This window comes from Cibotium barometz, chromosome 46, assembly GCF_041138505.1.
Source record: "Cibotium barometz isolate CiBa-2024 chromosome 46, ASM4113850v1, whole genome shotgun sequence".
Taxonomy (NCBI): domain Eukaryota; kingdom Viridiplantae; phylum Streptophyta; class Polypodiopsida; order Cyatheales; family Cibotiaceae; genus Cibotium; species Cibotium barometz.
In genome coordinates, this window is record NC_141091.1 from 27552793 (window position 1) to 27696971 (window position 144179).

A 144179-nucleotide genomic window follows, 5' to 3' on the forward strand; every position below is an offset into this window, starting at 1 on the left:
TTCAAAGCACCTAAATCAACGTACCATACATCATCCTTACATGCTACTACATCACTTCCAGACACAACATTAACTACATGTTGCATAATAAACAACCTCTCATTGTCCTCATTATTTCTGCTAAAGGACGCATAGTTATTTTGTTGCACTTTTCCATTTTTCATGTCACTCTGCTTCTTATAGCAATCTGCCTGCACATGTCCAGGCTTACCACAATAAAAATAGCCTCCTATATCATTATGGTGCCTTTGCCAATTACCATGACCTCTTTGACTTCCCCTGCCTCTCTAAACTGGCCTCTTCCACCTATGTGTTGTTGTTGTGAATCCTGGGACTGTTGCTACTCTACTGACCATAATTTTGATTACCTATTTGGCCACCACCTTGGCCACGTCCACGTCCACGACCTCTACCTCTTCCTCTACCTGAACTTGTGTAGAAGGCCTGTTGCTCTGAACTGTTTTTGTTTTGTGAAGACTGTTGATCTTCACCTAAATTGTTCTCTTCAATGATTAGTTGGGAATGTTCTCTCGAGTTTGAATAGACATCTTGAATGCCTTGTATTGTGGCCCGAGACCACGTAGACACACTTTCACCTTATCATCATCATCATCATCATCATCAACAAAAACACCAATTGATATAAGGGATTCCACAATACCCTTGATCTTCAAGGCGTAATCATTCACAAACATATTTTTTTTCTTCACAATATGAAGCTCATTCTTCAACTTAATCTTTCGTGCCTTAGTGTTGACTTCATATAGCTTCACCTAGGTGTCCCATACCTCCTTAGTTGACTTGGAATCCTGTATATGCCCAATCGTGGTGTCCTGTATACTAATAGAAAGCCAATAAAATGACTTTCCTTGCTCTTTGATTCCAATCCTTGAATTCTTTTACATCTGAGCAGTTGGATTAATCTCCATTTTCTCTCTCTGGGCTAAAACTGGTAGAAACAAGATCTTTTATATTTCTGAAGAGGGATTTGATTACTAGGGAAGATGCTGGACATCTTGAGAGGCTAGGGAGGAATCTTACAGATCGGGTTTTGTTGAAATAGGGGATGACACTGCTCATCCAATTGCCCATATTGGAGATGTGCCATTGTCTATGCAGGATGGTAAGGTGACGTACCTTGCAGATGTACTTCATGTTTCTTAACATTACAAAGAATCTGGTTTCAGTTGGCCAGATGATTGAGCAGAGTTTGTAGGTCCGGTTTAACCCTGATGGATGTTATGTAGAAGACTTTAATGATAAGTGTAGGTGTTAATCCCATTTTGGATTAACAAATATGCTTCTCTATTTGAGGAATAAGTGTCATGTAAAGGCACTATAAAAGCTATACATTATGAGATATTGGCCAACCAAGGCCTTAGTTAAGTAAGTTTTGGGTGCCCAAGTGTGAATAAGGGCCAATTGTATATAAGGCATTTTCTCATCAATGAATGGACACAATGCCCCTTTGTGCTATTTGAGAGCTCTTACTTTTGTCTTGAGAGAGAGATTGAGAGAGAGCATTCTAGCACTTGTGCCTCTTCTATACTTGTATGTTGCATGCTTGTGTTGAGGAGTGAGAGAGAGTGATTGCCTTATGTGGTGGTGCGAGCGACTCTACGGTGACAGCGTGGAGGTGGAGCTTCTCAAGTGAGCTTGGAGACCTTAAGGGACACAAGTTCGAAGCATTGGTAAGTGCCCTACGATATCCCCTTCTCTGTTTTGAGAAGAAAAACTAGTAAAACCAATAAAAACCAGTAGTAAAAGTGCTCTAATTCCTTTTATTCTTGTCCAACTTTAGAGACCAGGCATTCATTAGCTTAGCAATGATGTCTACTAACTCCATGTAAAAGGAATTAGACTAATTGTTTAAGTTGAGAGAGTAATTAGTCGATTAATGACCCTCTCTTTCACTAATCACTATAGACAGCCTCTTTAATCAGCTCCATAATGCATAATTGCTCCAACCAACCACATAGAAACCTTCTCAAGTATGTGTATCACAAAATGGCTAAGCAAATTTTGGGTTTAATCAATCACAAAAGTAGAATTTGGCCTCCGCCTAGCATGGTATTGAAAATTCTGCTCTTTCTTCACTTTTGTTTGCGTCGCCTGCTGTAGGGGTGATTTGACAAGTTTATAATGGCTATTGAAAGCATAAGTAGATGCCCAACACTCCTAGGCATGTACCCAATCAATCAATGTAGTGATTTTTGCAAAAAACGAGCTCCAATTTCATCCACAATGGACATCTCTTCTCTGATTTTGTGAGGGCTTCAAAACAATGAATTTCCACTCACTAATATGCATCAACTTTGCTCCAAATTCAATGTAGGGCTTGCACATGAGTTGCCAATACATTCCCATTTTCTAGATACATGATTCTTTGTCACATTTGCAACTATTTGCCTCATACATTCACCACACTCAAGCTTCAATGGAGAGCTTGCAAAACAGAATTTTTCTTTGCTTTGGCCAACTCAAATCTGGTGTTGTTTGTGTTTTTGCACTTGCAATTCGCTCAAGGATATTTAGTAGTCCTTACTCGATAGGCCAAGCTCTCAGATTTGATGAAAATTGGTGTGCTCCAAGCTTCACAGCTCCAATGGCAAGCTTCATAGCTTTTCTTCACAGTTTCTTCTCCCTCTTCTCTCACTCACTCATAAACCCTAATAAAGAGCACCAGGCTCTGATACCATGATGAAAAACACGTAGAGGGAAAGGAGACACACACACAGGAGCAAACCCTAATGTATTAAGCAAACCCTAACCATAGAGGGAAGCCATCTCCCTTCTCACACAATGCATAAAGCCATAATCCATAATCTACAACACACTACATGTGTTGTGTCCACACACTGCTAACCCTAGCTAATGTCCACACACTATGACCAGCTGGACGCGGTCATTTATGTCTCACACATGTTACTACCTAACATGCTAGCACATAGTGCAACTGGCACAAGCTAACATCGAGCTTGAATCTCAACACAGTGCATATCTGCCACGTACTGGACGACGTGCCTTCACTATTCACACCTCCTCCTCGCGTCGGTAGGTCGCGTCGGTAGGTGGTATGCCTACTCACGAATGAGAAACCTTGCTTCATTACCGGCAGGCTCTTCTCGCCTAAGTGCAATCCTCGTGCCCGCGTGCTCTGCGACGTCAATCATGTCCTCTCTTGCCTTCACCCCATCACACCCTGCTCCCGCCATCTCTACATGCGAGTATAAATGGGCGTTCGCTTCATCAAGCATTCCAACTGTGGGTTTCACAAGTGCCAAACTGCATCATTGATCATTGAACAGGTATGCTCCAGAGATTATGTGTTCTCTTTGCTATTTTTAATCATGTTTCCTCTTCTCCAGCGGTGGTTTGGTGTTTGTTGTTAATAGCAATTACTTTTCTTCACAGTCTTGCCAAGAAACCAGAATGCTTTTTATTATCATTAAACCTTTAGTTTAATGCTTTCTTCTACTTGCATGTGAGATTTTCATATGGGTTATCATACTATTGATATGCATGCATGTGTATATTAGGTAGTAACATAGAATTTATCATTTGCAAACACCATTGATTAGATATGCCATGTATGTGTAGATATTGAAGACAGATTATATTAAGTATCTACCTGTTGGAATAGATTACTCATGGTACTCATGTATCTGTCTTGAGCTTCTGGAATGCTAGTTTCATAAGATAAATTTGTGCTTGGCTTTTTGCTACTACTACTGTTAGAAAAATAAGAGGTCCTGCACTGTAACTGCAATTTGGTATGTAGAAGCTGCCTTTTTATGGTATTATAAAGCTATAATGTTGGTGCCAAAATTTTTCAACTCGTGTTCACCATTAGTGCTCCTTTAATCTGCATTTAATCTGCACAATAGGCTGTTCTAGCACTCTTTGCAGTCTCGAGGCCTGCACAATAGCTATGGATTATACTAAGAGAGGGATAGAGAGAGATACTCATTCTAGTGTCTTGTTGGCCTATCCATTGTAGGATAGTGCCAGAGAATGTCGATGCAATGACTTCTAACTGATTCCCAAGTTGATGAAGACTTTGTTGACACCACACAATCTTTCTTCACTTAGAGCCAGATGTCTAGTCCTTCACTGCCAGTTTACAGCCAAACAACTCCTGTCATTTCCCCGAGCTTTGCTCCCTTGTTTCCTTCTTCATCGCCGATGTTTTTTTGCTTACCTACCACACCAGGTCTTCCTCCTAGCATTCACCACCAAAAATCATTGATCCTATAGCAAGCCCTCACCACAATCAGCTAGATCTAGACCATGACGGCCATGGTCTGGTTGCTTCATAAGAGCCAGCTTCCCATGCAGAGGGGAGTAATATGGAAGCTAAGAAGGCAAGAAAACATGTTGACGGTGGGGGCTCCTCAAAACCACCTGCCAAGAAGCTTAAGACTAGAGGAAAGAAGACCCATAAGGTGCACGGTGTGGAGGACCACCCAAACAGAGGCGGAGGGTGGGAAATCATCAATCTGGAAGGACTATTGGGTGGTTAGCTTATGCCATGAACGAGGTGGACTCAATGGCAAGTCCAACAAGCCTACAAAACAGGGCCAGGACTTATGGTCAAGGATTGCAAATAAACTAGCATCCACATACAGCAACTTTGACAAAGACAGTGAAGTTTGCCGCAAAAAGTGGGGTCGTGTGTACGACCAATACAAGGCAGACAGACTTCACAACTCTATCTCAGGGAATAATGCTCAAAAAACATGTAAGTGGTATGATATCATGGATGAGTACATGCATGATTGAGCACATGTCCGGGTGTACAGCCAAGCATCTGCCAGCCACTAATGAGTCCGTGATGCTAGATGATAGTCCACAATCACATGCAGCAAAAAATGAAGACAAAGACCCATCTATTCCTCAATATGTCCACAAGCCACAGTCTAGCACCCAAATTCGTGTGGGCGAAAAGAAAGATGCTCAAATGGAAGAATTCATTACCTAAGTGACCCAGAATGGACGTGGCATTCTTGCTCACCTAGAGCGAGCCACAGAAAGGAGGGAGGCAGCAGAAGTAGCGAGGGAGGCAGTAGAAGCAACGAGGAGGTAGTGGAAGGACGAAGGTTACAGATCCTAGAGACCTTGGGATCTGCAATGATCTGCTTCCTCAATCATGCATCCTTGAAATGACACCCGCTTTTGTGGAACAAGAGCCAGTTTGGACTATTAGATTTTATTCTAGGCTTTATTCTTTTGTTTTCAGACGTTGGTAGAATGGCTTGAATTTGTGCTTTGAGACATTGAATGTTTCTATCATGCTACTACCTTTACGTGGCTGATGTTTGTTTGCATTTGCTTCCACTTTCGTATTTGCATGTGTGAATTTGCGTGGTATGTCTGCATTTAAAAAAAAATTCATGGCATGAATATCTTAAGATATTAATGTCTGAAAAATGTTAGCATTTGAAGATAAATAGATGTTAGTATGGTCTAAGTCAAAAGAAGATGTAAATATGCAAAATGTCATTCTTAAACATTTTTCTGATGTGAAAAACTAGACTTGTTTTTCACATTGTCAATATCTTGAGATATTCAAGTGTAAAAATTTGTCTTGTTTTGACCATTTTCATGCATGTTAATATTACAAATGAAGAGGTGAAGTTAGTATATCATGCAATTTTTAAGATTCTTATGGCATGAAAAAACAAGGTGATTTTTCATGCGTGACTTTTTAGAGAAATTCACGCCAACTGAAAATTCATATGACGGTGAAAAATGGTGTTAGATGAATGTAATGAGGTTAGAGAAGATGAAGTGTATGACAATTGATTATTTCTTGAGAAGATTAGTTTGTCACAACCGTGATATTCACATCAACATTTTAATCACCAAAATGGTTAAGGAGTACATAACTGTGCTCAAGAAGATGTAAATGTGTAAGTACATGAGTTTTTCGCTTAATTTGAGGAATACATTTTGGTGTGAAAAACCAAACTCGATTTTCATGGGTAACTTAGATTGTGAATGTTATTTCTTTCTAAGGTGAATCATTGTGTAAGGTATAAGGAGAGACATGATAGCATGACTGACTGTAGAACTTAGTGTTATGGTTTGTTTTCCTCCTTTTACATGTACAACCAAGAAGGACTTTTGGGGTTTGAGAGGGAAAGAGTGACAAAGACTGATTGAGAAAGAGAAATCTTTTGCATGTTTACATGCATAACACTGGTTGAGAGAAAGACATTGTTAATGTTCATGACTTTGTGATAGCGAGAGATGTGGACATAATAAACATATGAAAAATGAACATATAGAAGGAAAGAAATAGGCAAAGGGACCCCCTACCTTGGTGATGTGGATGACATCAAATGGATGACTATTATAAACATAGGAGAGGAGATAGGAATAAAGGTGATGTAGAGCCAATGAAGTATGCAAAGAAGTGAAGATGAAATAAAAAACAAAAGACAAGAGTGAATAAAGGACAAAAATAGTATAAATAAATACATGAAGTGAGGGGTATGGGCATCTTGACTCATAAATAGGATTTTTAACACACGTCAGTAGCTTATTAGTCAAGATAGTCACACATGAATAAGATATTCAAGTTTAAAAAAATGATGTTTTGTGATTTTGACCAGATGTAAGCTTTCCTCACACCTTGTGGAAGCTCGTGGTCACCTCAATAATTGATAGAATTGAAGCACTTTTGTGGACATAAAAACTCCTAATTCTCATGACCGTGAACTTCTACTAGTTTTTCACGTCAATTTTATGTTTTTGAGTTGAATTTGTAAAGCACTTGATCACTATGAAGCCCTTGGCATGATTTATAATGCCTTTGAAACACCTTTTATAGACGTGAAAACTTGAGATACTCATGGGCCGTGAACTTCCACTAGTTTTTCACATCAATTGAACTTTTGATTTTTCTTCTTTTGAGGTTATATTAAGGTTCTTGGACATGCTAGGTATGGTTTTCATGCCTATTGGAACAATTTTTTGGGCATGAAAAACTCAAGATATTCATGATGTGAATATGTCCACTGGTTTTTCATGCCAACTAAACTTTTGCGTATCTTACTCTTTTGAGTTGCTTTCATGATTCTCATGATCATTGTAAAGTGCTATGCATGATTTTTGATCCTTTTGGAGTAACTTTTCTAGGCATAAAAAACTTGAGTTTCTCACGCGTGACTATCTAAGGAAAGTCACGCATGAACATTCCCAACTATTTGTTCATGATTGGTTCTAGGAGATCTTCTTTTCCTTCTCTTTCCTTCTCTTCCCTAGAATCTATACTTCCCTTGTAGTTTTAGGCCCTTAGTATCCATTTTCTTCCTTTGCCATCAAGGGATACTATTGATGGAGGTGCTCAGCTCCTTCTTTGAGTGTTGTATCTCTTCTTCCAGCCATTGGATGAAGCTAGTTATTGAGTCCATGGTAGGGTCTATTTTAGGCTCTGCCTACTTTGATTTTTCTTTTGTCACCAATGGGGATGATCATTAATTCCTTTAGTTATTTAAGCCCCATCTGTATGTTGCTTTGACCTATGCTAGTCGAGTAGGATGGCATATGCATCTTCTTCCTCCAGTCTAGTGGAGACTCTTGAATCCTTTTCGAGTTCACCTTTTCTTTGCAAGGCCCGCTTTCTTATATGTATGTATGTATTGAATTTTGTACATATGTATGTATGTGTGTGTGTGTGTATGTTCTACAAAAGCCTTCAATCCTTAACTGTGTTTTCCCTTTAATAAGCTACCTTTTCTCTTCTTCTTTTTTTTCACTTTAGAATGCTGTTTGAACTCTTGATCTTGGCCGGATTTCAAGGAGAACTTAGCTGGACAACCATTCTTCACAATAGGGATACCTACAGGTATTGTCTCCTAATTTTTGGTGTTTTTGTATTCTTCCCTTTACTTCCCTGGCTTTTGGACTCTCTTAGGTATCCATATCTGGGTAGCTCTTTTATAGTATCCATGTGCTATCAAAGTGACCTTAGGTACCCAGTAATCCTAGATTCTCTTTGTCGATTTTCTTTCCTATTTTGGTTGTCGATGTCGTTGACTAGTGTGACTATGAGCTAGGGATTTCTTTACTTTCTGCTTGGGTATCAAGATCTATCTATTCCCTTCATAATATCCTTGTGTCTTCTAGAGGTTCACAAGAACCCATTGCTTTCTAGTTGGTTGGCTTGAATGATGATGGTTCCTGGTGGGAATAGGTGAAACGGTTACCATTATGAGCTTCTCTTGGTGTAGTCCTCATGCTATCCTTGATCATTTATTGAGCTTAAGCCACCTTTAGTGTTTGTAAAAGTGATGAGCATTTCTCAGTACTTGGAGACCAAAGTGGTACCGTTGTTGTCTTGTTGTTCTACATCTCTTTGTCTACATTTGGATTGTTCTTTCTTTCCACTAAATGGAGTAATCAATTGCACAAATCCATGCTTTTCCCAACAATACATGTTCCTCCATAACTCCTGTAGGCATAACATACACCTTTCCACAGGTCTATTGTTGACAATGATTTGATTTTTCAAACTCTCTTCAATCTTTACAACACTTGGATGGAACCTAAGAGCGCTTATATTTGTTAGTTCCAAGTCTAGTTTACCCAAACCTTCCCAGATTTCAAAGGACATCAAGTTGTGGCTTGCTCCTGCATCATTTAGAGAAATTCTCGTATTATGGTTTCCAACACAAACACAAAAACTTGAATAATAATCCTTGTAGGTTCAATATTGAGCTCTTCATCCTTCATGGATTATAGTGTAGCCTTATTGATTGTTAGAGTTTTTCCCTATAACCGTTATTTAGCCTTGCTTAGTCTAGTTGTAGCTTCCTCTAAGGCAAGTCTTTTCACTTTGCCTTGTTCTTTCTTCTCTTCTCTTCTTTTTTCTTGTGGATTTGGGCAAGCATGTCTTTGGTCAAGGTTCCATAATATATTTTTTAGCTTACTCCCATTGGTCTCTATGCCATCAAGGGTCTCAATTCTGATAGATCTTTGTGGAGTAATTTTTGTGATTCTAAAGGGTCCCATTCCTTGAAGCTTTAGTTCTCTTTTTGGTTTATTGCTCCCTGTTCTAAAAAGAATAACTAGGTTACCCTCCTTAAGCTCTTTTTCCTTAACATTTTGGTCGAACCATTTCTTCCATCGTCGGAGCTTTTCTACCATTAACCCATGTAGGCCAAAAGGCTGGTTTCTTCTAAAATTTTAAGGTCAATCAGTCACTCAACCATAGGATTTTCTATAAATCTCTCACTAATTACAATTCTTAAATTGGTTCTATTTTTTCCTTGGGCATTATAGCATCAACCCCGTAGCTCAACCAAAATAGTGTATTGCCTTTTTTGTAAGATGTTTGATATGCTCAGAATGCAGCTGTAAGCATATACTCCCAATCCGTTCTAGTGGCTTGAGAATGGTTTTTGTTAAGATTTCACACAAGATTTTGCTTGTGCTTTCTTCTTTGCCATTAGATTAAGGATAGTATGACAAAGACTTTCAATGTACTATTATAAAGCCCTTCATGAGGGAATCAATCACCTCATTAACAAAGTGTGATCCTTGGTCACACTTTATCCAAGGGTTAGTCACACTTTGCCCATTAGATCTGGTTAGAGTTAGTTGCTAATGAACTCCAACCAATGGGCATCCAAACCTAGAAATGACTTGCTCGTATAAGAATTTTGTAGTGGTACGAGCATCAGCCTTCCTAGTATAGCCCGGGCTTCTTTCGCCCACCTAATAAAATAGTCCGTAGTAGTTCAAGCTAGGGTTCTTTTTTTTTTTGCAATAGGACTAATGAGTCCTACGAATTCAAAGGGTTTTTCGACTATTACTAGAGTGAGGGGAATCTTGTCCCTCTACTATTGCTATGTAAATATGTAACACTCCTTGTCGTAACCTTTAACAAATTATTGCATCGCTAAATAATTTTGGTGGGGCCACTATAGTCTTGCTTGGAGAATGTTTCTTGAGTGTGCATCCTCCACATGTATGAATTCATCCTCTCACACATGTGCATCCTTCACATGTATGAATTGGTCCTCTCATACACATCTTTACAACACATCACCTTTACCCATCTCTATATTGTTGTCCTGCTATCAGGTAAGGGACCGCTAGCTTGATGAGCCATTGCATCTTATCTTTGTTCAAGGGTTGATATTGCGAAAAACCATAGGCAAGGTATTGGGATATTTTGTCACTCCAATGAGGCACCATGTCAATCTTGAACAAGCATGCATGTGGGATATCATCATCTATTCTAGTGATGGGTTTGCCATTAGGAATTTGTGACATATGATCAGATAAAACGTGTTATGATCCTTTCCTTACATATGCATCTTCTTGTAAGTCTTTAGTGTGCATCCTCCACATGTATGAATTGGTCCTCTCAGACACATCTTTGTAACACATCACCTTTACCTAGCTTATATAGTTGTCCCGCTATTAGGTAAGGGACCGCTAGCTTGATGAGCCATTGCCTCTTATCTTTGTTCAAGGGTTGATAAGGGTTGATCTTGAAAAAAACCATAGGCAAGGGAGTGGGATATTTTATCACTCCAATGAGGCACCGTGTCAATATTGAACAAGCATGCATGTAAGATCCCTGACCCCATTGCGCAACGAATTCTGGGGTGCTAGCAGAGGAAGTAGCACTTCTTGTGCAGGGCAGGGTCCCACACTCGGGGCCTCGCCCACAGATATCCGGACAAGAGACTAATCCGTCGGTTTTTCCAAAACCAAACCCGAAAAAACTTCCTTTGCTCGGAAAGCACGGGCGATTCCACTAGGGTAACTTTTCCCTAACGTAGTCAAAAGCCTTAACTAATTGAACTGATCTGATCGAACTCGTAAGTTCCATAGTCAGATCAAGGGACAAATTGCACTTGGATCATATAGAGACCAACGCTTTTTTCCTCATCAAGAGGCACAGCTGTTGATTCTTTTTCCATAGAACAATTTTTGTCCGGGATTTACTTCATCTATCGAACTAAACAGAAATTGAGTCTCGATTTACGGATCCATCAGTCCAGCCTAACCCCATCCAGTCCAGCCTAACCCCATCCAGTCCCATGGGTTAGCCAACCGCCCAACCACTGTATTGGTTAGGTTTTGTCCTGGGTACCAGGGAAAAGAGTTCCCAGGCCCCCTAGCCGGATGTTCATGCAAACATAAAACTAGTCACACCACTTACATACCCAATATAAAATTGCCTTTTTCTCAGCATCAGCTATCTTTAAAACAATTCTTTAATGAAACCATTGTGTCACTGATCACAATCCTCAAAATCTCTGGTTGAATCCTTATTTCCAATCATTCCTTCATCGGTGTACTTATGGCATCATTGGCAACCAGAACGAACCAGAACGCTCACCACATGTTCACTTAGGGGATTTTCAATAGTTCCTAGCTCATAGTACCCGGCAATATAATCACTTATAAAAAGCAAGATGGAATCTTCGTTGAAGATTAGCAAGATCAACCAATAGATCCATATAAAAGAGCCATGGACTCATCCGTTGAGGACCAGCAAGGTCAATCAACCAGATCCATGCCCGGTTTCAGAAAACAATTCTTACTCCTTGTTCTACATATCTTCCTCGACGCACGTGTGGGTATCTTCGGCGACCCAAAGCCCGAGCACCGTATGGTCAGCACCCTCTAGGATCCTTCGCAGGTCACCTAGCGCTTCACTCATAGGCCGCTTCCTTGGTCCCTCATCCACCGTACCGGAAGCTCACCATTTAAATCGAACCGAGGCTGGTCAAGATCTCAGCCGGCCTTGCTATGCGAGATGTCCTCCGCAACCACATTCTTAAGACAGTCAAAATGCTTCCCTAGCATTCTTGACATAAAACCGTCATTTACAAACAAGTCACAAATACAGTTTCTATATTGAACTCTTGTCTTTCCACATTATCCCTCATCAGTCCACATTACTTATTCCACATTCCATTTCATATATGTACTCATTCTCATCCAATCACATCATTTTTCATCTCATCATTTCATATATGTACTCATTCTCATCCAATCACATCATTTTCCATCTCATCATTTCATATATGTACTCAATCACATCATTTTCCATCTCATCATTTCATATATGTACTCATTCTCATCCAATCACATCGTTTTCCATCTCATCAACTCAATTTCATTCACATCACATATCATAAACTCACATCCCAATTCACATGTCATCACATCTTATCCATTCACTCATATCGACGACACATCATTTCACATACACATTCACATTCATTATTCTACATACACATCCACATTCGTACATCCACATCATACATCTAATTCCACATCCACATTCATACATACACATCCATATCCACATCCATATTCATACATCCATATCCACATCCACATCCATACATCCATTGCCACATCCACATCCACATTCCATATCTACATCTACATCCACATTCCATATATCCACATTCACATTCACATCCATACATCCATATCCAAATTCCACATTCATATATCCATATCCACATTCCATATTCATACATCCACATCCACATTCACATTCATACATCCATTTTCACATCCACATCCACATACATACATCCACGTCCACATCTACATCCATACATCCATTTTCACATCCTCATTCATACATCCACATCTACATACATACATCCATACATCCACATCCACATCCACATCCATACATCCACATCCACATCCACATTCACATCCATATCCACATCTACATCCATACATCCACATCCACATCCACATCTATATCCATTTTCACATCCTCATTCATACATCCACATCCACATTGATACATCCATATCCACATCCATACATCTATTTTCACATCCACATCCACATACATACATCAATGTCCACATCTACATCCATACATCCATTTTCACATCCTCATTCATACATCCACATCCACATACATACATCCACATCCACATCCACATTCACATCCATACATCCATTTTGACATCCACATTCATACATCCATTTTCACATTCCACATTCATACATCCATATTCACATTCATACATCCATTTTCACATTCCACATTCATACATCCATATTCACATTCACATCTATACATCCATTTACATCTATCTGATTCCTATCACATCTTGTCACATCTATTTATAGAATGTAGGAGAATTCTAATTTTTTTGATATAAAAATTCTTTACACATCTAATTAAGTATAAAGACAATTTTAGTAGGAATAACACTTTTATAAAAATCCTCTTTTTTATCTATTTAGGCATAAGTTCAATTTTAAGGAAAATAATACTTTCGAATTAAAAATAAACCTTTTTTGCATTTTACTATGCATAAATTTTAATTTAATGAGAATAACACTTTTAAAATAAAAATAAATCTTTTATGCATCCAACTATGCATAAATTTAATTTCAATGAAAATAATACTTTCGACATAAAAATAAATCTTTTATGCATCTTTCTATGCATTAAATCGATATTAATAAGAATAACTCTTTTGAATTTAAAAATAAAATTCTTTATGCATCTTTCTATGCATAAAATCAAAATTGATGAAAATAACTCTTTTGAAATTTTGAAATAAAAAAATAAAATTCTTTATGCATCTATTTATGCATAAAATCAAAATTGATGAAAATAACACTTTTGGATTAAAAATAAAATTCTTTATGCATCTATTTATGCATAAAATCAAAATTGATGAAAATAACACTTTTGGATTAAAATAAACTCTTTATGCATAAAATCAAAATTGATGAAAATAACACTTTTGGATTAAAATAAATTCTTTATGCATCTTTCCATGCAAAAAACCAATTTAGTAAGAATTTTACTTTTAGAATAAAAGAATTTCTCTTATGCATCTAATTTATACATAAAATCCATTTAGGATGAAAATCACACTTTTAATATAAAAAAATATCTTTTGTGCATATGTTTATGCATACAATTTATTTATGATGAAAATCACACTTTTAATATAAAAATTATATCTTTTATGCATATGTTTATGCATAAAAATCATTTATGATAAAAGTAACACTTTTATAATAATAATAATAAATTCTTTTATGCATACTTTTATGCAAAGAAATCAATAATGATAAAAGTAACACTTTTATAATAAAAAATATTCTTTTATGCATACTTTTATGCATAGAAATCAATAATGATAAAAGTAACACTTTTATAATAAAAAATATTCTTTTATGCATAAAAATCAATACGATGAAAGTAACTCTTTTGTATAAAAAATATATACTTTTATGCATTATTTTATGCATAAAAATCCATAATGAAGAAAGTAACACTTTCATAATAATAAAAATTATCAATAAGTATCTTTCATAGAATTTCATTCTATTGAAAATCATTCTTTTATAAAAATTAATCAATATGCATCTTTCTATGCATGAGTGAAAACGACACTTTTAGAATACTCTAACGATGGGGATTACTCTTTTTTATTAATAAAAGATGAAATTTATTTCACAATTTTTCAAAAAAATTCGCCATAACCTCCTTTGTATGGCTGACCATTTTTTAAATTTTTAACTTACTAAAATTAGTTAGAAGTTCACCAAGAGTATTTAAATCATTCTAAAGTAAACATTTTCTACTTATTTAAGAGAAACATTATTAAAAACTTGATTTTATCCAATAATCAATCATCTAGGATAAAGAATGATTGGATTTACTAAAGAAGAGAGGGGAATGCCTCTTTTTTTTTAATGAGGCATAACATCCATTCGATTTAGAGAAGACAAAAATCATAAAAACCATTAAAAAAACCATAAAAGGAATGGAAAAGAGAAGAATCTCCAACTTACATAGATAATTTGAGAGCTTTTCTTTGGCTTGATGGTTTGAGGGTTCTACTTTTGTTTGAAAACAAGAGTGGCCACCAATCTTTTAGAAGAGGGAAGGTCAAAAACTAATAAATTATGAGTAAAATTCATTGTTTTTGGCACTTGGGAGAGGCAGGGTAACAGTGCAAAAAAAAAAACTATTGAGCTTCAACAAAGGGGAAGGCTTCTATTTATAGGAAAAAGTGAGCCTCTAACCAAGCAAACTGATTCTAGAATTTTCCAAATCAGTTTGGTCAATTTTTGACCATTTTTAGGTCAGTTTTGCTCACTTTTTGGGATCTAGTTGAAACAGGAGAGAGGAGAGATAAAAATATCTCATTATTTGGGAGTTTAAAACTCATTCAAGCATGTGAAATAGGTGCCTCCTTCATGAGGGGAATTCCCCCATATTGAGGTGTCAAAAATGCATCATTACTTCTAAATATCTCTCTTTTTTAACTATTAACCTTATCCTTAGTCAACTCTTCATCTTATGTGAGTATTTACTCATTTTTGGGGGATTTTCCTTTTATTTCTTCATTTATCTCCTCACTACATTTGGATGAATCTTATTGGTCCATAGGAACCTTAATTTAAAATTTCAAAAAAATCTTGACCCTCAGGATAATGCCTCTTGAACAGATTATACTTAATTTCTAATGCACCTTCTGGAAATCTTTTTGAACTTCTGTTTCAGGGGAACTTATTTTAATAAGAAGAGATATTTTTCCATCCAAAAATATTTAAAAACTGAATTACCATTCTCTAGAAGATTTTCTCTCTCTAGGCCAAAACTGATAGAAACAAGATCTTTTATATTTCTGAAGAGGGATTTGACTACAGGGGAAGATACTGGACATCCTGAGAGGCTGGGGAGAAATCTTACATTCTACCCCACTTAAAAAACGTGAGATGTCCTCATCTCGCAGGTGGAGTATGATCTCTTTCATCTTCTTCCTCTTCTTCAATCACTTCCAGTGTTACTGCCTTGGAAGTGGACGGCCGATTTGGGAACAACTCTCTTTGACTTTCGCTCGAGGTGGGGATCTTGCACTACTTTGGAATGAAACTGAAGGTTGGATACCTCTGGGATTTCCCTGATTTTGGAGGATAGAACCGTGATTACTCTCGAAGGAAGGGGCTGGAGTCTGGAATCTTGATCCCTGATTTCCCTGCACTGAAAACCTTGATCCAAAAGGAGTTGGGCAATCCATGCTGCGATGTCCAAATCCTTGACAGTTATAGCATTTCACTCTCTTGTTCAAGGGTGGAACTTCTGAAGTTGAAATCCAGGGAATTGAGTTTCGGGAATAGGACATTTCTTCCATTATGGAACTTCCCATATCCTGGGTGGTGACCCTGATATCTCTTAGGCGGAGGAAGGTTGGAATCACCTTCTGGGAATAAAAACGTTTTGAAAGGTGATGGTGCTGGCTTTGGCGGGTCTTTGATATCAAAGGCTTTGGCAAAATCCTTCGCCATTCTTACTACTTCGGCCATTGAGATAGGTTTTGCATTCTTGACTAAAGTATCCAATGGCTCGTTCATTCCCCGAATGAACCTAGCCATCAGCTGCTCTTCATCCAATTGAGGGAAATATTTAAGTTCTTGTTAAGTCTCTTTATTTATGATTCAATCCGATTTTTGATTCAACTGATTCTGGGGTTCTCTAAATAGGTCGGCTCCCCATAGAATCAAGGGATAAAGATACTCGTATAGAACGCATTATTATTTTTAACAATTCATTCAGAATATCTCATTCATATCTTTAACACAATAATGATCCATTGGACTGAATTTTTTTTTCCATCTGAACAGTCCTCCGTGGGGGTTTCAATTTTTTTTTTATTTTTTATTTATCAACCCTTAACTTGATCCATTAGACAAAAATTAACCGTAGCAATCTGCCAGCACAATCCACTAATCTCATAGTGATTGGCTGAAGTCATTACATCATTCTAGTTAAGAACATCATCACAGGGACTCGTCCCATTCGTCCTCATTGCGGTTTTGCTCAGCTTATTACATTTCAACCAAATTTCAGGGATCATTATTTTTCAATCAAAATCCAAATCAACTCATCAGTTCTCAACCAGAATTAAAAAATCATATCAACCACATTCGAATTCATCATCTAGATAGCATTAATGCTTATAATTTCAAGTCTTAGATTTACTCGTATATACTGCCAGTAAAGAGCTGCAGTTATACCCTCGATATATACGGCATGGTTCTTGGAACTATAAGGTAAATACCATCATGTCTAGGCCTCAAGCAAGTCAGGGATTCCATACAATTGTGGTACTTCCATCTGAAGACCCAATTACCAATTTATGAATTTTAGTTTGAATATCAAATTGTATGAATTTTTATCACAATTACAACCTTTTAGTGCCTCTTGATAAATTTTTGACATATTTGGCTTCTCGGTTGATCCTCATTAGCCAAATAGCTCTGATACCAACTGTAAGATCCCTGACCCCATTGCACAACGAATTCTGGGGTGCTAGCAGTGGAAGTAGCACTTCTTGCACGGGGCAGGGTCCCACACTCGGGGCCTCGCCCACGGATATCCAGACAAGAGACTAATCCATCGGTTTTTCCAAAACCGAACCCGAAAAACTTTCTTTGCCCGGAAAGCATGGGCGATTCCACTAGGGTAACTTTTCCCTAACGTAGTCAAAAGCCTTAACTAATTGAACTGATCTGACCGAACTCGTAAGTTCCATAGTCAGATCAAGGGACAGATTGCACTTGGATCATAGAGACCAACGCTTTTTTCCTCATCGAGAGGCACAGTCGTTGATTCTTTTTTCATAGAACAATTTTTGTCCGGGATTTACTTCATCTATCGAACTAAACAGAAATTGAGTCTCGATTTACGAATCCATCAGTCAAGCTTCAGTCCCATGGGTTAGCCAACCACCCTACCACTGTAGTGATGGGATCCAATTAGGAATTTGGCTAGGTTTTGTCCCGGGTACTAGGGAAAAGAGTTCCCAGGCCCCCTAGCCGGATGTTCATGCAAACATAAAACTAGTCACACCACTTACACACCCAATATGAAATTACTTTTTTCTCAGCATCAGCTATCTTTAAAACAATCCTTTAATGAAACCATTGTGTCACTGATCACAATCCTCAAAATCTCTGGTTGAATCCTTATTTCCAATCATTCCTTCATCGGTGTACTTATGGCATCATTGGCAACCAGAACGCTCACCATAGTCAGATCAAGCGACAAATTGCACTTGGATCATATAGAGACCAACGCTTTTTTCCTCATCAAGAGGCACAGCTGTTGATTCTTTTTCCATAGAACAATTTTTGTCCGGGATTTACTTCATCTATCGAACTAAACAGAAATTGAGTCTCGATTTACGGATCCATCAGTCCAGCCTAACCCCATCCAGTCCCATGGGTTAGCCAACCGCCCAACCACTGTATTGGTTAGGTTTTGTCCTGGGTACCAGGGAAAAGAGTTCCCAGGCCCCCTAGCCGGATGTTCATGCAAACATAAAACTAGTCACACCACTTACATACCCAATATAAAATTGCCTTTTTCTCAGCATCAGCTATCTTTAAAACAATTCTTTAATGAAACCATTGTGTCACTGATCACAATCCTCAAAATCTCTGGTTGAATCCTTATTTCCAATCATTCCTTCATTGGTGTACTTATGGCATCATTGGCAACCAGAACGAACCAGAACGCTCACCACATGTTCACTGAGGGGATTTTCAATAGTTCCTAGCTCATAGTACCCGGCAATAGTTCCTAGCTCATAGTACCCGGCAACCAGAACGCTCACCACATGTTCACTGAGGGGATTTTCAATAGTTCCTAGCTCATAGTACCCGGCAATATAATCACTTATAAAAATCAAGATGGAATCTTCGTTGAAGATCAGCAAGATCAACCAACAGCAGATCCATATAATAGAGCCATGGACTCATCCGTTGAGGACCAGCAAGGTCAATCAACCAGATCCATGCCCGGTTTCAGAAAATAATTCTTACTCCTTGTTCTACATATCTTCCTCGACGCACGTGTGGGAATCTTCGGCGACCCAAAGCCCGAGCACCGTATGGTCAGCACCCTCTAGGATCCTTCGCAGGTCACCTAGCGCTTCACTCATAGGCCGCTTCCTTGGTCCCTCATCCACCATACCGGAAGCTCACCATTTAAATCGAACCGAGGCTGGTCAAGATCTCAGCCGGCCTTGCTATGCGAGATGTCCTCCGTTGACTCTCCGTCAGCTGTTGCAACTTTATCAGGTAGGTCTCCACAACCACATTCTTAAGACAGTCAAAATGCTTCCCTAGCATTCTTGACATAAAACAGTCATTTACAAACAGGTCACAAATACAGTTTCTATATTGAACTCTTGTCTTTCCACATTATCCCTCATCAGTCCACATTACTTATTCCACATTCCATTTCATATATGTACTCATTCTCATCCAATCACATCATTTTCCATCTCATCATTTCATATATGTACTCATTCTCATCCAATCACATCATTTTCCATCTCATCAACTCAATTTCATATATGTACTCATTCTCATCCAATCACATCATTTTCCATCTCATCAACTCAATTTCATTCACATCACATATCATAAACTTACATCCCAATTCACATGTCATCACATCTCATCCATTCACTCATATCGACGACACATCATTTCACATACACATTCGCATTCATTATTCTACATACACATACACATTCGCATTCATTATTCTACATACACATCCACATTCGTACATCCACATCATACATCTAATTCCACATCCGCATTCATACATACACATCCATATCCACATCCATATCCACATCCATACATCCACATCCATATCCACATCCACATCCATACATCCATTTCCACATCCACATCCACATGCATACATCCATTTCCACATCCACATTCATACATCCACATCCACATTCCATATCTACATCTATACATCCACATCCATACCCATATCCATATATCCACATTCACATTCACATCCATACATCCATATCCACATTCCACATTCATATATCCATATCCACATTCCACATTCATACATCCACATTCACATTCACATTCATTCATCCATTTTTACATCCACATCCACATACATACATCCACGTCCACATCTACATCCATACATCCATTTTCACATCCTCATTCATACATCTACATCTACATACATACATCCATACATCCACATCCACATCCACATCCACATTCACATCCATATCCACATCTACATCCATACATCCACATCCACATCTACATCCATTTTCACATCCTCATTCATACATCCACATCCATACATCCATTTCCACATCCAAATCCACATACATACATCCACGTCCACATCTACATCCATACATCCATTTTCACATCCTCATTCATACATCCACATCCACATACATACATCCATACATCCACATCCACATCAATACATCCACATCCACATTCCACATCTACATCCATACATCCATTTTCACATCCTCATTCATACATCCACATCCACATACATACATCCATACATTCATATCCACATCCATACATCCACATCCACATCCATACATCCATATCTACATCCATACATCCATTTTCACATCCACATTCATACATCCATTTTCACATTCCACATTCATACATCCATATTCACATTCACATCCATACATCCATTTACATCTATCTGATTCCTATCACATCTTGTCACATCTATCTATAGAATGTAGGAGAATTCTAATTTTTTTGATATAAAGATTCTTTACGCATCTAATTAAGTATAAAGACAATTTTAGTAGGAAAAACACTTTTATAAAAATCCTTTTTTGCATCTATTTAGGCATAAGTTCAATTTTAAGGAAAATAACACTTTCGAATTAAAAATAAACCTTTTCTGCATTTTACTATGCAGCATAAATTCCAATTTAATGAGAATAACTTTTAAAATAAAAATAAATCTTTTATGCATCTAACTATGCATAAATTTAATTTCAATGAAAATAATACTTTCGAAATAAAAATAAATCTTTTATGCATCTTTCTATGCATAAAATCAATATTAATAAGAATAACTCTTTTGAATTTAAAAATAAAATTCTTTATGCATCTTTCTATGCATAAAATCAAAATTGATGAAAATAACTCTTTTGAAATAAAAAAATAAAATTCTTTATGCATCTATTTATGCATAAAATCAAAATTGATGAAAATAACACTTCTGGATTAAAAATAAAAATCTTTATGCATCTATTTATGCATAAAATCAAAATTGATGAAAATAACACTTTTGGATTAAAATAAATTCTTTATGCATCTTTCCATGCATAAATCCAATTTAGTAGAAATTACACTTTTAGAATAAAAGAATTTCTCTTATGCATCTAATTTATGCATAAAATCCATTTATGATGAAAATCACACTTTTAATATAAAAAATATATCTTTTATGCATGTGTTTATGCATACAATTCATTTATGATAAAAATCACACTTTTAATATAAAAATTATATCTTTTAGGCATATGTTTATGCAAAAAAAACATTTATGATAAAAGTAACACTTTTATAATAATAAAAAATATTCTTTTATACATAGAAATCAATAATGATAAAAGTAACACTTTTATAAAAAATATTCTTTTATGCATAGAAATCAATAATGATAAAAGTAACACTTTAATAATAAAAAATATTCTTTTATGCATACTTTTATGCATAAAAATCAATATGATGAAAGTAACTCTTTTGTATAAAAAATATATATACTTTTATGCATTATTTTATGCATAAAAATCCATAATGAAGAAAGTAACACTTTCATAATAATAAAAATTATCAATAAGTATCTTTCATAGAATTTAATTCTATTGAAAATCATTCTTTTATAAAAATTAATCAATATGCATCTTTCTATGCATTAATGAAAATGACACTTTTAGAATACTCTAACGATGGGGATTACTCTTTTTGATTAATAAAAGATGGAATTTATTTCATAATTTTTCAAAAGATATCGCCATAACCTCCTTTGTATGGCTGACCATTTTTCAAATTTTAACTTACTAAAATTAATTAGAAGTTCACCAAGAGTATTTAAATCATTCTAAAGTAAACATTTTCCACTTATTTAAGAGAAACATTATGAAAAACTTGATTTTATCCAATAATCAATCATCTAGGATAAATAATGGTTGGATTTACTAAAGAAGAGAGGGGAATGCCTTTTTTTTTAATGAGTCATAACATCCATTCAATTTAGAGAAGACAAAAATCATAAAAACCATTAAAAAAAACCATAAAAGGAATGGAAAAGAGAAGAATCTCCAACTTACATAGATAATTTGAGAGCTTTCCTTTGGCTTGATGGTTTGAGGGTTCTACTCTTGTTTGAAAACAAGAGTGGCCACCAATCTTTTAGAAGAGGGAAGGTCAAAAACTAATGAATTATGAATAAAATTTGTTGTTTTTGGCACTTGGGAGAGGCAGGGTAACAGTGCAAAAAAAACTATTGAGCTTCAACAAAGGGGAAGGCTTCTATTTATAGGAAAAAGTGAGCCTCTAACCAAGCAAACTGATTCTAGAATTTTTCAGATCAGCTTGGTCAATTTTTGACCATTTTTAGGTCAGTTTTGCTCACTTTTTGGAATCTAGTTGAAACAGGAGAGAGGAGAGATAAAAATATCTCATTATTTGGGAGTTTAAAACTCATTCAAGCATGTGAAATAGGCGCCTCTTTCATGAGGGGAATTCCCCCATATTGAGGTGTCAAAAATGCATCATTACTTCTAAATATCTCTCTTTTTTAACTATTAACCTTGTCCTTAGTCAACTCTTCATCTTATGTGAGTATTTACTCATTTTTGGGGGATTTTCCTTTTATTTCTTCGTTTATCTCCTCACTACATTTGGATGAATCTTATTGGTCCATAGGTACCTTAATTTAAAATTTCGAAAAAATCTTGACCCTCACGATAATGCCTCTTGAACAGATTATACTTAATTTCTAATGCACCTTCTGGAAATCTTTTTGAACTCCTGTTTCAAGGGAACTTATTCTAATAAGAAGAGATATTTTTCCATCCAAAAATATTTAAAAACTGAATTACCACTCTCTAGAAGATTTTCTCTCTCTAGGCCAAAACTGATAGAAACAAGATCTTTTATATTTCTGAAGAGGGATTTGACTACAGGGGAAGATACTGGACATCCTAAGAGGCTGGGGAGGAATCTTACATTCTACCCCACTTAAAAAACGCGAGATGTCCTCATCCTGCAGGTGGAGTATGATCTCTTTCATCTTCTTTTTCTTCTTCTTCAATCACTTCCAGCGTTACTGCCTTGGAAGTGGACGGCCGATTTGGGAACAACTCTCATTGACTTCCCCTATTCTGAGGTCGAGATCTTGCATTACTTTGGATTGAAACTGTAGGTTAGATACAGGGTCTACCTCTGGGATTTCCCTGATTTTGGAGGATAGAACCGTGATTACTCTCGAAGGAAGGGGCTGGAGTCTGGAATCTTGATCCCTGATTTCCTTGCACTGAAAACCTTGATCCAAAAGGAGTTGGGCAATCCATGCTGCGATGTCCAAATCCTTGACAGTTATAGCATTTCACTCTCTTGTTCAAGGGTGAAACTTCTGAAGTTGAAATCTAGGGAATTGAGTTTCGGGAAAAGGACATTTCTTCCATTATGGAATTTCCCATATCCTAGGTTTGACCCTGATATCTCTTAGGCAGAGGAAGGTTGGAATCACCTTCTGGGAATAAAAACCTTTTGAAAGGTGATGGTGCTGGCTTTGGCGGGTCTTTGACATCAAAAGCCTTTGGCGAAATCCTTCGCCATTCTTACTACTTCGGCAATTGAGATAGGTTTTGCATTCTTGACTAAAGTATCCAATGGCTCGTTCATTCCCCGAATGAACCTGGCCATCAGCTGCTCTTTATCCAATTGAGGGGAATATTTAAGGAGAAGGGCAAAAGCCTAATGGTACTCTTCAATTGTCCGGTTTTCCTGCTTTACTTCTATGAACTCATTCATCTTAGTTTCAAGAAAGCATGGGGGACAAAACCTATTTCTGAGGTAAGCCTTGAGATCCATCCAGGTTTGGGTATTTCGGTCGAGACGGTTTGTCTCACAGTGATTCCTCCATGCAACCCTAGCCGTTTCCACAATCTTTGACCTGGCGAGAGCCATCTTGCTTCTCTCATTGTAGCCAATTACATCAAAATATTCCTCCATGGCCTCAATCCACTTTTCTACAACTTCACCTAACTGTTCCCCTTCACCCTTGAAGGGACCAGGCTGTGAACTATGAAGAGTTTTACGAACATCCAAGTCGAGCTCTTCTTCATCAAGTTGGGGGATAACATTTCTACCACGACGACCTCGATCCATGTTCCTATCAATACAAAAATTCTTGTTAAGTCTCTTTATTTATGATTCAATCCGATTTTTTGATTCAACTGATTCTGGGGTTCTCTAAATAGGTCGGCTCCCCACAGAATCAAGGGATAAAGATACTCATATAGAACGCATTATCAGTTTTAACAATTCATTCAGAATATCTCATTCATATCTTTAACACAATAATAGTCCATTGGACTGAATTTTTTTTCCCCATCTGAAGAGTCCTCCGTGGGGATTTTTTTTTAAATTTATCAACCCTTAACTTGATCCACTGGACAAAAATTAACAGTAGCAATCTGCCAGCACAATCCACTAATCTCATAGTGATTGGCTGAAGTCATTAACATCATTCTAGTTAAGAACGTCATCACAGGGACTCGTCCCATTCATCCTCATTGCGGTTTCGCTCAGCTTATTACATTTCAACCAAATTTTAGGGATCATTATTTTTCAATCAGAATCCAAATCAACTTATCAGTTCTCAACCAGAATTTTAAAATCATATCAACCACATTCGAATTCATCATCTGGATAGCATTAATTCTTATAATTTCAAGTCTTAGATTTACTCGTATATACTAACAATAAAGAGCTGCAGTTATACCCTCGGTATATACGGGTAGTCATGGTTCTTGGAACTATCAGGTAAATACCATCATGTCTAGGCAAATACCATCATGTCTAGGCCTCAAGCAAGTCAAGGATTCCATACAATTGTGGTACTTCCATCTGAAGACCCAATTCTCAATTTACGAATTTCAGTTTGAATATCAAATTGTATGAATTTTTATCACACAATTACAACCTTTTAGTGCCTCTTGATAAATTTTTGACATATTTGGCTTCTCGGTTGATCCTCATTAGCCAAACAGCTCTAATACCAACCATAAGATCCCTGACCCTATTGCGCAACGAGTTCTAGGGTGCTAGCAGCGGAAGTAGCACTTCTTGCACGGGACAGGGTCCCACACTCGGGGCCTCGGATATCCGGACAAGAGACTAATCCGTCGGTTTTTCCAAAACTGAACCCCGAAAAACTTCCTTTGCCCGGAAAGCACGAGCGATTCCACCAGGGTAACTTTTCCCTAACATAGTCAAAAGCCTTAACTAACTGAACTAATCTGACCAAACTCGTGAGTTCCATAGTGAGATCAAGGGATAGATTGCACTTGGATCATAGAGACCGACGCTTTTTTCCTCATCGAGAGGCACAGCCGTTGATTCTTTTTCCATATAACAATTTTCGTCCAGGATTTACTTCATCTATCGAACTAAACAGAAATTGAGTCTCGATTTACGAATCCATCAATCCAGCCTAACCCCATCCAGTCCCATGGGTTAGCCAACCGCCCAACCAATGTAGTGATGGTATCCAATTAGGAATTTGGTTAGGTTTTGTCCCGGGTACCAGGGAAAAGAGTTCCCAGGCCCCCTAGCTAGATGTTCATGCAAACATAAAACTAGTCACACCACTTACACACCCAAAATGAAATTACCTTTTTCTCAGCATCAGCTATCTTTAAAACAATCCTTTAATGAAACCATTGTGTCACTGATCACAATCCTCAAAATCTCTGGTTGAATCCTTATTTCCAATCATTCCTTCATCGGTGTACTTATGGCATCATTGGCAACCAGAACGCTCACCACATGTTCACTGAGGGGATTTTCAATAGTTCCTAGCTCATAGTACCTGCCAATATAATCACTTATAAAAATCAAGATGGAATCTTCGTTGAAGACTAGCAAGATCAACCAATAGATCTATATAAAAGAGCCATGGACTCATCCGCAAGGTCAATCAACCAGATCCATGCCCAGTTTCAGAAAACAGTTCTTACTCCTTGTTCTAAATATCTTCCTCGATGCACGTGTGGGTATCTTCGGCGACCTAGAGCCCGAGCATCGTATGGTCAACACCCTCTAGGATGCTTCGCAGGTCACCTAGCGCTTCACTCATAGGCCGCTTCCTTGGTTCCTCATCCACCGTACCGGAAGCTCACCATTTAAATCGAACCGAGGCTGGTCAAGACCTCGACCAACCTTGCTACGCGAGACGTCCTCCCTTGACTCTCCGTCAGATGTTGCAACTTTATCAGGTAGGTATCCACCACGACCACATTCTTAAGACAGTCAAAATGCTTCCCTAGCATTCTTGACATAAAACAGTCATTTACAAACAGGTCACAAATACAGTTTCTATATTGAACTCTCGTCTTTCCACATTATCCCTCATCAATCCACATTACTTATTCCACATTCCATTTCATATATGTACTCATTCTTATCCAATCACATCATTTTCCATCTCATCATTTCGTATATGTACTCATTCTCATCCAATCACATCATTTTCCATCTCATCAACTTAATTTCATTCACATCACATATCATAAACTCACATCCCAATTCACATGTCATCACATCTCATCCATTCACTCATATCGACGACACATCATTTCACATACACATTCGCATTCATTATTCTACATACACATCCACATTCGTACATCCACATCATACATCTAATTCCACATCCGCATTCATACATACACATCCATATCCACATCCATACATTTACATCCATATTCATACATCCATATCCACATCCACATCCATACATCCATTTCCACATTCACATCCACATGCATACATCCATTTTCACATCCACATTCATACATCCACATCCACATTCCATATCTACATCCACATTCCATATCTACATCTATACATCCACATCCATACCCATATCCATATATCCACATTCACATTCACATCCATACATCCATATCCACATTCCACATTCATATATCCATATCCACATTCCACATTCATACATCCACATCCACATTCACATTCATACATCCATTTTCACATCCACATTCATACATCCACATCCACATTCACATTCATACATCCATTTTCACATCCACATTCATACATCCACATCCACATTCACATTCATACATCTATTTTCACATCCACATCCACATCCACATACATACATCCATGTCCACATCTACATCCATACATCCATTTTCACATCCTCATTCATACATCCACATCTACATACATACATCCATACATCCACATCCACATCCATACATCCACATCCACATCCACATTCACATCCATATCCACATCTACATCCATACATCCACATCCACATCCACATCTACATCCATTTTCACATCCTCATTCATACATCCACGTCCACATTGATACATCCATATCCACATCCATACATCCATTTCCACATCCACATCCACATACATACATCCACGTCCACATCTACATCCATACAACCATTTTCACATCCTCATTCATACATCCACATCCACATACATACATCCATACATCCACATCCACATCCACATTCACATCCATACATCCATATCTACATCCATACATCCATTTTCACATCCACATTCATACATCCATTTCCACATTCCACATTCATACATCCATATTCATATTCACATCCATACATCCATTTACATCAATCTGATTCCTATCACATCTTGTCACATCTATCTATAAATGTAGGAGAATTCTAATTTTTTTGATATAAAGATTCTTTATGCATCTAATTAAGTATAAAGACAATTTTAGTAGGAATAACACTTTTATAAAAATCCTTTTTTGCATTTATTTAGGCATAAGTTCAATTTTAAGGAAAATAACACTTTCGAATTAAAAATAAACCTTTTTTGCATTTTACTATGCAGCATAAATTCTAATTTAATGAGAATAACACTTTTAAAATAAAAATAAATCTTTCATGCATAAATTTAATTTCAATGAAAATAATACTTTCGAAATAAAAACAAATCTTTTATGCATCTTTCTATGCATAAAATCGATATTAATAAGAATAACTCTTTTGAATTTAAAAATAAAATTCTTTATGCATCTTTCTATGCATAAAATCAAAATTGATAAAAATAACTCTTTTGAAATAAATAAAATAAAATTCTTTATGCATCTATTTATGGATAAAATCAAAATTGATGAAAATAACACTTTTGGATTAAAAATAAAAATCTTTATGCATCTATTTATGCATAAAATCAAAATTGATGAAAATAACACTTTTGGATTAAAATAAATTCTTTATGCATCTTTCCATGCATAAATCCAATTTAGTAGGAATTACACTTTTAGAATAAAAGAATTTCTCTTATGCATCTAATTTATGCATAAAATCTATTTATGATGAAAATCACACTTTTAATATAAAAATATATATCTTTTATGCATATGTTTATGCATACAATTCATTTATGATAAAAATCACACTTTTAATATAAAAATTATATCTTTTATGCATATGTTTATACATAAAAATCATTTATGATAAAAGTAACACTTTTATAATAATAAAAAATATTCGTTTATGCATACTTTTATGCATAGAAATCAATAATGATAAAAGTAACACTTTTATAATAAAAAATATTCTTTTATGCATACTTTTATGCATAGAAATCAATAATGATAAAAGTACTACTTTTATAATAAGAAAATATTCTTTTATGCATACTTTTATGCATAAAAATCAATATGATGAAAGTGACTCTTTTGTATAAAAAAATATATACTTTTATGCATTATTTTATGCATAAAAATCCATAATGAAGAAAGTAACACTTTCATAATAATAAAAATTATCAATAAGTATCTTTCATAGAATTTAATTCTATTGAAAATCATTCTTTTATTAAAATTAATCACTATGCATCTTTCTAAGCATGAATGAAAATGACACTTTTAGAATACTCTAAGGATGGGGATTACTCTTTTTGATTAATAAAAGATGAAATTTATTTCATAATTTTTCAAAAAAATTTGCCATAACCTCCTTTGTATGGCTGACCATTTTTCAATTTTTAACTTACTAAAATTAATTAGAAGTTCACTAATAGTATTTAAATAATTCTAAAGTAAACATTTTCTACTTATTTAAGAGAAACATTATGAAAAACTTGATTTTATCCAATAATCAATCATCTAGGATAAAGAATGGTTGGATTTACTAAAGAAGAGAGGGGAATGCCTTTTTTTTAATGAGGCATAACATCCATTCAATTTAGAGAAGACAAAAATCATAAAAACCATTAAAAAAACCATAAAAGGAATGGAAAAAACCATAAAAGGAATGGAAAAAACCATAAAAAGAATGGAAAAGAGAAGAATCTCCAACTTACATAGATAATTTGAGAGCTTTCCTTTGGCTTGATTGTTTGAGGGTTCTACTCTTGTTTGAAAACAAGAGTGGCCACCAATCTTTTAGAAGAGGGAAGGTCAAAAACTAATGAATTATGAGTAAAATAATTCATTGTTTTTGGCACTTGGGAGAGGCAGGGTAACTGTGCAAAAAAAACTATTGAGCTTCAACAAAGGGGAAGGCTTCTATTTATAGGAAAAAGTAAGCCTCTAACCAAGCAAATTGATTCTAGAATTTTCCAGATCAGTTTGGTCAATTTTTGACCATTTTTAGGTCAGTTTTGCTCACTTTTTGGAATCTAGTTGAAACACGAGAGAGGAGAGATAAAAATATCTCATTATTTGGGAGTTTAAAACTCATTCAAGCAAGTGAAATAGGTGCCTCCTTCATGAGGGGAATTCCCCCATATTGAGGTGTCAAAAATGCATCATTACTTCTAAATATCTCTCTTTTTTAACTATTAACCTTGTCCTTAGTCAACTCTTCATCTTATGTGAGTATTTTGGGGGATTTTCCTTTTATTTCTTCATTTATCTCCTCACTACATTTGGATGAATCTTATTGGTCCATAGGAACCTTAATTTAAAATTTCAAAAAAAATCTTGACCCTCAGGATAATGCCTCTTGAACAGATTATACTTAATTTCTAATGCACCTTCTGGAAATCTTTTTGAACTTCCGTTTCAAGGGAACTTATTTTAATAAGAAGAGATATTTTTCCATCCAAAAATATTTAAAAACTGAATTACCACTTTCTAGAAGATTTTCTCTCTCTAGGCCAAAACTGATAGAAACAAGATCTTTTATATTTCTGAAGAGGGATTTGACTACAGGGGAAGATACTGGAGATCCTAAGAGGCTGGGGAGGGATCTTACATTCTACCCCACTTAAAAAACGTGAGATGTCCTCATCTCGCAGGTGGAGTATGATCTCTTTCAGCTTCTTCTTCTTCTTCTTCAATCACTTCCAGCGTTATTGCCTTGGAAGTGGACGGCCGATTTGGGAACAACTCTCTTTGACTTCCCCTATTCTGAGGTGGAGATCTTGCATTACTTTGGATTGAAACTGCAGGTTGGATAGAGGGTCTACCTCTAGGTTTTCCTCGATTTTGGCGGATAGAACCGTGATTACTCTCGAAGGAAGGGGCTGGAGTCTGGAATTTTGATCCCCGATTTCCCTGCACTGAAAACCTTAATCCAAAAGGAGTTGGACAATCCATGTTGCAATGTCCAAATCCTTGACAGTTATAGCATTTCACTCTCTTGTTCAAGGGTGGAACTTCTGAAGTTGAAATCTAGGGAATTGAGTTTCGGGAACTTCCCATATCCTGGGTTTGACCCTGATATCTCTTAGGCGGAGGAAGGTTGGAATCACCTTCTGGGAATAAAAACCTTTTGAAAGGTGATGGTGCTGGCTTTGGCAGGTCTTTGACATCAAAGGCTTTGGCGAAATCCTTCGCCATTCTTACTACTTCGGCCATTGAGATAAGTTTTGCATTCTTGACTAAAGTATCCAATGGCTCGTTCATTCCCCGAATGAACCTGGCTATCAGCTGCTCTTCATCCAATTGAGGGGAATATTTAAGGAGAAGGGCAAAAGCCTGATGGTACTCTTCAATTGTCCGGTTTTCCTGCTTCAGTTCCATGAACTCATTCATCTTAGTTTCAAGAAAGCCTAGGGGACAAAACCTCTTTCTGAGGTAAGCCTTGAGATCCATCCAGGTTTGGGTATTTCGGTCGAGACGGTTTGTCTCGCAGTGATTCCTCCACGCAACCCTAGTCGTTTCCACAATCTTTAACTTGGCGAGAGCCATCTTGCTTCTCTCATTGTAGCCAGTTACATCAAAATATTCCTCCATGGCCTCAATCCACTTTTCTACAACTTCACCTAACTGTTCCCCTTCACCCTTGAAGGGACCAGACTGTGAACTATGAAGAGTTTTACGAACATCTAGGTCGAGCTCTTCTTCATCGAGTTGGGGGTTAACATTTCTACCACGACGACCTCGATCCATGTTCCTATCAATACAAAAATTCTTGTTAAGTCTCTTTATTTATGATTCAATCCAATTTTTGATTCAACTGATTCTGGGGTTCTCTAAATAGGTCGGCTCCCCACAGAATCAAGGGATAAAGATACTCATATAGAACGCATTATCAGTTTTAACAATTCATTCAAAATATCTCATTCATATCTTTAACACAATAATGATCCATTGGACTGAATTTTTTTTTCTTCCATCTGAGCAGTCCTCCGTGGGGATTTCATTTTTTTAAAATTTTTAATTTATCAACCCTTAACTTGATCCATTAGACATAAATTAACAGTAGTAATCTGCGAGCACAATCCACTAATCTCATAGTAATTGGCTGAAGTCATTAACATCATTCTAGTTAAGAACATCATCACAGGGACTCGTCCCATTCATCCTCATTGAGGTTTCGCTCAGCTTATTACATTTCAACCAAATTTCAGGGATCATTATTTTTCAATCAAAATCCAAATCAACTCATCAGTTCTCAAAAATAATTTAAAAATCATATCAACCACATTCGATTTCATCATCTGGATAGCATTAATGCTTATAATTTCGAGTCTTAGATTTACTCGTATATACTGCCAGTAAAGAGCTGCAGTTATACCCTCGGTATATACGGGTAGTCATGGTTCTTGGAACTATAAGGTAAATACCATCATGTCTAGGCCTCAAGCAAGTCAGGGATTCCATACAATTGTGGTACTTCCATCTGAAGACCCAATTACCAATTTACGAATTTCAGTTTGAATATCAAATTGTATGAATTTTTATCACACAATTACAACCTTTTAGTGCCTCTTGATAAGTTTTTGACATATTTGGCTTCTCGGTTGATCCTCATTAACCAAATAGCTCTGATACCAACTATAAGATCCGTGACCCCATTGCACAACGAATTCTGGGGTGCTAGCAGTGGAAGTAGCACTTCTTGCACGGGGCAGGGTCCCACACTCGGGGCCTCGCCCACGGATATCCAGACAAGAGACTAATCCATCGGTTTTTCCAAAACTGAACCCGAAAAACTTCCTTTGCCCGGAAAGCACGGGTGATTCCACCAGGGTAACTTTTCCCTAATGTAGTCAAAAGCCTTAACTAACCGAACTGATCTGACCGAACTCGTAAGTTCCATAGTTAGATCAAGGGACAGATTGCACTTGGATCATAGAGACCAACGCTTTTTTCCTCATCGAGAGGCACAGCCATTGATTCTTTTTTCATAGAACAATTTTTGTCCGAGATTTACTTCATCTATCGAACTAAACAGAAATTGAGTCTCGATTTACGGATCCATCAGTCCAGCTTTAGTCCCATGGGTTAGCCAACTGCCCAACCACTGTAGTGATGGGATCCAATTAGGAATTTGGTTAGGTTTTGTCCTGGGTACCAAGGAAAAGAGTTCCCAGGCCCCCTAGCCGGATGTTCATGCAAACATAAAACTAGTCACACCACTTACACACCCAAAATGAAATTGCCTTTTTCTCAGCATCAGCTATCTTTAAAACAATCCTTTAATGAAACCATTGTGTCACTGATCACAATCCTCAAAATCTCTGGTTGAATCCTTATTTCCAATCATTCCTTCATCGGTGTACTTATGGCATCATTGGCAACCAGAACGCTCACCACATGTTCACTGAGCTCATAGTACCCGGCAATATAATCACTTATAAAAATCAAGATGGAATCTTCGTTGAAGATCAGCAAGATCAACCAACAGATCCATATAATAGAGCCATGGACTCATCCATTGAGGACCAGCAAGGTCAATCAACCAGATCCATGCCCAGTTTCAGAAAACAATTCTTACTCCTTGTTCTAAATATCTTCCTCGACGCACGTGTGGGTATCTTCGGCGACCCAAAGCCCGTGCACTATATGGTCAGCACCCTCTAGGATCCTTCGCATGTCACCTAGCGCTTCACTCATAGGCCGCTTCCTTGGTCCCTCATCCACCGTACCGGAAGCTCACCATTTAAATCGAACCGAGGCTGGTCAAGACCTTGGCCGACCTTGCTACACGAGACGTCCTCCGTTGACTCTCCATCAGCTGTTGCAACTTTATCAGGTAGGTCTCCACCACGACCACATTCTTAAGACAGTCAAAATGCTTCCCCAGCATTCTTGACATAAAACAGTCATTTACAAACAGGTCACAAATACAGTTTCTATATTGAACTCTCGTCTTTCCACATTATCCCTCATCAGTCCACATTACTTATTCCACATTCCATTTCATATATGTACTCATTCTCATCACATCATTTTCCATCTCATCATTTCATATATGTACTCATTCTCATCCAATCACCTCATTTTCCATCTCATCAACTCAATTTCATTCACATCACATATCATAAACTTACATCCCAATTCACATGTCATCACATCTCATCCATTCACTCATATCGATGATACATCATTTCACATACACATTCGCATTCATTATTCTACATACACATCCACATTCGTACATCCACATCATACATCTAATTCCACATTCGTATTCATACATACACATCCATATCCACATCCATACATCCACATCCATATCCACATCCACATCCATACATCCATTTCCACATTCACATCCACATGCATACATCCATTTTCACATCCACATTCATACATCCACATCCACATTCCATATCTACATCTATACATCCACATCCATACCCATATCCATATATCCACATTCACATTCACATCCATACATCCATATCCACATTCCACATTCATATATCCATATCCACATTCCACATTCATACATCCACATCCACATTCACATTCATACATCCATTTTTACATCCACATCCACATACATACATTCACGTCCACATCTACATCCATACATCCATTTTCACATCCTCATTCATACATCCACATCTACATACATACATCCATACATCCACATCCACATCCACATTCACATCCATATCCACATCTACATCCATACATCCACATCCACATCTACATCCATTTTCACATCCTCATTCATACATCCACATCCATATATCCACATCCACATTGATACATCTATATCCACATCCATACATCCATTTCCACATCCACATCCACATCCACATACATACATCCACGTCCACATCTACATCCATACATCCATTTTCACATCCTCATTCATACATCCACATCCACATACATACATCCATACATCCACATCCACATCCACATCCACATCCACATCCACATTCACATCCATACATCCATATCTACATCCATTTTCACATCCACATTCATACATCCATTTCTTCATTCCACATTCATACATCCATATTCACATTCACATCCATGCATCCATTTACATCTATCTGATTCCTATCACATCTTGTCACATCTATCTATAGAATGTAGGAGAATTCTAATTTTTTTGATATAAAGATTCTTTACGCAGTTAATTAAGTATAAAGACAATTTTAGTAGGAATAACACTTTTATTAAAAAAAATTTTGCATCTATTTAGGCATAAGTTCAATTTTAAGGAAAATAACACGTTCGAATTAAAAATAAACCTTTTTTGCATTTTACTATGCATAAATTCCAATTTAATGAGAATAACACTTTTAAAATAAAAATAGATCTTTTATGCATCTAACTATGCATAAATTTAATTTCAATGAAAATAATACTTTCAGAATAAAAATAAATCTTTTATGCATAAAATTGATATTAATAAGAATAACTCTTTTGAATTTAAAAATAAAATTCTTTATGCATCTTACTATGCATAAAATCAAAATTGATAAAAATAACTCTTTTGAAATAAAAAAATAAAATTCTTTATACATCTATTTATGCATAAAATCAAAATTGATGAAAATAACACTTTTGGATTAAAAATAAAATTCTTTATGCATCTATTTATGCATAAAATCAAAATTGATGAAAATAACACTTTTGGATTTAAATAAATTCTTTATGCCTCTATTTATGTGTAAAATCAAAATTGATGAAAATAACACTTTTGGATTAAAATAAATTCTTTATGCATCTTTCCATGCATAAATCCAATTTAGTAGGAATTATACTTTTAGAATAAAAGAATTTCTCTTATGCATCTAATTTATGCAAAAAATCCATTTATGATGAAAATCACACTTTTAATATAAAAAATATATCTTTTATGCATATGTTTATGCATACAATTCATTTATGATGAAAATCACACTTTTAATATAGAAATTATATGCATAAAAATCATTTATGATAAAAGTAACACTTTTATAATTTAAAAAAATTCTTTTATGCATAGAAATCAATAATGATATAAGTAACACTTTTATAATAAAAAATATTCTTTTTATGCATAGAAATCAATAATGACAAAAGTAACACTTTTATAATAAAAAAATATTCTTTTATGCATAAAAATCAATATGATGAAAGTAACTCTTTTGTATAAAATATATATATATACTTTTATGCATTATTTTATGCATAAAAATCCATAATGAAGAAAGTAACACTTTCATAATAATAAAAATTATCAATAAGTATCTTTCATAGAATTTAATTCTATTGAAAATCATTCTTTTATAAAAACTAATCAATATGCATCTTTCTATGCATGAATGAAAATGACACTTTTAGAATACTCTAAGGATGGGGATTACTCTTTTTGATTAATAAAAGATGAAATTTATTTCACAAATTTTGAAAAAATTTCGCCATAACCTCCTTTGTATGGCTGACCATTTTTCAATTTTTTACTTACTAAAATTAATTAGAAGTTCACCAAGAGTATTTAAATCATTCTAAAGTAAACATTTTATACTTATTTAAGAGAAACATTATGAAAAACTTGATTTTATCCAATAATCAATCATCTAGGATAAAGAATGGTTGGATTTACTATAAAGAAGAGAGGGGAATGCCTTTTTTTTAATGAGGCATAACATCCATTCAATTTAGAGAAGACAAAAATCATAAAAACCATTAAAAAAACCATAAAAAGAATGGAAAAGAGAAGAATCTCCAACTTACATAGATAATTTGAGAGCTTTCCTTTGGCTTGATGGTTTGAGGGTTCTACTCTTGTTTGAAAACAAGAGTGGCCACCAATCTTTTAGAAAAGGGAAGGTCAAAAACTAATGACTTATGAGTAAAATTCATTGTTTTTGGCACTTGGGAGAGGCACGGTAATAGTGCAAAAAAAACTGTTGAACTTCAACAAAGGGGAAGGCTTCTATTTATAGGAAAAAGTGAGCCTCTAACCAAGCAAACTGATTCTAGAATTTTCCAGATCAGTTTGGTCAATTTTTGACCATTTTTAGTTCAGTTTTGCTCACTTTTTGGGGTCTAGTTGAAACAGGAGAGAGGAGAGATAAAAATATCTCATTATTTGGGAGTTTAAAACTCATTCAAGCATGTGAAATAGGTGCCTCCTTCATGAGGGGAATTCCCCCATATTGAGGTGTCAAAAATGCATCATTACTTCTAAATATCTCTCTTTTTTAACTATTAACCTTGTCCTTAGTCAACTCTTCATCTTATGTGAGTATTTACTCATTTTTGGGGGATTTTCCTTTTAGTTCTTCATTTATCTCCTCACTACATTTGGATTAATCTTATTGGTCCATAGGTACCTTAATTTAAAATTTCGAAAAAATCTTGACCCTCAGGATAATGCCTCTTGAACAGATTATACTTAATTTCTAATGCACCTTCTGGAAATCTTTTTGAACTTCTGTTTCAGGGGAACTTATTTTAATAAGAAGAGATATTTTTCCATCCAAAAATATTTAAAAACTGAATTACCACTCTAGAATATTTTCTCTCTCTAGGCCAAAACTGATAGAAACAATATCTTTTATATTTCTGAAGAGGGATTTGACTACAGGGGAAGATACTGGACATCCTGAGAGGCTGGGGAGGAATCTTACAATGCATGTGGGAGATCATCATCTATTCTAGTGGTGGGTTTACCATTAGGAATTTATGACATATGATCAACTAAAACATGTTGCGATCCTTTTCTTATAGTGACTGTAAAGTCAAACTCCAAGAGTAACACTAGGAGTAATTCATCCCATTGTGTAAGGCTCATCATTGACAAGGTATATTAATGCCTAATGGTCCACAAAGAATACAAATTTGTTGGCTAAATGATAACGGTTATACTTCTTCATAGCATATAGCATGGCCAACCCCTCTTTTTGTGGTCATGTATGGTCCACATAGAATAAAATTTTGTTGGCTAAATGATAGTGTCTATACTTCTTCACAACATAGACCATGGCTAACCCCTCTTTTTGTGGTCGTGTAATTCATCTCTACTTCATTGAGTTACCTACTAGCAAATTATGCATGGTAGTCCAATTTGTGTTCCCCTTGGTTGTACCAGCACACAACCAATAGCAAATTTCAAAGCATCAATATGCACATGGAAGATTTTGTCCTAGTTTGGAGGTCTGAAGATGGATGCACTTTCCAAGGCCCTCTTTATTTCATCATATGCCAAAATACATTCTTCAATCCATTCCAAAGACTACTACTAGTCTATACAATAGGCTTGCAATCTCTATATAGAATATAATGAACCTCCAATAGTACTTGACATGTCCTTGAATCTTTATACTCCTTTGAAGTTAGTAGGTAGAGGTGACTCCAAAATTAATTTAACTTTTCTTTCATCCATGGAGATACCATTTTTTGACACAATGTCCTAATATAACCCCAAAATTAATTTGACTTTTCTTTCATCCATGGAGATACCATTTTTTGACACAATGTCTTAATATAACCCCATGCTTTACAAAAAATTTGACATTTTAATGGATTTAGGGATATTCAATAAAATCAATACCTTAGAAAAATATTTCTTAAGCAAGCCAGGTGGTCTTTCCACTTAGAATGAGCACACAAATCATCAATGAACACTTCCAACCACTTTTGTAAGCTGTGCACATGTCGTTGAAATGTTGCGGGGGCATTGATTAATCCAAAGGGCATAATCAGATAGCCATGAATGTGCCACCCATAATGGTGAATGCAGTCTTATTCTGGTCTTTAGGTGCAATGGTGGAGACTTGGTTGAGCCAAAGAAACCGTCCAAGAAGTTGTAGGCTTCCTCACCGGCAATTCTCTCTAAAACATGTTCAGTATACAAAAATGGGTAGTGATCTTTATGCGTGGATGTATTTACTTTTTTTCAAGTCCACACACACTTGTAACTCCATTTTTATTCGGCACAATGTGATAATGGGTGATACCTAATCAGTGTGCTGTGCACATAAGTCGCTAAAATGTTGCGCGGCGTTGGTTAATCCAAAGGGCATAATCTGATAGGCGTGAATGTGCCACCCATAGCGGTGAATACGGTCTTGTTCTGGTCTTCATGTGCAATGGTGGACACTTGATTGTAGCCAAAGAAACCGTCCAACAAATTGTAGGCTTCCTCATTAGCAATTCTCTCTAAAACATGTTTAGTATACAAAAATGGGTAATGATCTTTATGTGTGGATGTCTTGACTTTTTTCAAGTCCACACACACTTGTAACTCTATTTCTCTTTGGCACAATGTGACAATGGGTGATACCCAATCAATGTGCTTAATTTCATAAATAAATCCAGTTTGTTAACTTCTTCTTGTATAATGGTCGAAATATTTGGGATTCATTTGGTAAGGTCTTGCCTTGTTGGTCTTGATTTCATAAATAAATCCTATAGAAATAAGTTTGTTAACTTCTTCTTGTACAATGGTCGAATACTTGGGATTCATTTGGTAAGGTCTTTGTCTTATTGGTCTCGATCCTTTTATGAAGGAAGAATAGAAGCATACATCATATCTTCCTCTCCACCCTTATTTATAATAATTTCTCATTTGCACACTTGCAATGATGTGGTTTGGTCAATTGTAATAGACTTATTTCCAAAGAGGTTACCCTCCATCAGATGGGTCTTCCATGTTTATAGTACACCTTTATAACTTGGGCATCCTTTTGTAAGTAGACTTGTTCTAAGGCCCAATCATGCACCGGTTGCCTCACTTTGTCCAAGTTATCTACAATTTAATCATAAGTACTTTCAATGTAAAGATCTAACTAACTGGTGCCTGCTTGTCTTTGTTGTAATAATAATGAAACCCGACAAGTTCACATGAAAGCCTATGCTTGAAACTTATTTATCCTGGTTAATATTATTTTTATTTACAATAATGAAATGCCACAAGTTCACATAAAATCCTATGCTTACAACTTATTTGTCCTAGTTAATATTTTGTCTTCTAACAAATCACATTGAATTTTAACAACTCTTCATTTAAGAAGTGACTCACTTACCAACTTTATATGAAATCTTCAACATATTACTACATTTTCTCCCAAATAACTCCTTTCATCCACTTACTTACTCCTTTGGCCTTTATCTACCTATCGAAGTGTTTTGTATTATAATGTTGTCCTTGGTGATTCCAACAAATTTGATTCCTAAATTTTCAAAGGACATATATGCTAACGAAGCTGATCATAGCAAACAACTAATGTGAAATCCAATCACACAAATAAGTAACGAGCCCTTTGTGTGCATTTATATAATTGGTAACTAAAGGAAAATCTAGATGTGAATTTAAGTAAGGAGCCCATTTTACTCTCATTAGCATATTGGGAGAGTTGTTCTTAGGTAAGAAACTCCATTGCATAGTGTTGTTATCTTTCTCATCTTCATAGTTGTGAATTCAAAGGAGTGGTTGGGTATTTCTTAGTCACAAAAGGAATTCTTGCATTAGTCATGAGTTCAAATAAATATACACACATGTATATAAGTATGTATGGTGAGCAAAGTGTGCACGCTTCAAAGAAGAGTTGAGATTTTGGGATGGCTTTGCATATTAAGTAGCTATGGTTCGCCCAACCTGCATCATCTACACGTCCGATTCTTCATCTGACTTTGTCCCAAATTTACATAGTGTGATGGGAGCATAGACCCTCACACAAGGAAAGCTATACATGACAGATGCTACATGAGTGGATATATAGTTGTGGAGTAGAGACACTCCAGAGTCTCGATGGTTCAATTACAACATAGATTTCAAACCATAAGCCAATATTAGTGTTGATTATGCTCATTTTAGAGCTGGTTGGTTTCATGCAGACCCTTACCTCTTCAAGTTGTCCATTGTCAGATCATAATTAGAGTATTTTTCAAAGAGAGCTGGACAAAATCTCTTCTCCAACTAATGCAATAAAGGAAACCTAGAGGTTGTTGAAACAAGTCAAAGTTAGGACTGATCAGTATAGAACCAAAAGAAGGAAGGCAAAGTTAAACTTGTTGACAAAGCTAGGACTAAACCAAAAGAAGGAAGGCAAAGTTGAACTTGTTGACAACGAACTAGGAAAAAAAGTGAATGAGAGTGATATGAGTATGCGACCCCTCTTTTTCCAAACCAAAGTTGAACTCATGTGAGGGAAGAAGAAATTCATGTTCAATTATTTATTCTTAAGGAGTGGTGGGCTGGTAAAGGTGGTAGACTAACAAAATAAAACTTTGCTAAACTCAAAAAAAGAGGAGATAGTCCCCATGTCGAGGGACTCCATGGATTACTTGGCATTCTCTATGGAGGAAAATTTGAGAATAGCGAGCTCTCATTTTGAGAGTATCTTCAGTTCCTCTCCCTTTAGGTCGATTGCCAAGTAGGAAGCATGTGTTGAGATTGCTAGGTGCTAGAAATAAATTGTTCCTTCATCATTAACAACCATGCTAGACAAGGACTTGACTAAGGAGGAGCTAGAAGTAGGTATAGACTCTCTTTTTCTAAGAAATAGAAAAAGCATGGGCTTGGGTGGAATTCCAAGTGAATACTTTAAGTGCTTCAAGGACATCATGATCCCCGCCCTTCTACACGTATGAAAGAGTCCTTACGCTTCTGGGCCCTTCCCTTGTCAATAAATGAAAATGTTATCAATATTATTCATAAGAAAGATGATAGGGAAATCATGGGGAAGTGGAGAACCATTACTATGCTCCCAGTAGCTTATAAAATATTAACTAAATCCCTAGCGCAAATAGGTTAACAGGGTAGTTATACTCCTAGATTTAAAAAAAACAAAATGGCTTTATCAAGGGTAGGTACATCTTGGTGGATGCTATTCTAGCCCAAAAAAATAATTAGGACTTCATCTTCTTTAAAATAGACTTTGATAAAGCATATGATAGGTTGGAGTGGGACTTCATTCTACAGTCATTGCATGACATGGGCATTGGCCCCAGGTTTATCAAGTTAGTGCATACTTTATTTGGAAATTCCAAGGTAAAAGTGGCTTTGAATGGACAACTCCCCCCCTCCCCTTTGTGCTAAGAAGGTCCACAAGGCAAGGCTATCCCTTGGCCCCTTTACTCTATGCAATTCCTACAGACACTTTGGGATGTAGAAAAATACTCTTAGAGGGATCTCCCTCCCCCATTAGTCAAGCCCAAATGTAACTCCAACAATTTGTTGATGGCACCAACAATTTGGTGCACAATGATGCTTAGTCTATTCAATCTTTTTGGAATTATCTTCAAACCTTTTGCCTAGATTCTGGATCCCAAATTAACCACTAAAAAATAGGGATCATAACCCTAATCTAAGACCCTTCTCACTAGATTATAACAAAGCCCAAATGTAACTCCAACAATTTGTTGATGGCACCAACAATTTGGTGCACAATGATGCTTAGTCTATTCAATCTTTTTGGAATTATCTTCAAACCTTTTGCCTAGATTCTGGATCCCAAATTAACCACTAAAAAATAGGGATCATAACCCTAATCTAAGACCCTTCTCACTAGATTATAGACCAAGGCTGCAAAGTTATCCTAAAAGGCAAGATCTTCAAACTGTTGGGAATTCCTATGGGTTTTGGTGTCAACTAACCTCATAGATGGCTATGGGTTAGGAACACGGTAAAACATAAGTTTGAAAGATGAAAAGTTTTACAACAAGGAATGGCTGGCAGGTTGGTGGTCTTAAAGCATATCTTAATCCCGACTACCATTTTTTACTTCTCCTACTCGAGGCCCTCAAATGTTGAGTTGAAGCCTCTAGAGGTTATGTCCATGAACTTTTTATTGGGGGAGATGCTAACGCCTTCAAGCTACCTAAGGTAGCTTAGAATCACTACCAAAGAAGAGGGTGGGATTGGTCTCCACAATTTAGAAGAAATGGTCGACATGGTGGTGGTTAAATGGATGATCAAAGTTCTGGTGAACCCAAAGGACGATTGGGCTTAGCCTGCTGTGCCACACAAGGAGACATCACACTCTTCTATTCAGGGCCTCCCAAGATGGAAAGAACTCCCACACATGACTTTATATTTTGGCAAAGCCCCAATTAAGCCTAAGGGAAGCGTTCTAGTTAAGGGCATTTGGAAAGCATGGAATAGGTGTTACATTCACCTATCCCTCACATACAACTTAAGATTTAAAGTAGGGATGTTCCATCATGACTCAATTTGGCACTCCATAATTTGTCTAAACTATATAAAACCTAGTCTCTCCACCTTCCTGCATACAAGTTGGCCAAAAAAGGCATCTCTACTTGGGGCAATGATATTCACGAACTTCAATATTGTCATGGTTTGTGTAGCTATTATAGGAAGTTCGTTAGAAATTTTGCATATATTGCACATCCTTAAACTGAACTTCTTAAGCAAGCTAGACACTTTGACTAGACTAGGAGACATGACCATTCCTTTTATGAGCTTAAGAAAGCTTTGACTCATGCACTAGTTCTTACACTACTGGATTCTCAACGACCATTCTTTGTGGTAGTACTAGATGTGAGTGGACAAGGTTTTGGTGTTGTTCTCATGTAAGATGGACATCCCATTGCCTGTAAGAGTCATAAGCTTAAACCAAAATAAAGAAATTATAATACATATGACAAGGAATTAGTTGCGGTCGTTCATGCCTTGAGACTTTGGAAACACCATTGAATGGAATCTAAATTTTTAATCAAAACTGACCAACAAAGCATTCATTATTTGTTAACCCAATCTTTGATTTCTAATTGCCATATCAAGCGGGCTTCATTTATCATGAGTTTCCAATCCATGATCCAATATCAACCAAGGAAGGAAAACATTGTGGTAGATGCTTTAAGTAGACGTCCTAGTGTTTACAACATCTATGTGATTGAGAGTGAACCCTTGAGTCTTATGAGAGAGTTTGATGAGAATGACCCTAATTTCTATGAGGTTTAATTAAACGTAGAGACAATAATTATAACCCTATTGGTGGTGATTAGTCGTGTCATGATGGTTACCTTTTCTTTCATAAGAGATTGTGTGCTACAAAACCTTTCAGATAGTTTATATTGGAGGAAATGCATCAACCCACCATACATGGGTCATCGAGGTGTTTGTGTTACTTTACAATTAGTAGAATTCTTTTGACGTTATCTTAAGCAGGATGTAGCAAAATTTGTGGGTTGAATGTTTTATATGTCAGAAAATTTAATGCTATAAAGGCAATACCTAAGGACTTCTCACACCTCTACCAATCCCTAATGATATCAATGGACTTCATCATAGGTTTGCCTACTACATCCGGTCATAACAACATGATTTGGACTATAATGGACCATCTAAGCAAGCAAGTCTATTTCTTACCTTGTAATTAAGAAAATATTGACTTCTTAACAAGTTGTGATTATGTTTAAGCATGTCTTTGTGTATCATGATTTCCCAAAAGTCATTGTTTCTGATAGAGACTCTAGATTTTACAGTAATTCTTGGATCACTCTTTTATCCAACTTAGGCACTATATTTACCGATTTATTGTTATATATTTTATAGGTGAAGAGGACTCAAAAGATTAAGGCAAAAGGGCATAAATTATTAATTTTGGAAGGCATTCATTATTTTGGACAAGCTTTGTATTTATGTGCTAGCTTGTGCACATCCGTTTATTTATTTTTACAAGCTTAGACTTGAACCATAGACTTGCAAATATTTATTTTGTAAAGCTTAAAAGCTTTTCCTTAGCCCCAAGTAATCTAATATTGAAGAGCTCTCTATTTTGGGAAAAGAGAGAGCACCATGTGAGAAAAAGCACATTGTTTGTATTTTTGGAGGCTATGGCCTATTTTAGCAATTGAAAATCTAAAAAATAATTGTGTGGGGACTAAGCCACACACATGAGGGGGAAAGATTGCACCCAACGTTCTGTTGCACAGGATCTAAGTATTTTCATGTGCTGATTTCTAAAGCTTGATTTATGTTGGTTTGTAGCAATAGCTTAAGTTGAATGATTGAATAATTATTTGTCTTGAGATATTATCTTCCTCAAATTCCTAGATGGGGATCTTTGTGTCAATTTTTTACATGCAAGTATACACGCATATACTTCTAAAAATACATGCACAAACACACACACGCACACATATACTTCTAAAAATACATGCACAAACACACACACGCACACATATATGTACACACACACATATATAATTATATATTTACACACACACACACACATGCATATACTTCTATGCATGCATACATGATACACACACACACACACACACACACACAAATATACTCCTATATTTTTACATGTAAAAATAAAGAAGTATATATGCATATACTTCTATGCATGCATACATGGTACACACACACACACACACATGTACCATGAATGTGTGCGAAAGAAGAGATGAGAGAAGAGACATGGTACACACACACACACATGTACCATGAATGTGTGCGAAAGAAGAGATGAGAGAAGAGACAATGTACTCAAGAACTCATCAATGAACCACTAGCCAACTTGATTAGAAATGAACTACAATGCCTCATATATATAGGAAAGTTCCTCCACCCTTTCCTCCACCCAAAATGTGTGTAAATAGGAAAAAATGGAAATGAATGCTATAAATCCCAAAAATGCCTAGAGGCTAAAGAGTGTGCCACTAGCGTGAGATGACACCTATCCAACACCTCCTCTTCATGTCCAGATGGGAGGACCAACGCCAACGCGCTGAAGAAGATAATCCAAGGTAGGTCGAGGAAGAGGCTTAGTAAATCAACAACATTATCTTTGGTAGGACAATACTCAAGCTGAATGCGACCTTCAGAAATCCAATCACAAACAAAATGAAAATGAACATCAATGTGTTTGGATCATCCTCGAATAACTGGATTTTTGGCTAAAGCAATAGCACTTTGTGAATCTGAGTAGATGAGTGTCGGAGTAGATGAACATCTAAGGTGATTCAGAATTTGCTGAAGCCAAAGTGCTTCAGAAGTGGCATCAAGATATGACTTGTACTCTGCTTCGGTCGATGAAGAAGAAGTAATTCGCTGCTTTTGACATTTCCAAGAAACAAGTCCTTTACCAAGCATAAAACAATAGCCTGCTCTGACATGGAAAGCCTAGTATCAATACACCCTGCCCAATCAAAATCTGAGTAACCAATAAGTGTATCTCCACCTGCATAAGAAATGCCATACTCAAGAGTTCCATGAAGACATCGAAGAACCCTCAAAGCTGCATGCCAATGAGATCGACGAGGTTGTGAAGAGAATTGGCTGAGAATACTCATAGAATAGGAGAGATCTGGCCGAGTATTAACCAAATAAAGTAGAGAACCAATAAGTTGGCGATACTCTGTAGAATCAACCTCAGGAGAATCATTATCTTTAGATAATTTGGAATTACGATCCATGGGACAAGTGAGTGATGCACAATCATGCATGCCATATTTCTCAAGCAACCTTAAACTATACTTCTTTTGACAAAGAAAGATGCCAGAAGCAAATTGCCACAATTCTAAACCAAGAAAATAGTGGAGTAGTCCAAGATCAGTCATGGCAAATGATGTTGTGAGTTGAGTTTAAACCCATTTGAGTAGATCCAAATTAGAGCCAGTGAGTGTCAAATCATCCACATAAAGCACAAGAATGCATATATCATCATCCACAATAAGCACATAAAGATTAGGATCTGCATGAGTCCTCTCAAAATGTAGAGAAAGGAGAAAACTGTCAATCTTCTGATACCAAGTTCGAGGAGCTTTCTTAAGACCATAAAGAGCTTTCTGTAATAAATACACATCATGTTCATGACCTTGTGCAATAAAACCTTCAAGTTGTTCCACATAAACTTCCTCCTCTAAATCTCCATTCAAGAAGGCAGATTTAACATATATATATAGGCCAGGCATAGTGAGAAGCAAGAGCAAAAACAACACGAATAGTAGAATATCTGGCAGTAGGAGCAAAAGTTTCATCAAAGTCTTCACCTTCTTTTTGAGCATAACCTTTAGCAACAAAGCGTGCCTTGTACTTATCAAGAGTACCATCAGAATGAAACTTGACTTTGAAAATCCACTTAACACCAATGACCTTTTTATGTGAAGGTCGTGGAACTAACTGCCATGTGTTATTAGATTCAATAGAAGAAATCTCTGTTTGCATTGCTTCACACCAATGTGGTAAGGAAAGAGCTTCCTTAACCATTTCAGGCTCAAACACATCACCAATATGAGACATCAAGGCAATATTTACTGAAGGGCGTGTACCTAAGACACGTGTAGTAGATTGTTGAGCATCTAAAAGTAATATACCTGAATCCTGAAGTAGAGAGCGAACCCATTCTAGAGGACCAGAAGTCCGTGTAAAATCCAATGAAGTAGTAGGTGTCGCAATCGAAATGGATGAAGGGGATGAAGAAGGAACTGATGGTGTAGATGAGGATGAGACTGTAGGGAATGAGAGAGGCCTAAGCTCAAGAGATGGAAATGGATCTGAGAGAGATGTAGAAGGTGGTAACTCATCAAGACCAAAAACATGCTCGTCAAATTTGGCATCACGTGAAAGAACAATATCCTCACGAGAAGGATCCCAAAAACGGAACCCTTTGGAGTGAGAAGCATATCCTGTGAATATCAAAGGTTTGGACTTAGCATCAAGAGTCCTCCTCTTAGAAGAAGGCACATGCACATGAGCAACACAACCAGACATGAAAATGAGAAACAGTAGGCTTGTGGCCTATGAAAGCCTCCTCTAGAGTCATGCCGTCCACTACTTTCGTAAGAGAGAGATTGAGAAGATAAACTGAAGTAGCTATAGCCTCACCCCAAAAGGAGCAAGGTAGCTTCGCATGATGTAAGAGGGAGCGGGCCATTTCCTTCACCGTTCTATTCTTTCTTTCAACCACACCATTCTGCTGAGGAGTGTAGGGTATGGTGGTTTGTCGTTGTATGCCTTTTGAAGCTAGAAAATCCTCAAATGCTATAAACTCACCTCCATTGTCAGTCCTGAGAAAAGATACCTTTTGACTTGCTTGGCAAGCCAAACCTTAAAATGAGAAAGAGCATCAGACTTCTTAGGTAAGAAATAAACCCATGATTTGCGAGAGAAGTCATCCACAAGAAGCATATAATACTTGGATCCACCAAGCGATTGTACTTCCATAGGTCCTGCAAGATCAGCATGAATAAGCTCAAGTATGCGTGTGGCCCTATGAGTAGCCTCCTCTGGAAAAGAAGCCCGATGTTGCTTTCCTTGAGCACAAGAAGAACAAATATGATGGCGAGGCTTTTGAAGCTTTGGTAGACCTATAACCATGTCATGTTAGACAAGATGTTGCAAAGTAGCAAGAGGAACATGGCCAAAGCGGAAATGCCATAGATCACTATCTTCATTAGAAACAAGTGCTTTAGGAGAAGCAAATAATTGATGAAGATGAGACTCGTGTGGTGGCAACTTTGTTGTAAAAGAGCTTATATGATAAAGCCCAGCATTTTGATAACCATGTGCCACACAAGAAAGTGACTGTCTATCAATGATTTCAATCACTTCATCATCAAAGTAAACCCCAAGACCTTTAGAAGTAGCCTTAGAGATAGAAAATAATTTGGCAGACATTTTAGGCACATGCAAAACATCATGTAAGATAGCATCTCCAAAAGAAACATCACCAATACCAATCACGAGAGACGAAGCATCACCAATGTGTACTGATGAAGAGATAGACTTATAGTTTTCCAATAAGAAAGAACTATTCGTCATGTGAGAGGTAGCACCACTGTCGGCAATCCACTCATCCGCAGTATGCGTATCAAGATCTTTGATTACCACAAGTGATGTGTCACATGAAGAAGTAGAAGACATAGCAACATATGCAATCTTGGCGTTACCGTCTTCCGTCTTGTCTTTGTTTTTGTCATGAGAAGATGTTGATGTAGAAGAATCCTAAGATTTGGATTCAAGTTCATCTTTTACCTTCTTGGATGCCGCCTTCTTAGCAAAACAACGATCCTCCGTATGGCCACTACAACCACACAAAATGCACTCCTTGGAGAAGAATCCTTTGATTTGTCCTTGTCGCCTTTGGTTGAAGAATCTTTAGCATTGGAATTAGAGCCTTTGCATTGATCATTCCCCTTGCCTTTGCCTTTGCCCTTGCCTTGGCTTACAAAAGCCGAGACCTTTTTGTTTTGCTTACGCGAGTAAGGCACTTATCATGAAGAAGACCCATAGTCTCTTCAAAGGAAGGGAAAGGAACTCGAAGAAAGATGTTATCTTTGAATGATTCAAAAGAAGAAGGCAATTTACCAAGTAGCTTGTGGACCGGATTGCTTACTAATGTACTAAACTCTTCAAGTTGCCGCTTGATTCGATTGAATTCTCCAAGCTTCTCCACTATGTTGTCGGATTCGGAGATAGAAAGGTTATCCAAATCTTCTTCCAACTTAGCCATCTTAACCGTTGAAAGTCTTCCATATTGCATTTGTATAGCGTGCCATAATTGTTGAGCCGTACTCCTTGTAGAGAGAAATTGAGATACAACCGATGTAGACATGCCATGCACAAGTAAAGCTTTGGCCCGTGCATCCATATAGGTTTAATATTGAGAAGGCACCATATGAGGAGAAGTGATTATAGACCACACTCCAAAAGAAGTTGCATAAACAAGGACCAAGTGTGGTAGTTGTTTGGGGTAAGCTTTTGTGAATCGGAAAGACTTGGAAGGCTCAAAGATTGAGTGAATGGGTTAAAGGGCTGATATGATTGAGTGGGGAGAAGTAGTGGAAGTAGTAGAAGAAGGGATCATAGTAGATGAAGTTGCCATAAAAGGCATGGATGATGTAGGGGGATATACCATAGAGGGCATAGAAGTATGTGGATAGGAAGGCATAAAGGACAAAGAAGAAACAGTGAAAGGATCCGTTGAAGGTAATGGATACGATGGAAAAGAGAGAGTAGAAGCACCTACCGAAGAAGGAATTGCACCAACTTCCGTTGTAGTAATTGCCGGTCCAACCGTCGTAGGAGATGTAGGATCCATAGTATCTTCAAGTTTGCCTTTGTCTTTTGGAGTAGAGGACTTCCGAGATCCCATAGGGAGAGGAGGGTGGGAAAACACAAGGGAAGAAGTGTCGTACCTCCAAAAACACAGCCAATAGATGGACTGTCCACCAAGGAAGTATCTCCAAAATATGCACAAAGATAGTGCAAAAACGCAGCCACAAAACGCAGCCGATATATGAACTAATAGACTCCGTAGAAACCACCAAAAGAGGGCTGAGAAGGAGTATGGAGGAGTTGATTGTCTACAAAAACGCAAACACAAAGTGTGTAGCAAAGTGGAATTTTCAGCCGGTAGAAAGGTGTAGAAAAGAGGATGAATATGTACCTCAAAACACCATGAAGAGGGCTGAAGTTGATGATGAAAACGCAGCCAAGAAATCTCTACACAAGAAGCCTCCAAAAAAACGCTACTGCATGTAGGGAAAACTAGTTGGCAATGTTTTCACCGCCGCAAGTAGAGTTGTAGGACTCGGATTGAAGTGCTTTAAAAACACACTTGTAAAGGATGGTAAGGGGCTGGTTTGAAGCCTCTTGCATCATTGAATCAGTGTAAGGATGATGAGTAAGGGATTCTGCAAAAAACACAAGCAGAAATTCTGCATGCAGGCAATCTGCAAAGAATAACTCAAAAACGGTGAGGAATTTGCGAAAATTTTCTTCTGCAAAGTTGTAGACCACGATGATTCCAGTAGGTCAACAAGCGGGCACAATCCTCAAAAACGTATTCGTTTAGCAGAAAATCAAAGCATGAAAAAACACACTTGAAAGCGGGGTTGTCGAAGAGGACTAGAGGTAGAGAGGAAGAAGGATAAGGAGGCTCTATGTGCGCCATCACCTTGCTTTGATACCATGTGAGAAAGAAGAGATGAGAGAAGAGACAATGTACTTAAGAACTCATCAATGAACCACTAGCCAACTTGATTAGAAATGAACTACAATGCCTCATATATATAGGAAAGTTCCTCCACCCAAAAATGTGTGTAAATAGGAAAAAATCGAAATGAATGCTATAAATCCCAAAAATGCCTAGAGGCTAAAGAGTGTGCCACTAGCGTGACACCATCTGGAGACGACACCTATCCAACAGAATGCATGCATAGAAGTATATGCGTGTATACTTCTATATGTGTGTGTGTGTACTATGTATGTGTGTATAGAAGTATATATGTGTATACTTCTCTATATAAGTATGCATGTGTGTGTGTGTGTATTGTGTATGCATGTATTAAAGTTTATGTATGTATACTTTTATATTTTTACATGTAAAAATATAGAAGTACATGTGTGTGTACACACACACACACACACACATCTCATATATTATTGAGCATATACTTCTATGCATGCATACATGGTACACACACACACACATATATGTACCATGTATGCATGCATAGAAGTATATGCGTGTATACTTCTATATGTGTGTGTGTGTGTGTACTATATATGTGTGTATAGAAGTATATATGTGTATACTTCTCTATATAAGTATGCGTGCGTGTGTGCGTGTGTGTGTGTGTATTGTGTATGCATGTGTTGAAGTGCATGTATGTATACTTTTATATTTTTACATGTAAAAATATAGAAGTACATGTGTGTGTACACACACACACACACACACACACACACACACATCTCATCTATTATTGAGCTCACTTCACTATGGTCTCTTGAAGTGGAAACTTTCTCTCTCTCTCTCTCTCTCACACACACACACACACACACACACAATCACACACATCTCACATTTTTTAAGAAAACCTTTACTAATGGTTTGAAGGCTTCGTGAGATGATGAGTAGCTTGACGCAAACACCTTCACTAAGGGGGCTATTCACATTTACGCAAACACCTTCACTAAGGGGGCTATTCACATTCACACAAATTTCTTAAAAAGAAGCTAAACATTAAAACTCTTGCATGCGAACTCTGCATGCCTAACAAGGTCTTCATTCTGAGTGTACCCGACTATGGTCGATTGTGGGTGAATACTATGTGCATCGATTCGGTGCTGGTATGGTGCTTTGATGGAGACGGCTAGCAGATACAACTTGGCTTCACCTATTAAAACAATGCAAGGTGAGTGTTTATACAGTCACTTAGCCCGTATATCGGTGTTCTTCGCCATGTCTGTTATTTTGGCATTAGCTGGGAGTTCTTCCTCTCAGGTATTGTATATTGAAGCTTTCATTATATTACTATTGGGATAATGTTTTGAATACCACTTTTGCTATTATGACACTTTTTGCATGCGAAATTCTTGACTCTGTACAAGATTATGGTTAATGACACTGTTGAGACCCATTTTGTGCTTATGCTTCAAAGCGCTTGTGAAAGTATTGGATAATGGTTTTTTTAGGGGATCCTATATAGGACTTAAGTTGCGTAATTTCTGAATGCTGATTATACAGGCCTTTATGTTACGATGTGAGTGTTTTTTTATGTGATTAACACTGCGCTTAATCCATTAACATGGCATATCCTTTAAATCTATGGATGCCTTATTCTTCTATGCACACATTATTGCTGGGCATAATCTCTCAGGTTTCCCTCTGGGACTGATATACGAGGCCTAGTTTTCTTGGTCATGGGCTTATAATTAGATTTAAGCATAAATAGCTTCTTGACTTCTTAAATCTTGGCCGTACATGGCTGACTATTCATGGTGGTGATTCACTACCAATGATGGATCAAAACAGTCCTTATTTGGTTAATTACGCTGTAAAAAATGCATGCTAACATTAAGCTTTTCGGTCTTTCTCTGAACTCTTGTAGGACATTTCAATCATATGGATTATTTTATTGTATTAAGTTTTTTCAGTCTTTCTCTAAAGTCTTGCTAAGATATACGGTGTGTATATTTGGGAAGGTTTGAACAAATATACATGTTCTAGTTTCTGTTGATACCATATGATTACGATACTAAGATTATTAGGTAGGGTTACGATCAATCATTAATCTTTGCATATTAAATGGGGCCTCTATTAAACATCATGTTTACATTTTCTAACATGTTGATGGTATATAATCTTGAGCTACTATACCTAGACATGCATTGGCTTAATACCATGAATGCATACTGTTAATCATGCCTCTATTTATCTGGTTGGTGGGGACATATACAGAGGATAGCTCTCGGCTGTCTAAAGTAAAAAATATGAATTATAATGTTTTAAACCTATATGTAGGTCCAGTACACAAGGCTCTGTAGAAATATCGTGAATTTTTGGATACAGCCGACTTACTTTTCGTTTTCAGTCTATGAATATAAAAAGAGAGAGAGAGTGAATACCCATTTGGGATTATTCTCTTAAGCTATCACTATATGCACATTCATGGCCTATGAACAAAAGGATATAGCTCTTAATCTATGTACCTTGGGCTAGGACTATGTATGCAAACCTTGCCTATATATAGAAAAATAAATACTTATGTGTGACAGGGTAACTGACCCTATTGTAGCATAAAACTGAAGCTATTTTGAGTGACATATATAACACATGATAGGTTGTAAGACACCTACCTGTAATACACACACATGGGGTAATGATTGGTTTGTCTGTTTGGATGGATGTAGGTAACAGGATCAGAATATCTTTCGGTTTATGCTCTACCCCAAATGTTTTCAAATAATGGAGTCTGGCTCCACTTACTTGTAACATGATTATTGTATACAAATCTGTTGTTATATAATCATGTTTAAACATTTTTACTGATCAAGTTGGATAAAGTTCTTGAATTTTTCTGATTGCTAATGTAGAAGACTGAAAACACACATATATATTATATAATATATTTATGTGCATACACATATAAATATATATATACATACATATATATGCATAAGTATATGTATATTTATATATATATATATATGCATGTATGAATATACACACATGTATATTTATAAATACATACATATACATACATATACATATATACGTATGTATTACATATATGAATATCGATATTATCTTCTTTGCCTTGATTTATAGTTGAGAGGTAAGAAATCAAGAAGAAAACCTAAAGGCAGAAGCTCTCCGGGAAGACTGGCCGCAGGGAGGGTTGCCCAGTGTCTTTTTTGTCCTAATTGGTTCATCTTCTGCGCTGCTTCCTGCTGCTCGGCGTTCGGTAGTCTTCTTCGTCAGCTGTGTAAGTGTTCTTCGTGAACATTTTTATTCATTTATGTCGATTTCTCCTCTGGAGTTACGCTTGGGGTTTTCTTGGACTTTCTGCGGCCCTAGCCCGGCTTTCTACGAACCTAGGGTTTTTCATGGGCTCATGCAACCCTAGGACCTAGGGTTTTTCTTGCAACACGACGCTTTTCTGCAATCCCAGGGTCCGAGGGTTTTTCTGAAATCCAACCCTAGGCTTTTCCGCAAGTTTACGACCTTTGTTCTCATGCTGCATTTTGCACGGTTACACAGAGTCCACTTGAGCCCCGGTGACTTCGGTTTTTATGGAGATGATACGCCAGTATCCCGGAGCTTCAGTACCGAGTAGAGCTTAAGCCTTCGTTGTCCATCAGGTATTCAGGTGAGACCTTGCATCTGCTTTGAAGGCAGTCTGAAGATAACTAGCTTACCCATGGCTTTTCTTGCTGTTATTTTAGGGTTGTGGATGGGGTTCGATCCGGAGTGCATCCTCCAGCCGGAGGTTGTTCCAGGCGAGTACTATTGCCCTCTTTGCAGACAGCTAGTCCATCCCGCCGAAGTCCAGCAGACACATTGTGGCCACCTATTCTGTAGATCATGTGTTCTTTACATAGTCGGGACCACCCGCTGCTGCCCTTATGAGAATCATCCTATAAATGAGGGCGACCCCAAGGTACGATTTCTTCATCCATAAAAGCCAACTTTCTTGTTGCATGCAAATTGGTGTGTTTTTCATTCTGGTAAGAGAAAAATCACTAAATTTGCCCATGCTTCTGCCAATTTTTACACTCTAATGCTGTAACTTGCAGTTCATGTTTGTGAAACTGAAAATAGTGTTTCCTTTTTGGGGGGGTTGTCACTGACTTATTTCATCGGAGTGGGGTCTTGTAGCTTTTCCTTTCTTCAATACGAAATGTTCAAAGAGCGTGCTGAGTTCATTTCTGTAATTCTTGCTCTCAAACTCATTTGCGGTGCATTTTCACAACTTAGATGCTGCTCACTTCTGAGTTTTGAAGAACATTATTGCTTGCAATTTATTTGGAAAGAGATGTTTTGAATACCTGCAATTGCTGATTTGCTAGTTTCAAGATAATCAAAAGGAAGCTTGTTCTTCTAAGCCTGTGTTATTTTGTTCTCCTTTGCCACTGTTATGGATTGAGAGCTATGTTGCTCGTCTTTGAAACGGTTGTTTTGTGTATTTATGCAGGTGTCGTTTGTGTCTTCTATGAGTTTCTCATCATCTGCATGCTCATAGCAGTTCCTGCATTTTGATTGTTTATAGATGGTTTTAGTAGTTATATTTTTTTCAAATGCAGCCTAGGAGAGTGAATACCTGAAGACTCCGTGTTTCCAGGTCTTGATGATATGGGTCCACTTGAAGTGAATACACCAAAGTACAAATTATGTAGATCTGATTGGGTCTACTATAGCAAGGCAGCTATAGAGACCGCAATCACCACAGCTACGACAACAAGGCAGCTATAGAAGAAATGTACATGCCTTCTAAAGCAAGGCAACTATAGTTGGAAGAGAATTAACTTTCTCAGCAATAAAGGTTTGTAGAGAGTACTTGCAACTAGTATGCAGTACGCGGAAGCTGAGAGAATCAGAGTTTTGAACTATTTGAAGTATCTACTATAGCAAGGTAGCTATAGAGGCCGTGATTATGGCACTTAATACTATAGCAAGGTAGGTAATAGAAGTGAGGCACCTACTATAGCAAGCCTGCCACAAAGGAAGTGATTTGGTCCATCCTACATGGCAAGGTAACTAAAGAGTTATAGTGTGTGCTAAAGCAAGTCAACCATACACGAGAGGACCTACTATAGCAAGGCAGATCCACGTTGCTTGGGTCCTAACGTTTGGGGATGCTAGGTACCCATGCAAGCATGTATACTTGAACTTGTTTGAGGCCTAAGGTTTAATAGCTGTTTTTCATGGGTTTTGTAGGTGGTATAAGTGGTTTTTATGGGCTAAGGTGTGGTCGTATGTATGCACCACAATTACGAGAAACGAGCAGAAATAGCTAATCTAGAGGGCCGAAATGCATTTAGGGATAGGTAGGGGGATGAAATGAATTTCTGTCACAATACATTTCGGTAACCCTAAAACGGTTGGCTGAAATGCTTCAGCCTATAGGGAAGTGTTTCAGGTTGCTGTTTCCCACTACGCTCGGCGTTCCAAAGTTTCTTTTTACCTAGATAGATCAACATGAGTGTATTAGAAAAATTCCATTATATGAATTGATATCCTTTTTATTCCCCTTCTATTCTCTTAAACCTAAAAATTCATGTCATAATGTAATCAGACGTATGTGGAAACAACCTTGAAATTTCAGCCTCTCTCCTCCCTTAGCCCTCTTTGTTGATGTTGCATTTTTGTTTCCCTTTCTGCCCTCCTAGAAATTTTTGTTTCCATTTTCGTTTCCGTTTTTGTTTTTGTTTCCTAATTTCTCTCAATTGTTGTGTTCACTCCACAATAATGGGGTGGGCAATTTATAAAGTTGGCAGACTATTTTTTCTCTAGGCATCCTTCATTTAACAACTAATGGATTAGGTGTCCCCTTTTAAAAGAAAGATATGGCATAAGATTTGGGTACTTTTGACTGGCATCCCCTCGTGCATGGGTGTTAATAAGGTGAGAAGATAGCATGATTAGACTTTTGCACGGGAAGATTAGATCGTTTTGGATAAATTACCCTTTTGTTTCTTATCGCATAGGAAAAATTGAGCATGGAGCTTCATCATTTTTGCCTTCCTAGAGATTGAGGAGGTTGTTTTGGAGGTACTTGATTGCGGTGTGGTTTCCGTAGTGCTGTACGGCCACCTTGGAGTCGCCACAAGAGTATGAAGGCTCTATACATTGTGTTTGGAGTTGCCCTTATGTTAGGCTAAATGATTTGAAGTTACTCAGACAAGGGGAATAATGAATGCATATGTGCAAAAGTTTTGGAAAGTGCTTTTGGATGAAGTGGGATTGGGTGAAGCAGAATGAGAGGAAAATAGTGAATGCATATGTGCAAAAGTTTTCGAAAGTGCTTTTGGAGGTGTCTCCATTTATGCATGTTACGGAGGCAGAAAGGAAGAGAAGGTTTCAATCGGGATTGCAACCTGTGTACAACGTGGAACTACAAATGTATCTTGGTCACACCTTACACCAACTAATTGTGGTTGCCACTGTCACCGAGCAATTGAAACTCAAGTTGAGTTGATCCAATAAGGCTAAACCCTCATTTCAAAAGTAAAGACAGGGTTGTCGAAAGTTTGCAAACCACCTAAAAAAGAACAAAATCAAGACAAAAATGGTCCAAAGGTTGAAAATAAGTCTACAAAGAAGTGTCTCTTCAAAATGAGAGACTATGGTCTCACTCTAGAGCAAAAAAAGCAATATACGAGCGAGAAAAAATGCTTTACTTGTGGTAATACTGAGCATATTATAAATGCATGCCTAAACAAGAAGAAGCGTGATAACGCGAATGCATCACAGCCCAATGTGCATATGGTTATGGATGTGCAGTGCAATACTTCACATGATAGCAAAGACAGGGTTGTATGCAAAGCTTGGGGACAGCTTAAGGATCAGTTCGATTTGTTTATGTTTGATGATTGTGCAATTGAGAACTTCATATCTACACAGATGGTAGCTGCTTTGGGTATTGAAGTGGAGGACATGGATCTTCAATCTGAACATATTGTAAATGGATGTTCGAACAAGAAGTGTGATAACGTGAATGCATCAAAGCCCAATGTGCATATGGTTCCTCAAACTGAGCATATTGCTGATTGTGCAATTGAGAACTTCATATCTACACAGGTGGCAGTTGCTTCGGGTATTGAAGTGGAGGACATGGGTAAGCAGGGGTTGCCTTTGTTGGTAGAGAAGTGCAAGTTATGCCTATTATTGTTAAGTTGCGCATACACATTCAAAGCTATGTGGATCATGAGAACTTTCTTGTGGTGTCTTTGTATTACTTGGAAAGCCTTGGCATACACCATTGATCCATGCCAGGCTTCTTAGACCAACAAGATCAACTTCATGCATAAAGGCCGAGAGCATGTGATTATGATGCTCGTGAACCATATTTCTTATATCTCATGTACAAATTAAGAAAGTAATGAAAAAGAGTTTTTACGTACTTGATTTTTGTACGAGATCATGTGCATGTAAACACTCTTAGTAATGATAGGTTGAAATTCTTACAAGAGTACAATGATTGTTTTGCTGATGAGCTACCGAATGAGTTGCCACCCGTATGACCCGAAGATCATCGTATTGATCTTGTGCCGGATAGCTCACCATCTAATAGGTGAGCCTATCGTGTTAGTGCATCCCAAAAAGAGGAGATCATGAAGTTGGTAAATGAGCTTCTTGAGAAGGATTTGGTTCAGCCAAGCTCTTCTCCATATTCACCTGTCCTCTTGGTTTAAAAGAAGGATGGATCTTTTCGTATGTGTGTGGATTATAGAGCTTTGGATATGCTCACTATTAAGAATCGGTTTCCAATTCCACGCATGGATGACATCCTTGACGAGTTGGATGGATCGGCATGCTTTAGCCAAATTGATCTCAAGAGTGGGTATAATCAAGTGCATGGTCCTTGAGGATGTGCATAAAACTGCTTTCAGGACAACATTTGGGCTTTATGAGTATCTTGTTATGCCTATTGGTCTTACGAATGCCGCGGCTACATTCAATAGAATGATGGATCGTATATTCTGCGGGTATAAGAAATTTACAGGTGTCTTCTTTGATGACATCCTAGTCCTCTCGAAGACCGAAGAAGAGCATAGAGCTCATTTGGCTATTGTTTTTGAAGAACTCCGCAAGTATAAACTCTTCATAAATGCAAAGAAGAGTGAGTTTTTCTTGTTAGAGATACATTATCTTGGGCATATTGTGTCTAAAGATGGACTGCGGATGGATTCTACAAAGATTGATGCGATTCGGAATTAGCCCGAATTGAGATCAGTGCATGAGATCCATAGTTTTCTTGGATTATGTTCTTACTACTGCAGGTTCATTCGGCACTTTGCATGGATTGCTTCTCTTTTGCATGACTTGACAAAGAAGAAGACTACATTCAAATGGACTGATGTAGAGAGAAATCAATTCCTTAAATTGAAAGATGCAACTACTCATGGTCTAGTGTTGATCATTCCGGACTTGCAAAAGCCATTCAGTGTGAAATGTGATGCATCTGGAAATTGCATAGGAGTTGTCCTAAATCAAGAGGGACATGTAGTGGCTTATGAGAGCCTTAGATTTCAAAGCTCTCTTTATGAGAAAGAGCTCCTGGTTGTAATTCATGCACTTACCATATGGAAACATTACCTTCTTGGGACTGATTTCACTGTGAAATAAGATCACCAGAGTTTGAGGTATTTTTTTACCCAAACTAAATTGTTAGAGAAGCATATGGCGATGGCCGATTTTCTGTCTATGTTTCATTTTCAGATCTTGCACACCCCAGGAAAGAAGAATGTGGTGGTAGATGCATTGTCATGAAAGCCGTATGTTGCAGCTATCTTGTTTGTCTCTCATGGGGACTTGTCTACTATGCGTGATTTATATCATTTTTGGCACTATTTGAGCTGATTTGATGACTGGTCATGCGCATGCCTTATATGTGATCAAAGAGGGTTCTCTCATGAAAGATAATTGCCTTTGTGTGGTGTCTGACATGAGGCAAAAGGTTTTGGATGAGTGCCATGCTCCTCCATATGCTGGTCATAGAGGCATAATGCCTACTACGCAGATGATTGAGCTGTTAGAAGTCATCTCCTGTCTAGATTTATACACCAGGGCCTTTGTTGTGGGTGTGCCCGCCCTTATGAGGTGTTTTATCATTTTTCCCCACTCTCCGTATTTTTCCCCTATTTTTTCCATTTTTCTGAGGCTTGGGAGGGCTGCCAGGTGATGCCAGGAGCACTCTGAAGCTGGCCGACTGCATCTGTAGCAGTCGTGGGCTGTCTGAGTGCTGGCCGACTTGTTCTGTGCAGACATGGGGCACCAGATGCTGGCCGACTGCTGTTTTTCAGCAGTCGTGGGTTTTGTCCAGTCGTGGGCCTCTTCCAGTGCTGGCCGACTGCCCTCTAGGGGAGTATATATAGCTCCTCAGCCCCCATACCTCATTTGTATCATATTCGGGATCTTCTTGTGTATATCAGAGCAGAGTTACACGCCCACATCTCTCTCTTTTTGTGCTGTTTTTTCTGCCTGCGTTTTTGCTCGTGTTCCCAGATTTGGTCATCATCTCCGCTGCATATTCTGACATGGTATCAGAGCCTAGGCTCTAGATAGGTCTTGGGATTTGTGTGAGCAAGAGGGGGCTGTTTTGTGGCTGATTGGTGGACTGTTTTGGACTGTTCGGGAAGAGGAGAAGCAAGAGGAAGGCGGGCTGATTTGCTGGACAGCCACTTGCAGGTATCAGTTCTTCTTTGTTCCCACCCACCCACCCTTTTCAGAGTACATCCCCGCTATGGCAGATCTGTATGAGATGGCCGAGAGACATGTGAAGATCCCGACACTCCCCACGTTTCCGGTGGACCGTCAGTTGGACGGGAGTAACTACGGCATATGGAAGGTGATGATGGAATCCGTTCTGGAGTCCTACGATCTCGCCGATTTCGTCGTTGTTGGTGTTCCACGGCCGGAAGTAGAGGAAGGGGAGTTACCGTCAACCCGAAAGGACCGGGAGGCCCAGACGCAGATGTGGGATCGCGTCAACGCCAGGGTCCGTTCGTTTATTTTCCTCAACTGCACACCGCAGGTAATCAATCATGTCAAGCACATGACGCTGGCCAGAGGTATATGGCAGCATTTGGCTTCTCTGTACAACAGGGTATCACCCATGAAGAGGATTTCTTTGGAAGTACAGATGCGGGTTATGAGCCCTGCAAAGTCGTCGACGATGCGGGAGCATATTAACAAGCTGCAGGCTCTTCAGCAGGAAGTTCTTCAGGCTGGGAAGGAGATATCGTCAGAGGACATGGCCATAACGTTGCTGTCACACTTGCCCTCTTCGTACTCAGCATTTTACTCGTCGTTGATTACCAGTGGCAGGCTCAGCACCATCACGTGGGAGGAGCTTGTGCCCATGGTCCTGGACCAGGAGGAACGATTCACGAACCCTCCTCAGGGTGGAGGTTCGGAGGCCTTTACTGGCCAACGGTCGAAAGGCCGTAACTCGGGCAAAGGGAAGGCTTCATCGGAGAAGTCTTCTGAGAAGAAGTCCGACGCTGACCGCGAGAAACTGAAGGCAGAGAGGACCTGTAATGATTGTGGCGAGAAAGGCCACTACTGGAGGCAGTGTCCCAAGCGGAAGACCGAGAAGGGTGAAGACTCCTCAGCAATCATGAAGACTCCGGCTTTTGTGCACCTGGAGGTGATGGACACCGATGCTTCATTTTCTTCAGGGAGGGAGGAGATTGGAGGACTCTCCGCAACGGATACTCGGGAGTGGATTCTCGATAGTGGTGCTTCCAGGCACATGACTCCTTCCCGTTCCGGTTTACAGGATCTCTGCAGGGTTTCTGGTCATATTCTTACTGGGGATACGTCCACTATCCCAGTTCACAGTGAGGGCAGGATGGAGATAGTTCCCGATGGCAGAGGGGGGAAGCATTCCTCCCAGGTGTTGTATGTTCCGGCACTTGGTTTTCATCTGTTGTCAGTGCATCAGGTTTGCAAGACTGGCGTACGGGTGGAGTTTGATGAGCATTTTGTTGCTCTCCGGGACAAAGCAACAGGCCAGGTGGTTTGGGAAGGTGGAGTGGAGAATGGAGTCTACAGGCTTTCAGCACTCTCTCTCCCAGGTCCTCAAGATTGTGATGAGTGGCAGTGTGGTAATAGCTACTCAGGTGTGGATACGCTGCAGGTGCGGGCTTTCCGGGACCAGATGGTGGATAGCGTACCAGTAGAAGGCAGCAGTTGGCAGGAACTTTCCAGTACTGAGGTTGGTAGTTCTTGTGTTCGTGAGTCAGAGGAAGCTGAACAGGTCACTTATGCTCTGATGTCTCGTAGTGTCCGGGACATAGAACTTCCAGTAGTTGAGGATGTTTTTTCCACGGGAACCTTTCGGAAAGCTAGGCAGGTGACAGGTGATTACTTGCAGAAGGAGGTGGTTTCTCCAGGCTTTGTGGTTCCGGATTCAGAGGGGGTGGTTGACAGGTTTCAGAAGGCCTTGCGTGGTCTTCAGAAGGTTTCCAGGACTTGCTTGTGCACCGTAACAGGTGTTGATCCTTGTGAGCAGTGTGATGTCTCTGTGATTCAGAAGCTGTATGGTTCATGGATCTGGTTGATGGACACCGGATTGGACGGGAGCTTCCTGATGAGGCAGTTGAGCTCTTGGTTGCAGATGTCTCTTTGTGAGGCAGGATTGCGTTTCCTGTGGTTTCTGCGGCATGCGAAGGATCATGGACTCTTGTACACAGGAGGGGGATTGTTGGATGGAGTCCGACTCCGCGGTTGGAGTGACTCAGTTTGGGGAGGAGATTCGGACACGAGGGGATCTACTTATGGCCCAGGAGCAGTTTTACGGAGCAGGAGGAGGTTACATTGCAGGTTTGGGCTTCCACTGGAGGAACCCATGGTCATCCAGAGGCACTTTGTTCGTGAACAGATTGTTGCTGATGACATCTTGCTGGAGTTCTGTTCGACGGAGGACAGCACGGTGGACCTCTTCACGAAGTCGCTCTCAGGATTTGCTCAGGCGGCACCCCAGCTCCCAGTGGTTGGTCACACAGCCAGGAGCTGAGAGGGGGTGTTAGAAGTCATCTCCTGTCTAGATTTATACACCAGGGCCTTTGTTGTGGGTGTGCCCGCCCTTATGAGGTGTTTTATCATTTTTCCCCACTCTCCGTATTTTTCCCCTATTTTTTCCATTTTTCTGAGGCTTGGGAGGGCTGCCAGGTGATGCCAGGAGCACTCTGAAGCTGGCCGACTGCATCTGTAGCAGTCGTGGGCTGTCTGAGTGCTGGCCGACTTGTTCTGTGCAGACATGGGGCACCAGATGCTGGCCGACTGCTGTTTTTCAGCAGTCGTGGGTTTTGTCCAGTCGTGGGCCTCTTCCAGTGCTGGCCGACTGCCCTCTAGGGGAGTATATATAGCTCCTCAGCCCCCATACCTCATTTGTATCATATTCGGGATCTTCTTGTGTATATCAGAGCAGAGTTACACGCCCACATCTCTCTCTTTTTGTGCTGTTTTTTCTGCCTGCGTTTTTGCTCTTGTGTTCCCAGATTTGGTCATCATCTCCGCTGCATATTCTGACATGAGCGATATTTCTTTTGGCCAAGTATGCGGAAGGACATAGAGACATATGTACGTGTATGTATCACCTTTCAAAAGGTGAAATTTGATAGGCAAAAGGCACTAGGTTTGCTTTAGCCATTGTCTATTTCCACGCAGCCATGGGAAAGCATTACAATGGATTTCATTATGGACTTGCCACGGATCCAACAGGGTAATGATGCTATTTGGACAATTGTGAACAGGTTTAGCAAGCAAGTTCAATGCTCACTTCTTGTCGGTCAGGAAGACCATCAAAGCTGACCATAAGGTTAAAATATATCTTGCATAAGTGTTCAAGCATCATGGAATGCTGAAGGCCATTGTGGAGGATAGAGATCCCAGGACTACAAGCCTCTTTTGGCGGGTCTTATTTGATAATATGGGCACCAAATTGGACTTCTTATCAGCTTATCACCTTCAAACGGATGGGCAAAGTGAGGCTGCAAATTCAGCCGTGTGTTGGATCTCTTGAAATGTTATGTGGCGGATCATAAGTCTTCTTGGGAGAAGGTACTTACCGCTTGCGAAATTTGCATATAACAACACGGTGCATGCATCTTTAGGAACGGCCTCGTTTGAGATTGTTTATGGTAAAGTGGTGTTGTCACCCATCCTTTGCACAAAGGATGAGATATTTGCAGTTGATGAGTATGTAAGAGACTTAGAATTTGCTTTTGCTCAGGTGCAGGTCACAAGACGAGTATAAAAAGGTTGCCGACACGCATAGAAGGCAATTTGATGTCAAAGAGAATGATTGGGTGTTGCTGAAATTTGAGAAAGCAAGACTTGCAAAGAGGCATGGCAAAGAGGGTGCATACCCTAAGCTTGCATCCAAGTACTATGGGCCTTTTCAAGTGATTGAGAAGATCAATGAAGTGGCTTTGAGGTTGGCATTGCCTAGTCATTGGCACATACACAATGCTTTTCATGTGAGTCTCCTTCGTAAGTATGTAGGGCCGAGCCCAGTGAACCGGTCATTGAGGATCTGCCAAAAGTGAATGACTTCGAGGAGATTTTGTAGCCAGAGAGTAGAGAGCAGATGGTGTATCACAAGGAACGCAAGCTTGCTATAGACAAAATTGTCAGATGTTACCTTGTGAAGTTTAAGAACTATCTTTCCATTGATGCTAAATGGGTAGATGAAGGGTTCCTTAGAGATTACTTGTATTTGCTTCACATCTATTTGGATGGTTTTCAGCTGTGGACAATTGTTTAGAAGTCGGGGGATGTCACCGTTTGGCCACCCAATTGGTCCACTTGTGTTTTCTTATTATGTATGTACATTGGACTGATGTCCATGGCAGTTGCATATGTCGGGGATTGATGCCACTCATGTGATACCGTGGACTTGGCTTTCCATTGGGACTTGTGCTGTGCTTGTGTGTACATGCCCATAAATGCCTGGAGGATTGGTGTTCCATTGGGTTTGGTACCTTGTGTACTTGCCTGGAGCACGTTTATTTTGGTATAGTTTCATGAACAGGGATTGTCCATACCAATGTTGCATTGCATAGCATCTTTATGTGCTTGCTTGTAATTGAAATTGCATGTTATTTTCATGCTTGCCTGACCAACGTGTAGTTCCACGTAAGGAGACGCTCGCTCGCGAACCAGGCATGTAACTGACTGCTGGCATGGTTGTGTGGCATGTGACAGGTGGTAAGTATTGGTCGTAAACCTAGCTTTAGGAATTAGCACTAATTTATAAGTGAGTGTGTACACACTTCATTAAGTTTTGGGTGACCAAAACTCACTTATAAGTTATGACCTGCCCTATGTTCACACACTGATGTGTCGAGGTGGACAAAACCCGATGTCCATCGTCCAAACACTAAGGGAGCAACCAGCCATGTGTCCGCTCTAGCTTGCAACACAAGCCACTTGTCCTCTCTACCACACCTAGAGTGGACAGCTCACTCTCTCTCTCTCTCTCTCTCCCCTCTTTCTAGAAGTAGGTGTCCCTTTCATGAGGCCTCTTTGGTTGTATTTTCTACACTTTCTCCTTCCCAATTCCATATCCAAGCTTGCTAGTGTGTTTTCCAACCTTCCAAGATTGTTTCTAGGTGGTGTACACTCTCCCATACACTCCCAATGACTGAAATTCAACAAAACAGCTCTTATTTTTGTTGTAATTTTTTATCTTTTTGTTGAAGATCCTAATTTTAGTTCTCCTTTCTCAAGTTGAACCAAGGGGAAGATTTCCTAGGGTTCCCTTCATCCTCTTGAAGACTCCTTCATGATAAATTGAAGATTTCGACATTCCAAATGTTTTCATTGCGAAGACTTCCGTTGTCATCAACTCTACTTGCAATTTGGTAAGCTTTGATGCTTAAATATGGAAGCAAGTAGCAGGAGGGAGGAACCGGACTCCATGTTCACATACCTTGTGTAGTGTTCTCTTGTCCTACGTGCTCTCTTGCAAATTGTTGCTACCATGTGTTGGTGGAACAATTGCAGTACTGTATTCGTATGCATTGGTATAGAAATTTGGTTAGAAATGCTCATGACACTATGTACTTGATTCTCACAAGATCTATATACTTTAATTGAGGGAGGAGCCGGCCGTTCTGGCTCACTGTGCGTCTCTTGTCAATTCAACAAATTACTTCTTGTATTGAGTATGTTGTCCACTAAATGTTTAAGTGCATTGATTAGTATTGTGTTCAACCAAGTCACAATGTGTAAGCTCTAAGCCCATAAAATATCCTCCCACTTAAATAAGTGTGAACAGATAACCTTATAAACCATTCATAATCTTATAAGCCAATCAGGTGATAGCTTGGTGACGGTGTTTGCCTAGGACCAAGAGATCTTGGGTTCAAAACCCCCCTTGGTGCTTCCTTGGTGGCATCGCCTATGGGTGGATAAATAAGCGCCTATGGCTATCTACGGATGATGAAATTTGGTAACTATGGGAGGATCTTGGGCCAAAGGCCAGTTGAAAAAAAAAAGGAAAAAGAAAAAGTCTTGCAAAACACACATCCGGTGTCCAAATCTCGCGTAATATTTTTGAATATTATACTTGCAGTCCTTTATCCAATCTTGGCTTTATACAGGTGTCTATTCTTGGAAATCCCCCGTTCTCATCTCTCCACTTTGATGTGTCTAGTGTCCACTAGACGTTGGTTTAGGAGGAAAGAGGACCAAATGGTGACATGGCTACCCTTGAAATTGGAGACTTACCAGTTTGAGACTGTTTTATGAGTTTATTTCGGAGTGGGGTCAACAAATAGGCCGAGACACGGGGTAAACAAAGTTGTAAGACCATATATGAGGGTTGACGGGTACTAGAAGTGAGATTTGAGAGAATCTAACTCAACAGCCATCATTTTTGTCTCTAATTGTTTTCATTTTAGTGTTATGGTAACTAGGTGATCGTGGATCTCCTACAAGCTTGTATTTCAATCCTCCTTTGACTCGTAGTGGAGTTGATAGTCTTGGCTCATTCTTGTTGGCACATTCTAGTATTATTTGGATTGTTTATGTGGTTAAATTTGGTGGTATGTAAGTGATTGAACTTATCAATAATTAAGTGCTTTGAGATATGTGCTTTGTGGTTATGGGTATTAGAACCTAGCCTTTCTTCCTTGATTTTGGAAGACGGTACGCTCGTAAATGCTTGATTAGTAGTTTGTTTGATTCGTAATGGCTTTTCACATCCCAAGCCACATGAAAATGTTGGGAACACATGAAGGAGATCATGAAGTCGTGTGTGATGATTTGCTTTTGGAATAAGAAAATTTTAAAGAGTGATGCTACTGGGAGGAAATGGCTGAGTTAATGGCCATGCAAGGAAAATGAACTTCGATGGAAGACCAACCTTTGTTGAAGAAAGAAGGCTTTTACCATAAGAAGTTGCTCAAGGAATTTGAATCTGGCAACAAAATTATTAACTAAGAGAATTACATTTGAAGGTAGGGGCAAAATGTTTTTAGGTAGAATGTTACCCTGACAAAGAATAGGGTAACATGTAGTATTGGTGCTAGAAGCACATGGATGCAATGATTGACATGATACATATCTATGCTATGCTTTTGCATTTTGCAAGGCATGAGAGTCCTTGGCGTTCTAGGATGCTTCTTGGTTGGTTTTGGGATATGTCGAATATCTACTACTTTGTGAGATTTGATATAATGAATGCAAGCAACCAATTTAGTTTAGGATGTCATGTGATGGCATTATGGTGACAGTTGCCATTGGTTTGTAAGGTTTGACTTCGGCCCTAGCCATGTTTTGTCTTGATCTAGAAGGTGTGTTGATCAAAGCATGTACTGATCCTACGAACTACCTATTCCCTTTCCATTGCCTCAACTATGGATGAGTTAAGATGTCGGCCACCTTAGGCTAACCCTCTGGAGGGGTGTGGTCATATAGAGTGGCACCAATGGAACCTTGTGAATCTCCTTGAAGCATTGGCATTTTGTACGTACATGAAGCTTTGCGTGTGTGGATCATGCGCTTGCAACATTATCAAATGATCATGCAAATTCCTCCAAAGATTTTGGACCAGCCATATACATTGCTTGCACAAGCTTAGGTTGAAGTCCATTCACTAACTTACACATTTCCATTAGTGGTAGAATAGGATTATAAACAGTAAACGTCAATGAAATGGCTGAAAAATTGTTAAGATAAGTTGCCACATTCTCACCTACTTTTTGTTTTACCTCATCCCACTTTTTTTGCACATCCGCTTTAAAGGTTGCGGGCATAAACTTCTTGTTGAACATAACCTCGAAGTCGGTCCATGTCTTGGGCTCAGTTCCTTCTTGTATCACCTTTAGCCACCAATTCAAGGTGGCATCCTTCAAGTGCTTGCGAACCATGCGAAGCTTGGACTTTTCGGAGAAGTCCTCTTCTCCAAAAGCGGCATCAAATTGCTAATTAAAGATAAAGCTTTTTGTGCTAATTCTTTCTATCTTTAGCAGTGCATTTGCCCTATCAACTACTTATTTGTTGGACTAATTCTTTCTATTTGCTACTTCCCTTAGTGCTAGGCTTCATTATGGCTGAGTTTGCCCTGCATCTCCGGAGGTTTGACAAAAACTCAGTACGAAGGGCGTTGTGTGAATATATGCTCGTGTGTGTGGAGTGCGTGTGTGTGTGTGGAGTGCGTGTGAGAGAGCATATCTTGATTCAGAGGTCTACACCCACTATTGGGCACTGATGACGTTAGTGGGTATGTCGGAGTATCTAGTCCCTACTATTAATTTCAGCCGTATTAGCGGACATGCAGATTTCACATCGTGAAGTTTTTGTCCGAGTTGTGGCTAGTTGATAGTGTTAATTCTTTCTATCTTTAGCGGTGCATTTGCCCTAACAACTACTTATTTGCTGTATTAATTCTTTCTATTTGCTACTTCCCTTAGTGCTAGGCTTCATTATGGTTGAGTTTGCCTTGCATCTCTGGAGGTTTGGCAGAAACTCAATACGAAGGGCTGCTTGTCCCGAAGAGGCTGCATCCGAGAGAGTAGGCCTAGGAATAGCCTCCATGCTTGTGGATGCTAAGAATGCCATGTCACTTGTACACCTATGTAGGAGGATTAGCAGAGTCGTCGAAAGGTTGCCAGATGTACCACCCAGCAATAGTTTAGTAGAGGGGAATGTCACGTGCACACCTAGTAGGTGTACAAGTGACATGGCATTCTTAGCATCCATAAGCATCAAGCAGGACATGTAAGCATTAATCCATTTATCACAGCATGTACAACAGTGTTTGGGGCTTTTACAGCAGCTACAGCAGGTACATAAGACATTCAAGGCATTTAGAGCATGTAGCCCATCAAGTCAAGGCATAGGGAACCAGCCGACAGGGCCTGGTCAGCAGCCGACTCAGCATCTACAACCAGCCTACAGAGGTATAACCAGCTGACAGCAGCTTTGAGCGTTTAATAGGTCGTGGAGTATCCAAACTGTTGGCCGACTGCAGTATACTGGCCAACTATCTGTTAGAAGTCATCTCCTGTCTATTTGTATACACCAGGGCCTCTGTTGTGGGTGTGCCCGCCCGTATATCATTTTTCCACACTCCCCGTATTTTTCCCTATTTTTCCCATTTTTTCCTAGTGGTTGGAGGGCTGCCAGGTGATGCCAGGAGCACTCTGTAGCTGGCCGACTGCATCTGTATCAGTCGTGGGCTGCAGGAGAGCTGGCCGACTTGATTTGCTCAGGCGTAGGCATCTGTTGCTGGCCGACTGCTATTTTCAGCAGTCGTGGACATTTTACACAATCGTGGGCACCTTCTGGAGCCGGCCGACTGCTCATGTGGAGATGTATATATTGCCCCTCAGCCCCCACCACTTTCTCATTCAGTTTTTCGGGATCTTGTGTATAGAGAAGAGTTTACACACCTATCTCTCAGTGTTTCTTGTGCTGATTATTTTATGCAGTCTACTTGCTCTTGTCTACCCAAGTTTGGTTGTCATTTCCGCTGCATATTCTGACATGGTATCAGAGCCCTAGGCTCTACAAGATCTTGGGCGTTTTTCTGAGCAAGAGGGGGAGCAACAGGTTGCTGATCGGTGGACTGTTTCGGGCTGAACGGGAAGAGAAGGTGCAAGAGGAAGGCGGGCAAAGGGGCTGGACAGCCACTTGCATATTTTTTGATTTTCAGATTTTTTCCCACCCACCCACCCTTTCAGGTTACTCTCCGAGATGGCAGATTTACTAGAGATGGCCGAGAAGCACGTGAAGATTCCGACTCTCCCCACGTTCCCAGTGGATCGTCAGTTGGACGGGTCCAATTTCGGCATCTGGAAGGTCATGATGGAGTCAGTTTTGGAGTCATATGATCTTGCTGATTTTATTATCATAGGGGTGCCACGGCCGGAAGCTGAGGAAGGGGAGTTATTATCGACAAGGAAGGACCGTGAGGCACAGGCACACATGTGGGACCGTGTCAACGCCAGGGTCCGGTCGTTTATATTCCTCAATTGCACACCACAGGTGATCAACCATGTGAAGCACATGACGCTGGCGAGAGGCATATGGGAGCACTTGGCTTCTTTGTACAACAGGGTGTCACCCATGAAGCGGATATCCTTGGAAGTGCAGATGCGGGTTATGAACCCTGCAAAGTCTTCGACGATGCGGGAACACATTAACAAGCTGCAGGCCCTTCAGCAGGAAGTCCTTCAAGCTGGGAAAGAGATATCATCCGTAGATATGGCCGTTTCACCGGAGAAGTCTTCCGAGAAGAAGCCTGATCCAGAACGAGAGAAGTTGAAGGCCGAAAGATCGTGTAATGATTGTGGCGAGAAAGGCCACTACTGGAGGAAGTGCCCTAAACGGACAGGGAAGAGTGCTGAGCCCTCAGCCTCAGCTGCGAAGACTCCGGCATTTGTGCACTTGGAGATGGTGGACTCCGATGCTTCATCATCCTCGAGCAAGGAGGCAGTTGGCTTCACCGCAAAGGATACCCGGGAATGGATTCTCGAGAGTGGTGCTTCCAAGCACATGACTCCATCCTGTGACTTCTTCCTGGATCTGAAACGGTAGTCAGGTCGTATCTTTATTGGCGATAACTCCACTATTCCGATACATAGTGAGGGCCGGATGGAGATTATTCCCGACGGAAAGGAGGGCAAGCATGCTTCCCGTGTTCTTTATGTCCGTGCTCTGGGCTTTCATCTTTTGTCAGTGCATGAGGTATGCAAGACTGGCTTTCGGGTGGAATTTGAGGAGCATTCAATTGCTCTGAGGGACCGTGAGACAGGCAAAGTTGTTTGGGAAGGCGGTGTGGAGAATGGCATCTACAAGCTCTCTGCACTCTCCTCACTGTTGGGGAAGGCGTTATGCCCACCCTTATAGTGTGTACAAGCCCATAAGTTATAGTACATAGTACACTTAGTACTTTTAATGTACTAAGTGCACTATGTGTACTAGTGCAATATACATGTGTGATAGGGGAGTCACACACTCACTTGATGAGTTGACTTATCCCCACAACTCTTACTCTCTCTCTCTCTCTCTCTCTCTTGTTTCTCTGTGTATGTCTCCCACACAAGTGAAACCCTAACTGTTTCTCCCCATCAACTGGTATCAGAGCCCTGGTTTAGGGTTTGTTCTCGAGTGCTGAATCACTGGCTCGTAGGGGATTCTTCTTCTCCCATTCAATTCAGTGTGCAAGGCAACCAGCAGCTCGACTCTCCAGCAGCTGCTTTGCCACAGTAGCACACAGTCGAGCCAACAATCTTGAAGGGCGAAACCAAGGGGGCAGGCGTGTCAGGCGCCTACTGCAACCAAGGCGTGTGAGGCGTGTCAGATACGTAAGCCAAGGCGTACAACCGAATAGAGGCAAGGCGACGTCAAACGTGTAGAAGGCGCACGGCGAAGCAAAGCGAAAGCAGCAAGCACGTCGACTTCAGGCGTGTAGAAGGCGCACGGCGAAGCAAAGCGCGAAGGCAGCAACGTGTTGGGCAAGCAGGCGTGTGCTGTCTGTGTGAGCGTTGAACGCTGGGCGTCCATACTCAGGCGAACACACGAGGCGTGGGTCGCAGTGAGTGTTATCGCTGGACGAGCATTACCCGCCACCACCAGGCGGAGGTCATTTTGCAAAGCGACGACGAGCTGTCTTACTACGACGATGAGGATACTGCCATCGCCATCACCAACGCCATATGTGCGGTCCTTCGTGCTGCTGAATTAGTACTACCCGCTCGCCCGCTCTAAAAGCGTAGCTGCTCGTGCTGTTTCTTGCAGAAGGCGTACGAAGCCTGTCATCTTGTCTCAATGCATTGCTGCCCGTCGCCTGTCATTTTGTCTCCACGCCTTCTGCAGCACGCCTGAGGAGAGCTACGCACTTACGCTTCTGTGTATAGAAGCTCCAACCAGCTGCAGTTCATCTGCACACATTTTCAGTAGCATCAGCATCAAGCATCAGCACCAAATTCGCCTGCAAATCAGAGAAAAATCAAAAAATTACAAGGTATTTTCCTCAATTTTTTTTTGGGATTTGCAATTGAGCAAGTACAATCAACAATTGAGCAGGTACAGGTGCCCAATTGCTCAATTTTTGAGCAAAATTGGCAAAATTGGGTGACATTGGTCACAATCAGGATAAATTTGCAGGAAATTGTATGTCGAAATTTGGGGCTTTTGATGTAATTGTGCAATTAAGCACTCATACATGCTGTATGATGTGAAAAATTGCACATTTGGGCAAAATTGCAGCAAATTGCCTTGCAAATCAAGGGGCTTTTGTGCCGATTTGGTTGATTTGCATGCAGGCAATCGCATTTGATGCTGTGGATAATGTGTTGATGCCTTACAAGCACTCAATGTGCCTGTAAATCAAGGGGCTTTCATGTATTTGATGTATATGTGGCCAGGGGGAAGCATCGTGAACACTCTGGATGCCTTCATGTGCCTCAATGTACCATGTATGATCAGCAATTGATCTTAAATCAAGGGGCTTTTCAAGTTCGTATGCTTGTTGAGCTTGGCAAAGCAGCAGGCAAGCCATTTATGCCTTGAATCCTCAAAAATCAGCTTGCAGTCAAGGGGCTTTTGCCCAATTTCTGTTCGGGACTGTTTTATGCAGTGTACAGGACTGTAAAAGTCTGATTTTCACTCATTTGGACAGCCAGGAGAGCATTTATTGCTATTGTACCTGCTGGTACAGATTTGGCACAGCTTTGTGCATGTTTTGTCATGGCTGTACACTGTTTTGAGTGACCAAAAGGTTCAATTTCAGCTGCTGAACTTGCCGGTACAGGTTTGGTACATCATTGGTGAGCACTTAGTACTGCTGTACAGTACTTTGGAAGGGCAAAAGAGCACATTTAAGGTGCTGTCCAAAATCTGCAGCAACCAGATTTTGGTGATTTCATCACAAAAGGTGGGAGAAAAGTTGCATTCTTGCTTCCGCAGTGGGAGATAAACTTTGGGAGAAAAACTGTGAGCACTTTGTGTGCTTTTGGTGCAGTGTTTGCACATTTTGCAGGGAGTCAGGCATTGACAGGTTGCATTTTGCTATGGCAACCACAGGTGACAGCTCTTCATTGCTTCACATCAAGAAGCTTGAAGGCTCGCAGAATTATGATATTTGGCAAACCCAGTGCTACAATGTGTTGCTTCAGAAAAAGCAGCACAAGCCTATTAAAGAAAGGGGTGTGATGCCCGCTTCTCTTACTGCTGAAGAGTGGGAAGATATGGATGAGCTGGCAAGATCTACTATCATGTTGTCTGTGTCAGACTCATTACTTTTCAGCATTCGTGAAGAGAAGACAGCTTGGGGAATGTGGCAGAGATTGCAGGACTTGTATGCCCAACAAAGTGCCTCAAGCAAAGTGTATTGGTTGAAGAAACTCATAGGTCTTCAGATGAAGGAAGGGGCTTCTATGACAGCCCATCTCAATGAGTTTAATGGTATTGTCAGCCAAGTCATTAATCAAAAGTTGGCAATGGACGATGAGTTCAAAGCCACTTTTTTGTTATGCACTTTGCTAGAGAGTTGGGACACATTTAGGACAGCCACTAGCAATTCGAATGCTATGCTGTCATATGCAGATGTTGAGGGTGCTCTTCTTCAAGAAGAGATGAACAGGAAGAACAACTCTGTTGGAAAGTCCAATGCAATGAATGCACGTGGGAGATCCCAGCAAAGGGGGAAAAGCCAAGAAAGGGGAAGGAGCAAGTCTCGCTCCAAAAAGGATTTGGAATGCCATTATTGTGGCAAGAAGGGACACATTAAAAAGCAATGCTACAAATGGAAAAATGATCAAAAAGAAAAGGGAAAAGGCAAAGACAAAGACAAGGATGAAGCCAAAGATGTAAAGCCAAAGGGCAAAAGTGGAGTCAAGATTGAAGAAATCAATGTGTCACATGCAGGTGGCAGTGAGGATGAGGTCCTATTTACTTCTTCACTTGATGCCCATTCACTTCTTACAGGTGGTCATGGTATGCACTCATGGATCATTGATTCAGGTGCCTCCTTTCATGTCACAGGTTGCAGAGACTTGTTTGTCAGGTACACTGCTGGCAATGAAGGAGTGGTTTATTTGGGTGATAACCATGCATGCAAGATTCTTGGCAGAGGTGATGTGAGGCTTGTGTTTTCAGATGGCTCACAGCTTATGCTCCATGATGTCAGGCATGTGCATGAGATCAAGAAGAATCTGCTTTCTACTGGACAGCTTGATGATGCTGATTATGTTACCACATTTGGTAGTGGAAAGTGGAAGATTAGTAAGGGCTCACTGGTTGTTGCCAGAGGCTCTAAGGTGGACACTCTTTATTTCATGCATGCAGGTGTTTGTCACCATGCTAATGTAAATGCAACCGAGCTGCCGGAAATTTCTATGTGGCATAGCCGGTTGGGACACATGAGTGTCAAGGGAATGGAGCAATTGTCTCGTTTGGGTTACTTGCCTTCTCTAAAGTTTTCAAGTTTTCAGTTTTGTGAGCATTGTATATATGGTAGGCAACTACAGTGCCCCCACAAGAAAGCTCTTGGACAGAAAGATGCACAGTTAGAGCTTGTGCATACAGATGTATGTGAGATGCCTCAGCTTTCTTTGGGAGGGGCAAAATACTTTGTGTCTTTTATAGATGATGCCACACGCAAGGTGTGGGTTTATCCTCGTCGTTTGAAGAGTGATACATTCTCAGTGTTTCAGAAGTTTGTTGCTCTTGTTGAGAATCAAACTGGCAAAACACTGAAGGCTTTGCGTTCCGACAATGGTGGAGAGTATACGTCCAAACAATTTCAGGACTTTTGTGATGCTAAAGGCATCAAGAGGGAGCTCTCTACTCCTTATGATCCTCCACAAAACGGGACAGCAGAGAGGATGAACAGGACCATACAGGAGAAGGTCCGTTCTATGTTGTCACATGCTGCATTACCTCATGGTTTTTGGGCTGAAGCTGTTATGACAGCCGTTCACCTTATAAATAGGTCACCTAACACGAGACTTGGTGGGAAAGTGCCAGAAGAAGTATGGACAGGGAAGCCTCCGTCATACAAGCACTTGAGAGTGTTTGGTTGCGTTGCGTACGTGCACATACGCAGGGAAATGCGCACCAAACTTGATCCTAAGTCTCACAAATGCATATTCCTAGGATATGGTGACAGAGGTGAAATGGGGTATAGACTTTGGGATCCCATGAATAGAAAGATCATACGCAGCAATGATGTCATTTTTGATGAAACATGCATGTATAAGGAGCCTGCAAGGCAACAGGAGCCTAGCAGAGTCATCTTTGATGATGATGGACATCATGGACAACAACAAAGGGCTGTAAATCAGCCATTACAGCAGGAAAACCAGCCCTTAAATGGTGCTGAAAATGGTCCAAATGGACAGCCACAGATGGCAGAAGATATCCCTATGGATATACCACAGTTAGAGGATATACCGGGCATGATTTTTCAGCCTTATGGCATGGAACAGGAGCCACCAATGGGTGATATGCAGGCTGGACAGCAACCTGCAAATGATGGTCATTGGGTACGGAGGTCCACTAGACCCTCCAGAGCCCCTGACAGGTTTGTTCCAGGGGTTGACTATTTGATGCTTACTGACTGTGGAGAGCCCTCATGTTATAAAGAGGCTTTACAGAGGGCAGACAAAGCTCTATGGGAGCGTGCCATGAAGTCAGAGATGGATTCTCTGCATAAAAATGGAACTTGGAAGTTGGTGCATTTGCCTGCAGGCAAGAAGGTTTTGGCATGCAAGTGGGTATACAGGCTCAAAGTTGCATCAGATGCAAAGCCAAGATACAAAGCCAGGTTAGTGGCTAAGGGCTTCAAGCAGGAATATGGTGTGGACTTTGATGAGATCTTCTCTCCAGTGGTCAAAATGACCACACTTAGAGCTGTGTTGGCTTTGGTTGCACATGATGATCTGGACTTGATTCAGATGGATGTGAAGACTGCTTTTCTTCACGGTGATCTCCATGAGGAGATATATATGCAGCAACCAGAGGGTTATGCAGTGAGTGGAAAGGAGAAGCTTGTATGCAAGCTGAAAAAGAGTCTTTATGGACTCAAACAGGCACCAAGAGAATGGTATCATAAATTTGGTACATTCATGAAATCACAGAAATTCAGGAGAAGTGACATAGATCACTGCTTGTACACCAAGAAAACTTTGGATGACAGTCTATTGATCCTCATCTTGTATGTTGATGATATGTTGATTGCCGGGAAATCTCGTAAAGAGATGGATGCCTTGAAGAAGAGGCTGCATGAAACCTTTGATATGAAGGATTTGGGTGATGCAAATCACATCTTGGGTATGCGGATACTTCGAGACAGAAATCAGCATGTGTTGTATTTGTCTCAGAAGGAATACATTGGCAAAGTCTTGCAGAGGTTCAATATGGACGGGGGGAAGAAGACTAGTACTCCTTTGCCTCCATATGTGAAACTCAGTGCTATGGACAGCCCACAGTCAGATAGAGACAGGGCTGATATGGCCAAGATTCCGTATGCTTCAGCTTGTGGCAGTCTCATGTATGCCATGGTTGCTACTAGGCCGGACATTGCATTTGCAGTGGGAGTGGTTTCTAGATACATGGCCAACCCTGGCAAGAAGCATTGGGAAGCAGTGAAAGGTGTCATGAGATACCTGAAGGGCACACAGGATTTGTGCATTTGCTTTGGCAAACAGGATGCATTAGTGCATGGTTACACGGATTCGGATTATGCCGGTCATCCAGATAACCGGAAGTCTACTACCGGTTATGTGTTTACATTCACAGGAGGTGCTGTGTCATGGATATCCAGGATGCAGAAGTGCACAGCCTTATCTACTACAGAGGCCGAGTATATTGCAGCCACAGAGGCTTGCAAGGAGGCATTATGGCTATCTCGGTTAGTGGTTGATTTGGGATATACAGGGGATATTCCATTGTTGCATTGTGACAGTCAGAGTGCCATCCAGTTGGCAAAGAACCCTGTCTTTCATGCAAAGACGAAGCATGTGGATGTGAAGTATCACTTCATCAGAGAGGTGATAGAGAACAAGCAAATTCAGCTTGTTAAGATTCATACGGATGACAACCCGGCTGATCTGTTGACAAAGAGTTTGCCTTCGGAGCGGTTTGCTCATTGCAGACACTTGATGGGCATTGGATGAGGCCATTTTCAACCTTGATATGGCCTTGTATATTATCATGTACATGCTGATTTTTTCTTTTCCTTTACTTAAGGGCACTTTGCCTTTAAGTGGGAGGTTGTTGGGGTAAAGGCGTTATGCCCACCCTTATAGTGTGTACAAGCCCATAAGTTATAGTACATAGTACACTTAGTACTTTTAATGTACTAAGTGCACACTATATACTAGTGCAATATACATGTGTGATAGGGGAGTCACACACTCACTTGATGAGTTGACTTATCCCCACAACTCTTACTCTCTCTCTCTCTCTTGTTTCTCTGTGTATGTCTCCCACACAAGTGAAACCCTAACTGTTTCTCCCCATCACTCACTGACAGGCTCTTAGGTCGGAGACTTGTGGCACTTTCGTTTTGGCCACTTAAATGTGGATGCTTTGCGGCGCGCCTTCTGGGTCCAGATGGTGGTTGGCTTGCCAGATGTTGGTAGTAGGCAAGGACGCTGCAGTTCTTGCATACGTGGTAAGCAGCACAGGGAATCCTTTCCGAAGCAGCCTTCCAGGCGGGCTTCGAAACCTTTGGAGTTGATTCACATTGACCTGTGTGGACCACAGCAGATACCATCCTTGGGAGGATCTCTCTACTTCATGCTGCTTGTTGATGATTGTACCAGATTCACGTGGGTCTACTTTCTTTCACAGAAGGACCAAGCTTTTGCTCGGTTCAAGGATTTGCACGTGATGGTGGAGAAAGAGTCTGGATTTCAGGTCAAGACTCTCAGGGCTGACAAAGGAGATGAATTCTCCTCGACTGTATTTTTCCGGTTTTGTGCAGATCATGGCATCAAGAGGGAATTGGCCAATACCGGATCGCCTTCGGAGAATGGAGTTGTTGAACGTAAGAACAGGACTGTGGTGGAGATGGCGAGGACCATGCTGGAGCATCGAGATCTTCCTCGTCCACTTTGGGGTGAGGCTGTGGCAACAGTTGTCCATACCATTAACCGCTCTCCGACGACTTCTGTACCCCATATGACTCCATTTGAGGCATATTTTGGCAGGAAACCCGATGTCTCGCACTTCCGTGTCTTTGGGAGTGACGCGTATGTACATATTCCGAAGAAGCAGAGGGGGAAGCTTGACTCCAAGTCCCGCAAGCTGGTATTTGTGGGGTATAACTCTCTTTCCAAGGGATACAGGTTGTATGATCCAGAGAGGAACGAGATTGTTGTCAGCCGGGATGTGGTCTTTGACGAGCATGTTCCAGCATCCACTGTCGAGGAGCCGCCACTTCTTGGAGATCCAGAGTATGATGATGATTCCCAGTCTACCACTCCAGTTGATCCACCTCAGTTATCACAGGAGGTTGAGCCCGCAGCTGGAGTTGAGCCCCCGCGATCACAGGAGGCTCCATGATCTGTTCGAGTACCTAGGTGGTTGTTAGACACCCTTCGGGAGTCAGGTGTCACAGAGCTACCCTCCGAGTGGACCACAGAGGACGGCCCTCGAAGATCACATCGAGTCTGAGATAAAAGCAACACGGCGGAGCTTCTTCAGGTGAACTATGCTCTTATGTCTCGTATCATGCGGGATAAAGAGCCCACTTCCGTAAAGGAAGCCCTTTCACAGGATACTTGGAGGGAAGCCATGCAGGTGGAACTTGACGCCATCGAGAAGAACAACACTTGGGAGTTGGTACCGAGGCCGTCGAAGCGGTCAATCATTGGTGTCAAATGGGTCTTTAAGACCAAGTACGCGGCTGATGGGTCGGTGGACAAACACAAAGCCAGGCTCGTGGCTAAGGGTTATGCTCAGCGGCAAGGCATCGACTACGAGGATACCTTTGCACCGACAGCGCGGATGACCACGATTCGGACCGTTCTAGCCCTTGCTTCTTCTCAGAGGTGGCCCGTGTACCAGATGGATGTAAAATCAGCGTTCCTTAATGGTGACCTGCAGGAGGAGGTGTACGTTGAGCAGCCTCCAGGCTTTATTGTTCCAGGATCGGAAGGGATGGTTTACAGGTTACGTAAGGCCTTGTATGGTCTTAAGCAGGCTCCCAGGGCTTGGAATCAGAAGATTGATTCCTTCTTTATTCGGACTGGAGTTCAGAGATCGGTTGCAGATCCGAACCTGTATCTCTTTCGGGAACGCGGCATGGTCACACTCATCATCCTTTATGTGGATGATCTCATTCTCACCGGCGGTCATGTGGAGCACATTGGAGTGACGAAGGTTGCCTTGTCAAAGGAGTTTGAGATGACCGACTTAGGCTTACTCCACTTCTTTTTGGGATTGGAGATCTGGCAGACCCAGAGGGGGTTTTTCATCTCTCAGCAGCGGTATGTTCATGAGTTGCTTGAGGTCTTTGGGATGGAGAACTGCAAGCCTATTACTTCGCCGATGGACCCGAACACAAAGTTAACCATTACAGATCCTTGTGAGCCAGTTGATGCCTCGCAGTACCGGAAGTTGGTTGGTTCATTGATCTGGTTGCTGAACACCAGATTGGACTTGAGCTTCTCCGTGGGGCTGTTGAGCTCTTTTATGCAGACGCCATTGAAGACTCATTGGGACGCAGGATTGCGGATCTTGCGGTATCTGCAGAGTACGAAGGATCTGGGACTCTTTTACACAGGAGGGAATGGAGTCAAGCTCCAAGGTTGGAGTGACTCAGATTGGGGAGGAGATCCAGACACGAGGAGGTCTACTTCAGGATACACTTTTACCCTCGGCTCAGGAGCGGTTTCTTGGAGCAGCAAGAAGCAGCCAACTATTGCCCTTTCTTCGACAGAGGCAGAGTATCGGGCTGCTTGTGGTGCTGCTTGTGAGGTTGTATGGCTGCGGAGGCTGCTAGGCGAGATGGGGTTTCCACAGAGGGAGCCCACAGTCATCCAGTGTGATAACCAGAGTTGTATAGCTATTGCTCGGAATCCGGTTTTCCATGCCCGGACCAAGCATATAGAGATACAGTATCACTTTGTTCGTGAGAAGATCTTGGCGGGTGACATCTTGCTACTTTATTGTTCGACGGAGGACAATGCGGCGGACCTCTTCACGAAATCTCTACCTCAGGCTACGCTCAGGCGGCACTCCAGCTCCCTGGGGTTGGTTTCACAGCCAGGAGCTGAGAGGGGGTGTTAGAAGTCATCTCCTGTCTATTTGTATACACCAGGGCCTCTGTTGTGGGTGTGCCCGCCCGTATATCATTTTTCCACACTCCCCGTATTTTTTCCCTATTTTTCCCATTTTTTCCTAGTGGTTGGAGGGCTGCCAGGTGATGCCAGGAGCACTCTGTAGCTGGCCGACTGCATCTGTATCAGTTGTGGGCTGCAGGAGAGCTGGCCGACTTGATTTGCTCAGGCGTAGGCATCTGTTGCTGGCCGACTGCTATTTTCAGCAGTCGTGGACATTTTACACAGTCGTGGGCACCTTCTGGAGCTGGCCGACTGCTCATGTGGAGATGTATATATTGCCCCTCAGCCCCCACCACTTTCTCATTCAGTTTTTCGGGATATTGTGTATAGAGAAGAGTTTACACACCTATCTCTCAGTGTTTCTTGTGCTGATTATTTTCTGCAGTCTACTTGCTCTTGTCTACCCAAGTTTGGTTGTCATTTCCGCTGCATATTCTGACACTATCAGTATAACATCATATAAATAGGCAATCGTATCATTCAGTCATTCAGCTTACTGGAGTCAGCAGTTCATCATCATCATTCAGCAAATCATCAGTATATTCAGCATAGAGTAGAAGACATCATTCAGATCATCCTCTTGAGGAAACCAACATCTCAAGGGTGGACCTCAATATTGGAGAAGGGAATAGTCATTCATCATCAGCATGCAGCATCTCTCTCTTCTCGAGATAGATATTCATCTAGGACAGGCATAGATCTATTCAGAGATCTTCATTGTAACCATTCATTTAATATAGCTGCATTGCAGTGCATTGCATTGACACCATTGTCTATCTCTCAAGTATAATTAAGTGCAGTATAGTTAAGCCTAAGGTTGTTTTACTACGATCAATCCCCCGCATGTCACAATCCTTGATGAAGTCTTCAAACATTTGAGTCCTCCTTTTGTCTTGTTCCCTTTTGGCTCTCCAAGCAAGGAATTCCTCATCCTTGAGTATATGCTTGAATTGCTGAAAATTATTGTACTCTTTTGACGTCATGGTCGTAGTGTCATAAATAATGGATCGACGACCTTGGTTGCCATTGTAGTTGTTCCCATCCCGAAGTCCTGGATTGGCCTCATAATTGTTTCCTTCATTAGGCCCTTGGTTGCCCTCTACTCTCGACATGGCTCTGTCACCCTAAGAAAGCTTTCTCGAGGGAAATCTTGCTCTGATACCACTGTAAACCCAGCGGGGCGTGCTATGACAAATTCCAAGATCCCTCACTGGACTAGCACCAAATCCAAAGTACTCCAAGCTTGTAAACGAGGTACACAAGCAATAAGAGTAGATGATAAAATATATGATGTTTAGCCATAGATTTGGTGCCCAATCTGGAGTAGAAACAGTCCAAAAGGTCGAATAGTAGCTGTCTTATGGCGTAATGAGGTGTTCGGACCAGATCAAGTGCACGTGGTAGCACGGCAACCGCCAGACAACGTAGAACGGCAGCACGGCGGTAGCTTGTCAGCGCAAAACAGCAATGTGGCAGTAGATAGTCGGGGCAGGCTTGTACGGCAGCTGTTCAATCGGCACGTAGACAGTAGTGGGACACAGTCTCGTGAGACTAAATGGATCCGTACAACGTATGACTGGTTGATGATGATGTAGCACAGGCAGTCGGCAACGACGTTGTGGCGGTTATGAAATAAAATCCACATTTTGATGATGATGAGGAAGAGAGGTTCATACTTGTTTTATACCTGAGGGGAATCTTGCTTTTTGGCCAAAAGCTAGCCATGCTTTTGTTTTACTTTTTGCTTTGCTTTTGTTTTCCTCTTTTTCACTTTTTACAATACAATACTATTCAAATAAGGCCAACTTTTCCCAAATGCTTTTGTGCTTTGCTTTTCCAGCTTTATGGCCTTGCTCTTTGGCCCTAGAGTTGCTTTTTGAAAAAGTAGCTTTTACTTTTTGGTCTTTCTGAATCCCTTCTTGCTAGTGATGCTCCTGACTCACGGCCAACTGAGTTTGACTTTCTTAGCATGGCATACCAAGTGGGTCTTGCATGGAGGCATTCTTAGCATCCATAAGTGACATACCATATCATGTGCATGCATACCAAGTGGGTCTTGCATATTGTCTATCTCAAGTGAGGATTTCGCCATGATGTAACATCCTTTTGTGAGGATGACTTTGCAAACTCATCACTTTGACCCAATACTCATCATTGTGTATATTGTCTTTGGGGGAGGCATCATCGTATGCCCTAATGTTCCCACCTAGAGGGTGGCCATGAGAGACGACCGGCCACTCCTTGGAAAGGTTGGCCGAGGCGGAGTAGTAGGCTGTGTCGCATGGGGAGCACATCTCCGCATGGTCACCATGAAACTCGTTTCGGTGGCTTTGAAACTCATTTCACGTTTCAGTGTTGAAATGTTTCATGTGCACATTGAAACCATATCGTTTCATGTGGGGAAAAAGGTTGTGATTTTGTGTGCTTTTTAGCCTTCATGGAGCTAGAAAATGCGGCAGCTCCTGGATTAGCCATCCCCTCTTTCAAAGGAAGGTGTGGGCTAAAGAATTGGGCACCCCCTTGCGCCACCTCACCTAAGGAGGCAACAAGGCTAAAGGGTGGCGTGTCAACTTCAGCACATGGAGAGCTGGTTGTTTTGGAGAAATCGTCCTCCTTCGCCTCATCTCTTGGGAAAAAATTGATGGGGCTTCATCGTTCTTTCTTTTTCGGTGGTCCTGTTGAGATACTTGACTGCTGTGTGGTTTCCTTAGTGAAAGAGTAAGATGTAACTGTCGTGGAGTCCTGTCGGCCTGTTTTCTACAGCCAACTGCTTCATGTACGAGTATATAAGAGTTGCTCTCTTTTATTCATTCAATTATCATTCATTGCCCTATTTGCTGGCTCTTGTACTCTGTAACCTCAAGCTAATAAAGCTCTAGTTCTTGCTTGCTCTCTCTCTCTCTCTCTCTCTCTCTCTCTCTCTCTCTCTCTCATGTTTATTTGCTTCCGCCTGTGCACATTCTTTCATGAATCATGAAATCTGTATGTAAATGAGAGATTATAAAGTGCACCAGGTTGTTGCAGAACACGAATTGTGGCTCTCTTGTTACCTGTATTTTGTCTTCACAGGCATTATGCTTTACTGTTGTTCCATGAAATTTTGATGTGGGTAGGAATGGTCCACCTGTCTTAGGTGTAACTTTTTAATGTTTGTTGATTTACTTGAAGTGATTTGCAAATTTGCAGTTGCTGGCTCTCTTTAAGGTTATTCTCTTAAGAGTATTATGTCGATTTACCTTGAAGTGATTTGCAAACCCGCCATTGTTGTTGGCAGAGGGCAAGCTTGCTTTTCTCCAAACTTTTTATTTTTGCATGCTTATCGTTTCCGACTGTGTCTGTGTCAAACAAATAATTGTGACAAACTTTATCTTGGGCATCTTGGTTTTAATTGGCATTTTTGCCTAGAGTCACTGACAGGCCACTTCTGTGTTTTGCAGAATTTACAGGAGACAAATCCAGCAGTTTATGAGGCAATTGGTCGCATCGGTGTACGGTGCTTGTTTCACAAGAGTGGGTGTGTTTGGCAAGGTCTGCTATCTGAGTCAGCTGCACATTCTGCTAGCTGTGGATATGGCAACTCTCCAGTTTATTGCAACAGATGTGGAGTACAAATATTGCATCGGCAGGTCCAAGAGCATGCACAGACCTGCACGGTAAGTAAACTGGACGTGCTCATGTTAGCTGTTTTGCTAACGCACTCTTGTGAATTATTACATAACTGCACTTACGTATGTCAACATTTCTGATGATATTTTTGTCATTGCTGTAGGGTAACATGCCGCAAACTCAAGCCCAGCCACAGCCACAGCCACAGCCACAGCCACAGCTACAGGTGCAATCACAACCACAGCCTCAACCTTACGTATATCCACAAGCTTCACAACAGCTGATGGGTCAGCAGATGCCTGGTGCAATGCTGGATAACAGTCAGGTAATCCATGCAGGTATCCAGAGTGCATCACAATTTCCTGGTGGCCAAGTTCAGTCGGGGCCTTTGGGGCCTGGTGTGCAACTGCAGCATACTCCAGGAGCACCCGATCAGTCTCAGGTTCAGCCGGGTCCACAACATCAAGGACCTCCTGCAGCAGATCAATGGTACCAGCAACAGTATCAGCAATATTATCATCAGCAGTATGAACAATACCAACAGTACCAGCAATATGAACAGTACCAACAACAGTTTCAGCAGCAACAGGTGCCTGGAGCCCCAGCTCAGCAGTATGTACAAAACCCACAGCCTTATCAGGTGCAACAACCAGTAGCACAACCACTTCCAGCCATGCAGCAGCAAGTTCATGCTACTGCTCAACCGCAGGTCCAGCAGCTCCATCCTCAGCCACACCTTCCTCAGCCTGCTCATCTCCAGCTCCAGCCCCATCCACAGCAGCAGCCATTTCCTCAACAAGCTCATCCTCAGCAACCTCAATTTCAGCAGCCCCATCCCCAGCAGCAACCCCATCCCCAACACACAGGTCCCCAGCAGGTTCATCCTCTGCCAGGGCCTCCCCAACAGTTCCAATCACAGCCTCATGTGCATCCCCAACAGCCCCTTCAGCAGTTGCCTCCCTTTCAGCCACACCTCCAGCAGCAGCCCCATACACATCAGCCTCATGTGCAGCAACCCCATCCACAGCAGCCTCATTCACAACATCCTTTTCAACAGCAGCCTCCCCCACAGCTTCAGCCTCAAGTTCCGCATGCACAAATGCAGACACAGCACCAAACTGTCCCCCCTCAACATTTGCCAGCTGCACACCCATTGCAGCAGCAACCACCCTGGGAACAACCTCAGCAACCACAGCCGCCGATGGGCTGGGCTCAAAATGGAAACCCTAATATGGGACAGGTCCAAGCAGCACAGGAGCCTCAATATGCGGGTTTGCAACAAATGCATCATCATTCACAGGCTCAAGGAGCACAACAAAACGTGGCCCTGTGGCAAGGAAAGAACTTACCAGGGCAGGGTGTAAATTCCCTTGCTCATCAGCCTCAGGCCCATGGATTTCAGCAACCATTGCAGCCTCGGCCTAATGCCCATTTGCAGCCTTCTCCCCAGCCAGTGCGCCAGGCAGTCATACAAGCCAATCAAAATGTGGTTCCTGGACAAGCAGCACCTGGGGTTGCGCAAGGCCATCAAGCACCAAAGCCAGGGTCTGTAACCATGCAAAACATGAATGGACCTACTCGAAATCAGCAAATGCAGCCTGGCCAACTCTCAGAGAAGACTGCTAGCCTACCACCAAATCAACAGCCTAGCCTGCATGTGCAGCAGGATACCAAAACCAGTCAAGCTCCTCCTGCTGTTGATGGCAAGGATTCTCTAAAAACATCAGGGCCTGCTTCCAGTGAAGCTGTGGATCCTCCTCCAAGCAAGTCACTGCAGAAGGGGGACAGTCAACATGATGACCAAAGTAAGCAGCCATCTCCTGAACCCCTTGTTTCTAAAGGTGGTCCAGCGTCAGAACAAAAGGTGACACCCACTACAGAAAATAAGCTGCAAGCCCCACCTGATAAAAAAGGACCCCAAGAGGATATTAATGAGGAAGAATCAGAAGCTAAGCAAGATTCTGCTCCACTAAGTCAGCCGACTCAGTCACCTACAAAGCCTCCTCAAATGCAGCAAATTCCTCCACAAGTGCAGCAGAATTCTTTGCAACTACAGCAGAAACCGCAAAAGCAGCAGAGTCAGATTCCTCCACAAACACAGCATAGTCAGAATGCTCCATCATTGCAGCGAAATCAGAGCCAATTGCAAGGGCAGCACAATCTTAATCCATTGCAGATGCAGCAGAACCAGAATCTTTCACAAACCCATCTGAATCAGATTCCTCCTCCCTTTCAGCAGAAAGCGCCACAATTGCTGCAGAGCTTACCACAACTGCAGCATCAGGCTCCTCAGCTGAATCAGGTACAGTCTCAGGTGCCACGCCCAAATCTTCACCAACTCTATCATCAGTCTCCGCACCAGCTACAGCACCAGTCACCTAAGCAAAAGAATGCAATGGAATTCCAGGGGCAGCAAATACAGGAACCTTTATTGCCCAGTTTGCCACAAATGGGTGGACTTCCAAGGCCACGTGCTCCTATTCAGCCTCAGCCTGGTGTAAATGCTTTTCTCCCAGTGCCTAATCCGCCTCTTCAGAGCGCCCCTAGGCACCTACCAGGAGAGGCTATGTTCGGAATGTCTCAGTTTATGAACCCCCGTCCGGGTGCCTATCCTGAGCAAAAGCTATCCTTACCAAGTCAAGTTGGGCCAGCACCACAGCAGCAAAGTTTAGCTCAGGGAATCTTGAAGGATCAGCCACCTCAGTGGCGGCCAAGCGGGCCTGGGAGTTTTCCGAGGGAGCCTCAGTCGCCTTCTCGTGCACCGTCTCCTTTGACTCCATCACTCTTAGCTGGTGGGCCGCAAAGAGGTTATCTGGATCCTGGCAACCAAAATTTCTTGCCACCACCTCCCCCAATGGATGCTGCAAAGCCACTGTCAGTCGATCACAGCAGACATCTGATGGAACAGATTGCAGCATTTGAAAACGAGACAAGAGGTGGAAAGAACACTGAAAGTGAGAAGTTTTCAGGACCCAGACCTGAAGATCCTTTTCTAGTAGAAGCTCAAAAGAGATTACATCAAAGGTCCATGTTTAGGCCAGAACCACCGCCGCAGCATCCTGGTTTTAGAGATGGAAGTCCACCTAGGGTCCCATTGGAGATGATGTCACGTTTTCCATCAGGAAGTTCCCTTGACATGCCTCCTAGAGCACCACCTCATCCACCTTTGGGGTCAGACATGGAAGTTGGGGCTAGACCCGGGATTCCCCCTGAAGTTGCTGCAGGCCGCGAATTTTTAGCGAGGTCTGGGTTCCCTCCTGATGTGCCTGGAGGACATGATTTTCCAGCAGACTTTGGTCTATCTCATCGGAAGCATAGTGATTTTGGTGCTCAGCATAACCCCTTGGAAGATATGGGTTTACGATCAAGCTTTTCGTTAGACACGGCAGCTCATCTTAAATACCAACAATCAGATGCATTTCGCCGAGGCATGTCACCTGATTTTGGACCCAGATCTGGACCTGTACCAGACGGTGGTTCCCGACGCACCCCTCTGCGGCCGCCTTTTCAGTTGGATAGCGATTCACGACCTAAATTTCATTTGGATATGGATGCCCGGCCTCCATTTCAGCTTGATGGTGATTCCCGCTCCAGATTTCCTGATATGGACCCTCGGCCTTCCCTTCTACTAGACAATGACTCGCGCCCGAGGTTCTCTTCAGATTCTGATCTTCCTCGCCCACCATTTCAATTGGATGCTCATTCTCGGTCCAGGTTTCCTCCAGATAATGAACGCTCTGGGCTGCATTTGGATGTTGATCAACGGTCTAAGTTCTCTTTGGATAGGGAGCCCAGGTCCAGGTTTGACTCGGATGCTGATTCAAGACGTAACTTTGAGTCACGTTCAAGTTTATCCTTTGAGGAGAGGTCTCGACCTGGATTTTCTACTGAAGTGGGACTGCAGAGTCGATTTTCTGGTCCACATTCAGACATTATGGGTGGGCGTCCAGAGGGCCTTGGATTGCCTACAGACTTTTTTGGACCTCGAGGAGATAATTCCAGGAGCAGGGCTGATTCCATCTCATCTATCCGCAGCCCTGGGAGAGAACCTGTATCCCTGCCATCAAGAAGGGACCCTTTTAGCTCAGGCTGGCGGGAACCATTTGCTCTGCCTGGGCACTTTGAGTCTTTACATGGAGGGCCACCTTTGCATGCCCCACCAGATCTCGGCCGTGACACCTTTAGGTTTGAAGATCCTCGTGTAAAGGGGATGGATTTGCATCCAAATCCTCTTCTACATGAACCTGTGAATCAAGGAAGACCATTTCATCATGTTGGGCGTGCCCATCAATTGGGTGGTCCAGGGCCAGGATTTCCACACAGTTTTGGATTGCACAGGCCTCCACTTGGGTTTCTAAATGGGGGTCCATACTTTAAACCAGTAAGTTTTTTTTTTCTGGGAGTGTGCTGCTTGAAATGGTCTTGGCAGATTACATTTACCTTATTGGTGATTTTCCTTACAGGGCCCATTTAACGATGAGGCAGATCCTGCTGATTTTGGAAGGAAAAGGAAACAAGGAGGAAGCTCTGGCTGGTGCCGCATTTGTCGTGTTGATTGCTACACTGTGCAAGGGTTGGAAGAGCATTCGAAGTCAGAAGAGCATCAGAAAAAAACGTTGGATTTGGTCATGAGTATTAAACAAGATAGCGCGAAGAAACAAAAGCAGTAAGTGTGCTTTTTATATTATGCTCTAATAGGTTAATTTTTTGCTCTAGGCTCCATTCACCCAGCCCATGGTGGTTAGCGTTCCCAGAGATTTTCCGCCTCGAAGCAGGTGCTCAACAACAAACTCTCTTTTCTTTTCATCCATTTTGAAGACCTTAATGTGGTTTCACCTCTCCATCTTTTTTTCACACCCGTCTGGTGCAAGAAAGGTACAGCGCCTTCTCATTCTAGTTGGGAATGCTCAGATCCTACTTTCTGTTTGCTTGTGCTTTTGTTCTTATTACTTTTTGAAAGTTATGTCTAGTAGCAATGAAGACTGTACACAAACACTCTAGCAAGAGCTTTTAACTCTTCTTATTTATCAGGAAGACTGTCGAGCTTTTACCCAGTTTTTTAATTGCCCTTCCCTAATACATGCTTCTCTTTCAAGCAGGAGCTCTTAACTCTTCTCATTCATCACGAAGACTGTTGACCTTTTACCTAATTTTTTAATTGCCCTCTCCCTAATACATGCTTCTCTCTCAAGCCTTGCCCATGAGTTAGGGATGTATTATTTTGTCCAGGAATGCTGACTGCTTGTATAGGTGCTGTGATATATCATCTTTGGCCTAGGTATGGAAATTGGGATTATGAATGGCTTTATGTCTTGAGATACTGGTGGAAAGGAAAGTTTCCACTGAGCAAATGTTCATTATTGAACAATGTCTCTGTTTGGTATTTAGGGTGAGGGTTAACTAGCCTGCAGCTCAGTTACTGTAGCTGGTCCCTCTAAATAGGTCTTACTCATTCTTGAAGAATAGATTCCACTATGCCTCTTTCAACGGAGGCAGGCAATAAGATCGACGTCCTTGGGAAAATCAAACCACACAAGCATTGTTTACCCATGGTTTTCAACAAATGTGCCTTCAGGCCTGCGTTCTAGCGAAGATGTAGTGGAGCTAGCTCTCCATGGACATCTTGATGTCTGAGGCCCATGTTTTAGCTACCTACAATTGACTGCTCTTGAAGCATCTGCGGCAGATCTATGCTGTTGAGGAAGCCTCGCTGTCCAACAACACATGTGCAAACTGTTTTCACATCTCCAAAAGCTATTTTAAGTTCTTGAGTTGACTTGCATGTTACAACTTACAAAAGATGCATCTGACTTTACCAGGCCAATTAGGAAAGTGCCACATCCTTTTCTTCTGCCCTTTAGGGGCTGCAGGATTGCAAATCATGAGAGTCACGTTTTGTGGTTAGTGTTATAGGCACCTGAAAGCATTGTCACAAAAAAAGACATCTTGTTGTTTCGAAATGTCCGAAATGTTTATAGGCCAAAATGTTTTGAAACTTCATTCATTTCTGTGTCTTCTTCTTGCAAGCTGCAGCCTGCTGCCCCTTTGCTTCCATCCCGTGCTCATAATCTCCGGGTCTACACCAAGAATATGTCATGCATATCTGCCATGGAATGCAAGCTGTGCCACTTGTATGTCCAACAGTGTATTTTACCTCCATTTTACTTGCCATAACATTTGAGCTGTTCCTCCTGTGTCGGGATTGCTGTTACTTTTATGTAACAGAGCTTGCAATAGTTCTTCGGAGGGCTTTAAAGTGTTGTCCAAGCGTAGAGTGGAAACCTTGCACCAGCTTGTGATTCTGTGTTTCCATGTTATCCTTCTGATCTACGCAACAGAAAATCTCAAGTGAAAACGATTCTTATATGTGTAATTTGTACATTCATTTTCACGCACGCGTGTACACAGTGCTCATGGTCTAGACAGAAAAAAAGATGACCAATTTTCAGATGCAACCACAGAATATTCCACCTTGACGTGTGAACCTCCTCTTATGGAAGGCTACACATGTAAGAGTAATCTGTTTAAAACCTTAGGAACTAGGGTTTTTTTTTTCAATCAATGTTTCTCTTTTTGACGAATGGCAAGGAGCAGTGACGGTTGCATCTCTCTTTGACGACGGCAATCTCAACACAGCGATGAAGACACCTGCTTCTTCCACTGTTTGCTGTTGATGTTGGCGCAATCCTCTACGATGCTGCTATGTACATGGGCTACGACTAAGGGATTTGGTTTTTGCCACTAGTGCTGCGCATGCCTCTTATTGCTTTTTCACCACTTTTGCTTCATTTTTACCCACTGGAGGAAATACACACTGCTTTTTTTTCACTTTCTTTGTCTACTGCTGCCGGAGTCGATGTCAAATGCCAACCTCATAAACATTGCTTCACACAGTAGTAATAAAGGCGAGTTTATACTTGGTTTTTGTGTTTTGGGTAGTCTTTCAAGGGAGTAGCATTGAGAGAGAGAGAGAGAGAGAGAGAGAGAGGTAAGGTTTTCATTTGGAGGATGTTGGTGGGAGGGTTACCTACACAGGATCAGCTCAGCTGTCGTAAAATTACATTGGCCTCTTGCTTCTTTTGCATGACATGCATTGAAAGAGTTATGCATCTGTTCATGAGTTGTCTAGTGGCCCGTCAGATTTGGTCTTTTGTCTCTCGCGTTTGGGAGGCAGTAGAGAGGTCTAGTGTTTCGGTTCATCAGTGAATATTTGGGATTTGTCTTCAAGTCATTACTTCGGACAGTCACCTTGTGATATTCCATTTCCTTAGATGGACAGGACTTTGGCATATTTGGACTACACGGAATGGGTTCATCTTTGATTCCTTGTCTGGAATACATGGGCACATTCTAAGTATCCGCGGTTTGCTGCTTTGGCAGTTTTCTTCTCTTCTCTCAGCTCAGCTACTAGATGCAGATGTTATTTCGTTATGGTCTACGGCGGCTCGGCTGGCTCATCTTTGATGATTTTATCTGGGATGCTTATTTGGCTAGGAGGCTTTCTTATTAGTGTACAGGTTCTGTGTGAGCCATGTGGCTGATGTACATTTTTACATATAATATAAAACTCCATTTCAAGAGAGAGAGAGAGAGAGAGAGAGAGAGAGAGAGATTGCCCTCCGATTAATATAGATTGTTGTTTGCGGCTTGGGGGTTGGCCCTTCGCGTATAAGCTGCCGGACATCTCAACTCCACGTGGATTGCCAAACTGGACTAGGGCTCACAAAGGGGCACTGTACTTATCATTAACCCAAAATTGGTGCACATTTAAGGTTTATATGTCCATGTGGCACCCAAGTGCCAGGGGCATGTGACAAGAAGCTATGAAGAAGTGTGATGTGCACCCATGGACATCGTACTGATGCATCACCTTTTGGGCAAGATCAGAGACCGTGTTTGGCCCAATGGATAACAGTTTCGGGCAGCTGGATACTGGATTGATTTTGGATACTATGTCAATAGTCATGCATAGTTTGCCCAATAAGCCAACCAGCCATAGTCTTACCTTTTTCAGTTTTTTTTTCACGAGTCAGTATTCTCTTAGATTCATTGTACTACTTTTGGTGTCTTACACCTATCTGGTCATGGGCTTTTGAAGATGTTCATACCTGTGTGTGTGTGTGTGTGTGTGTGTGTGTGTGTGTACACCCAAATCAGGTTGTCAGGCATCCCATTTGAACAACTCAGGTTATTGCTAGACAGGCCGGGCTGTTGGTGGCCTGTAGAACACTTGTGCGTATGTGCTAGGGTTTTCTAGAGATAAAAGGAGAGAGCGGCGGAATTAGACATACATCACACACGAGTCTTAAATGAAAGAATGTGCACAAGCGGAAGCAATGAACATGAGAGAGAGAAAGATTGCAAGCAAGAACTGAGCTTTACTAGCTTGAGGTTACAGAGTACAAGAGCCAGCAAATAGGGCAAGGAATGATATGCTGAAATGAATAAGGAAGCAACTCAAACTTGAAATGAAAATAACTTCGGAATGTCTTTTGTGATTATGCTTGAAAGCATTTAAGCGTTGCTCTTCGCTTCCACATAGGGGGATTCAGGTTGTATAAAACAAGAAGGTGCATGAACTAACTCTCATGTCGAAGGGAGGGAGCAACTACAGTGCCCCTGCTTCGTTCATAGTTGCATAGAAATGTGATTCATACAATATGAAACATATGAGTGTTTCTTAAATATTTCCAACATTTGAAATGCTTCTTTTGAAGTGAAAAATAGAGCCCATTGTTAAATTTTAAATGTTTATTTTCTCATGTATTGGCTAAGATCTCATAGCTTATTGCCTAAGATCTCATAGCTTATGATTCAAAAATCATGAGCTTTTAATAAATTTGTTTTTCTCATGTATTGTCCAAGATCTCATGGCTTATGGTGGAGATTCTTGAGAAGACCTTCAATAGCCACGGTGATTTGGGCTCTATACAGCAACATGTGATACAAAAGAACATTGTACCCAACACTTGAACTGTCATTTAGAGCAGCTTGATCACACATGACAGACTACATTAGCTTACCAAGACACCCCCCTTGCTCCAAGCATGGTTATGATGAGAATGATGAAGTCTTTTACAGGAACAAGGCATTACAAATTGAAAAACACGCATATGATTATTTAATTCAAGTTTTGGCAAGTTTTGGGGGACTTCTCGAGCAGAGAATCCATGACTCAAACACAAAAATAAGGAAATGATTTTTTTTTTGGAAGTAAATACTCTTTCCCATGTACATTGGTGAAGAATGACCTGTTTCAATGACGTTTCCATGCCATAGCGATTCGCTCTTCCATGGCAAAGTAGAATCTTCAATTCAATGTGGGAGGCTTCAATTTGAAAAGCCCCAAATTTTGGATATTGTTGAAGCTATAATTTGATGCATAGGACTAAATTTTTGCAAAAGCCCCAAATTTTTTTTTTCCGAGAAAAGATCCTTTCATTAGTTATGTAAAAAAAACGCCCGTAGGGCTACAAAAGAGATCTCTCCTGCTCCTAACAGAGAGAAGAGCAGTGAATACATCATGGCAGCCCGAGAGACTCTCCCTAGGTGCTGCAAAATACAAGCATCAGTCTAAAGGACTGAGCGGCTAAATCATACAATGGGGGGGGGGAAGAGCCAAACAAGTGGCCTGTAGTGCCAACGGGGGGATCCCGTGTGTAGGGTGTAGAACGGGCCGCAGCGCCAAGTGGTATGAAAGGCCTGGCGCCGTAAAATCGCCTCATCCGAGTCTCCCCGGATGCGGTCGTACTGTCCTCGCAGGGTGTGGATCAACTCCTGCCAAATCCCCCGAACAGTCTCTGCTGGTGGCTCTAATCTCCCCTCAAAGGCCGTGAAGCACCGGGCCCTCCAGGTGAACCAGATGGTGAGGCTGCTGAGGAGCTCCCATCGTAAATCCCTCTCCTGTGTCCAGCTGTCGGACGAGAAATCCGGTGCCGGAACCAGGCGAGGCTGGCCCCTAATAAATCTGATGGCCTGACTGCCCTGCTCCATCTCATAGCCCATAGCAGGCCCTGACGAAGTCGACCAAGCAGCGGCACCCCACGTAAACATACCCTCTGGAGAGAGGGGGGCTAGAATACGCAGCATCCGCAGCCAAATCTGCTGTGCCTGAGGGCAGTCCCAAAGGCAATGTCTCTGTGTCTCCATAGGGTGGCCGCATCGGACGCAGGCCGCCGGAAGACCGCTATAAACAAGCCAAGTGCCAACTGCTGAGCCCCTGTGGGCGACCAGCCACTGAAAAGCCGAGATCCTGCGGGCCTGTCGACTAGCCCAGAGTCGAGCCCAGAAATCCTCCAGGAACTCCTGTGATAGTCCCTGCAATCGCCAATGCCCCGCTGCCGCTGGAGAAACCGTCCTCCTCGCCGTCAAAATATGCCGTCCCAGCCGAACAGTATACTGGAAAAATGTGATCTCTGTGGCCTCAAGGGATGCATAAGGATCATGCCACTCGTACTCTCCGGGGTCCCACTGTAGCCGGGCCAAGGGGCGCGCTGCATATGCCCATATACGCCAATCCGGGAGCACGTCAGCAGGGTCGGGGTCAATATGCCACTTCCGAGAAGCGGCAGCCACTACCCGAATCCTCTGAAAGGTGCACTCTGCAACCAAAGGCGACTCCACCTCCACTCTCTGGAGTCGGCCCTCATCCTGAATCTCATAATAGAGGCATCTGCCATCCTCAGTGCTAGCTCTGACAGCAATCAGGATCTCCAACTGTGTGAAGGCACCCATCCACCGTGGGGCCACTGGCTCGAGAGGTGTGAACCACTCCTCTGAAAGTGCCTCCTGAATATCATCCCTCATAATCAACCCCCCTCTGAAGTGACTCAGCCTCTCCACCTGGGTCTCCTCTGGTAGACTGCAGAAAGCCTGCCAGTCTCCAAAACTACGAGCTGGGCCTGCCGCTAAAGGTCCCCAGGCTAGACGAGGCCGAGAACCCAGCATATGACCCTGCTCTGTACGAACCGCTGGGCTCCAGATGAGCGGCTGCCTGGCCCGCTCCTCAACACAAGACGGAGGCCGCTGAGAGAGCCCCGGTCTCAGCAGCTCCCAAGCTCTCAGGATACTCAAAGCAAATCTGTCCTCCCATCCTCTACTGAGGCCTGTCCTCCTCATCTCTATGAATATCCAGCGAATCTCTGGTGCCCAAGTACCCCCTGCAGGAGGCGCCCGGGCCTGCAATCGCTGCAAGAGGAGCTCTTTCCAAGGCTCAGCGCCTGGAAGCAACCCCCGAACAATAAGCTTCCCCAATAAGGCTCTACTCTGATCGACTGGATCTATAATGCCCAAACCGCCCTGAGCCAGCGGGAGTGTAATAACTGCCCATGCAACCTTTGCCCGAGCTGGCTGACCGTCCCGCCCAGACCACAGAAAGTTCCTGATCAGCCTCTGTACCTGGCTGATGCAAGAGCTCGAAAAAATCCAGCAAGACGTAATGTACCACATAGTCGCTAACAGCACCTGATTTGCCACCACCACCCTCCCAGCCAAGGATAGTCGAGCTGTACTCCAATACAATAGCTTCTTCCGAATGCTCAGAAGAAGTGGGGCAATCTGCTGCTCAGGTGACAAATCGAGGCCAATCTGGCATCCCAAATACCGCACTGCTGTGCCGGGAGGAATCCATCTAAAACCGGGGTCCGGACTCCATGCCGGAGTGGGAGCACTACTGATCCAAAAGGCCACTGTCTTGCGCCAATTGATCAATGCTCCCGAAGCTGTACTAAAAACCTGGAGCGACTGCTCTGCCCGAATAAGATTGGCCTCTTGGCCATGCAAAAATAAGCCCGTGTCGTCTGCAAACTCAGCATCAAGCAAATCCTCCCCCCGGACTGGGAGCTGAAGTCCTCTCAACCCAACCTCCTCTGCCGTCAAATACATACTCATAGCCTCCGCAAAGAAGAGAAAAAGGAAAGGGGCGAGAGGACACCCCTGTCGGACTGATCTGGTCAGCTCAAAACTCGGCCCCCGACCTCCTGCAATCAGCACCTGGCTGCGAGCTGTGGAATACAAAGCTGCCACCCCTCTGATCCATCCTGGCTCAAAGCCCAGGCGTAGCATAGTGCCCTCTAAGAATCCCCAATCAACTCTATCGTATGCCTTCTCAAAATCGAGAAGCATCACGACCAAGTCCTCGCCAAGAAACCTAGCTCGAGCCGTCGCCTCCCAGAAAGTAAAGATGTTGTCAAGGATACTGCGCTCCTTGACAAATCCTGTCTGAGTAGCATGAATCAACTCCCGCAGGAAGGGCTGGATCCTCAAACTCAAGGCCTTTGCCAAGACCTTGTATACAGTATTGAGGATCGTAATAGGCCTCCAATGCCGAATGTCATCCGATACTCCCTCCCCCTTGGGGATAAGATAGATCAAGCCCTCTGAAAAGCTCTGCGGCATCACCCCAGTGTCCAAAACATGCTGAAAGCCCCTGCGGAGGCCTGGCCCCAAAAGGTCCCAATAGCGCATAAAAAAGGCCGGCGTCAGTCCGTCCTCCCCTGGGCAACTATGTCGCGGCAGGACCCTCAAGGCCTCGGCAAGCTCAATCTCTGACAGAGGCGCACCTAGAACTGTGCGCATATGGTCTGTGACCCTCCTCTGCACATGGGCCCACACAGTCTGTCTGCATACATCTCGATCCTCAGTGGCTGGCTCCGCTGAAAGCAAGTCACGATAAAAAGCAGTGGCAATGGCTCTGATCTCCCCGAGCTCAGTAGCTATCGATCCATCCGGTCTAGCAAGCTGGCGAACCCCTGCTCGCGCATGACGGGGTCCAGTGATCTCAAAAAACTCCCCAGTCACTCTATCACCAAGCTGCGTCCACTGAGAGGCCTGACGACGATAGTAAAACTCATGTCTCTGCTCCTCTGCCTCTCTAACCTCCTGGCGTGCCTGGCTCAGCTGGGACGCCACCCACTCACATGCAGGCTGCTGCTCCTGAAGGCGCTGTAGCGAAGCAAGGCTGCGTCTCAGCCGTTGCTCCCGCTCGCGAATCTCTCCCAGTCGTGTCAAAGCTGCAGCGTGTAAAAAAGAGCTAAGATCAATGAGTCCCTGGGCACACTGGCCCGCTGCATCCTGGTCAGAGCACTGACTATCATGCCAGATCCTCTCAATGTCCTCAGCGAGACTGGGGTCTGCAAGTACCCTCTCTGGGATCCTCAACTGCAAGCTGGGCTCCCGTGTCCCCTCCTCCAAAGTCAGTATAACTGGCGCATGATCTGAAAATGAGGTGCCAGCAAGAATGCCGACGGAGCCCCCTCGCTCCCCCAACCAATCGCCCACATAAAAGCGATCAATCCGAGATAGATTAGTCCCTCCCTGCCGGCGATCCGACCGAGAGAAACTAAGACTGTCCTGAGACCGGGAGAAAGCCCCATGCTGCCATGCATCAGTGATCCTCAGTGTCATACAAAACCGGTCCCAAGCTGCAAGCTCCGTGCCGTGCACTGTAACATGACTGCCTCCCACCCTATCTGCCGGGTCCTCAAGCATGTTGAAGTCTCCCCCAACACACCAATGTGCGGCCTCTGGCAATGCATCTGTAACCTGAGTCCAGAACTCTGCTCTGGCACTAGCATGATTGGGCGCATAGATGTTGAGCACACCCAATAGCTCATCATGCATCCTCAGAATGACATACTGTGCTCTACCAGGCACAATGATCCCTCGATCCCCACAATGGCCTGCCGCCATACATCTGCAATGACCATGCATACTCCTCCCTGTCCACCCAAAGGACCAAACCCTGCAGACCAAAAGGTGTCCCATCTACCAGGCATCACCGAACCATATCTCCGGATCCTGCTCTCACCCAAGTGGTGCTCCTGCATCATCAGAATGTCAATGCTGCCACCAACCAGACATCTCTGTAGCTCCTGCCTCAAGCAGCCTCGATAGCGTATAAAGTGTGCTCCGCCAAGGCCCTGTACATTCCATGAGATGATCCTCATGGATGTCCTACTGAGGTGGATGCTGTCTCAGCCGTACGGCGGGCCTTCGCAAGCGGCTTGGATGGAGAGTAGTCCCCATCCGAACGGCTGCGAGTCTGCCCACCCGGTGTACTGCAAGAATCCCGGATCAGGCGCCAGTGGCTGTGACCCATGGCGACTGCCTCCTGCTCTGACATAGTAACCTCGTGAATGCTCACATATCCTGGGTCGCGCGCCAAATCTGCAACTATGCGCACGACCAAATGCCGAATCCCAGATGTATCCACACCCCCGGGATCCAAGACAAAATGAGCCAACTCCCAAAGTCGGCCTAGCACATCTGTAACCTCCAAATCGCTCATGTGATGAGAAAACTCAACTGCCTGAGTCTTCAGCGTGCTGAGAGCGAGCTCTAGAGTCCACTCCCGGTCACAAGGTCCACATAGAGGGAACGAGAAGGCCACTGCTGAGTCTAGTGCCTCCTCCCCGCGGGCCGGAGGTATCACTACATGCACTCGGATGGGTGCTGGCTCATGGGGGCCCTCTGCTCCAAAAAGCCGTGTGAAGGTATAATCAAACGCCGCCGAGCGCTGTCGAATGCCGAGGCGACTCAGCCGACTACGAATAGATGAAATCCGTGAGGCCCTAATCGGCATAGGTCTCCTCTGTGATGCTCGAGCGAGGTCAGTGCTCAGCGCCCTCCGGACTGCAGGTGAGCGCCAGGGAGCTGCCAGGACCTCCCGGGAAGGCGAGGCGGGCGGAGGGGGAGGAGGGGGAGGCGAGGGAGGAGGAGAGGGAGCCGCTGCCGAGACCGGAGCGGGGGCGGGAGGAGGCGATGGTGGAAGCGAGGCGGTGGGAGGGGATGGGTGTGGGGGAGGTGAAGGAGGGGGAGCTGGCATCTCCTGGTCCTCGGTCGCTGCAGGGGTCTCCTCCTGAAGGGGAGCAAATCTGTTCCTCACGGGAACCCAGTGAGGCTGAGACTGTGGCTGCTGCTGCAGCGGTACCTGGGCGTGCTGCTGTGGCTGTCTCCCTCGACGGCGCCCCTGTCCAGGCTGCCACTCCGAGGTCTCTGTGGCCTGAGCAGGTGTCCCTGAGGCAGCCTGCCGAGCCGAATCTGTGGGCGGGCCATCCGTGGCCTGCTGCTGTGGTGAGGGCCGAGGTCTCCTGCGAGGGCAGGCCTTGGCCAAATGACCGACCTGCCTGCAAATGAAGCACTGGTTCGGGAGCCCCGAGAACTCCACTCTCTGATCTATCCACCCCCCCCCCCTATCCTAGGTAGCTGAATGACCTTAGGAAGGGAGGAGATGTCAGATACTAACACTCTGACCGAAGGTAGCCCAGCTGCTCTGGCCACCACTGAAGCTGCTGAGGGGCCCGTCTCAAGAACCGAGCCCACCAGTGCTCCGAGCCTGGAGAGGAGCGGAAGATACTCCCGGCGGAGACCAGGGAAACAAACTGTAATATGGAAGAGGCGCTCTCCCTGCTCCGCCGCAGCTGGGTCAAATCCATGCTGCCAAGGCCTGAAGAAAGCCCGAGCACCCCTGATATCCAGAGGACTCATGGCAAGGACCTTGGCAACGCTCTGGGCGGCCTCGAACTCGATCTGATAATGTCCCCGGCCCAAGAGCTGTACATCAAGGATCTTGCCCACATCTGCAAGAAGGCGAGCCTGAAGTAGATCCCTGATCTCCCCTCTGCTGGGGCGAGTGCCGACTATACGGCAGATGGTGGAGTGAGCCTGAAGGCGTTCCACCTCTGCGGTGAGGCTCGCTTCCTCTTCCGGCGAAAGAGAAAGCCTGATGGGGAGGACCTCGGTGGCGGGCGAGGGGGCTGCGGAAGAGTCCCTCTGAGACGAGGCGGGAGGAGTCTCCATCAGAGTCTGAAGCTCAAGCGAAGGCGAGGCGAAAGCGGAAAACCTGCAAGAAGCGGGCTGCACACCAAGAGGCGGAAGGACGGAAGACGAAGAGGAAAAAAACAAAAACCCCCAAGGGGTGGAGCAGCACGACAAAGGAGGGAAGGGGGGGGCGGCGAAAAGAGGAGAGGCCCAGAGGGGGGGGGGGGCGGCGACAACGCGAGAAGGAGGGAGGCGGGGCGCTGCTGAATGGAGGCGGCGAGAGCAGGCGGAGAGGCGGGGGGGCGACCAGGCGGCAGCGGGGGGGGGGGGGGGGGGGGGGATGGCGAACAGGCGGCAGCGGGGGGGAACAGGCGGCAGCGGGGGGGTGATGGCGAACAGGCGGCAGCGGGGGGGGGGGTGGCGAAATGGCGAAGAGGGGGGCGCAGCGGCGAGGAAGGAGGGGGGGGCGGCGCAGCAGCGAGGAAGGAAAGGGGGGGCGCAGCGGCGAGCAGAGGGAAGCAAGCGGGGGGCGGAAGGAAAAACAGGCGTGAGGAGGGGGGGGGAGCGAGGGTGCGCAGAGCAGGGTGAGGCGGGGAGCTTCAGCGAGCGGATCGTCTACCTGCTACTTCCAAAATTACAATTTGAAAACTAGAGGGATTTCACAAGCAGGAGAGGAGTCTGAGGATTTCTCTTTAGCAGCTCAGCTCCAGGAGAGTTCCCGCAAAAGCCCCAAATTAATGTGTAAGAGCATCAATTTGATGGATTTTGTAACTCGCTTGCTCGGGGGACTTGACACACTTTTAGATACCATCAGATGCTTACATAACATTTAAACATGACCATAGCCATGCATCCTAATTCAATTGATGCTGAAAACTATAAACTTTGCACAATGGGCATGACACTTGGGCTAGAATGGGTCGAACCCTCCCTTAGGTAATTTTATTACCAAGGAGCCATCAATACAGAAGCCCAAGCAATCCATGATACGTTTATAGATAATAGAATACTCGCAAATCCATGCACACTCCCAGTCGGTACATATGCAGGAATAAAAAGAAGAGGAGCAACCTTCAAATCAGCCGGGCACATCTTCACTTCGAGGTGGTACAGTAGGTACAAAAGGCGTGGTAAAGATGGAACAATAGCATAACCAGCAGGTACAGGTCATACATTAGCATAACCTGCAGGTACAATGACTGGAAGGGCAAGTACAGCCCTCAAAACATGCCTTATGGGTTGCAGACTTTGGAAATGTTAGGTTAAGATTGCACTTCCTAGTTTTTTGAAGTGAACCTTTATTCGAGGAGGTAGACTATGGACATGTTAGTTGAAGATTGTACTTCCTAGTTTTTGGAAGTGAACTCTATTAGAGGAGGCAGACTATGGACATGTTAGGTGAAGATTGTACTAACCTCTATTTGGGGAGGTTGTGTTTATACTTCCTAGTTCATTGGACGTGAATCTCAAGTTGAGAAGCCTTTGTGTTGTCTTCAGGTTATTTGAGGACAGAGAACACATGGAAAATTGGATGGGGAGTTTTTCACTTGCCCAAAGGTAGACTAACAGGCCAAACTTGGTCGTCTTGTTAGTCAGTCTGTCAAAATATTTCGTCACTTACAACAATGCCAGTTATAGTAGGTTTTTCCCTATATAAGGGACTATGGGGGTCATTTATTGGACACAAGGAGGTATCCACACAGTAGCAAAGAGCTGCCAAGGTGTGTAAGACTTGAGGGCCGGCAGGCAAATGTTTGGCCTGGTGGTATGGGACGCCAGGTTGGGGCTTTCAAGGCTTGGCTATCTCGTGACATCACATCTCACGCTTGGGGGTGGTTTGAGGTACCGAACCTATGGCTGGTTGGGGAGACGCTAGCCATGGATTATCACGGTCATTCTATGAGTACGTTGTCATATTGTGTAAATTGTGGTTAGGGTTTGTGAGGTATGTGGATCTAAGCCTTGATCCTCAGTGGGTTCTCTTCTGGGCTGTGAGAATATGAGGTACATGTGTACCTGAAGTGTTCATTTGAAGACCTGTGGTGAGTGGAGAAGATCAATATCCACAATAGGCAGCTGCCTTATACGTAAATGTGGTGTCATTACTATTCATGAGAATTGGGCATGTGTTAGAAGCTCCTTTGTATACCGTCCGTTGAATGTTGTACTTCGATAAATCCTACCTGCTCTAGTCTTGGAGAGGCTCTCAAAGCTTGTACTGATTCAAACACTCATTGGTTATATAGTATTTCTTTTCAAGTTCGTGTGGAATCACATTAGTCTGGTGTGCAAGCCCCTTTCAAGTTTTGTAGAGGCACTTGCAGGCCATGTTATGGCAAGGACAGTCTCAAAGATTGAAGGTTTGTTGCTTTTAGATTATCCATAAACCTTAATACAAGTGAAATGGCCTAATCATGCCTTGTATATTTGCCAACTCCAATCTTGAAAGATTCTTCACATTGAGCCTCAAAGACTAATGGGTTCTGTGTTGGGGGCTAGCTATGCTTTTTCCAGCTAAAGTGTTCTTAGAAACTTGGATTGGTACTTATCAGTGCGAGATGTCCGTAGAGTTACTCGACTTAAGTCTTCCTTAGGGTCAGCCTCTTTTCCCCAGGTCTTTTTTACTCAAAAGATCTCTATGGAGGTATCTTCATAGAGATCTAACTTGCATGCAACGTGTTATAAGGATAGTTATGGCCTTAAACATTTTAAATGTAAAGAGTCTGGCACCTCATAATGACAGCATTTGTGCTCTCATTGTTGCTCGTTATGAAGGTTTGAAATTGTGAAGGTGGACATGGCAATTTTATCAGAAATGTGCAAATTTTTTTAAATGGTACAGCATGTCTGTCTAGAGACTACATATTGCTGCCTTGTCTTATGGGCTGCCATACTGACTTCATCTCAAAACCTAGAAAGTCTTCCCGATTTTTTTAGTCGATTGTTGACAGTGTCAGGTTCTACAACTTTAGTGATCTATAGGTTGCTTCCTTTATTTAAGGGCTATGTTAGTCTCTGTTAGATCTTATTCTGGCCAAGCTTGCAGCTTTGAGTGAGTGGAATCAAAGTTTGCTTCTATACTCTGCATCAGAGAGTACTCCAAGTTATGACCAGTGTTGCCTTGTATCACACAAGATTTTTTTAAAGCTCTAAAAATCTGCAAACTACATGTCTGTAACTTTTCTTCTTTGTTTTGAGAAACGCGTAGTTTTAAAAGTGATGTATATGCTATATCGTGATATGTCCTTGCCATCCTATCGTAAATGGCTGACCGCATGTCACACCTGCACTAACGTGTTGTCATAAGATACCCCTTAAGCTTAGCTTGCAGGGTTCAAAGTATGGAATTGCATACATCAGACCAGAGGATTTGAGCGGCTAATTCTGCAGTCTCCTGCTCTTACTTGTGATTCTATGTGAGAAGGCTGGTGTGTATCGGTTACCTTTTGGCATTCACACTGCTTGGACTGTCATCTTTGTATTCTGGTTTTAGCAGCATTGTTCTTGCAATGCTGTAGGCAATTCATCTGCATGGGTAAGTTGCTACTTTTAGTTTGAATGCCATAAGTCATGTCCTAAAACTTTTCCTTTTGAAACAATAGCGTGCATGCGGAAGTCCTGCAGGATGAGGGACCAGTTGGTTGGATATGCACACCCATTGCATATTGTACACTGAGTTGGCGATTCATGGGGTATTTTGTAAGCAGAGTTGAACCATTGACATGGTGATTTTTTAAGCCTTGGTAGCTGTACAATGTACAAGATTGATCTAAGGTAATGGCCTGAGATATACAACTGCCTTTGTTGCTTTTCTCATATCATGGTTGTTAGGCTGACCTTCTTGCTTCTCAGTTCTGGATGATTATACCGACTGCATATTAGAGATATCGTAAAAGCTCCAAAGACATTTGCCTCGCTTTTTTAAGGAAACATTGATAGAGTGGAGATTCTTGAATTTTGTACTGGCATGTTCTGGTTACTCTTTCTCCAGAATAGTTTTTCACGGTCACGACTGACTCTCCGACCTTTCAGGTGGGACCCAAGACACTAAGCTTGAGGCCAAGGGAATGCTATGGCTATTTTGCTCCTTTCTTTTGTATTTCTCTTGGTTCTGACAAACATACAAGATATAATTTTTTGTTCAAGTTAGAACCATGGAGGTTCTTATATAGAAATGCTTTAGAGCTGTCGCAGGTTTCAGCTTCTTGGTCTGACTGGTACGCCCAGTGGCAGTCCAAAATTGCAAAATTTGAACCACTGAATGTGTATCCAATCCTGAAAAACCTCAAGTCTTCTCTAATTTGTAGGTCCTTTTGGCCATGGTGCACTTATCATCACAATCATGCAGTGCTAGTAGTTGCAAGTGTTCTGCGAGAGTGGATGATCACACTCATGCAGTGCTAATGGTCGCCAGTGTTTCTTCAAGAGCCGATGACTCTCCCTCGCCCCCCCCCTCCCCCTCCCCCGCCCTCCTCTCTTCTCTTTCCTTGAGTAGATCCTCCTAGTGGTTAACAATTGCGCTGCCTGTAGGCGCCTTTTCCCCACCTGTAGGCGCATCTGCCGTGGCTGCACCAGCCACTTACTAATGGGGTGCGTTCAGTGGGGCCTGAACCCTTGACCTCACGGTCAAGAGGCACAAACACATGCTATTGGGCTACAAGCCTGTTGGCGAGCCGATGTCAACTTCAAGTCCGAAGCATGTAAACAAAAGCAAAACATATGCATCCATCTGAACTGACAGTCTGTGGTTCCCTGTTGCAGTTTGCAGTTTTGCATCTGCAATGGTTCAAAAGTGTGCTCCTAGAGTGCCAGCTAAGTCCAGGCCTTAGGCAATAATCCCTGCTCTGCTGTATATAGGTGGGCTTTAAGTAATCTCAAAACCAAAGTCTATACTGCTTGCAGCTTTTGTTTTCACCTGGTTTTTTGAGCTACAAGATTTCTGGCTAAGGTGTGATAGTCATTGTTCAATGTTAGTCAAACCTCTATTTTTTGACTACTGGCGCTCCACAGCCCTGCCAGATGCTACCATCACCTTGGATACACCTCGCTTGGCAAACCTTCTATGCATAATCCAAGTGATCCTTTTACTGCACTCAATACTGAACACCCTTGTCGCTTTTGTTTCCTTGCAGGCTTCTAGACGATCGGCTGAAAGTCTGTCTGTTGGTCAATTTAAACATTATTTTGGGATTTGTTTATGTTTCCAGTGCGCATTTGTTGTTAGCACTGGAAGGTTTAGCTTGAAATTATTATACTACAAGGAGGTACCACCACTTCAAAATAATTGGCAGGGAAAGCCCTACTAGTAAGTTCATTGGTCCATCGGAGTGAACAGTCTGCACAGCTACCAACAGCAGGGCTATGCAATGGATACAAGTATTGAAGGATGCCCACACCATCAAATCCCAGATCCAGTGCACCAAAACTTGAAGATCTGACTTGCATTGTGATGCTTCCCGTCGATTTGTTGTGGATGTGGTTGAGTAGTATCTAATTATGGTTGTGGCAGCAATCAGGTCCACCTTCATGATGCATACTCCAGCCACCATTGTGCTATGAGAGGAGAAACGGTGTCCCCAAGATTTGAGCCCAGATCTCCACTTTAGAAGCGCTAAAGCTCGAATTACTAGGATCTGGATGTGCATTAGTGTGTTACTTCTGTTATTAGCTTGAACAATCTTTCTCATGCCGGCTTTTGTACTCGGCTGTTTCTTTTCAAACAATCTGATTGCTTCAATCTCCTTTGACCATGAGGACACCATGTGGGTGCTGGACAACAGGGCTGCATGTCGACTCTCTGGACCAAGCAACATGATTGCAGAAGAAGGGATCACAATATCAGCATGGTTGTCCCAGGTGGACAACAATAGGGTTTGAACTCCTCAATGGAAGCCATGTCAAATTTGGGATGGCGACGTAGGAACGTAGGAGCTCCTTGTCAAAATAGGGATGTAATTGGGAGTTTTTTTTATGTTTTGAGAGGGATTCACACACCTGTGAGCAGGTCCTGCATCCACCCCGTTGTGTTCACACCAGGCTGTTGGCAGCATGATTCCCACCAGGGTCCCCCCCTCCAGGCCCCAGGACTTTGAAGCCACTGCGCTACACGGCTGGTGGCAGTTTTTTTTTCAATGGATAGATGCCGAGGTCACATTTTTAGGGTTTTCCACTAGAGAGTCTTAATGCCATGCTTCTATTGATTGCATGTATGCTTTCTATGCTTCTTCAAGTAATAGTATTTGAGCTGCCTCATCCAAAATCTAGACTTTGTTTTAAACGCTTTCAGTGTAGGTCTGGCACCAGTGGGAAATGAGGATTGCGATGTACATATATTCTCACAAGTGCACTGAAGTGCTTTCGAGTGTCTTCAATGTGTTGGAGTCCTCTAATCTCTGGAGTGGTGGTGTATAAATTTACATCATGGCTTCAGGGTGTGCACTTTTTTCTCACAGATGCCACAGGTACAGATGTTACAATACGACTCACACGAATGGAGATCGCTATAGGCTTTCTATGGTGTGCGAGTGTGATTCATGTATTTCTAAAAAATCACGGCGAGGTAGTAAAACCACCTTTTTTTTCTTGGACTACCTTCAAGGTGCTTTGAGTCCTGATTGGGCGCTTTTTTGGAGTGAATCTTTATTGCTTTTTGCTTATGATATCGACTAAGCTCTGTCCCATAGCTTATGCTGTGTTAGGGTGTGAGAAAAAAGCTGAACAGCTTTTCTGCTGCTGGAGGCTGAAGGCAAATGCAGTTAAGTTGTCACTGCCCAAAAGCATATTGATTGGGTGAATTGTAGCATGTAGGCCTTGGGAATTTGTAGAGCCATGAAATTTGTGGGGCTTTGTAAAGGCTCACGATGACGCAGGGGGCAAAAATTAGCAGTACGTGCATCTGGCGTCCTTTTGGTGTCACATCTCAATCGAATAATGGTAGACTAGACACGAGACAGTTTGATTAACTCTTTGACCTTGTCCTTGTTTCCAGCCTTGTCGTCTTCTCTTCTCTTGTGCACTTGTACTCCCTGACCATGTTCTTTTTCCAGCCTTACCATCAACTCTCCCATTCTCACCACTTGGGTGCTCCTTCGCTCTGTTTTATCCGTGCACTTTTTTTGTGCAAGCCGAGGCTTAATAAATTTACAAAAACAGCACCCACAGATAGGAATTGGTCTTCTAGGTTTTTTTTGTATGCAAAAGGAGAAATTTAAGGTGCTTTTTGTTTGTGCAGTGTTAATCTACCTGAGGTTCGTAAGGACTCACCAAAGAGTACTCCGGAGAAACATGAGAAGTCGGTGAAATCTGACGATGAGGAAGAAGATGAAGATGATGATGACAATGATGATGAAGATGAAGATGGTTCTGAGTCAGATTAAGTTGGCATTTGCTATAGTCACTGGAGATTTTAGAGGATATGCACAAGACTCCTTTAGCCTTTTGTTAGGCTGAGGAGTCCTCAATGTGGTTTTAGTATGTTATTGGATTGAATGAACAGGAAGGTTTTGAGAAGAGTTGGATGTAAAACGGTTTGGATTCAGGACAGTGGTAGAATTTCTTGTCTAATGAAGTTGTTTAGTTTATGCAATCTAAGAAGTCGGGTTTTTTAACAATGCTGCTCATACCTTTTATAATGGTGTGGTCTCCTTTTTTTATTTGGGTGGACTTAGCAGTTCGTTATGGAGCAGTCTAAAACCAGTGTCAAGCATGAGTGGGTGGTCTCCTATACAACCGCTGTGTTTTGGTGTCTTATAGGATTTTGTTTTTTGGCACAGCAGTAAGATGTTTTCTGGAATCTGTAGAAGATAAAAGATTTCAGGGTGCATGGCTTCCTTTACCATTTCTTTTGCACCCTTTTGCGGAATAGGGTAATGTACTGTCTCCTTTTACATTTAGGCTATTTAGTCTTTTATGCCTCTTTCCTGGTGGCGTTTACTCTCCGAAAAATAAAACTAGTCTAGAATACACATTCAAGGTATGAATAGACGGGTGTGGGGGCTACAAGTAGTTGAACATTGATGCAATAGAATGTCTCTGATTTGCTTTTGGTAGTTGTCACTGGATCTGACAGTTAACACCCTTAAAATTTTGAAGTGGGAGGTCATTCTGTGTGAGGGACTGATCTTGAGTTATAGCTCCGTGTCTCAAGTCTCTGCTTCTCTGTCAACAATGCAAGCCAGGAAGTAAGTAAAGCTTAGCCCTTGCTGTGGTGACAAGGGAAGAGGAATGTTGATGAATGTTCATCTCAAGCTCGGTATGTCTGTCCAATGGTGCAGTGTCCGGTCCAGATATTTTGGCATGATCTCTCCCATGAAACGGTGGTAGGCTTTATTATGTTTTAGAGGGATTTTATTATTGTATCCAGAATAAGCAGCAGTGCTGCACTTCGGCATGATATCGATATCCCATGAAGGTGGTAGGCTGTACTGTGTTTGAAAAGGTGGTAGGGTTCAAACCAGAGAGATCGACACACCTCGTGGCCTCTTTTGCCTCTCCTATTGGGACTTCTATGATCAAGGTAAGTGTTTTCCACTATCCTATGATTCCTTGCAATAAGGGCATGAAAGTTGTTTGATATGGATAAAGGGTGCCGTTGACGGGAAATGACTAATCTCGGATGAGGGGAGGACGATAGGCCCATCTTCTTTTAAAACTCTTCCATTATTCTCACTTAATCATGTCCTTGGTGAATCAAATCGTTGGTTAATGTTCGGAAATGTGTTCTAGAGGAGTGTATCGAGTGGATTGAAGAATTTATTGAGTGTGATTTGAATGAATGGATTAAGGTACTTATTGAGAGTGGTTTGAGTGTGTGTGTGTGGATTTGTATGATTATGTTTTCTTACTAACAATAACTCTTTTTTGTTGTTTTTTTGTTACTATTTTGATCCATTCTTTGTCTCAAGGGATTGATAGCATGAGGAGCGAGCTCTCCCAAGTAAAATTTAGGTAGGTTCTCTCTCTTTTATCATTAATATGAGCTTTATTCTTAGATCAATTATGTAATTCGTGTACATTAGCGTTCTTTTCAAAAAAAATTTGCCAAACTTAGCTTAATCTTGTCATTAATCTTGATATTTATTGCTTTTAGATGATTTGAGTGGTTAATATTAACATTAAGGTGTTGCTACAATGCTGGATAGACCAAAAAACATAAAAAAACCATGAAAAAGCTAAGAACATAAAAAAACTATGTATGTATTGGAATTTTTGGATAATTAGCAAATTGTTGGATCATTCAGCATTTGGATCGTCCATCTGAAATTTGGATCGTGGAGAGTAGAGTAGAAATAGGGAAATGTGGGGGGACAATCAATGGTAAATGACTTTAATTTCCACGCACTTGTGGAAAAAAGGAGACTTATCAAGGGCACAAATCAGAGATTCTCTTGTAAAAGGGCATAAAGAGGAGTGAAGACTCTTGCTGTACCTCGAAGGTACACAGAAATTGGTACCAATTGCCTTTAATGCAAATCTAGATGGTCGGTCCCAAATCTAGATCACTGATCCCTATTAAGTTAAGATCATTGATCCAACTCTTAATTCTGGATCACCGATCCCTATTAAGTTAAGATCATTGATCCAACTCTTAATTCTAGATCGTCGATCGCAAGAATAGATCGTCCATTTTTGGATCGTGTGATCTAAAATCTACATCGATGCCTATCCTTGATCGTCAATCCAATTTTTTGATCATTCCCAATTTACATAATTTTTAGATAATTCTTGATTTAGATCATTTGTCCCAATTCGTAGTTTGCTCTTGATTTAGATTGTTAGTAATTTAGATTCTTCCTCATAATTTTCAAATGGCATGTGATTTAGATCGTCAATCCAAGATCCAAATTGTTGATTCCAAAACTCTAGATGCAAATCACTATTCCAATTGGACCTCCACAAAGCAGAGAAACCCGTCTTCAAAATAAAAAGTTCATATTTGCATCATTTATATGTTTGGTTCATATATTTGCTTGTTTACAATTTTGTTGATTTTGAAAAAAACAAAAAAACATCAAAAGACTATAAAAACCCATAAAATCTATACAACTCATAGAACTGCAAAAAAATTAGAAAACTAATAAAGCCAAAACATTGAGAAAGCAATAGAAAACCAAAAAACATCAAAAAATAAAAAAATAAAAATGCGAGTAAGTGAGTCTTGCATCGGATCAGGTGCTTTTGCAATTGCGGTAGGCCAAGTCATTGCCCAATTCTATTCAAACCTTCGAAGACGACACTTTGCCTCACCCTCCAACACTAACTAGAGTCAACCTCCATAGTTGCGCTAGACATTACCTTGGAAGCATTAAGAGAACGCGAGATATTCATTGGGTGAATCATCAAGAAGGGTCAAAAGGGCTCAAATAGCTCACCAAATCGGAGAAGACGAAATGTTAGTAAGAATGCAAGGGAACAAGCAATAAAATAGGTGAAACCTTTGTGTTACAATGCTATGGTTATCATGAGATTGCTAAAGTTCCAATTTGCATTGACCATAATAGGGTACTCTTAGAATGATAGTGACTTTTGGCATTGCGAGGTTGCGAACCTTTATTAAGCTAAAAGTAGTTGTTGTGCATGATGGGCATGAATTCTATGTAAATCACATGACACCCTTATGCATAGCAACAACAAACTGGAGCAAAAGGACATCATATAATAGAGACCATGAAAAGCATGAAGAGCTTGCATAGAGTCTACTAGGGCCCACATAGTGAGATAGATTCTTTTGAGAAGAGTTTTAGCCAGTCAAGGTGACATTGTTCAAAATTTACAACATAGAACTTGAGGCTGAGAGAAGAGAGGTCTTATCTAGAAGAAATAACTTCTAGACCAAGAATCTCTATGACGAGGAGAATTCTCATTCTATTTCACAAGGGAAACAACCCATAGGGGCCTAAGTCGAAGTTAAGTAAGGAAAGGCATCTAGCTTCCATTGGAATGAGAACCATTATTCCAGAAACTGTGCCTTTAGAATGAACCAAAATGGTGACCCCAATCAATCTAGTCATACCAAAATCCTGTAAGAGTTGAGAGCCATAAACATAGAGCCTCAAGCATACCAATAACTTATGGAGTATGGAATACCCAATGACACATGCAAACTTCATACCTCCTGTGAGAAGCCAAGAGTAACATCTTCTAGGGAACCATCTATAGTAATGGAGGATCATCCGACTCATGTACCTCCTAGAGTTGAACCAAGACACATGGTTACAATGGCTCTTGAGCTAACAACAAAACTGATTGAAAGAAGGGCTCAAGGTCATTTAGCCTTTAAGATAAGAAGAATCATAGATGTCATTCTTGCAGTCGTCAGGAGGCATCTATAATTCACAAGTCAAAATCATAGACCCACAAGAGGTACAAGAGAGGAAGGGGTATATAGCCATCCTAGGATAAGACCCTCTCACATAGCCAAGCTAATTTCCAAGTTCTATGAAACGGGAGATTCCTATAGCCATTTTCCTACTTTCAAAAAAAGTCTATACAACAGAAAGAGTGACCGATCCTAGGATGAAGATAGATGCTTTTGGCTTGACCTAGAGGGCAATGCTTTTGGTTCCAAATGCTAGAGGATTCACAGTAAGAAGAGTTGGAACTAGCATTTACAATGGGATTCTCCAAGACATATGTCAAGCATAGCTCAGTAACTCAACTGTACCAATTCAAGTAGCTTGAACACAAGACTGTGAGAGACTGCATCAACCATTTCAAGAACTTGAATAGTAGGTGCCCTATTGAGGAGAAACCAAGCCAAACTAGGTGTATCTCTTTGTTATTGGAAGGGTTGAGAAGCAAGTAACTGCATGATGCATTATATGCCAAGAGACATCAAATATTGGAGTACTTAGATGCCGTAGACTTTGATGATAACTTTATGGGCATCCCATCCACAGAAAGCCTAAGGCAAGGCCCATTAGTCAAAATTGAGCCGTGTCAAAAGCCGTGAATCAAAGAAGGTTGAAGCACGCAAGAGTGTTGAAGACATAACTAATGCTATGATTAAAGGATTGAAAGGGGTATTCAAAGTTGTACTTTGAGAGAGATAGCCATCCTCACTTAACTCCTAGATGTGAAATGACGTGGTGTGTTGTTTGTAGAAGCAACCACACTGCTCATCACACACTATCCATCAATGTCCTAGTCTCAGATCTAGAGAAAACCAATTTTATACTGTAGAAGATACGAAAGTTATGAATCATCTAACTGCTACCATGCCCAAAGAATTATGAGAATGATGAGAGTGCTTAACTAATACCTAATCAACCATTAGTCTTACTGGCACCACCTCCTAGTGGTGCCAATACAACTCATATCATTTGTCTTTGACGATAACTTTTATGGGCAATCCACAGAATGCCTAAGACCAGACCCATTGGTCAAAACTGAGCCCAGTGTCAAAAGCCATGATTCAAAGAAGGCTGAAGAGCCCAAGAAGACATAGCTAATGTTGTGATCAAAGAACTCAAAGGGGTATTCAATGATGCACTCCATGAAAGATGACCATCCTTAGTTATCTCCTAGATGTGACATGATGTGGTGTGTTGTTTTGTAGAAGCAACAACACTATCCATCAATGTCCAGTAATGAGAGCAAACCAATGGTGTGGATGCTACATATATAAAAATCATGAATCATCTAAGTGCTACCATTACCAAAAAATGATGAGAATGGTGCGAGTTTCAGCTTTACCGGTGCCTCCTCAACAACATTAGCCTTACTGACACCACCTTCCAATGGTACTGATGCAGCTCATGTCAATAGAAACCTAATCATTACTAAGAATCTTAATAGAGGGACACAAAGATACCACCTCCAGTGTGTGTTACTACATCATCAATCAGCCCCGCCATGAACAACTCCCGTGAGCCTAGTTGAGAGTGAGTGTATCATCCAATAATTTCCCTAACGTACTACAATTCTATGTGGAATACCTACCACTCAGTGGTAGGAAGCCCACTAAGAAGTGAACACCACATGACATAGCCAAGGCATTTGATGCTAGCAACTGTCTACATTAATGCAAATAGCATCAAGAACTTAGCAAGGGACATCAATGCACCAAGGAAAGCTCTATTAGCATGTTTCACATGTCAAGGTCCTCATAGAGTGGTTGATTTCCCAATGAAAGCCATCCGAGAAGCTACGATAGCTAACCCAGCACCATTGGATAGATGGTGTACAAAGTGTGGCATTGATCATTTGATTTGTGACCACCCTTTTAAGCTAAGAACTCCAAATCCTACAATGAATACATCATCACCCATCAAAGGGTTGGGAATCATTAGTGTTGCTTGTTTGTCATCTTCTTTCGATGAAAAGGGAGTACCGTTGAAGGTCATGAGACACAAGCCAAGCATAAACTGATTCGACCGAACCCGTAAGTCACATGGTCAGATCAAGGAAAAGACTTGCACTTAGATCATAGAGTCCAACGCTTTTTTCCTCATCAAGGGGCACAACTGTTGATTCTTTTCCATAGAACAAGGGTTATCCGAGATTTACTTCAACTATCGTAACTTAACAAAATTAAGTCACATTTTAGGGATCCATTAGTCTAGTCTAACCCCATCAAATCCCATGGATTAGCCAACCGCCCAACCAATGTATAGTGATAGGATCCATTTAGAAATTTGGTTTTGTTTTGTCTCGAGTACTAGGGGAAGAGAGTTCCCAGGGCCCCTAGCCGGATTCATGCAATCTTCAAGATAGTCACACCACTTACACACCCAATATGAAATTGCTTGGTTCATAGATTCAGCTATCTTTAAAACAATTTTTTAATGAAACCATAGTATCACTGATCATAATCCTCCAAAGTATATCTAGCTTGAATTTTAATTTCCAATCATTTCTCGGTGTACCTATGGCATCCTTGGCAACTAGAATGCTCACCACCTGTTCACGTAGGGACCTTTTCAATAGTTCCTAGCTCATAGTACCCAAAAATATAATCACATAAAAAAATCCAGATGGATTCTCCCTTGAAGATCAGCAAGATCAACCAACAGATCTATATAAAAGAGCCATGGACTCATCCGTTGAGGACCAGCAAGGCCAATCAACCAGATCCATGCTCGTATTAAAAAACAACATTAACACGCTGTTTCATTTTCTTCCTCGATGCACGCGTGGGTATCTTCGGGCGACCGAGAGCCCGAGCACCGTATGGTCAGCACCCTCTAGGCTCCTTCACAGGTCACCTAGCGCTTCACTCATAGGCCGCTTCCTTGGTTCCTCATCCATCGTACCAGAAGCTCACCATTTGAATCGAAGCGAGGCTGGTCAAGACCTCGATCGACCTTGCTACACGAGACGTCCTCCGTTGACTCTCCGTGAGTTGTCCCAACTTTATCACTTAGGTCTCCACGACCTCATTCACAAGATGGTCAAAATGCTTTCCCAACATTCTTGACATAAAACAGTCATTTAAAAATAGGTCATAAATATAGTTTCTAACGAACTCTCATCTTTCCACATTGTTCCACATCATTTCTCGTTATTCCGCATTCTTCTAAATCAATTCACTTTGCTTATTCCACATCCAGTCATATCTATTCCCATCGTTCTTCATCCATTCTCATCCAATCATATCATATTACATCTCATCACATTCATCCACATCACATCTCATCACATCCAATTACATCTATTCGGATCCTCATCACATCACTTCACATCCATCCTCATCACATCTCATCCATTCACATCTACCCATATCCATATCACATCACATCACATCAAATCTCATCCATTCACATCTACCCCGATCCACATCACATCACATCATATCCATTCACATCACATCTCATCCATTCATATCTACCTAGATCCACATCACATCACATCTATCCACAAATTTAAAAAGAATAACACTTTCGTAATAAAAAATATTTCTTTATGCATCTTTCTATGCATAAAAATCAAATTTAATGAGAATAACACTTTTGTAATAAAAACTTTTTCTTTATGCATCTTTCTATGCATAGGAATCAAATCTTTCTATGCATAGGAATCAAATTTAAAAAGAATAACACTTTTGTAATAAAATTTTTTTCTTTATGCATCTTTCTATATGCATAAAAATCAAATTTAATGAGAATAACACTTTTATAATAAAAAAAATTCCATTATGCATCTTTCTATGCATAGAACCAAAATTTAATAAGAATAACACTTTTGTAATAAAAAAAATTTCTTTATGCATCTTTCTATGCATAGAAATCAAATTTAATGAGAATAACACTTTTATAATAAAAAAATTTCCATTATGCATCTTTCTATGCATAGAAATCAATTTTAATAAGAATAAAACTTTTTAAACAATTCCATTATGCATCTTTCTATGCATAGAAATCAAATTTAATAATTAATATCAGTGATATCCATGCATATTCATAGGTGAATATGTACATGGAGTAATTAGAATATTTCTTTTAGATGCAAAAATGGTGGGAATTACTCTTTTGGAATAACATAAAAACAAACTTTCTTTTCCACAAAATTCTGGAAAATTTTGCCATAACCTCCTTTGTATGGCTGACCAATTCTAATTTTTTTAATTTTTTATTTAACTTAAATTATCCCAAATTAGATTTATAGAACTCTAATCTACACAATTTTCTAAATTCAAGAGAGTAAACAATAAAAAGAGTTGAATTAATCTTTCTAGGATTGAGAAAGGTTGGAATGTAAAGAGGAGAAGGGGGTGGCCTTTTTATCAAAGGCATAGCATTTGAATTTAATTCAACATGTGCAAAACATAGAAATTAAGAAAACCACAGATCCTTCATTAAACAAGTAAGAAAAATTAGCTTACATGGAGCTTGTAAGCTCTCCTTTGGCTTGAGGGATTGAGGGTTCTACTCTTGTTTGAAGCAAGAGTGGCCACCAATTCACTTTGGAGAGGATTAGGCCAAAAACAATTGAATTATTAAAAAATTCAATGTAGATGGCTCAAGAGACAGGAGCAGAGTAACAGTGCATAAACCCCATTAACATTTTACAAAGGGGGAGGCTTCTATTCATAGGAAAAAGTGAGCCTCTAACCAAGCAAACTGATTCTAGAATTTTTCAGATTAGTTTGGTCAATTTTTGATCATTTTTGGGTCAGTTCAACGTACTTTTTGGATCTAGTTTTGAAATAGGAGAGAGGAGAGATGAAAATATCTCATTTTATTGATTAAGAATTGGGGGTAATGATGAGAAAAAGGGCACCTACTTCATGAGGGGAGATCCCCACATTGAGGTGTCAAAATTCAGTTTTTTTATTGTTTTCTTTGGTCCTTAGTCCACTCTTCATCTTATGTGAGCATTTACTCATTTTTGCGGGGTTTTTCTTTTATTCTTCAATTTATCTCCTCCCTACATTTGGATTAATCTTATTGGTCCATAGGAACCTTAATTGGACCATAATCCAAAAATTTCTGAAAATCTGGACCCTTAGGCTAAGATCCTTTATACAAATATCTCAATCTTGAATTACCTCCCTCTAGACATTTTCTCTCTCCAGGCCAAAACAGGATCTTTCTTTTATTTCAGAGAGGGGAATAAATATAAGATTAGAAGGGGAGGTTCTTACACCTGCACACCTCAAAAACTGGAGGGAGGAATCTTACAGTACCATAACAAAATTGAGTCTCATTTTAGGGATCCATTAGTCCAGCCCTAACCCCATCCAGTCCCATGGGTTAGCCAACCGCCCAACCACTGTAGTGATAGAATCCATTTAGAAATTTGGTTATTTTTTTTCCAAGTACTAGGGAAAAGAGTTCCCAGGCGCAAACTTCAAGATAGTCACACCACTTACACACCTAACATGAAATTGCATGTTTCACAGATTTAGCTAACTTTAAAACAATCTTTTGATGAAATCATAGTATCACTAATCATAATCCTCCAAAATATCTGGTTGATTTCTAGTTTTCAATAATCATTCCTTCATCGGTGTACCTATGGCATCATTGGCAACTAGAACTCTCACCACTTGTCCACTCAGGGGCATTTTCAATAGTTCCTAGCTCATAGTACCTGGAAATATATTCACTTATAAAATCCAGATGGACTCTTCGTTTTGAAGATCAGCAAGATCAACCAACAGATCCATATAAAAGAGCCATGGACTCAGCCGTTGAGGACCAGCAAGGTCAATCAACCAGATCCATGCCCGAATTCAGAAAACAACTCTTACTCGTTGTTCCAATATCTTCCTCGATGCATGCGGTGGTATCTTCGGCGACCCAGAGCCCAAGCATCATATGGTCAGCACCCTCTAGGATCCTTCGCAGGTCACCTAGCACTTCACTCATAGGCCGCTTCCTTGCTCCCTCATCCACCGTACCGAAAGCTCACCATTCAAATCAAACCGAGGCTGGTCAAGACCTCAGCTGACCGTGCTATGCGAGACGTCCTCTATTGACTCTCCGTTAACTGTTGCAACTTTATCACTTAGGTCTCCACAACCCCATTCACAAGACGGTCAAAATGCTTCCCCAACATTCTTGACATAAAACACTCATTTAAAGATAGGTCATAAATACACTTTCTATAACGAACTCTTGTCTTTCCACATTGTTTCACATCAATCCACATTACTTAATCCAAGTCCAATCATTTGTATTCCCATGTCATTCATCGATTCTCATCCAATCACATCATATTATTCCACATTGTTTCACATCAATCCACATTACTTAATCCAAGTCCAATCATTTGTATTCCCATCGTCATTCGATTCTCATCTAATCACATCATATCTTTCCACATTTATGCTCATCACATCTCATTCACTTGCATCTACTCATATCCACATTACTTAATCCAAGTCCAATCATTTGTATTCCCATCGCCATTCATTGATTCTCATCCAATCACATCATATCTTTCCAGATTTATGCTCATCACATCTCATTCACTTGCATCTACCCATATCCATATCCACATCTCATCGCATCACATTCATTCACATCTCGTCCATTCATATCTAACCCGATCCACATCACATCACATCCATTTCACCTCACATCCCATTCATTCACATCTATCTCAATTCTCATTCATTCACATCTATCCCGATTCTCATTCATTCACATCTATCCCGATTCACATCACATCACATCACATCCATTCACATCACATATCATCCATTCGCATCTATCCCCATTTACATCACATCACATCACATCTCATATCATCCATTCACATCTATCGCAATTTACATCATATCACATCACATCTCACCCATTCATACTTATCCGACTCACATCACATCACATCCATTCACATTCATCACATCCATTCACATTCATCACATTCATTGTATCCCATTCCATCACATACATTTTATCCACATTATATCACATCCACATCATATCTGATTCATACACATCCCATCTCATTCATCCACATCCATCCAATCATTCACATTCATGACTATTCACATCTATCCATACATTCACATCTATCACTTCACATCCACATATATTCACATCACATCTCATCTCTTTACATCACATCACATTCACATCTAGATCTCTTTACATTACATCACATCTCATCCATGTCCACAGCACATTCACATCCACATCTCTTTTTATCTCATCACATCTCATCCACATCTGCATCACTTTCACATCCACATTCCTTGACATTACATCACATCCTTTCACATCCACATCCCTTTACATTACATCTCATCCTTTCACATCCACATCCACATTCATTTACATCACATTCTTTCACATAAACATCCACATTCATTTACATCACATGACTCACATACACATCCACATTCATTTACATCACATGACTCATATACACACCCACATTCATTTACATCACATTCTTTCACATACACATCCACATCCATTTACATCATATTCTTTCACATACATATACAATCCACATCCATTTACTTCCCATATCATCCTTTCACATATCCTCTCATCCCATTCTCATCTCATCATTCACATCCACATCCATTTACTTCACATCTCATCCTTTCACATATCCTCTCATCTCATCCTCATTCATTTTCATCACACCACATCCTATCACATCCCATCATTCACATCTTATTGCATCCCATTTACATCTTATCACATCCATTCACATCCTATCGCATCCCATTTACATCTTATCACATCCACCTTATCACATCCATTCACGTCCTATCGTATCAAATTTACATCTTAGAATCACCACTTTTTCCTCCTTTAATGAGGCATAGCCGCCGCCGCTGATTCCCCTCCAGAACAAGGTTCTTCTCAGGACTTAATCTAACTAACGTAACTAATTGCATCTTAATTGTTTCGCAGGAATCCTCCGATCCAGCCTAGCCCCAACTGGCCTATGGGTTAGCCAACCACCCGACCACTGTATTGGTGGGATTCCTTTATAAAGATTTGGTCGTGTTTCCCAGGCCCCCTAGCCGGCGTTTCAAGCAAAATTTAAAGTAGGCATACCACGTACACACCCAATATGAAATTGCCATTTATAACAGATTCGACTGGCTTTAAAACAATCCTTCAATAAAAATCATAATATTATTGATCATCATCCTCCAAAATTCTCAGTTCATTGTATTACAAAATATGTCATCTCCGTTGAAGACCAGCTAGCCAACCAACGAGATCCAATATCCAAAATGTGATTCACAAAAGTTATTCATCTTAGTCTATCCGAATCTTCCTTGACGCATGCATGGGTGTCCTAGCAACCGCATGCCCAAGCATCACTTGGTCAGAACCCTCTAGGATCCTCCTTAGGTGTCCTAGCACTTCACTCAGGGACCGCTTCGTCGCCCATCGTACCGGAAGCGCACCATTTTAACCGTACTGAGGCTGATCAAGACCTCGGGGCAGGCCTTACCATGGAGTAACGTCCCTCAACGACTCCCCACCAGCTGTTGCAATGAACCTCCTCTTAGTCAAACACATGCCAAATGCTTCCTTCAGCATTCTGGCGTAAAACAGTCCTTTAAATGAAAAACAGAGGTTCTATGCAAGTAAAATTCCTTGTTTGAGATTGGTTCCACAAAACCCCTTTTTCCTTAATTTCCAATTTCGTAATGAGAATCCTTGATCTCTCATCAGGGTCATCTACCGATCATTTAACTGATTGTCGAACTAGATTCTTGGTGATTTCGGTCAAAGGAAAACTAGTTTAGGTCAACGGTAGTCTATTCTTTGTATTTAGGAACTGGAATCGGTCATCACGAAGTTTTTGGTTGATTCAGATCGAGAGATGGACAAGTAGATTTACTGTCCGTTCCTCTCGTAGTCTAACCAAAATCATTCGGTTTAGTTCCAATAAGGATTTTCTTTCAGATAAACATCTATTTTTGGGTAAATACCAATTTAGTGATTTAATCAAATAAAATATCTAAAGATATTCTTTCTACCACTTAATTTCTCAACCTTAATTCCCTAGGCAGAATTATGGTGAAATTTCATCTTTTGACACTAAAAATTAATTTCAATTCTTTCTTTACTTAAATATCATAAAAATTTTCTTTTAACTAAATACCACTATCTATTTTCTTTTAACTAAATACCACTATCTATTTTCTTTTAACTAAATACCACTATCTATTTTTTTAAATAAACTTGAAATCCCTCTTTTTCTCATTTAATGAGTGCAATCCAAATGTCATGGGAATTCCTCTTTTATCAATTAAATCTATCTAAAATGCCTCTTTAAATTAAATAAAAATATTCAATATTCCAAATATATCAAGAATTCCTCTTTTTCCATTTAAATGATTAAATTCCAAATATGATGGGAATTCCTCTTTCATCATTTAAATTTATACATGCATAAAATAAATTTAACTAAAATTTCTCTTAAAAATTAAATAAAAATATCCATTAATCCTAATATGACAAGAATTCCACTTTTTCCATTTAAATGATTGAATTCCAAATATGATGGGAATTTCTCTTTTATCATTTTAATTTTTCTTATGCATAAAAATAAATTTAACTAAAATTTCTCTTAAAATTAGATAAAAATGTCCACTAATCCTAATAAGAATTCTACTTTCTCCATTTAAATGATTGAATTCCAAATGTGATGGGAATTTCTCTTTTATCATTTAAATTTATTCATGCATAAAATAATTTATCTAAAATTTCTCTTTAATTTTAAATAAAAACATTTATTATTTAAATATGTCCATTTTTCTCTTTCTCCATTGAAATACATTCATTCCCATTATCATGGGAATTCCTCTTTTTGCATAAGAATGAATTTACTAAAAATTTCTCTTTTTCTCTAATTGATTAATTATGCATAAACATTAAAATTTAGTTTTCCATGGATGTGAGGAAAATTACTCATTTAGCATAGGATGACTAATCCTAGAATATGGTAGGAAGTCCTCTTTTCACATTATGCATAAAAATGATTTATGTGTTAATTTTTAAAAATTTTACCATAGCTCCGCTTGCTATTACTGATAATTTTGAATAATTTTGAAAAGCATAAGACTTAGTAATACACTTATTATAGATTAACTATCAATAGATCTTAATCCAATTTATGGATCTAAATCATAATTTTATCATAATTTATGTAACATAAAAGCATTAAAAGCCATTTCTTTAGCCTCTAGCTTGACTAGCATAGAGTTTGATTTTAGAATTAAGAATTGCTTTGGGGGAGAGAGAGACATACTTAAAAAATATCCTAATTAAGCATAAATGTAAACTTTTTGTGATAATTCATTAGAATTCATTAGAGAGCTTCATTTGTATTGAAAAACCATTCATTTGAATATTCTCAAGCTTGAGAGGGGTTGAGAAGTGAAAAACATTTAGAAGATTAAAGAAAAAACCATAAAGTCACATCTTCCTCTTGTTTTGCTTGTTTCTCTATTTTCAAAAGAGGCCCCCAACCAATCAATTGGCTAGTATGTTGAGAGGAAAGCTCCAAGAAAGGTTGAAGAGAGAGAGAAGCTCCAATCTCTCAAGCTTGAGAGGGGTTGAGAAGTGAAAAACATTTAGAAGATTAAAGAAAAAACCATAAAGTCACATCTTACCTCTTGTTTTGCTTGTTTCTCTATTCTTAGAAGAGGCCCCCAACCAATCAATTGGCTAGTATGTTGAGAGGAAAGCTCCAAGGAAGGTTGAAGAGAGAGAGAAGCTCCAATCTCTCCAAATTGTAGAGGATTTTTAGAGGATAATAGAAAATATGCTTATTCTAATGTAATACTGGCATGGTCTAGTTCACAGATAAGAATACAAAAGAATGATGGTCTATTTATAGGTGAGGGAGGCCACTAATTGAGTCCAACTAAGTTCTAGAATTTTCCAGGTTTAGTTTGGCTGATTTTAGACAAGATTTGGACCAGTTTAGCTCCCTTTTTGATCCAGTTTGATCCATGAGAGAGGAGAGATAAAAATATCTTAACATTTTTGAATTTAAAACTCATTCCCATGTGTGAAACAGGCACCTCCTTGAAGTCTCCCCCTTTCCTTACCAAGGTGTAAAAATTATATGATTACTCTAAAATATCTTATTTTTTTAGTAATATCTCAGTTTTTAACTAATAAACCTTGTACTCAGTCAACTCTTCATCTTATGTGGGCATTTACTCATTTTTGGGTATTTTCTTTTATTCATTGGATTTATCTCATTCCAACACTTGGATTAATCTTATTGGTCCATATAGGAACCTTAATTGGACCATAATCCAAAAATTTCAGAAACTTGTCATAAGACGAAGAAGCACAATCTGTGGGCATGGGTTTGTCAACCAGCGCTGGACTCGGTCCATGACAAGAAGTGCCCATCCAAATGTCGAATTCTAGGCTGTCAAATACCGGCACCCCCTGAATAAGACGTGACATGGAAAGTGCAGCTAGGACGGGTCAAATATTGTTCCCCACCTCCGAGGAAGTAGAGTTAGATCTCAGAAGAAGCGAAGTTGAACAACAGCTTACGAGAATTGAGCTCAAGGAAACAAGAGCTCGATACTCAAAGGGCGAGAGCTAAGAAAAAGGAAACGGGAAGTTTAAACCCACTTTTATCATGAGGTAAGGAAATAGAATCGGTTATGGGAAGAAGTGGGAGAAATTCCAAACTTGGAACCCATAAATGAGGAATCCAGAGTGGAGGAAGGCTCCAAAAAGGATATTGAGCAGATGATCAATCACCCTATGTTCCTACAAGACATGGAACTCTTGATTCTGCAAAGATGTACAGAGGTGCTTAATGATGAGCCACTCCAAGGTACAGTGATGACTGGACCATCCCATGGGACTAGAAATACCTAGAAGAGCCAATACAGGAAGGGGACAAGGTCTAGGAAGGGAGGGAGAAATTCCTCAAAGGCCAAGGATGGATCCAACCATGGACCTTAATGCGGCCACAAGGACATACTTGTTAAATATGGTAGCAGATATGGGCCAAGGAATGGTAAGGGAACTAAGCACTGCTCTAGAATCCCGACCCTCCCAAATGAAACCACATATCATTTCCAAACTCGTCCAAAAATTCTCTGGGGAGACAGAGATCTTATCCAACATGTAGAGATGTTTGAATCCACATGTGAAACCTACAGGCCTGTCAGTGATATGACAATGATTCATGCCTTCTCACTGACCTTGGAAGGAAAAGCTCATCAGTGGTTCCAAACCCTCAAGCCTGAGGATAAGGTTAACTTCACAAGACTCAAGAACATTTTTGTGCCCAATTTTTTCCGAAGTGGTGACAGATGGAGCCCTGTGGCATAGTTACATAATATCAAATAAAAGGAAGTTGAGTCAATGAGAGACTATGTGTCTCGTCTCTTAAGCACTTAAATTCAAGGTGCAAACGTTGGGAGAGGTTAACTAATGATCAATTATTGCCTTGCTTTCAAAGAAGGGTTAGAGACCACAAAATGCATGATTACATATGGTACTAGCTTGACCTACTACTCTTGATGCCTGTTGCAAACTGGCAATTGAAAATGAAGATAATATGCTGGAATTGCAGCAACCGAAAGATGTCAAAACATCTTTAGCAACTATGACTTCGCGTGTCTCGAGTCACCAAGAAATTGAAACTCGAAGCAAGCAAGTTGGAAACATGATGGTGGATGAGCTCAGTAATGCCATATTAGATAAATTGAAAGTAAAGGAGGGAAGAGAAACATCTGGGCATGGGCATAATCATCTTTACCCCTGTAGCAAATTGGTGTGGTGCTCTATGTGTAGATTAAATCACAGTACCACCGACTGTCCATAGCTAAGAGCAAGGCCATTACTCTATTGTACCCATTGTGTAAAATTAGGAAATCATGACACTTCAATGTGAAGATTTCCAAGATTTCAAAATGTTGCACAACTACCAGCACTTAGAGCCCCATTGGCTTTACCTGTGCCACCTGTACAGATCACCGGTTGGACAACCCAACTCTTCCTACTTACCTAGGGGGATGCTCTGGGTACAAGATGCTTCACCTTTGCCAACTACCACTAGTTCTACCACCACAACCACCACAGGCTAAAATCAATCAAGTATTGATTGAAGAGCCGTCTCAGAAGATGAAGTAGAATTTAGCCGAGAGTACTACGAGGAAATGATGGAGGTCACGCGTGAGTATTACGTCCTACAGAATAATACACCAGTACCTGTGTTTCAAACCACAGTACAATGGAAGGGCAAGGACATGAACTTAAACCTGAGAAGAGGACCGCTACAATGTTTTGGCTATGGAGGGCCGCATCGAGTCATCGAGTGCCCAAACAAGAATATGGTTCATGCGCACCAGCCCCAATAACCCAATGACGTGCCAGTACTCACCTGTACTAAATGTGGGATTGATCATTTGATCAAGGATTGTCCATACCGCGCAAGTGGTTTGACTTCTATTACCAATCAAGCCACCATCCAAACCATTATTGTACAACCTAGAAATATCACACCACTCAACGTCCTAACAAGAGCTCAAGCTCAATTTGGAGACAAGGGAAAGAATCGAGTGGAGGCGACTGTTTCCAGACTGCTGGCCGCAGGAGAAGAGTGAAAAAAGTGGGTAAGGGTGACACAAGGGTCACAATCCAAGATGGATCCGAAGAAGACACAATCAACACCGGATCCACCTAATCGAGGGAATAGGGGGATCAAAGGATCAATCACACAAGGGACCGGACCAAGAAGAGCAAAGGGAGCAACCAACAACTCCTAAAGGGGTCTATGAATACCCCAATGCCGACGAGGAAATAAGAAAGCTCAAAGATGCCAGAGCCTTAATCGAAGAGTGCCAACAGCTTCATGAAGCCAAAGCTAAGGGCCAATCAGGTCAGGGATACAGTTTATCCATGAAACGAGCCAACCAAGGAAAGGGGATTGGACATGCCTACCCCAATTCTGGAAGAAACAGAAGAGGGATCCCAAGCAACACACTATCCAGAATGTTTGAGGAAAATGTGTTGGGGGAGTCCATCCATTCCTTCCCTATGGAGGAATACGAGGCACATACATGGGGAGAACCCTCTATCTCCAAAGAGCCCAGAGACATAGGAAGTCTCATGACTGTGCTGTCCACACTTGTGCAAATGCCATTAGGACAATTGTTATGCAATTCACCAACGCTATGGACATACATAAAAGAATGAGTAGAAGGCGGACTAAAGCAGCCAATCCTATAGATGAGACTCTACCACCTCTAGTAGAAAGAACCTTGAGACACACAAGGAAAACCCAAATCATTAAGATACCAGTTAATCAACTGGGACGGTACTACAAAAGCGATGACACAAATGCTATAATCTCGATTCATCTCATAATGGGTACCAAGAATTGGCTATCCTGGATGGTGAGGCAGGGGTTAGCAGTATCACAGAATGTTGTTGGGAAAACTAGGGGAAACTTGATCTAAAAAAAGCAGATCTAATCATTAAAATGGCTGACGAAACATCTTCGAGGCCCATTGGACTTCTGGAGAATGTGAAATTCAAAATCTTTACGTTTCGTTTGCCATCATACATTTGTGGTGGTCATGGACTTCCTGTGCCAACATGATTCATATGACAATATTGGGGAGACCCTTCATGAGGGAATCCAAATTGGTGCATGATTGGGCCTTAGATCACATGTATGTACATAGGGATTCGCAAATCTTAAAGATTGATCTGAGAACATGGAAAGCACACCCCATGGAAGGGCAATTGTTCGGTAACGATTTGGTCACAACAGAACAGACCACCTTTGTACAAATATGCCAACCCTCGGTAGGAGATTCCAAGGAGGAAGAGGAAATGGAAATGTATGCCTCACTTCCTCCTTCGGACTTCAGTGAAAACTAGATGCATATGTTGGCCACCATAGATGTGATGCAACCCAGGGGGACCCAGTATGTGGAATCTGGAATCATCCCCCATGACCTCTATCTGTATGGTTAATTGGCAGACCATTAATGAAGCATCAAAAGAGGAGACATCGAGCTCAGAAGGGACCATAGCACAAGGTTGTACCAGTGCTCAACTCCTTAGATGGTGGTGAAAACAAAAATGATATATAGCCCAACGAAATGTCCTATTGCGAAGAAAACCCATAGATGCCCAGTGGCTGAGATACCTTGAGGCCACTAAGGTGCACGATGAGTTCTCCAAGGATTGGGGTGAGGATTTGAGTAAGATATGGCTGGAGGGAAGACACAAGGAGAAAGTTGCCCTTCAAAAGTTAGAAACACCCAAGCTTACAAAAGATGGGTGTTAAAAATGCAATAAAGCCTTGGTAGAAGCAGAACGTGAGGCTAGAAAGATCATGGCTAAAACCAAAAGTGAAAATGAGGACAAACCAGACTTACTCTCAATCCTCGACCACTTCAAAACCTATACTATTGGTGAACGAAAAGTGGTCCAATTGATGGCAACAAGGGTCAAGGAGGATGGGTTGTCCACATCATACGATGGCCTGGCAGAAGTCAAGGAAGTGGATATTGCGGAACAAGGGGAGGAAGCTCGACCCGTATACATTGCTAAGGACTTGACTTTGGCTGAAGAAGATGAGCTCGTCGCTCTCCTTAAGGAATTTAAGGACTGTTTTGCCTAGAATTACAAGGAGATGAAGGGGGTACCACCTAAGTTAGTACAACATACGATTCCAATCATGAAAGGGTCAAGACCACCCAACCAGGCAGAAACCATACCAGACGAATCCTAAGTATGCGACAATTGTAAAGGAAGAAATAGACAAGCTCATTGTTGCTATGGATTTCATCTATGAAATCGAACATACGGATTGGTTGTCACCAATTGTGATAGTGCCAAAAAAAAGAATGGAAAACTTAGGGTATGTGTTGATCTTAAAAAGGTCAATGCAGCCCCACTAGGAAAGACCATTATCCACTACCCTATACGGAACATGTTTTGGAAAGAGTGGCTGGGGAAGAAGCTTACAGCTTCTTGGATGGATTCTCCGGTTACAATCAGGTGTCCATAGCACCAGAAGACCAGCACAAGATAGCTTTCAATACAATGTGTGGGACATTTGCATATAAAGTTATGCCCTTCAGCCTCACCAATGCCCCAGCAACATTTCAACGGGTTGATGTGCACAACCTTCAAGGATTACTTTACAAAAGTGGTTGGAGGTATTCATTGATGATCTGTGTGCACACTCTCGATGGGCAGACCATTCGGCCTACTTGAGGAAGTGTTCAAGCGATGTCGATTATATCGCATTTCCATGAACCCCTTAAAGTGTTAGTTTTGGGTCAAGCATGGTGTGATATTGGGACACATTGTCTCAAAGAACGGTATATCCACGGATGATAGCAAGGTCAAGCTGATATTGGAGCTACCATTGCCCACCAATTACAAGGGTGTGCAAAGATTTATGGGCCATGTTGGGTATTATCGCTGCTTCATAATTTTCTATGCTGAAATAGCCAGACCATTGTACAAGCTCCTCATTGTCTTTGAATGGATTGAGGAATGCCAAGAAGCATATGATCAACTGAAGCAAGCATTGGCTAGCCTGCCAATTCTACGACCCCCCAATTGGGATCTCATATTTCACGTACATATTGATGCATCAAATTTTGTTATTGTTTGCGTACTAGCCCAGCTTGGTGAGTTCAAATTGGACTATCCAGTCTGCTTTGCTAGTCGTCAGCTAAATGATGTGGAAGTGAACTACACCACCATAGAGAGAGGGAAGGATTATGCCATCAAAAAATATCAACATTACCTCTTGGCTAACAAATTTGTATTCTTTGTGGACCATCAAGCCTTATTATACCTGGTGAATAAGCCTTGCACCATAGGGAGAATCACATGCTAGTTGCTATTATTGTTGGAATTTGACTTTACAATCACGGGCGATAAGAAAAGGAACACAGCATGTGTTAGCCGATCACATATCAAGAATTCCAAATGGGGAACCAGCAACAACTGGTGTTAATGATGATCTCCTTGATGCTTGCTTGTTCAAGTTAGATATGGTATGTGAATGGAGTGAGGAAATCTCAGATTATCTAGCTTATGGTTTTTCGCTAGAAATACCTTTGAACAAAGATAAAATGCGGTGGCTTATTAAGCTTATGGTTTTTCGCTAGAAATACCTTTGAACAAAGATAAAATGTGGTGGCTTATTAAGCTTGTTGCATCTTATCGATTGATTGCGGGAGAACTATATAAGCTAGGAAAAGATAATGTGCTCAGAAGATGCGTTAGAGAAGATGAGTACGTCACTATATTGGAAGAAGCTCATTCAGGGATAGCAGGCAGGCATTTTGCTAGAGAAATCACAGCTCAAAAAGTGCTCCAAGCAGGACTATTGTGGCCTACGTTATTCAGAGATGCCATAGAATTTGTCAAAAGATGTGAAGAATGTCAACGTTTTGCTATCCCACAAAACAAAAGGACAAGATGCCTCTCACCCTTATAATTGTAAAGACAACCATTTGAGAAACGGGGAATAGTCTTTGTGAACCTATTAGTCCAGCGGAACATCCATCGCAAGCCCGATACATGATCGTGTGGCCACAAACTATTTCACGAAATGGGCAGAAGCCAGAGCCTCAAAGAGAGCTGATGTAGGAATAACATCAAAATTTTTATACGAGCAAATTATCTTGAGGTTTGGTTGCCCATCACATCTCATTCATTCAAATCTATTTGATTCACATCGCATCTCATCACATCTATTCACATCACATCTCATTTCTATGCAAGTTTTCAGTTTGATTTTCTTTTGAATACAAGGAGTATTTCTTGAATCAGTATCCCCAAGGAATTTTGAATTTTATACTAGAATTCCTCGAATTCTATAACCTTGATCCACAGATCAATTCGAAGGGTCTCAAACTTAGTTTCAGATTTGGCGGGAGTTTTGAGTGTATTTTTCTAAACTGGTCACACCTTCTTTCCTCGAAATTGACAAAAGAGTTTGGTCTTGGTCATAGTATGCTTCAAGGTTCGAGTCAGACGAGATTTTTCTTGATCTATCTTTCTTGAAAAGGTTTGATAATTTAGTTACTATTTTACTGAATTTCTGTCTTTGAATATTCACTTAACTGATTTCTGAATTAGTTACGAATTCCAATGAGGAATAGATTAATCATTTATCTGAATATTTCGATCTCAATAGATTTCCTGAATTCTCTTTTTACAATCCGAGTGGATATAAAACGATAAAAATTTCTCTCTTAGAGTATTTAATTATTCATTTATCAAATGCTCATAGAATTTAAACATAGAATTTAAGAGAATTCTAATTTTCATATAAAAATTCTTTATGCATCTATTTATGCATAAAAATCAACTTCAGTGGGAATAACACTTTTATAAAAAAAAATCCTTTTATGCATCTATTTATGCATAAAAATCAACTTCAATGGGAATAACACTTTTATAAAAAAATCCTTTTATGCATAAAAATCAACTTCAATGGGAATAACACTTTTATAAAAAAAATCCTTTTATGCATAAAAATCAACTTCAATGGGAATAACACTTTTATAAAAAAAATCCTTTTATGTATCTATTTATGCATAAATTCAAATTTAATAGGAATAACACTTTTAAAATAAAAAGAAATTTTTATGCATGAAAATCAATTTTTATAAGAATAACGCTTTTATAATAAAAAAATTCCTTTATGCATCTTTCTATGCATAAAAATCAAATTTAATAAGAATAACACTTTTGTAATAAAAAAATTCCTTTATGCATCTTTCTATGTATAAAAATCAAATTTAATAAGAATAACACTTTTGTAATAAAAAAATTCCTTTATGTATCTTTCTATGCATAGAAATCAAATTTAATAAGAATAACACTTTTATAATAAAAAAATTCCTTTATGCATCTTTCTATGCATGAAAATAAAATTTAATAAGAATAACACGTTTGTAATATAAAAAAATTCTTTTATGCATCTTTCTATGCATAAAAATCAGATTTATTAAGAATAACACTTTTGTAATAAAAAAATTCCTTTATGCATCTTTCTATGCATAAAAATCAAATTTAATAATTAATATCAGTGATATCCATGCATATTCATAGGTGAATATGTACATAGAGTAATTAGAATATTTCTTTTAGATGCAAAAAATGGTGGGAATTACTCTTTTGGAATAACATAAAAATAAACTTTCTTTTCCACAAAATTTTGGAAAATTTTACCATAACCTCCTTTGTATGGTTGACCATTTCTCATTTTTATCATTCTTTATTTAACTTAAATTAACCCAAATTAGATTTATAGAACTCTAATCTACACAATTTTCTAAATTCAAGAGAGTAAACAATAAGAAGAGTTTAATTAATCCCTTAGTTAATCTTTCTAGGGTTGAGAAAGGTTGGAATGTAAAGAGGAGAAGTAGGTGGCCTTTTTATCAAAGGCATAGTAGCATTTGAATTTAATTCAACATTTGCAAAACATAAAAGTTAAGAAAATCATAGGTTTTTCATTAAACAAAGTAAGAAAATTAGCTTACATGGGGCTTGTAAGCTCTCCTTTGGCTTGAGGGATTGAGGGTTCTACTCTTGTTTGAAGCAAGAGTGGCCACCAATTCAAAAATTCAATGTAGATGGCTTAGGGCCGGCTTAGAGTAACACTGCATAAACACTATTAAGCTTTTACAAAGGGAGAGGCTTCTATTTATAGGAAAAAGTGAGCCTCTAACCAAGCAAACTGATTCTAGAATTTTCCAGATCAGTTTGGTCAATTCTTGACCATTTTTGGGTCAGTTCAGCTTACTTTTTGGGTCAGTTCAGCTTACTTTTTGGATCTAGTTTTGAAATAGGAGAGAGGAGAGATGAAAATATCTCATTTTATTGATTAATAATTGGGGGTAAAGATGAGAAAAAGGTGCCTACTTCATGAGGGGAGATCCCCACACTGAGGTGTCAAAATTCAGTTTTTTAATTGTTTTCTTTGGTCCTTAGTCCACTCTTCATCTTATGTGAGCATTTACTCATTTTTTTTTGGGGGGGGGGTTTCTTTTATTCTTCAATTTATCTCCTCCCTACATTTGGATTAATTTTATTGGTCCATAGGAACCTTAATCGAACCATAATCTAAAAATATCTGAAAATATGGACACTTAGGCTAAGGTCCTTTATACCTATTTTCAATTAATTCCGATTGCACATTGGAAAGTTCTTTTTGAATTTTTGTTTCAGGGGAAACCATTTTAGACACTAGGAGGATTTTTATATCCAAAAATATCTCAATTTTGAATTACCTCCCTTTAGACATTTTCTCTCTTCAGGCCAAAACAGGGTAAAACAGGATCTTTCTTTTATTTCAGAGAGGGGAATAATTATAAGATTAGAAGGGAAGGTTCTTACACCTGTACACCTCAAAAGTTGGAGGGAGGAATCTTATAGATTGTGCATCGCTTTCGTTTGCATCTCACAACCCGCGCCATCTCCGAATTTTGAACTTCTCGACTATCTCCTTTCAAGGGAGGAGCTTGATCCTCTTTCTTTTTGTTTTCTTTTTATTTTTGTATTTTTGACCTTCAAAGATTCATCACATCTTGTGTATAAACATTGTAATTAGTATAAACAATGTCTTCGTAAAATCTTCACATGTGTATCTTTTTACAATAAAATTAAAAAAATGAAAAAAACCCCTCATAAACAAACAACCCTACTCAACGATTCACAAAAACATCTTGCTGTTTCACGGAAACTCAGGTTCGTGAACCTGCGATTTCACGGAAACTCACCTTTTCAACGGATTGACCTTTTTCACGGCCTGACTTTTCACGCGCGACTGGCTTTTCATAGCCTGACTTTTCACGCGATTGACTTTTTCATGGCCTGACTTTTCACGAGACTAATTGTTCACGGCCTGACTTTTCATGTCTGACTTTTCACCACTAAATTTTCACGCTTGACTTTTCCCGCCTTACTTTTCACGCTTGACTTTTCACGCTTGACTTTTCACACCTAACTTTTTCATAGCTTGCAAATTCATGAACTGTAACCATGCACCTCCACGCCACAACCTTCCCTGACTATTAACACACCCTAGGATTTCTCCTACACTAACAAACTCCTCAATCTAACTAACCTATTACCCATTATTTATTATTTTAAAAAAAAGAAAAAAAGAAAAAAGAAAAGATGATATCAACCCCACCAGTTCGTAGACTGATCCGAGGTGCATGTACAAATGCCAACCTCGGAGTCAGAAGCTCTCAAGACACTAGCTGCTACGACTCAAGCCAGCACCACTGGATGCCCAGCAAGTTAGAGAAAGAGGCCAGCACAACATCCAAAGATGAACTTTTTGGGCTCTTATGCCTAAGCCTTCCATGGGGCCTTCATCAGCAAAGAAGCTCTCACACGGCCCATGGAAAGGTAGCCCTCCAGTACCATAGCCCAAAATGCTTACAAATTCTGGAGGAGGTTGAGGTTAAAGCAAAGCTGGACAAGGTGGGTCTAGGTAAGATGGCACAGATACTCCCAAGAAGTATCAACATAGAACTATGCGCAGAATACCTCAAGACCTACGCCAAGGGGACCAAAAGAGAAACCATCACCAAAGCAGCAGACGGCACTATCGAGCAACTCCTCATCACATAAGATCTCATACGGGATGCTCTACAACAACTTTCACCCGCAGGCAGAGCAGTCAAGGTCCACACACACTTCATGCCTATGGATGCCATGCTTAAGAAAAGTTTGTACAACTCGAATGGGGCCGAGTACAAAAACATCCATGATGCGGCTACGGAGAAAGCTTGGAGGGCCATGTCTTTGATGTTGCAAGTGAAGCCTGTGGATAGATACAACAGGATCAATCTAAACAGGATTACAAAAGCACATGAGGAGAAAGAAGACGATTGGGCACACTATGTCTATAAAGAGATGGAGAATTACTTGAAGGCACAACAGTCAAAAATCTGTAACCCATACCTCCTCACACAGGCTAAATCACATAGTAAAAAGGCCTCTCAAGGAGCCTGAACCAGAGGAGCGCATGCAGTTGGCACTTCTACTAGACCAACCCACATTAACAGCTGAAGATATGCAAGAAGGGCAGGTAATATTCATGGAGACCAAGGAAATCATGAAGCAGCTCAAGAAGGGGCGAAAGAAGAAAACAGATAAGAAGATGAGGGGAATGCTGCTAGATATAGCTGTTGAGTCACAGAGATTAGAGCCGAAAGTGGCCCAGGAAATCCGCACATACCAAGAGGCCTTGCAAAAGAGACAACTCTTGGAGAAGCCACATAGGAGCCCCTACAATAAATTACTCCCCTGACAAACTCAGCGCAACTCATATTCATAGATCTATCTCCTCTTAAAGAGTCAACTCTGGCAGACATGCCAACAGAGATAGCGCCCGAACAAGCAACACCAATACATGATGAGGAGAGACAAAGCGTTAAGGTGGCCATAGCTCCAGTACAAGAACCAGAGGCCCCAATTGACGCAAGCAAAAGATAAAGAACTCCAAAGCCATCTAGTACAAGCAAGAGAAGGAGGTTGGAAGATGAAGAAAGACTACCCTAGCTGGCCTCCCTACAGAACATAGACTATCAACAATTCTTACAGGAGACCATGGAAGGAATCATTGAGCTGCTCAACCATCCACAGACTTGGGCTGGAACCAAAGCAAGCACAAATATAATGTGGGAGCAAGAACAAAAGGTCTGGCAGTGCCACCTCTCCTGACAATGCACATGCTCCATGACGTAACGTCGCCCTTTGGAAACAGGTAAAAGATGCATCCACACAACTGCAAAGATTAAAAGCCAACTTGGAAGCAGCTGAAGCTACCCATAAAGATGTCATCATGAAGAGCTTGAAGGCCATGGAGGAGCAGGAGAAAAGGTACAACGCCCTGGAGAGCAATAACATGGTCCTAATCCAAACAATAGTGCAAAGAATCAAGGACAATGTGGACCTCAATGCCAAATTAGAACAAGCAAAGGTGTAGCTTCAGAAAGAAGTCACCCACACCAAGGAACTCACTACACTTCATGCACAACAAATACAGGAGCCAAAGAAGAAGATTTGCAAGGCCAAATCTAGAAGCTAACAGCACAACTAAAGGCAGAGGAGGAAATGGCAACCATTTACAGCACGAAAGGGAACAAGCAAACAAGGCCCATGCAGAAAAGCTTAGAGCACTTAATGAAACAACAAGTGCAAGCTAGGCCAAAGCACAAAGAAAAGAGTTGGCACACCAATAGGTAGTGATGCAGCTTACACAACAACTACACGACACTCGGAGGCTAGCTGCCCAAAGGCTCCAATAGATTATCGAAGCTCAGGAAAGAGAAGCAACGGCCACAGGCGGGCCCAAGAAGATGCAATAAGAAGATTCAAAGAATTAGATGGTGTGAGGATGGTTAGAGAAACAACAATTTCAAACCTCCTTTTAGCAACACAGACTCTTGCCTACAAGAGCTAGAGCGTCAGCTGATGGTACAAGATAGAAGTCAGTGGCCGGAGCCTAGCGACAATCTCTGCCTCCTCCTTGAGCGCGCCTCCGAGTTGGGTCAGCCTGCTACTAGTAACTCCTCGGGCCCCTCCTCAAACTCTTACCTTGTTTTTGTCTACACAAACACTCTCTCTACTTCAGTATGACATTAATCTATCTGAAGATATAGGCCTAGGAGAACTAACTTTAATTAAATAAAATACTGAAAGAGATGCTGATCCTACCATAATAATGGGAATTTTGAGGGGAGACTTAGTATTAACAAATCCCCAAGACATCTTTTCCTACCCTCTACATCCTATAGTGCTAAACCTTCGTAGTTGGTGTCACGTTCTCCAAAATTCAGAAATTTTGGACAACAGTGTCAAAAAATTAGACCTGTTTGTCCCATATGACATTCCAGAGATGCCCGCCAACTATGAGGTAGTAGCACAAAGTTGCCAATGGATTATTAGTCATGGGTGGCTAGAAGTATATAACACTCACCAGCATCTAAATTTATGTGAGTCCACAATATATCATCCTTTTGGCATTCTAAAACTCTATTCTAATATCTACAAACACTTAGAAGCCATGCTAACAAATGTACAATACAATTTTGATGTTACCCATATAGAATATCCCACTATCAATTCCGAAGAAATTCCAGACTTAGAATTTATTAAGTCTCATAAGCCTAGCCACCCACCCCCTAGCATAGGTCAGGGTCAAGAAGAATCCTCTTCTTCATTTTCAAAATCAACTTACCCTATCTATTCTAATGTCACTAGTAAGTTACTTAATCCATATCCTAATACACCACCTACTAACACATCTCAAGCTGACTGCATTTTCTCATCTTTCAATCCTCTAGAGATAGATTTTCCCACTAACACTCCTGCCCTCGAGGAAATATTGGCACCTCATCCATCTCCACCACGGCACTCTCAAGAGGCACGACATCCTATCCCACAAGATAATATTGAGGAATCTACTAATGATACCATATTGGAATCTTTGTCAGGTGTAGAGTACGAGGGTTTCATTTGTGCTGGCAACCCTCTTCTGAAGCCAAAATTAATGTTCAAAGTCCTCATGCAGTTTGAGCCCACAAGACGAATCATGCCAGAAGCTTATTTGAAAATCACTCCGACAAAACAACACAATAATGTGCCATACCCTCTCCACGCTCCACGCCCTGAATTAGAAGAACTACTTCCATTGGTTGGAGAGGGTACATTATGGGCAAATGTGGCAAGGCACACAAAGCTAGAAAACCCTTAGTTAGCTAATCTGCTAGAGATACGGATCGTCACATTCATGGTCAGCTTGTTTTCAAAGGTGGAGGAAAGCAAAACCTGTGCACACAAGAGGTGGCTACGCCACCATAGTCACCAATGAAGAGCACCCTAGACTGAAAGACTTTGGCATACAACCAGACTAGCAGAAGGAGTACCTAGAAATTTCGAAATATTGCCAAGTGTATATGGGCACGGACCAACACTGTGGATGGATCCTTTATACATGCCAGTTAAAAGAAGATGGACACTGCTGGAATTTCAGGAAGCCAAAAGGCGCGACTCACATGTTTGCTACAACTTCCCAATTTTCTTACCAGCAACATTTACAAACATTAAGGAACAAAGACAACAAATGCTTACATTGATAAGGGGATGGCGCACAATTCGAGACCCCGCAATTATGGCTAGCGTCAGATTTTTAAAATTGTTGGTGGTGTTGATAGACCAACCAAAGGAGCCCTATGATGGATATAAAGCAGAACACCTAAAGTTTGACATGAACCAAGGGCCATCCAACAGAGGTATCATGCTTTACTACCACCGATTGCGATGTCTTCTAGGCTACATGCATATCACTTTCGAAGACATGGTGGATACAAGATTCTAGAGATCACACTCAGCATTCCGACGCACACTCAAAAATCTCCAATCCGGAAAGGAACTTCTACGGACATGAGTTCGGCGACCAGGTCTTTAGACCTCGGTAGTAACAGGTTCTATGAACAAAACCTACATTAGGAATGGGGGGATGTTAATCCCATTTTGGATTAACAAAACATGATCCTCTAATTGAGGATATTAATAAGTGTCATGAAACAACACTATAAAAGTTGTACATTATGAGATATTGGCCACCCAAGGCCTAATAAGTAAGTTTTGAGAGCCCAAATTTGAATCAGGGCCAAATGTATATAAGGCATTTTCTCATAATGAAAAGACACAATCCCCTATGTGCTATAGAGAGCTCTCCCTTGTGTCTTGAGAGAGAGAGAGAGAGAGCATTCTAGCATTGTTCCTCTTCTATGCTTGTGTGGAAGAGTGTGTGAGAGAGAGAGCATTCTAGCATTGTTCCTCTTCTATGCTTGTGTAATTCATGCTTTTGTGGAAGAGTGTGAGAGAGAGTGATTGCCTTATGCGACGGTGCGAGCGACTCGCCGGTGATAGCGTGGAGGTGTAGCTTGGAGGTTGGAGCTTAACAAGCAAGCTTGGAGGCCTCAAGGGACTTAAGTTCAAAGCATTGGTAAGTGCCCTGCGACGACAGTTGTGATCTATTGCTCATCCTTTAGGTGAATGTGTTGAGTTCCCTCTTGGAGGTGTGGTAGCCCATAACAGTTCTCTAAATTCTTGCGAAAGAATGGCATTAAGAGATAATTTACATATAGATACACTCCATAGAAAAATGGAGTTATTGAGTGGAAAAATAGGCTCATTGCAGAGATAGCACGTGCATTGATGGGGGCAGAGTAGAATATGCCGCATAGCTATTGGGATGAAGCTATGTCAATAGCAGTTTATATCATGAACATGGCTCCTACTACAGCCATGCATGATGTAACTCCAGAGGAGAAGTTTACTGGCTCTTAAGAAACTTGATTTGTCTCATTTGAAAGTTTTTGGATGTATTGCATATGTGCATGTGCCAGATGAGTTGCAAACTAAGATGGATCCAAAGGTAGAAAAATGTGTGTTTATTGGGTATTCCCTTGAGTAAAAGGGATATAGATGCTATAATCCTCCTACACGTGAATTGAGGGTAAGCAAGGATGTTGTATTTGATGAGATGAGTAGCTGGTATGCTACTGAAAAAGATGTTGGGGCTGATGTAAGTAAGTGAGCAATCACAGTCATTAAGTGGACCAGGAGAGTCCTCATCCTACAATTTTGTTGATAGACCATGGAGTGATAGGCTGCGTCATAATACCAGTCTTGGAAATGTAGTTGGTATATCACATAAAGGCAAAGAGAAAGTGGCTGAGCCCCTTGGAATGCCTGATATTTCTATAGGGCATTCTCTTGTTGATGGAGAGTCTAGTGGCTCAAAAATGAGCCTTGATGAGGAGCTTGGGATTCCAGCAATGAGGACACTGTGAAGAAGGATATGGAAGCCATGAATGCAAAGTTACAAAGATTTGGAAGAGTCAAAAACCTTGTGCAAAAGTTGACTTATGATGGTTATGTGACACATCACGATGCTTATATGGCAAAAGTTGTGCAGGTTGTAGAACTCACATGTTTTGATGAGGCTATTGGAAATGTGTCTTGGGAGAAAACTATGGATGAGGAGATGGATGCATTGAATGGAAATGAGACTTGGGATTTGGTACCATTGCCTGAAGGCAAGAAAGCTATTGGTTGTAAGCGGGTGTATAAGGTGAAACATAACAGTGATGATAGCATAAGTAGGTATAAGGCTAGATTGGTAGCCAAAGGATATGTACAGACACATGGGATTGATTATGAGGGGACATTTGCCCCGTTTGCAAAGATGGCAACTATGAGATTTGTGATTGCGGTGGCTATAGCTAAAGGCCAGTTTTTACATCAGATGGATGTAAAAAATGCATTCTTGCATGGTGACTTGCACGACAAAGTGTATATGGATCAGCCACCTAGTTTTTGAGAATACAGGTCACCCGGAGTATGTATGAGGTCATTCGCACACCTGAGGATATTTGGTTGCAACAGAGACAGTATGTATTGGACATGTCCAAGTATGGGATGGCTGATTGTAAGTCAATCTTAGTACCATTAGATTAAAATGGCAAGCTTAGTGCGGATGCAGGTTATCTGTTGGAGGATCCCAGTATGTGTACAGGAAGATTGTGGGGAGTTTGATCTATGTCACGATCAGCAGGCCAGATTTGAGTTACACTGTAGACTTAGAGAGCTAGTTTATGCACGTTCCATGCAAGCCACATCTTGACAGTGTGCCACATAATTATACCCATATTTCCTCTTTCAGCATAAACACTAATTCATTTTTATGTAAATGAATCATTTTCATAATTCTCATAAATTGAATGAATCTAGAAAATTTGTGCATAACCTTCTTTATTTTTCTAGTAAATGAATAACACTCAAAACTCCACTTTTAGCATAAAATCTATTGCATAAGCTCTTCTAAAGATAGTACTTTGACTGGCCTCTTCTCTGATTCCTTTTCCATTGGATTCACAAGTCCCTTCCATTGCCTTCTCAATTTTGGCACCATCTCCACCAACTGCCCAAAGGTGATGTTGCCCTTCCTGTTCACCAAATCAGATTTCAAGTCATAGCTGGTTTGCCCATCCCCCAGTGGGAAGTCTGACACCTGGAACCTTCTACGAGGCTTCTGTTTTCTTTTAGCTTTCACATCTTCTCCTTCCTGCTGCTTCCCCTTCTTACGGCTGGGTCCAGCCACCCCTTTTCCTTCTCTTTCATCCGTTGTGCGCTTGCCAACAGGCATCACATCCCCTTCTTCTCTCACCTGAACATTCTCCAGAGTAACAACATTTACGACCTTTGCCTTCCCCTTCTCTTCAGCTGTGATTCCATTGGGGCCTGCTTGATCCCTGATATCAATACCATAATCATTTGACCTATCAGGTAACTGTGAAGGTAGTGGGTACATATCACCACCCATTCGCTGAGGCTTATCACAATCTGTACTACTCAGATGACCAAGCTCACCACAGTTCCAGCATGTAGGGATGAAACGACAGCCCCTACCACGACCACGTCCATACCCTGCTTGTCCATCTCCCCCTTCATGATTATTGCCTCTGCCTCTACCACGTCCACCACCTGTACTTCCCATTAAATTTAAGCTCAAATTCTTCATAAGATCAACCATCTGTTTCATATCCTGTCGCAATCCCTCATCACAAACCTGCACGAACCATGGGTACTCCTTGACTAGCTTGTGGCACCATCTGCATAGCTTGGGCTTCAGTGGGCTTCATCCTCTCAATCACTGCATTCATGGGTGTAGCCTCCACTCTACGAATCTCCGGCTGTGCTACAACTGGAATCATCCCCAGCTGATTCATTTGTTGCAACTTCCAATCCTTTGATTTGGCAATTTCCACCGCATCCTCATAAGACTTGGGCTTCTTCAATTCCACTTTCTAGCGAATACTCCTCTTAAGCCCGGCTACAAACTTGTTTTTCTTCATCATGTCAGGAGGTACCTGGTCTTCCCCTAAAGCCCTGCATAAAGTCTCCCACAACAAAGAAAATTTCTTGACATAATCATCAATTGATTCCAACTCACCTTGTGTCATAGCTTGCACCTCATGCCAAACCTTGTCGGGGTCTTCTACCTTCTTGAACCTGTTGCTAAGTGCTGTCTTTAATCCATTATCAGTCATATCAATACATGGAACAGCAACCCTCAATGACTCCTCATAAGCTCTGTACCAGGTCCTTGCATCCCCTTTCAAACAGATGCTCAGTAGCCACAACACCTGTACCGACTCATTGATGTGGTTGCTTATGCACGCAACCTCCATTCTTTCCAGGAAATCTGCCACATCCTCATTAGGACCACCATAAAACTCTGGATAAGACATCATTTTAACCCCCAAACTTCACCTCAAATTCCAAGAAAAAAACACCTTCCCTGAAACCCTCAACTCCTAGGGCATACACCCTGGTAAACTGAAAGTAATACCAGAGCTATCCTCAGTGGGGGCACTAGAAAACTGTCAGGAGGCTGGGAAAAGAAGAAATGCCTCTATAGCTACCTACCCAGCAGCCTTGGAAGACACAATAAACACAAGGGGCACCACCAGCACAATGTTGGAAACAGAAATCTCTCAAAACACCACACAGAGATACCTCTAAAAACCCTGTATTCCACAAGATAATGAAAACCCACACACTTATCCACACACACACTTATCCACAAATAATACAAAAAGAAGATCCCTTTTTCAAAAATCAACTGGCTCCACTCGGCTTCCTTCACTCCCTTCGTGAAAAGATGCAGGGGGGAAGAGAGCTTGAGCTCTTGCAAGCACACACACACTCACAAAACCCTAATAGAGAACACACAAGGTGAGAGGCTGAAAATCTTCTTCTTCTCTACTCAACACTCAACACACCATTTACAAGAATAAGAGTACACACAATATGAAAGGTACTCAACCAAATACATACACGGGTTCTCTATAGTGTGAACCCGACTAAATGAGCTGGCGCTATAACTATGCCAGTCTCTAGAGTGGCTGTCACACAGCCTGTCATCCCACTGGCCGCATATCACCCAAGATCTCACCAACCATGCCAGTGGTGTAAGTGCGGGGCCTATCCCCCAGGCGGGTCATCAGTGTCCACCGCCTCACTAGAGCTCGATATCTCAACACTCCCCCTCGAGCTCAACTCCATCTCATGTACACCAAGCGAAGCCCTGAATCTGCGGAGCTTCTCTGTACCCAATGCTTTGGTGAAGATGTCAGCTACCTGATCCTCTGTGCTGACATAAACAAGGTCAAGGTCTCCTGCCAAGACCTTCTCTCTGACGAAGTGGTAGTGGACCTCTATGTGCTTCGTACGAGCATGAAAGACTGGGTTCCTGGCCAACTGTATACTGCTAATGTTGTCACAGAAAATGACAACTTGTCTATCCACTGATAGACCCAAATCTGCAAGTAGCTTCCTCAACCAAGCTACCTCACATGCTGCCATAGCAGCTCCTCTGTACTCGGCCTCTGTACTCGATAGAGCAACCGTAGGCTGCTTCTTGCTGCTCCAAGTCACAGCAGCACTCCCCAAAGAAAACATGAATCCACTGGTAGATCTTCTGTCTGAGATACTACCAGCCCAATCAGCATCTGTGTACCCATGTACACATATCTCTGTCCCAGTCTCATAGAATAGTCCACAATGCAAAGTAGACTTCACATACCTCAGTATGCGTCTCACTGCATCCAAATGCGGTTTCCGTGGAACCTGCATAAACTGACTCACCAACCCAACAGCATAGCTCAAATCTGGTCTGGTGATCGTCATGTAGATCAAACTTCCTACTATGCATCTGTACATAGTAGGATCCTCCAAGATCTCTCCTGAATCTGCACTCAACTTGCCATTCTGATCCAATGGCACAGAAATAGGCTTACAGCCTGTCATACCATACTTGGACAACATGTCCAAGCCATACTGTCTCTGCAGTAATCCAATACCATGTGGTGAGCTAATCACCTCAATGCCCAAGAAATATCTGAGCTCCCCCAGATCCTTCATCTCGAACTTCTGTCTAAGCAAGATCTTTACATCAAAGATCTCTGCATCATGGTCCCCCGTAATGATCAAGTCATCTACATAGATGACAACAAGCACAACTCCTCTATCACCATGTCTCACATACAATGAGAAATCTGCATTGGCTACATGAAAGCCAATAGTGACAAGATATTCAGAAATCTTGTCAGACCATGCTCTTGGTGCTTGCTTTAAGCCATACAAGGCTTTCTTCAACCTGCAAACATGCTCGGGGTGACCCACATCCTCATAACCAGGTGGCTGCAACATATACACCTCTTCTTGCAAATCCCCATGCAAGAATGCATTCTTTACATCCATCTGATGTAAAGACCATTGCTTTGACGCAGCCACTGCTATCACAACTCTCACCGTTGCCATCTTGGCAACTGGGCTGAAAGTTTCCTCATAATCAATCCCATATGTCTGCGCATATCCTTTGGCTACCAATCTAGCCTTGTACCTGTTTATGCTTCCATCACTGTTATGTTTACCTTTGTACACCCACTTGCATCCAATGGCTTTCTTGCCTTCAGGCAATTGCACTAAATCCCAAGTTTCATTTCCATATAGTGCATCCATCTCCTCATCCATAGCTTTCTCCCAACACACATTTCCAACAGCCTCATCAATGCATGTGGGCTCAACAACTTGCACAACCTTTGCCATATATGCATAGTGATGTGCCACATAACCATCATATGTAAATCTCTGCACAGGGTTCTTCACTCTCCCTGATCTTCGCAGCTTTTCATTCATGGCTTCCATAGCCTTCTTTACACCAGGTGTTCTCATAGCTGGGATCCCAAGCTCCTCATCAAGGCTCATATCTGAGCCACTAGACTCTCCATCAACATGAGAATGCCCTGCAGAAATGTCAGGCATACCAAGGGGCTCAACCACTTTCTCTTTTCCTTTACGTGATGTACTAATCACATTTGCAGGGCTGGTATTATGACGCAGCCTGCCACTCCATGGTCTATCAAACAGACCCACTAGATGAGGACTCTCCTGGTCCACTCAAAGACTGTGATTGCTGACCTGCATTCTGTGCAACCACACTTCCACTCAAATCAGCCCCAACAGCTTCTTTTTCAGCAGCATACCAGCTGCTCATCTCATCAAAGACAACATCCCTGCTTACCCTCAACTCACGTGTAGCAGGGTTATAACACCTGTATCCCTTTTGCTCTAGGGAATATCCAATAAACACACATTTTTCAGCTTTCGGATCCAGCTTAGTTCTCAGCTCATCTGGCACATGCACATATGCAATGCATCCAAAAACTTTCAGATGAGACAAATCTGGTTTTCTGCCCAGTAAACCTCTCCTCTGGAGTTACATCATGTATGGCTGCAGTTGGGGTCCTGTTCATGATGTATACTGCTGTAGAAACAGCCTCAGCCCAATAGCAATGCGGCATATTCTTCTCTTCCATCAATGCTCGCGCAATCTCAGCAATGTGCCTGTTTTTCCGCTCAGCAACTCCATTTTGCTGCGGAGTGTATCTGCATGTGAACTGTCTCCGAATACCATTCTTCTTCAAAAATTCAGAGAACTCATTGGAGAAGTATTCTCCCCCTCCATCTGACCTTAGGCACTTAACATATTTCCCTGTTTGCTTTTCAACCAAAACTCTGAAATTCTGAAAGTGAGTGAATACCTCACTCTTCTCCTTCATGAAATATACCCACACTTTCCTTGTGTGGTCACATCAATGAAAGTGACATAGTACCTGCAGCCTCCCATAGAAACGGTCTTCGTAGGACCCCATACATCTGAATGCACAACATCTAGTGCATTTCTGCTCACATATCTGTTACGTGGAAACACATGCTTTGTTTGC

At 41.2% G+C, this 144179-nt stretch overlaps 1 protein-coding gene across 6 annotated transcripts; it reads left to right on the forward strand.

The window, feature by feature from the left end:
* Nucleotides 1-53819: 53819 nt before the first annotated feature.
* On the forward strand, nt 53820-107514 carry LOC147612084 (uncharacterized). 6 transcript variants are annotated; one of them, XR_015263649.1, is made up of 8 exons: nt 53820-53991; nt 54267-54375; nt 54452-54666; nt 83977-84192; nt 84309-88526; nt 88609-89020; nt 103507-103678; nt 107136-107514. XR_015263649.1 is itself a non-coding variant. In XM_086783960.1 (8 exons), the coding sequence occupies exons 3-7, from the start codon at nt 54460-54462 to the stop codon at nt 103631-103633; spliced, it is 4971 nt and encodes a 1656-aa protein (XP_086640086.1). In that variant the 5' UTR covers nt 53820-53991; nt 54267-54375; nt 54452-54459; the 3' UTR covers nt 103634-103678; nt 107136-107514. The 6 variants fall into 6 exon arrangements, 3 of the variants coding, with proteins under 3 accessions (XP_086640086.1, XP_086640084.1, XP_086640085.1); XM_086783960.1 differs by having other exon boundaries at nt 88609-88811; XR_015263650.1 differs by lacking the exon at nt 103507-103678.
* The last annotated feature ends 36665 nt before the right edge of the window (nt 107515-144179 follow it).

Coding starts and splice junctions, on each gene's coding strand:
- LOC147612084 (XM_086783958.1), top strand. CDS start 54,460: ATGGGGTTCGATCCGGAGTGCATCCTCCAGCCGGAGGTTGTTCCAGGC. Junction 88,527..88,608: donor GGGGTCCATACTTTAAACCA/GTAAGTTTTTTT, acceptor TTTTCCTTACAG/GGCCCATTTAACGATGAGGC. Junction 88,812..107,135: donor AGCGCGAAGAAACAAAAGCA/GTAAGTGTGCTT, acceptor TTGTTTGTGCAG/TGTTAATCTACCTGAGGTTC.